This window comes from Rhinolophus hipposideros, assembly GCF_964194185.1.
Source record: "Rhinolophus hipposideros genome assembly, chromosome: 24".
In the NCBI taxonomy this organism is placed as follows: domain Eukaryota; kingdom Metazoa; phylum Chordata; class Mammalia; order Chiroptera; family Rhinolophidae; genus Rhinolophus; species Rhinolophus hipposideros.
In genome coordinates, this window is record NC_138070.1 from 4,616,640 (window position 1) to 4,758,779 (window position 142,140).

Consider the following 142,140-nt stretch of genomic DNA (forward strand, 5'->3'; position numbering starts at 1 on the left):
ACTGTGCCGGAAAAGAAGGTGGCATGGCGTCTAGTGTGCAGTGGTGCTCGGTAAGTGTTAGCAAATCCTGGACAAGGGTGTATGTGAAGTCCCGGGCAAGAGTGGCGCCTGCACGTCACCACCAGTAACTTTTCTTACCGAAATCTTGCAATTCCCGTTTTGATTATTTATTATTTAATTGTTTTGGTCTTTCATGTGAGGAGCGAATGCTGTCTGCGCTGGGGTGCCCTGCCTGCAGAAAAGCGTGAATGGCTCCCCCGGGAGGTGGGCGCCGTGCAGCTCCCAGGGCCTGTCCGCAGGACGGTCACAGGACAGAGTGTTGTGGGCATTGGCCCCGCGGAGCCCGGCACCTAGAGGTGCTTCATAAGTATTTCATGAATGAGTGAATGACAGTGTTCCATGAGTGGATGGATGGACGAACAGACGAATGACCCCCTGTGCCGAGCATACAGCTGTGAGCCAGGTACTGACACCAAGGCCATCGTAGCCGGAGCACCGCTCTCATATGCTGATGCGCTTTCCACGGGGAGAGGCTGGGCTTGCCCTGCCGAGAACAGTCGTGTGGAGCCGAGTCATGTCTAGGGGTGTTTCCCAAACAGCTGGGTGTAACAAGAAGCGTTAAACTTGGATGTTACCGTTTAAAAATCTACGATAAACTTTTTAAAAAGCTCATCTTCAGAACGGATTAGCAAGCCGTTCTCAACTGGCAGGGGCCTGAGGCCCCAGCGAGCCCCGTTCCTACAGACTCAGCTGAGCACGTGTTCAGTGATGTGCCCGAGCTGCCTGAGCATGGCTGTGCTCTGGGCGTCAAGAATGAATAAGACACAGGAAGCGCTAGGGAGGAGCTCACACGTCATCTCATGTCACTGGGAGGGAAAGCCATTCCAGTGACGTCAGTCAGGCTTCTGGCAGCACAGGGCCCTCAGCTTGGGGGACGTAAGAAGCGTAAGGTAAAGCTGTTCTTTACAAGGACACGGTGGGTGCAGACCCCCGGGGCTGCTGCAGGGCTGGCCGCAGTTGAGTACTTCTCACCTCGTACTTCTCACCTCTGGCCTGACAGACGGGACAGGGCTGCTTTGGATGGGGGGGATCTGGCCACCTACAGAGACCGTCATAGGAGGAGGACCCAGAGAACCCCCTCCTCATTTCATTCTCCCACCCTCAGTCCCATTGCTGAATCAGCTAGAACCAGAAGGCAAGTGGCCCGTTGAAGTTGTAGATGTGATTCAGCCACTTGGCCGCTGGGGCACAGATGGAGACACGTGGAAGGTTCCAGCACTGTGTTCGCTTCCTGCCATAACGAATGACCAGACTTGATGGCGTAAAACAAGAGAAGTGTATTTTCTTAACGCTTCTGGAGAGCAGGGTCCCGAAGTCACGGGTCCATGCTCCCTCTGGAGGTCCCAGGGGAGACTGTTCCTGCCTCTCGCAGCTTCTCTTGGCTGCCAGCTTCCTGGGCTTGTGGCCACATCCCTCCATTCCCTGCCTCCATCTTCACAAGGCCTTCTGTGTGTCTCTTTTGAGGACACTTGTCACTGTGGTGAGGGACATTCAGATTATCTAGGAAGATCTCCTCATCTCCTGTCCCTTAACTTAATTAGATCTGCAAAGACCCTTTTTCCAAACTAGGAGACTGTGGACCATTCCTGCTGCTACGAGAACCTGTCACTCCCAGGAGGGTTAAAACGCCATCGTGCCACAGCGCTAAGGAATTTGCTCTGCGTCTGTTGACTTTGTCTTCGGTCGACGAGCTGCCCTCTGTGAGGCGAGGCAGGGGACAGCTCTCTTGTCCACTTCTGTCTCCGCTGACTGCTCTGCTCAGAGCCAGGATGTGGGCTGCCTCAGAAAACCCTTTTCTGGAACGAGTAAGCAGTACAGTGGGCTACACCACAAATAGAGTAACACCAGAGGTGTGCTCTGCACGCACTACACCCCATCTCGTGGAACACGTAAAATGGGGGGTTGTGGGGTGTGTGAGTTACGCCTCAAGAGAGCCGCCCAACCATCACGAGAGCGAGCCGCCGTAGCTTTGTGTGGGGCCACGGGGGAGGTTGTGGGGGGCAGGGTGTACCTGGGTCTGTATCTTAAGGACCTCGTCCTGCATTCCGAGTACTTACTGGATTTTGAGCGTTTAAAGGATTTCCAGCACTATCAAGATTTTCTATTTATTTATTGAAATTCATGAACACAATTCAATAATGTCATTTACTTTACTGTGATAAGGGTTATATTATAGTGTGAAGGGGGAGTAAAGGACCGCTCTTTTTTCCAGAGAAAGGTTTAGCTTGGAAACGTGGGCAGATTTGCGGCCAGTGTTTAGGACGGAGCAGTTCTAATTACGGGTGAAGGAGCCAGAGCAGCCAGCTCGAGTCAGAATTGCATGTTGCAGAAGGATCTGGTTTGGAAAACCCCTGCTTCCGAGCCAGCACTGGCCAGTGTGTACAGGCAGCGTCCCATCCCGTCTGGTCCCTAAGTGTCTTTCTTTCATTTGTAACTGTTGCGTGTGTTGCTTGGAGGGGAGTTTACATGTATTTTCCTTTTTACCCACTTTATTTTCTCCCACACTCCCCCAACCCAAATAAAATAAGGAACAACAGGTGCATTTGAGGAAGAAAGTGCATTCTATGAGACCGTCATATATTGATGTGAGCACCCCTAGAGATAAAGGGAGCCCCACATTTCTGCCTGGACAAGTGTATATAAAATACCTTGTTTTTTTTTTTAAAACAAAGGCAGCTTATTTCCCTAGTGCCTCTATTTTCAATTTCAGGTATCTGCTGGCTCTGTCCCATGGCTCTTAAAATACGGTGGCCTCTCAGATTCACTGGACAGATTTGTCGCAGGCATCGAGATGGAGTTGGTCCGAGAGGAGGTGGAGAGTCGGGCTGTGTCGCCCAGAGTGGCTGCCCCTTGGGCCTGGCCGGGTGCGGGGTGCCTGTCGCCATGGAGAGGCCCCAGTACTGTCCCTCCAGCTCACCTTCGTGGTGCAAATGACAGAAGAAGCCTGGCTGTTTCCTCCCCCTTTTCCTCAGCCTGAAGGCGAAGGATATGGAGAGGAAAGTCTCGTTGGCATGTAATGCAGCATCAGAGGTGTGCCCTGGGCAGGTGGGGGGTTGGAAGTGCTTTGTTAGATGCTTAAGAAAAGAAGCTCCACCCCCCCCTCCACCCATGTGTCCTCGGTCCCCTCTGCCATTGTCCCCCCAGCCACCATTGTCCCCGCTGCCATTGTCCCCCTGGAGAGTGCTGTTGGGTGTGCCCTGGGTGGCCACTAGAATCTGCTGATGGTTTGAATGTAAAACCATCTCACTTGGCCTCTTGCTGGCGGGAGACTTCGCCCCTGCCGGGTGCGTCCTGTGCAGACAAACTAAATGCCTTTCCCTTACAGCCCGTGCTTCCTGTGTTACCCTCGCCTAGGACTTTCTAACCCAGATGAGAAGTGATTTTGACCCGACTTAGACCCTGTAAGAGCAAGATCCGTTTGTAGATGTCTTTTATGGTGAATCTGCGGCGGTGGCTCTGAGCTGCGCGGGCGTCCCCTGGGCGGCGTGGGGAAGCCTCCGTACCTGGACCCCTCCTGGCGTCTGGCTGAGGTGGGGCTGGTCTGGGCCCTGGGAATCTACCAGCTGACGCTGCTGTACGGTGACACGTAGCAGGCTGGCCCTGCGCCTGTCATTGGGTGCCGGTGCCTTCCCAGTGGTCCTCTGGGGAGACCTGTGCTCACGCTGCTGCCTTCGCTTAAGACTTTTGGGGAAACCTGGCTTTGGGACTTACCTTCGATCCAGCGTGAGACACCCGCTTCCCCCAACTCAGTCTCAAAGGACTTTATTAAGGGAGCCCGCGTGTTGGGGAAAGGATTTGGAGCATTAATTGGGGAAAGGATTTGGAGCATTAATTGTTTGGCACACAGAGCTCTTTTTCTCTCCTCCACATTTTGTTATCCAGCGTATTTGCCAGACCTGGCCTTTTTGGGGGGTAGGGAGGGTCGTCTGCATTCAGCAGATCCTTCCTGAGTGGCTGACATGTGCTGGGTTGGGTGCTGGCCTGCCAGAGATGACAGGAGAGGCACACATTGTTTGTGCGCCAGTCTGGGAGACAGTGTGTCAGAAAACAAAGTGAATACTCACCGACTGCGATGAGTGGCAGGAAAGAAATGGGGGCCATGACAGGGTGGCTGTCGGCTTAGCTGGGACGGTCAGGGAGCCCTGGAGGATGAGGCATTAAGCTGGGACCCGACAACGAGAAGGAGCCAGAGGCCTGTGCAGGGAACAGCTCGGTTTGTGAGCAGCACCTCTGGGGATGGGGTGATGGGCACCGGCTTCCCTGGGCCTGAGGTCAGGACCTGTTTCTGCTGACTTGGAGTTCATCTGAGGATACAGTGCTCCTGTCCTCTCAATTCTCGGCCTCTGCGAGCACCTGGCAGGTAACAGTTGCTCAGTCAATGTTTGTTGAACAAACATTGATTGAGTCCGAGCAGTGGACCCAGGGGCAGGGCCTGGCCCAGCTGGCCTTAGTCGCCACCCCTGCTTGTCCATCACATGAGAGCGATGGGAGGAAGAGAGCTCAGTGGCGGGGTGTTTGTTTAAAATGAAACTAGACATTTTGAGATAGTTGTGGATTCCCATGCATTGTGAGAAGGAATAGAGAAAGTGGGCACCCTTCACCCAGTTCCCCAGGGGTGATGTCCTGCAGAATTGTAGTCCACGCTCAGGACAGGGAACGGGACCCCTGTCACCAGGAGCAGCCTGCCTGTTGCCCCCTTGGGCCACCTCCCTCCACCACCCGCTAACCCACCTCCATTTCTGTCACTATCACTTCCAGAACATTGTATACACGGGGTCGGAGAGTACGTGACCCTTCGCGTTGGCTTTTCCCTGGAGCTTCACCCATGTTGCCGCGTGTGGCAGCGGTGTGTCCCTTTTTATGGCTGAGGAACGTTCCACGGGGTGGAGGCGGCACACTTTGCTCACCTCTACCTACTGAAGGACACCGAGTTTCGGGCCGTTGTTACACATGAGGTCGTCTGGAGCGTTGGCGGGGCGGCTTTTGGTGTGAACGTCGTTTCATTTCTGTGGGATAAGTGCCCAGCAGTACAGTTTCTGGGTCGTGTGGCAGTTGCATGTTTCGTTTTAAAAGAAATGGCCAAGCTGTGTTTCCAAAGCAGCTGTGTAGAGTTCATTTTTGTTTGTCTGTTCTTTGAAATGGTTTAGCAATCAAACGAAAGACTCTTCTACAGGACCTGGGGACACAGCGTGCATGGCGAGCCAGCTGCTGTGGGGGCTGGAGGGGAGAGCACCCCTCCGAGGCCCCCCCAAGACCCTGCAGAGCCAGGATCCCCGTTTACGAGGCCTCTCCAGCCCCCGATTTTCCTTGCTTGTAGCAGCAGGAGACAAGAACATTTTACTGCTCTTATTTCATGGTGTTCAGCTCGGACTTCATTGATCTAAGTTCTGGTTGAAGCTGAGTGTCCTCTTTAGGGTCCTGGGCCCAGCTCACCTGTGTCTGTGGGGGGCCGAGGTCTGCTGAGGAGACCCTCCACCCCCGCCTGGTGTTGGGGTTCCTGCTGCAGGCGCTGCTCCAAGCGCCTCGTCTTGGTTCTCTTACTTCCCTGAGTCCTACATGCGTGTGAGTGCTCGTGCACGCGTGTGCTGGGAGCTGTGCACCAGCCTCCAGGGCACAGCTGGCGGGGGCGGGGTGTGGCCCAGCCAGGAATCCATCCTCTGACTGTCAAGAGAAGGAAGCAGCCGTGAAAATTGACTGGGTGGTGTGGTAGGAAATATGAAGGGGAGCACGAAATGGCTGGCACGGGGTTGAAGAAGAGACACTGAGAGAAACGTGGGCAGATAGTGGGGGGATCGTGTGCTGCTGAAGTTCAAGTCCAGAAAGCGAGGTTGCTGTGGGCAGGGAGTGAAAAGGGAGCTGGAGCGCACATGGGTCCGTGTGTTTGCTTGTTATTCAAATGTACACCTGGCCAAGTCTTATAGGTGTCCCTTACCTTTTTCTCAGACCCTCTATCCCCCCCTCTGCTGAGGTCCAGGCGGATGGGCTTCTCTACCTCCCAAATGACCCGTCATCTCTGGGAAGACAGAAGGAAGCCCCCGGGGGGCACATAAGCCCGTCCCCCCAGCTTAGAGTCAGCCCCATGGATGGCCAGATGCCAGGTGGCCAGGAGCTGGGAGGCGGTGGTGGGCGTGGGAGAGAGGAACAGGCTCAGTGTGAATGGATTGCATCCCGCGGTCTCCCAGGCTTTTGTGTTTGATCTTGAAGCCTGACTGTTAAGCCTGAGTTGACATCATGCCAACTGGTCCTCTGATACAGTGATTCTTTAACTTCCCCTTCAGAAACTCGCTCTGAAAAAATGTGGCCCTGCATCTTTATAGTGTGTGCCCCCGGGAGCGCAATGGCAGCAGTAAGGAATTCCAGTCACAGCGCAGCTATTGAAGCGAGCGAGTCACGGGACAAAGCCGCCTGCAAACTGGGTGCAGAGGAAGTGGCTTTGCTCTTTAAGAACGGGAAGCAGTGTCCGAAAGAGAAATCGGGGGCCAGAGTCGGCTGGGAGCAGACGGGCGGCTCCCGGGGGCGGGGGCTCCCCTGAGGACTTGCCTGGGAATCACAGATGTGGGTTCTCATCGTCCTGTGTGTTCCTTGCAGACACAGAACGTTCAGCTCAACAAAGAAATGACGCTCGCCAGCAACCGGAGCCTGGCAGAAGGAAACCTTCTGTACCAGCCCCAGCTGGACGCTCTGAAAGCACGTCTGACCCAAAAATACCAGGAACTCCAGGTGCTCTTTGAAGCCTATCAGATAAAGAAGACCAAATTAGGTAACTGTTTTAGGGCCATCTTTCAAGAATAAAGAGTTGAGGGAAGAACACATTTTCAAGCTGTTGCATCTCACGAAAGAAATATTCTTATGGAAAAATTACAGAGTAAGACAATGATTAAATTACTGCCATAAAGAAATGGTCCGCGTAGAGAATTGTGTCACCAATTTAGAAAAGAGACCCAACCACTTTTTAAATAAAATTCCACCTTCTCCAAACAGTGTAGAAAGAAAAGGCAAATTTCTCAATCGTGATTTTCAACAAATGTTTCATCCTGTGCAGTTAGGCCCTCTGAGTGAAGGCCGAAAAGTATGCATCACTGGGACGTTTTATTTTAACGTCCCACTTTAATTTGCAGCCATTATGAAGAGGAGGAATTGTGTGCTGGGGAGTCCTAGGTGCTGTGGGTAGCTTTCAGGGAGACTTAGCTTCAGAGGTTAAAAGTCACCCCCTCCAGTGCAGTTCACGGGGCCATCTGATCCTGTCACCCTGTTGTCTCCAGAAGTTAGTGACAATGTACGAGAACACACCCCACCAGGGGGACTGCAAGTGAGAAGTGTGGCGGTGCCAGTGGCATGCAAAGCAGCAAAGCTGCCTTGGAAAGCTGTGTGGGGCACCTCCCTGGGTCTGCCCCCGACAGAAAGGGGCATTTGTGCCTATCCAGAGACGTGCAGTGGCATGTGTCGGAGCAGCCAACACAGAGCATGCGCTGTGCGACGGCGGTGGGTGAGGGCGGTGCAGGGGCTTGGGGAGCTGCAGGGCAGCTGGGGTTTGTACACAGGAAAACAGGGCCTGCCATGCAGCTGTGTGTGCTCCGTAAGCTGTCCCCCGATACAGAGGGAGTCAGGGTGACCGGCACACGTTCGGTAGCAAGCAGCCCTTGGAGAGGCAGCTGGGGACGCTGGGGCGAGCTGCCGCCCGAGTGCGCCCGGCACTTGGCGTGTGCGGTGGCTCCTCTCCTGGCTTTTAAGGCCTTCACTTGCGCCTTCCTGGAAAGTCAGCTCTCAATAGGTGTGAACCCTGCTCCTTTCTAGTTAAAATGGTCTCTTTCCTTGAAAGGGAAATGGGGGGAGTCTGGGGGCGCTTGTCGTCTTCAAGGGCTGGGGGCACTGGCTTCTGAGGCCCGTGCTGGACGGCCGTCCCCTCATTGTCCGCCTGCTTCTTCCAGATAAACAGTCCAGCAGCGCCTCCTTGGAGACCCTGCTAGCCCTTCTTCAGGCAGAAGGAGCCAAGATCGAGGAAGACACGGAGGTAAGGCCGCCAGTGGCCCAGGGCCCGGCCCCGGCCCCCACCCCCAGGACTGGAAGGGGCACCTCCGCTGTGCCTCGCACGGAGCCCGAGGCCCGGCAGCAGGGCCTGGCCTCGGGTCGGGTGCACGCTGCACTGTGGATGGGCGCTGGGAGCTGAGATGCCACCTGCTCTGGGTCAGCTGGTGCAGCAGGGCCCGTGGGGCACGGCCAGCTGCGTACTCGAGGCCTGAGCCCCCCAGGCGCTGAGGACGTCAGTCAGGGCTGGCAGTCGCAGCAGGTCGGCGCTGGCCGCGGGTGACCCAATTCGTGTGCGCAGCCTAATGAATGCTCGGCCCTGGGGGGGCCCTGCTGGCCCCGCGTGTCAGGATGCAGCCGGGGCGGGCGGGAAAGTCGGGCTCCAACTGGTGTGAGGAGAGGAGCGGACCTGCGCGCAGTTTCCCTCTTCAGGCCACCCAGGGGCCCCCTTCATCCTAAGGCTGGCTCTCCCAGGTCTGCTGCCCATCCAGCTTGCCAATTGGGAGGCCGGGGCACCCAGGACCAGAGCACCTGTCTTCCCGGTCCCTGCGGGTGGGGGCTCCCGCTGAGGCCAGCCAGGCTCTGCCGTGGGAGCCTGAGGCCGACAGAGAAGGCACGGACGCGGAGCGAAGCGGGGTGGTGAAGGGAGCTTCCCTCCCTAACAGCTGACCTATCCCTCTGACGGGTTCCTCCCGCTGCTTTCAGAACATGGCGGAGAAGTTTCTCGAGGGAGCGCTCCCACTGGACTCCTTCATCGACGTCTATCAGAGCCAGCGGACACTGGCCCACAGGCGAAGGGTCAAGATCGAGAAGCTCCAGGAGATGGTGCTGAAGGGGCAGACGCTGCCCCATGCTCCAGCCCCGCTGCCGCCCAGGGTGCCTGAGCCGGTGCCCGCCGCCCCCCTGCCCTACGCCGCCCCGGAGGCCAGCGGGCCGCCCTCCGTCATGCCTCGGCGCATCCCGCCCCCGGTGCCTGCAGGACGCTTAGCCACGCCATTTGCCGCCGCCATGGGCCCAGGACAGGCCTCTCTGTTCCCGGGACCACCGTGCCCCCCACTGCCGCCCCGCATGGGCCTCTCCCCTCAGCAAGGATTCTCTGCGCAGTTTGTGTCGCCGTACCCGCCAGCTCTCCCCCAGAGACCCCCGCCCCGGCTGCCTCACCAGCCAGGCTTCATTCTGCAGTGAGTGGGCCTGCTCGGAGCCGGGGGACTGCTCCACCGGCCCGGGTGCACGCGGGAGGGAGGCCGCGAGGCCTGGCGGCGTCTGATGTGAGCTGGGCCGGTGGTGAGTCGAGTCGGGACCTGGTTCTGTGCAGCAGGCCTCGGCCTGGCACCCCGGCCGATGTGCGTTCTCCGTGTGATCGCTGTCTTGTCGTTCTGGTGAACTCATGATTTCGGGGAAAGCCTTCCCATTCCCATTTAGAATTACGGTCCTCCCGTCGAACTTTATTTAATAAGCATGGTTCATCATTTCTGCTTTATTTTCAAAAGACAGTTGTGTCCCAGCCTGCCACCTGCCGCACGCAGCCCTCGTAAGGGTTGGCCAGGTGGGCCAGCCCAGAAGGTGCTTACTGAGTCTGGGGGCAGGTGGGTCGTCACGGCCCCCTGCTACTCCCCCACACCTGGTCCTTCAGAGCCACACAGGGTTTGCACTTGGCCCACTGCCACGTCCAGGGGCCTGAGGCGGCGGCTGGGAGCTGGACTTGGCACAACAGCTGACGTCCTGCTCCTCTCCCTCCCACCTCAGCTGGCCCCCGAGGGTTTCTATGAAGAAATAGCCCAATATTTTTATTATTACATGTGTAATTTTCCTGTTTTATATTGCGGAAGAAAACTTTTTTTGACATAAGACCATTCAGGGAAACTTTATAAAAATGCACATACTGTTTTGAGCAGATTGAAATGCAGATGACGGGAACGCAGTTCCCTTTCTTGCACGTGATGCACAGTGCACGGTCCCCCTGCGACCTGTAGGGCCGTGTGTGCCTTAGCTTCACCTGGTGCCAGTGAGGGGCTGCCAAGGCCCCCGCGGGCCCCCAGACGGTGGGTGTCCGTCACCAGCTCCTGCTGCTGCCCCAGCGCCCCACGTTCAGGGGCTTCTTCGTGCTCTGTTGCGTTGAGGGTGGAAGGAGAGTCCACTGCCTGCCTGGAAGCAGGATTCTCTTAGCCAATATTCTCGGCTTCCTGGGCCTCAGGGCACGGGTACCGGCCGGGGCCTCCAGCAGCCATTCAGCTGGGTTTGGAGAGAGGGTGCCAACACACTACAAGGCTCTTCCTGCCCTCTGGGTTCTCTGCAGGTGCCATGAGTGCTCAATTCTGCCGGGGGGAGGGTCACTACCCACCTATTAACTAAAAGCCCACAACTCAATTGTGGGACTCCTGCCTGTTGCCTAGGTGACCTAATCAGGCAGACCGCAAAGGGGTCTGTCCCAGCAGGCAATGGGCGAGGCCACCCACCTTTGTACACATTTCCATACAGTTCTGCTCCTGGACTTGAACTTTATTTACTGTGTTGTAACTGTTTTTCTAGAAAACAAGGCTGTATAGGACGATTTACTTCCATGCCAATCAGGTGGACCCGCCATGTCCTGTGAATCTTGACAGTGGTGCCACCCCGATACCTCTGCCAGCCACACGGGGCGCGGCCGAACGTGTGAGCTCAGTGCTGGCGTGACGGGGCTCCCAGGTGACCTCGCCATCTCTCCAGGGCCACGTCTGAGCTGTGGTTGTAAAGCTGTAGGACCCTTTTTAATAAATAGAGAATTAATAACAGTCCTGTCACTCATTTACCTGGGGGTGTTTGTGGCGTTTGGTTCCAGAATATCAGTGAAGCTGATAGGGAGTATCTATTGAAGTTAAAAATAAAGCCACGCACGCAAGATGGCTAAAGTGTCTACCGTGTCCAGGGTCCTAGCACTAGGCAGAGCCTTTCAGCCTTTTTTTCTTTTTAAAAAAAATCAGGGCATCTCATAAACCTCAGTAAAGAAGCACATTCCTCATGTGTCTTTGGGGTCGAAGCTTCCGTCGGCCTCAGTCCACAGGGTCACCTTTGTGTGCTGCAGCTGATGGTGACCCGTGAGGACATTCTCTGCCTGTGTCAGATAGACTCAGTGGCTGTTTTGTTCTGAAGACTCACCCACAGGTATTTAAAGTGAGACCTACCTCCGGGCTGTCACATGCTGTTTCCCTCAGGAGAGATGGGCCTCCAGTGCTCCACGCGGCGGGACCGAACTGCCCGCCGTCCCCGGGCCGTGCTCCCCCAGTGCCCGCCGTCCCCGGGCCTTGCATCAGGGCTTGATCCCCAGAAGGGACTTGACTCAGCTGCTGGGAACACGGAGTAGCCCCGAGCGAGCCCGGCCTTCACTGCCCCAAAACAATTCCATTGACGGCACATCACGGCCGTGAGGACATGTGCCACATACCGCTGCGGGTTTCCTGTGAGAAGGGGGACGCTTCTCCTGAGACATCAATGTGCTTTTTTTCTAAGAGCATTTGATAGTTTGCGGAAGCTTCCAGCCAGGTCTGCAGTCCGACGAGGGCGCTGGCTGCTCATCACCCAGCCTTGCTCGCCCCCCTGAGAGAGGGCTCTCTGCTCTTGAGACCTCCAGGGAGGGACTGTCCCTGACCAGAGGGTCTCCAGTTAAAGGTCCGCTCACTAAGGACTTAATGTGAGGTCAAGTGTAGTTACCTTCACGTGAGTTCACGGGTGTGTGTACTTGGCAGGGAGAACCATACACTTCCAAGTCTGTTTGCTGAAGCTAATCCCTTACAAACAAGGACAGGGCTCCCTCTCAGCACCCTCCCCCCTTATAGATGTGAATTTTCAAAGCACTGTCACACCTGACCCTTACTGCCCCCCCCCAACTACCTGGTGGGGGGGCAGCCCACTTCATCCTCTAGGAAATCGAGGCACCGTGGGAGACCTGCCAGCTGGGCAGGAGCCACCTAAGTTGACCTGTTTCTCCTCTGACCTGCACAATCCTTTGGTTCCGCCCACGAGCTGCTGCCTGGGGGGAGGGGTGCAGTTTCTAAGGGCAGTTGGCCAAGGTCTGCCACCAGGTGAGCAGCTGTGCTCTCAGAAACCTGGACGCCCGTTAGGTTCTCTATGATATAAAGGCTGTGTGTGGCCACAGCAGTGAAGTCCAGACCAGCCAGGAGCCAGGGTCACCGACGGCAAGCTCAGACATTGGAAATTCTCAACTACAAAACCCCTAGTCAGTGGTCACCTTTCCCTCCGCCAGCAGGGGCTTTCTGACAGGGCTGCAGGGAAGGGAAGCAGGAACCGTGGGGGCTGGGAGCCTTGGGGTACAAGGAAAAGCCCTGCCTCATCACAGACCTCCCAGAGAAATGAGCCTGGATGACACTGGACAGAATCAGGCGCAGCACTAGCCAAGTATGCTGTGGTTCCAACTGCTCTATTGTCACCTGCAGAAACTGAGTGGGTCCCAACCAATGTCCTGGCCCCAGAGAAATGAGCAGCCCAGGCGCAGCCCCACACTGGGAAATGGTGACAACAGTCAAAGTGCGTTTTATTGCCTGTCTGACTCTTCAACACAGAGACACTACAATCAGAGGACACGAGCTGGGTCCCTAGGCTCATCTCCAGACATGGCTGGTACCAGACAAGCAGGTGTTCACCCAGCCAGGCCCCCGGGGGTCTCCAGGAATGCAGGGTGGTCCAAACCCTCCTACTGGGGCAGGCCAGGCCAGGCTGGGCCTACACAGCCCTCTGTGCAGCACAAGGTGCCCTCGATCTGGCAGTTCTGGGCCTTTCTGGCTGAGCTGGAAATTACCCAGGGAAAGGGTGGGTGACGGCGGGCGACCAGAACTGGGGCAACAGGGCAGGGGAGGTCAGACAGGGAGGGGAAGGAAAAACAGGAAGCGGGCGGTCACCACAGATTTCAGTGGGAACAGACTCCAGGAGCGGAGGCAGCACCTGTGCCCGGCAGGCGACAGGTTCTTGGCTGCTGTCTGCCCCACCCTACAGCAGCGCCTGGCCCGCCTCTCCCCAGACAAGGACCATGTCGTCAGCTCTCCCATCACTGGTGCCCTAGAGCAAGGCCCAAGGAGAAAGGCGCAGACCCTCGCCCACCCTCGAGAGCACCTGGCTTTGCCTGAGCCCACGCCAGCTCCGTCTCCATGGAATCTACCCCAGAAGACCACACCCCCAGGGGTCATGTCATGCACGTCCCCAACAGCCAGCACAGTTTCTGTTCCTCTCACCTCAGACTGAGTCCAAAAGACAGGGGAGACCTGCCCAAACAGCACCCAAGGCCCCGCTTCCCAGTGTGCCGAATACAAACTCACAAAGAAAAGCTTTAACTCGGAGTATTACAAATGTTCCTTGTATTTCCGGAATTGTGCCTCCTTGTATTTCCGCTGGGTCCCCTGGTGCTCTCAGAAGTTCCTGCTGCAGATACTCACATCTAGGAAAACTGTCCCCATCAGCCCAGATCCCGTGGGCTTAGCAAGGACGGGCCTCGGACACACTGATCCAGGCCATCGGGCAGGGGCCTGGGCACCTGGTGTGGGGACTGTGTCCTTCGAAGCCTCCCCATCAAGTCAGCGCAGCCACACGAGGCCCAGGCCTGCCCCCGAGCCACCCGCTGGACCCCTCCGGAGCCTAGGAGTTCAGGAGCTGGGGCGGGCAGGCGCCATCCTTTTTGTCCAGCTGCAGGAGTGAATGGTGAAGGGCTCAGTGGACATGGCCAGGAGTGCATGGCACAGGCCAGGCCCCCTGCAACCCCCCCCCCTCAGCCCCCTGCATCTTCCCTTTGAGCGAGCCAAGCCCCTTGTGTTGCTGGGGCATCGTTTTTGCTCCTGCTGGTCAGTGGTTTCTGACCTCCCCAAGGCCCTGTGCCCCCCAGACCTGGAAGCAGAGGTGGGGACAGCGCCCCCAGAGCCCCTCCCTATCCTAGTGCTGATGCCTGGCACCTGGGGGTCCCACCTGCTGGTCCTGCCTGGGGGCCACGCTGGGCTTCTGGGCCAGAGGCGGCTTCTTGGATGTCCGGCTCTGGGAGAGCACGCTGGGCTGGACAGGCTCCTCCTGGGCGGGCGTCCCCACCACCCCCGCCAGCGCGTAGTGCTGCTTCCGCAGCTCCCCCAGCCGCACGCGCTCCGCCTCCAGGGTCTTCTCCAGCTCCAGGACTCGCACCTGCAGCCCCACACACCACTCAGCAGGCACCATGGCCTCTCCCCAGGGAGCCCTCCGCCCTCGGAGCACAGCCCTAGGAGAGGGCCAGGCACCTAGGAAGGCACCTGGGGGAACCTACCTGGGTCTCCATCTCCTGCTTCTTCAGCTTGATGAGGGACATGCCGGAGAAATCCATGGTGTCTGTGGCCAGAGGGGGGTAAGTATCTGGGCCCCCCCCCACTCCCCCGCCCCCCGCCCCCAGCCTACAGGGGCCCCAGCACTCACCTCTGTCTTCGATCTGCTCCTGGCCCGACTTAGTGGAGGCCACCACGTTAGCGGCCATCTCGTTGACGGTGCGGGAACACTCCTGTAGGCGGCCCAGGTGGCGGCTGTGCCTGTCGGCCTTCACCTGGGGGACGGCGGGCGCGGGTCCGGTTGAGCCCCCGGGATCACGCCCCACCCCGCCATCACACACGCACACACACTCCAGCACACGGAGTTGAGGCGAGGCCAGGCCGACCACGGAGCCTCACCTTGGAGGCCGCCACCAGCTGGGCTGTGCTGGCCGCGATCTCGTGGGAGCAGACGATGAGCTCTTCGTACTTGCCCGTGTGAAGCACCACCTTGTCAGCTGACTCCCTGGAGGCACAGCCGGGCAGGGCCTGGGTCTCCAACCCCACGGAGAGCCAGCTGGGCCACCCCGCGCTCCCTCCCCAGATCCTGAGCACCACACTCCCTGCTGCCCCCCCACCTGGGGCGACATACACCAGCTGCGTGGCTCCCCAGCCCACGGCTTTGGAGGCGGAGATGAGGCCCTCTGTCCACCGTGAGTTCTTGGCGTAAAATTCCTGCTGCGTGGCTGCCCCCTAGTGGCGACAAGAGGGAAGAACAGAGTGGACCAGTCAATGACATCAGAGCCGGCATGGATGCCTAGGGGACACTTCTCTCCTCCGGCCAGCCACCAGGCTGCATCCCTGGGCCGTGGGGGCAGGGGAGTTCCGCTGTGACTCCCAGGCACATGGTGAACTGGGGGCCTGTCATCACTGCGCACTTCAGGTGTCTCAAGCTCCAGGGGGCCTGCGGTCAGCTTAAGCCACAGGGTGACGCGTTTTGGGGGGGAGAGGGCCCGGAGTCATGCCCCCTCCAGGACTGTTCTTTGCTGGCCCAAGTGTGTGGCCGGGCTGCCTGGCAGGGAAGGACCCCACCTGGAGGCCCAGCTCACCCTGCCACTCTCCACGATCTCTTTCTGCAGGCTGGTGGACGTCGTCACCAGGAGCCGGATGGCCTGCCAAGACCAAGACACATGTATGTCACTCTTGGGGTGGCCCTCCCAGCTACAGAGCCCAGCCCTGGGGCCCCAGCTGGCCGCTCACCTTCATCAGGTCTGTACAGGAATTGAGGATCCTATGGAAGAAGGTGGGGGGAAAAGAGAGAGCAGGGTCTACAGTGTGGCCTAGAAACCACAGGGGCGTCAGGGAGCGGGCCCGACCTCTGGCCTCTGCATGGACCTTGGGCCCTGACACCAGGTGCTCGGCAGTGTGGGCCCACAGGGCACAGGGTAGTGGGCACAGCTCTCCGTCCTTTCTGGAGAGCTCAGCAGTCAGGTGGACAGACCCCCTGGGTCTGGGAGACCGTGGGGAACCCACCTCGTCCAGGGACAGCCGTGACTCACCTCTCGTTCACCTCCAGTTTCACGCCAGAGCTGGCGTGGCGAGCCTGGTTCATCATGTCCTGCACCAATGACAGAACCGGGAGCAGGCTGGGGGGGTTGGGAGGGACACGCGGCGCTGGACCCAGCCCCCGGGAGCACCCATTGAGCCGGGGAGGGAGAGCTCAGCTCAGGGCAGGGACCCAGGGCCACCTCTGGTCCTGACCTGCACAGGTCGTCTGTCCTTTGCAGAGTCCGGTGCTGAGGTGGGTGCCACCTGTACTCAGCCTGCCCAGCCCCCAGGGCACCTGAGGGGACCCTGCACCCCAGCCTGTCCCTCACCTCGATCCTCCGCACAGCGTCCTCGATGGCTGCAGACGTGGCTGCCATCTCCTTGTCCACCATGGCCCCAAGCTCCTCCTGACGCACATCCAGGCTCTTGGGCTTCAGCTCCTGGAGGACGGCATCCAGGGGTCAGACACTGTGCCTTCAACCCCAAACAACCCCACTGGGAACCTGGCAAAGAGGCTGGGGCAGCAGGGCTCTGGGGCCTGGGGGTGGGTGCTCTGTCCCCACCCCACTGCCCACAGCTGGCCCCCAACAGAGCCCGGCCCACTCAGTGCCACGGCTGTACACCTCACCTGGCCCAGCTGCAGCAGGTCCTGCAGAGGGGGCCGTGCCAGGCCAGGCTGGGCCTGCTGCAGAGCCTCTGGGTCCTGCAGCTTCCGCACCAGCTCCAGTGCCCGGGCCCCACACTCCCGGCATGCATCGTTCAGGCCTGCAGGGAGACAGCTGTGAGGGCAGCCGAAACCCAAGAACCCTGGATGAAGCCCCACCATGGGTCCCAGCCCAGGGTTTGATGCCAGGGCCTCTCTGCAGGCCCCCACCTTTCCCTGGTCCACCATGAGGACCCATGTGACACAAGCCCGGGGCCCACTTACGGTCAGCAGGGTCAGTGGGGGCCAGGTGAGAGGTGGCACTGCCGTTGATGATGGAGTCCGCAGCCAGGTAGGAGAACTGCGTCAGGGATGCGACCAGGGCAGAAGCGTCTGTGGGCAGGAGAGCAACGAGACCCTGACGCTAGGAACGATTCCCAGCAGGTACCTTAGAGCAGGTGCCCTTCCCTCTGCCCAGCAAGCCCGGCAGGCACCCACACCCAAGTTCATGGCTGAGGACAGGAGGGCTAAGGAGGGAGAAGTTACTAGGCCAAGTTCACGAAGCTAGAAAGCAGCAGAGCGGGAACCGAACCCAGGTCTGTGACCCCACGCCTGTAGGGCAGGGCTCCCAGGTGGGCATGGATAGGGGGTGAGCACCTGCTCAGCTTCCTGAAGAGGTACCTGTCGTGGGAAACCTCCCCGAAGGCAGAAGGCAGCCATGGCCAGTGGAACCAGCACCCAGCCACCGGTGGCCTCTACCTGCTCAGTCCTGGCCCCCTGCACTCACCTGACCTGCAAGTCAGGTACTGAGCATGGCCCTTCTCCAAGGCACTCACAGAGTCCAGGGCCGCCTGGGCTCTGCTCACCAGGTAGTCTGCAAGCACAGGGAGGAGGCGTGAGGAGGGAGAGGACGGGGGAGGGGGGGAGCAGAGGGAGTAGGGGTGGAGATGGCGTTCTCAGGGCGGGGTGAGTCCCACACTGCCAGGCAGGGCAGGAAAGGAAGGGACCTGAGCATCCCTGCCCGCCCGCCGGCAGCCCCACCTGGAGAGCTGGTGCAGCGCAGGTGCAGGGGGTCGTCCAGCTTGGCCACAGCGTCCTGCAGGATGCGCTCAGCCTCGGCAGCAGTGCACCGGACCACAGCAAACTGCTCGTCCAGGAGCCTCTGCTGCAGCCCCTGCTCCTGAGAATCCTGGTGGGAGGGGGCGAGGCAGCTTAGAGACCAGCCCGGGCTCGGCCCCTCAGGCAGCTGGTCAAGACCCAGCAGAGACCCTCCCTGGGGAGGGGGTCAAAGGAGAAGCCCCGCTCCAACCACCCCCAGAGTGGAGCCACCTCAAGAGTGAGGCAGACAGATGAGTAGATAAAGAAACAACCCAATTAAAATAAAAAGGAGGCAAAGGATCTGAACACACATTTCTTCCCATATACACAAATGGCAAGGCACACATGAAAAGTCGCTCAACGTCTTTAGCCATCAGGGAAATGCACATGGAAACCACAATGAGGCACCAGTGCAACCCACCTGGAGGGCTAAACCGGCAGACAGACAGTAACAAGTGTGGGTGAGGGTGTAGGGAGGCTGGAACCCGCCGACATTCCCAGTGGGAACAGAAAACGGTGCAGCCGCTTTGGAAAGCACTGTGGCAGCTCCTCAAAAAGTTAAGCAAAAGTTACCACAGGACCCAGAGATTCCACTCGTAATTATATACCCGAGAGAAATGGAAGTATGTCCACGGTGTATGCAAATGTTCACGGCAGCATTATCGATAACAAAGTGGAACCAACACAAATGCCCATCACCCGGTGAAGAGATGGGCATTATGTGGCATGTCCACACAGAGGACTGTCACTGGCCATGAGGAGGCATGGAATCCTGGGACCCGGATGAGCCCTGACAACATGTGCTGAGGGAAAAAGCAGCCAGCCACGTCCTACAGTTCCATTTCTGTGCAATGTCCACAACAGGCACAGCCACAGAGACAGGGGCTGGGGGTGAGGGAGGGGGTGCAGATTGACTGCTTATTGGGTAGGGGGCTTCTCTTTGGAGTGGTGAAATGGTCTGGAAACACAAGAGGGACGCACAACCCTGTGGACACACTAAGATCCACGGGCTCGTGTGCTCTGAACGGGTGGGCTGGATGGCGCCAGCTGCCATGCAGGGCTGGGGAGGCCACTACCTTGTCCGCCAGCCGCCGCTGCAGCTCGTCTCTCTCCCGGGAGCGGAGCTGCTGCTCCTGGCTCAGCGCCACCTCCTTCTCCTGCACCAGGCTCTGGGCCGCCTGCAGATCGGCCTCCCGCTGCCGCACGGTGCTGCTCAGGGCGTCCTTCTCCGCACTCAGTGAGCTCAGCCGTGAGCTCAGCTCTGAGCCGCTCTGTGAACACCTGGGCATGAGTACAGTGTCCAGAGCCCGCCCGCCCCTCATTGCCCCCCAAGTTTACAGACCATTTCTTAGGGTCCTATCTTCATCACCCCCACTCCTGAGACTGAGCTGCCCATTTCCTGTGTGTCCCCTGAGTGCTGGGTCAGAGCAGCACCCCAGGATCACCGAGAGCCCCTTGGAACCAACCCAGTAGCATCTAGGTGTGGCTCGGTTCTTGGGAGAGGACCCTAACTTGTCCCGCCCGACCCCAGGCCACCCCGGCCAGCAGCCCCACACCTGCTCCGTGCGGCTCAGGGCCTCCTGCACGCGCACCAGCTCTCCAGCCTTGGTCTCCAGCTCCCTCCTGAGCTTCTCTAGCTGGTCACTCTGCTCCTCCAGCTGGGACAGGATGGAGAAGGTGTCACAAGGACAGTGTGTCACGGGCACAAGTGGCTCGGGGGACCAGAGCTGGGGCTGTGCACACAAGGGACGCACCTTCATCTCAGACTCCCGCTTCACCTGCTCCATCTGGAAAGCCAGCTGCTCCTTTACCCGTGTCACCTCTTCCTGGCTCTGCTGCTTTGCCGTCAGCTGCTTGGCTGTGTCTGCGTTCTGCAGACAGGCAGGGACACTCATGCTCTGCCACCATCGAGGGCTGTCCACTCCCCCCAGCGCGGCCTCACAGGGCTGGGCCCTACCTTCCTGAGCAGCTCGGCATGCGTGGCCACGAGCTTGCTGTGCTGCTCCTTCAGCTTGCTGTAGCGTGCCTCTGTGGCAGTGGCCTTCTCTGCAGGAGGGGAGGCTGTGACCCCAAGCATGGCAGAGCCCCCTCACTCACCCACCAGGCCCAGGCCCCCCACTGGGCTCAGCCACAGGACGGCCACGCACTCTCAGCCTCCTCACGCAGGCCCTGGTTCCGCTCGCCCTCCTGCTGGGCGGCCCGCCGCTGGGCCAACTCGTGGCGGAGCTGCTCATTGTCCACAAGTGCCTTTTGCTTCTGCTTCCGCTGGTCCTCCAGCTCGGCCTCCAGCATGTTCACCTGGCCCTTCAGCTGGGCAATGTACCGCTGGGCCTGTGACGGCAGAAAGGACGTGGACGGACCTGCATGCGGGTGGGTGGGTGCAGCTGCACAGCCGCGGGCCCACCCTCCGCCCGCGTCTCCACCCGCAGCCCCTCACCTCCAGCCTGATCTTCTCCAGCTCAGCACGGAGCGTCTCCACCTCTCTCTTCAAGGTCTCAATCTGCAGATCCCTGGGGACAGAGGCCAGGCAGCATTTTCTGAGGCCGCCCAGTCTTGGTGTTCAAGTTCAGTCAAACAGCGACATCAGAAGACCCAGCACAGGAACTGGCAGTCGCATCAGCGGCCCCCCCCCCCGCCAGGATCTGGGTGTCTCAAGTTTGTGTCCCCCACCCATGGCCTTTCCTAACCACACTCCGTGAAGGCCGTTTCCAACTCCCGCATCTCACCTGTCGTCCTTCAAGGAGCCATTGGGGGGTCCAAATGTCTGCTCAAAGAGGTCGGCCACCACCTGTCACAGCAAAGCACAGTGACTCCCATCCTCCCGGCAAGGAGAGGCAGAGAACGGAGGGAGGCCAGTCACCCCCAAACCCCCATGCAGAAAGAGGGCACTGCTCACCACCGGCTCCGGGGCGGGGGGTCCTGTGCTGATCTCTATGAGGCTCTCGGGCTCCTCGTCCTCGGGGGCCTCGTCAGGGATCACCACCACCGGCTTAATGTGCTCGGCCAGCGCCGAGGCCCGCAGGAAGTTGGGAGGTCCCTGCAGGGGCCATGGGTGGAAGCCGCTCAGCGCCCTGCCCCCAGGAGCCTCCCCTCTGCCATCCCCAGAGCCCACATGGGGCCCAGCCCGGCACCCGGGATCCTCAAAGGGCTCGGAGCCCAGAGTGGGCACCAGGGCTGCGGCCCAGCGAGCAGACGCGCACCTCGGGCAGTCGGGGTATCTGGATAAGCCGTTTGAAGTAGAGCATGTCCGAAGCTCTGCGGAAGAAGTTCCTGAGGCTGCGGGGACAGGGACGGGGTGTCAGAGGGGAGCCAGGCCCCTCTGGGCAGCCCCAGCCCACTGGCCGTGCCACAGCCCTGCCCCGCCGGTACCTGTGAAACTGCTCGTGGAACCGGTCCCTGTGGCCTTGTAGGGTGTCCGCCGGGAGACCTGGGGTGGCACAGGTTTAACAGACTTCCTCTCTGCTCACTGCTCTGTGGCTACGAAGACTTCACATTCCCGCCCTCCCGCGCCGCCGCCCTGTTCCTCCATATTCTAGAAACTGTCACAGACTAGAGAGATCACAGACATCTAGCTGGGTCCCCACTGTGGGGGATTCTGAGCAAGGGAAGGAACAGTGAGTGGGAAGGGTGGTCCCACGCCCACGGCAAACCCACTGGGGCCCGGCTTTGGGGCGCACTGTGAAGTCACTTTAGACTCGAGTTCGCCCTGGGCTAATAATAATCCATTAGCTCGTATGCCCTAGGCCAGCAGTTCTCAAAGCGGCGCCTGGGGACGAGACCCTTTCTGAACACGACAGGGACATTATGTGTCTTTTCACAATGGTCCCCGCCATGCGCATGACGTGAGACACTGCACTGGACCAAATGCAGGGGCAGAAAGGGGCCCTTCCCCAAGGCCAGGCCTTCAAAAGAATGGGAAACGTGGAAAGCTATGCCCCTCTTCTCACTAAGCTTCTGTTCTGGAAAACTGATTTTTCATAACGAGTGTGTTATTTACATTAATGGATAGTAGGCTTATCATTGCTACTTTTAGTTACTCTCCAGATTTTCATTTCAGATACAGTGCATGCTGGCTGACAGAAGCCTCACAAACGCAGCTCTGTGGGGCTTCGACAGGACCTCAGGGGGCCCGTGCAGGGAGGCGGGTGCTCACAGGAGTGCAGCTTGAACATGAGCTTGACCGTGTAGTGGTAGAGGTGGCTGCAGTCCTGGATGACCTGGATGAGGGGGGCCAGGCGGCACTGGCCAGAGGACATCTGGGACACAGCAATGGCTGTGTTGAGCTGCCGAAAAACTGCACCAAAGAGAGAAGGGAGGAGGAATGTGAGCACGGGAAGCCAGAGACGCGGGCTCCAAGCACAGAGCCGACTCTGCTGACAGCCTGAGTGACAGCATGGTACAAGCAGAAACCTAGTGCAGGCCCCGGGTGGGCCGACATCGCATGGCATTGTCACAGCAGCCCTGGGAGGGGGCGTTGGCAGATGCGGTGACAGCCTGGGCAGCCTGCTGTACCACTCCCAGCCAGGCAGTGGCGCTCTACTCCAGGTCCCTGGACACCAGCGCGTTCCAAACTCCTAGCACAGGAGCCCCGCGAGCTGTGGCTGCCCCAGGCCCAGGCCCAGTGCTCTCCGGAACCAGGGTGACAGCAAGGTCCGGCAAACAAAATCCAGCTCTGCTTGGCCAGGGCTTCCCAAGAACCTGTACACTATGGGCCTGGGGACAGGTAGCTGCACAAAGTGTCCGAGAGTCAGGACTCAACTCTGCAAGCCCAAGTGACCCCCAATCCTCACTTGCACCTGGGGTCAATCACCCCTCCCTGCTCCTAACAAGCCTTTCATCAGATCGACCACGTAGGAGGGAAAGGGACAAAGGAGGTTGCCTCCCCCGCCGGCCTTCTCTGGGCAGAGAGACAACGAGCAGGCCATCCACCAGGACCGAAGAGCCGCCAGGGCGCCCACACGGAAAGACACCAGGACACTGTCCCAGAATGGCGGGCCCCAAGCTCTGGGGCCTGGCATCTCCATGGTAACACAAGAATGCCCGGGAGAGAAGAGAAGAGAGGAAAGAACTCAGTGCTGTCCCTCACCTTTTTAAAACTTAACTTTCGAATTACATGTCGGGTCAAGTACGTGTCCCTTGTAAGAGATGAAGACATACATGAAGTTCTATTCTGGATTTTTTTCAAGACATAGCCACTTCTCCACTGAGGGGCGCTCAGGACGTTCCCCGTCTTTGGCTGTTACAAACCGAGAGGCGAGGAACAACTGCTCGGCAGGGAGACGCTGGCACAGGGGACTGCCACTGTGCCCCTCCTTTGTGCACCATTAAGACATCAGTGTCGCCAGGGCTGGGGCACCCACCGGTGGGCTTTCTCCACCTTCCCTTGTGGGGACCCCTGCCCTGCCCACACTTGGACCACACCCTGGCTGAGAGCAGCACAGGGGGACCATAGACTCGGCTCGCGCCTGGCACATCTCTGCCAGGACACAGGCTGGCAGCCACGCCCCTGGGCACCTGCCGCCACTCCCTGGCTGGGTGCTGGGCAGGTGTTCCCAAGCTGCCCAGTGGACGGCCCAGCCTCAGAGTGCAGACCCAAGAATGCCAGGAGGCTGCCCAGAACCACCTCTAACTCCTGATTTTCCATTAAAAAGGCATTTCCTCCTCACTCCCCTGAAAAGTGTGAGTCACCCATAAGTTATTCTGAAGCTATCACCCAAAATAATCACCTCTGTAGGCCTAGGAGGGGGAGCCCTGGGATTTCCTGTCCAGTGGCTGCCGGCTGCCCAGGCTGGGAAGTCCAGCATGATTCAGAGGCCTTTTACGGGCAAGATGACCCAAACTAACTCTCCCAGGTGGGAGCCTCCGTCAGAACCTGCAGAGGCCGTTCCTGGTGGCCCAGCCACCCCCTGCTTTTCCTGCCTTTGGGGCAGGAGGTGTGATTTGGTGGAAGGAACAGCAGAGACCATACCCGCCAGGGGCCTGGCATGGTCTCCACCATGCTTTGGGGGGGTACTTGGAGGTCCATGCTGGGGCGTGGAACCCGTGGGCCAGTTACATTCAAGAACGTACAGGCAGCAGGCCCCACCCCCGGGCCCCAGGCTCCTCCTGGGGAGGCTCACCTGATTCGGAAAGCTTCAGCTCGCAGTCCATATAATCGAACATCTCCACGGTGAGCTGGAAGCTGCAGTGGGAAGGGAGAGGGAAGGCTGAGCAGGAGGGGGTCGGCACACGCCTGTGAGGCCCCCCCACAGGTGGGAGGAGGGAACACGGTTCCTCAGCACATCTCTGCACAGCACAATAGTCCTGCCGCCAAAAATGCCTGATTCCAAACAAACCCAATCCCTTTAACTTTAGCCTCATCTCCTGGCCACATGACCTGCACCCCAGAAGCCACTGCACATGGCCAGCTAGATGTGGAAGCCTCTAGGAGCAAACAGGGAGACTAAGGGAGGTGAGGGGGCCAGGCCACTTCACCGTCCTGGGGGACTCACATGTTGTTGACGTCAGTCCCAGCTGCCTTCTCCAACACCTCGTCTGTTACCTCTAGGCCCGCAGGAAACTGGGGGTGCTGCAAAGAGGACACTCCCCCTCAACTGCAGCCCATGTTGGCTCTGGTCCAAAACCAGCTCTAGCTTTTGCGGGAGGGGAAGCCCCCTGCCTGTGGAGCCTCCATCTGCCCTGGGTGCCAGCTGAGGGGGGGCTGCAAGTGACGGGAGACCAAGGAGAGAGGACAGGACGACAAGCCATGGCGGAGAGGCTGCCTGGAGCGGAGGGCAAGGCCAAGACCAGCTCTGGCATCTGTTGGAAATGCCTCAAGGTGCGCTGACTCTCAGGACGTCCTGGCAGTTCATGTTTCCCCTGGGGTCAAGGTCAGGCAGGGCAGAACCCACGACCCTCCCAAGGAAACTACCTTGAGGTGGAAGGAGATCTTGGTTAGCAAGAGTTTGGTGTAAACATTCACCAGTTGTCCGTACCGGTCGTGCAAATGCCCCTGCGGAGGAAGGAGGGGTCAGGGTCCGCTGCCCTGCGAACGTGCCTGAGAATCCCACAGGACCTGGCACGCTTACTGCAGGGCAGACCAGGAAGCTGAGGTGGGAAGACACAAGGTCACAAGCTGAGTGTCATTCCTTCACCCACCTACCCAATCACTTATTCATTCAAAAAACATTGCTCAACCCGCCAGAGGCAGCTGCCTCTTCCTTCCTGAGGGCCTCCACCAATCTGCAGTGCTCGCTCTCTCTTTTTTTAATTTTACTCCTTGTCAGCCAAAGAAACTCTTGTGACAAGAGAGCTCTCCGTCCAGGGCAACAGGCCAGTTCTGGATTGGGATACTTTATTAAAATGCTGGCAGCAGTCGCGTGTACACATCCTCCCAGCTGCCTCCTCTGCCACCTCCAAACACCACGTCCCCTGTAGCCATGCCAGCTGGGCCTGAGTCTGCAAATGACATCCTGGGTGCTGTTTTCCTTACTTCGGGGGCATCCGTACAACACAACAGCTCTGGGTCTCGTGCCACCCCAGCTCCCAGGGGCCCCAGCAGGGCTCCCAGAGGACAAATAAGGCCAGAGGCCCACTTCCCCCCCACCCCCGGGGCCGCCCCTAATTCCTAAGGGTGTGGGAGTGGATCTAGAATACAAGCTCCTGGGCTCTGAGACGTCATCGTGGATGAGAATTTTCTGGGGAGCTTGCTAAAAACACACAGTTCCAACCCCAAGATTCCAAAGCCGGTTTGGGAAGCCAGCAGTTGGCACCCCTCACACAGGCTCTCATGCCCACTGAGACGCCCAGACTTCGGTATTGCCACATTTCCCAACTTACGGGGACTAACAGGCTGGGAATTCTGGAGCTGGAGGGCCCTCTAGTTAAGTGTTTGGAACTTCCTGTACCAGGCCTTATAAAGCAAGGCCTGCAGCTCCATTTATAACACTCATCGCCCCCCAGAGCCCCCCCAAATAGCATCCCTCTAACTTCTGCTGGGAGAACAAAGGAGAACAACGCCCATTGCAGGGAGCTGCCGTCGCTCAGCCCCGAGTGCTGAGGGCCTCGAATGCCCAGCAGGACTGTGGCTGGACTCTGGACAGTTCTGTCTACGAGGGGCGACAGCCACCACGCTTCCTCCCCACACCTACCCAGAGGTCGCCAATCTCCCGGATGTTGCTCCGGTACCGCTGGCAGTCATGCAGCACCTGCGGGAGGGGGAAGATGAAGAATCCAGAACCGTGCAAGAGGGGCGCCAACACCTGTACTCCCCGCGCTAGCTGGAGGGCGGGGGGGGAGGGGCAGCAGGCAAGGTGGGCCAGCGGGAGCCAAGGCCGACAGACCACAGTCTCTCCTTTCAAAGGGCCCCTGCTCTTCCCCACGGGGTGCCAGCCTGCCTGGGCAGCAGCACAGGAGGGCCCAGGCGCCCCAGGGCTCCTGCTGCTCTGGGGAGCACAATGTGACTGGAACAGGAGAGCTGCCCCTCTCAGGACCAGCAGACAGCGGCCACTCACGTTGGGGTGCCCATCTCGAAGGACCTTGTGCAGGACGTGGCAGAACTTCCAGCTGAGGATGGAGCTGCTGGGAAGTGGCAGACCGATGGCGTAGGACCAGAAGGTGAAGGCCCCCTTTTCGTGGTGAGTGCCCAGAATGATGCCTACCAGGGTCAAGGCCAAGTGCAGAAAGCAGAGACTTAAGCATGGGGAAGGTCGGGGGCCACTCAGCAACGGAAGGACTCACGAGGAAAGCCGACCCCTCAGCCCACGGCCGCTGTGGACCCTCCCTCCACATCTGCCACAATTCCCCAAGAGCTTTGGTTTTCAGCCAAGGACAAGGTCCTGGCCCTCAAACTCAACTGGGCCCAGTAGCCTAAGACAATAGATGGTGGAAGGCCTGGCTGGCCCAGGGCCACAAGAGGACAGGCTTCACTGGGCCTCCCGCCTTGGGGAGGGTGGACCTCACAGAGCTCCCGGGCTCATGCCCACCAGGCTGCTGCCCACCAAACGCACGGTGGGAGACTGCGCCCGGCAGGCCCACGTCCTCCCCACACCCTCCCGGCCTCCCCCGGGCACCCAGAGGGACAAAGGGCCCACCAGGGGCAGGGAAGGATACGCCGGGCATGCTTCTCCTTCACGGGGGCCTCCTGGGTGTTGATGGCTTTGCTGATACTGATGGCCTGAAAGGGGACAGAGGAGGCCGAGTTCAGAAACCCACCCGGAAGCCTCCCTCGGGAGAGACCACCCCAGTGGGGAAAAGGACGACACGCAGACAGGACTGATGCTTCCTGCCGGTGAAAGGTGGGAGTAGACATGACGGGGTGCAGACATTCTGTCAACCTAAGCAAACCAAACCTCTGAACACTCACTGACGTGTGCAGCTGATACCCAGTGCCACAAAGCCACCGGTGTTTTCAGGGATTTGGGAGTTAGGGACGAAAGGTGGCTTGTGGCTGCAGGAGGTCACCTCTGGACTGCAACCTGCCTGGGCCCCAGGGAAGTGGCCAGTCAGGGCACCACGTGGTATCCTCTGTCCTGTCTCTCCCCTGGGAGAAGCCGCCTTGACCTGAGCCCTCAGACACATGTCACCCCACCGTACCGTGGGAGGGCCCAAAGAATGACACAAGCTGACAAGGCCCACACAGCCACTACACAAAAACCAGAATAAACCCAGGTCCTGCTGCCTGCCATGCAGGCTGCCTCTCTCCGGGCGGGGGCAAGTCCTGACTCAGTTCCCACCCTCACCAGCACAGATGGTGAGCGTGGCCCTGCTGGGGTGGCAGGGTGGGGGGTTTCGCTCCGCACACCTGCTGCTGCCACTTGGGCCCTGAGCAAGCCGTGATCTTCTCCCTGACGAAGGGCCTCCCACCACCACCCGCTTGAGTCCTGTTTCGTCTCTCTTAGCTCAATGCCTCCTCTTCAGAGGTCTCCTAGATATGACTTCTCCCTCACCAAAGGTTCAAGCAGTTACTGTCCTTCACCCAGGAACTACGTTGAGCCCTGGGTTTACTTGTGGATGTTTTATTTCTCCACCTGGAGGCAGGTCTCATGAGCCTCTGTCCACCCACCCAGCACTCAGCTGGGGACATCAGTGGTTATGGACTGACAAGAGCTGCCGGGGGGCCCTGACAAATGCAGACACCTCTCCACGCCAGCTGATTGCCCCAGGTCCCCACAATTCCTTAGCCGGGGCCCCACAGTGCCCTGCCCTCCAGACCAGCCGAGGAGCTGCACACTCACTCTGAGCCCCAGGTCACCACAGCCCCAGTGGTCCCTGCAGGAGTGGGGAGAGGACAGCAAAGAGGGAGCCCAGGGGGCAGTGCTGGCACTTTCTTTTCACAGCAGAGGCCACCGTGCTCCCCACCTTTGGCATCTGAACAGTAACTGCCCCTGCCCAGCCCGGAAGTAACTTCCCTCATTTACGGCCACCCACTTGGCCTGCTCAGAGATTTCCTCTGTAAGAAAAGCTGCCCCATGGGAGTAAAGGCGGCCTTTCTGATCAGACCAGCAGACCTAGGAGCTGGGGGGCCGGGGGCTGGGCTGAGGCAGCTTCTGGACTGACCCCAGCAAGGCAGGCTGACCTCCTTTCACACAGTGGCCATTGTGGCCCTATTCATGGGGGTGTGGCAGTGCTGGGGCTGCGGCCACCCACACTGGGCCTCTCGCAGGCCACTCTCCGGCATCAAGGGTGGGTGGGGAGCAGCTCCTGCTCATGGTACCAGAACCGGGGTCCTGAGAGGAACGCACTCAGGCTCTGGCTTGATTCTCAAAGCCTCAGTGAGCCACACACAGAGGTTCCCTTGGCCATCTGCTTGTTGCCAGTCCTCCAGCACTGCCTCCCTGAGGCCTCAGCGCCTGCCTTCATTTAGCACGCATCACTAAGCAGCCACTGTGAGAAGCTGTTCCCCAACTCTGACTGCTCGTGCCCCATGTGAGAATCGCACCCCACCCAGGCAGAACTGTGTCTCCGATAGTGGCAATGATGACAGACACCCAGCTTACTCTGGGCCAGGCACAGGCAACACGCATTCTGGCAACAACCCTAGGACGTGGTCATGGGCCCATTTTCCTGATGGGAAAACTGAGGCACAGCGTGGTTAGGTATCTTATCGGTACAACTAACAAGAGCAAAGGCAGGTCTGGCCGACTCCACACTCTGTGTCCTTAATGATTCTGCTATGCGGCTCACCAGGCGCCTCTTCCCTGGGCAGGTGCAGAGCTGAGAAGAGGGCCTCTGTGGGAGTGCAGGGGTGGGGGGGCAGTGCCTCCCCTAGCAGCAAGCAGCTGCCAGCTCATAAGCCAGGAGTGTCCTGTCTCTGGGGGTGTGTAACCCCATCCCCCAGCGGCCCTGACACCTGAGCTGGCTCTTCTGACGACTGCCACCTGGTCCAGAAGATTCCGGGCAAGAGCAGAACTGAAGCTACACGTGCAGAGCAGGCTGCCGAGGGGGAGGGTGAGGACCAAAGACGTAACTGCAGTCAGAGCAGTGCTTTCTTCTCACCACTTCCCAAGCAGACCCCAAGAGGGGCTGCATGTGAGCTCCCCACCCTCCTGGAGGCCTCCCCCTTTCTCCTCCAGGGCCTGCACCTGGAGAGAAGCAGAGCCCACCCTAAAGGAGTGGGCTGGCCCTGGCCCTGGCCCTGGAGGGGAAGGGAGGGGAAGATTGCCCCCGCCCCCCCATCCCTTTCGGGCCTCTGTCACCTTGTCACCTTCCTGAGACCACCCTACTTAAATCTCCCTGATTTATGCTCCCCCGAGCACTCAGCAGTGCCTGACTCAGCAGTGCCTGACGCTGTTTTCCGTATTTGTCTAGTATCCGCCTCTCCCCACCCTAATGTCAGCACCATGAGGGAGGAGGCTTTGCCTATCTGGCTGCTGCTGTACCTCCAGCCCCCAACGGTGCCTGGCACACAGAAGAGTTGCAAAAGCCTGGCGCTGTCTGTCAGGCCCCCCCACCCCCATTCCCTGCCGCCGGCGCTAGCTGCAGAAACAGGGTCCCTCCCAGCGGGAACACGGCCCTGTTGTGTGCAAGGGCAGATGTGCGGGTCGGGAAGCTCCCCGGGAGGCACAGTGCTCGCACAGAGGGAGTCTGTGGACACCTCACAGGGCCTCGCTTTTCCTACCAGCAGCAGCCGCCGAGCCCCATCCCAGGAGGGGACAGGGAGCCCGGGGGATGCCCATCGCCGCCCCAGCCTGTCCCGATGGATGTTCCTGTGCGTGGGCCACAGAGGTGGGGAGAGCATCGGGCTTCTCTTAAGCGCCGGACTCTATGCTGGGAGATTCTCACAGCTCAGAGTCTGGGGTTGGCAGACTCGAGGCCGCTCTGTCAGTAACACTTGGTTCTGTCTACACAGCACGGCACCCTCACGCCAGCCTGAGGGGTGCCTATGGGCAAACTGAAGGGTAATGGGGAGCCCAGGACCATCGTGTGGGTTCCCTTGAGCCTGCCGACCGGAACAACAAACCCTTCCTTCCTTCTGCCCTGGCACAGCCACCCAGCCAGAGCCACCCCAGCGGCTGACTAACAGCACACGTAATCCCTGCTGTCTGGCGGGATCAAGGGCCGTGGACAGAAGCCTTCTGCGAGACAGAAGTTGATGGAAGGATTGACCAGCCCCCATGTCGGGAAGGAAAACCCAGCGCTGGAGAGAAGGGTCCTGGGTGGGAGGGAGAACAGGTGGCAACTGCCCTGGGGATTTGTCTGTTTCTCTGAGTCCCAGGGAAAAAGGGGAGCAGCTCCCACTCCACCTTTGAGAGGTGAGGGCAGAGGGGCAGGGAACGGCTCTCCCCACTTCTGAACACAGGCAGGAAAGCAGGACAACAGCAGTAATGGTGGGTCAGGGGGCTTTGGGGTCTGCAAAGACAGCAGAGGGCGTGTTTTCTGGGGCACACTGCTCCTTCCTGCTGGAAAAATCCCACAAATCCACAACCCAGAAGCACCTGGGAGCTGCCTGGCCTGGAAGCTCCAAGAGTCTACATCTTGCTCCATCCAATGCCCTATGGTGAGGGGCCTGACCTTCTGAAGGGCAGAAGTGGGGACAACGCTGGGGTGGCCACAGGCCAAGGGACGGGAGGCTCCCGCACACCCTGGGGACAGAGTCCGAGGGGCCAGCACCTCCCAGCTTGTCAGAGGTGTGTTTCACACCACAGGTCCCGATGGCCTAATAATAAAGTGATTTTTATCAGCTCAGCCATGTGCCAGGCACGGTATTATCTCATTTAATGTCCTAAGTAACCCTGGAAGCAGGCAGGTAAGGAAATAGGAGGAAATCGAGGCTTAAGGAAGTTGATCACATGCCCAAGGTTATAACAAGGAAATGTGGACCCAGAACTCACGCCCTTTACATGGACTGACTGACTTCGACCCTCACACAATCCTCCCCCAGCAGTTCTGACCAGGAAACTGCAGCACCAGCCCCCTGGCTCTGGTGAATGTCCTCTCAGTCCCCACACGGACCGGGCAGCCGCTCTGGGAGAGGTGCAGAGGGAGCACGGTGCCCACACTGCCCGCCCTCCTTCTTTGTCCCACTGCAGGAGCCCAGCCCCCAGGATCCACTATGCTGCCAGAGGTGTCGGCCTGACTCAGGAGGTACAGTCTGGATGGGATTCGCTCAAACCACAGGTGACAACAGCATGAGTGGTGCCGTGTGGCTCCCCACTCCGGTGGGCCAGGGCATCGGACCCTGGCCTCCACCTCGGCTCCCCCCAGGGTGGCTTCTGTCCTGCGGCCAGGGCAGGGACATCCCGGAAGGCCTCTTACAAGGGCCCCATTGGGCCTGCGGGAGCCCGAGCCATCAGGACACAACTGCCCCTGCTTCCAGGAACAATCTCGTCCTTGTTTGTCTAATAAAAACCCTATGTGGTGCCGGCAGAGGCCCCAGAAGTCAGCCTGAGGAGATAATCCAAGGACCAGGCTGGACAGAGCCGCCAGTGCCATTTTCCCTGGACAGGCCACTTGCAGGGACACACCAGGGAGTACCTTGGTAGGTGCTAGTTCAGGTGACAGCTGGGGCAAGGCTAGAGCCACAGCACTGATTCCCCTTGAGAAGGGTGGCCGAGTGTGCACCAGAGACGGAAGCAGGGACTTGGGCTGTGGGCCATGTTGGCAAAACCAGAGGACCAGGTAGGACGCTCGGGTCAGCAGCTGCTCACAGCAACTCGGTCCTGGGCAAAGGGGCCGCAGGAAGGTGGGGAGAAGGGCAAGAGAAGGCGACAGTCACTAAGCATGGAGCAAGAACGCGAGTGTCTCCTGGGGTCACATCTCCTCAGCCCATCGTGAACCAACAATGCTGTGGAAACCCACAGCCCTCGGCAAGGGGTCAGAGCTGGGTGACCAGAGCCTGCAGCCCCGACTGTTCTGTGGGATCTGACATCCCCGAGTCCATGGGGTGCTATGCACAGCGGGGGGTACACAGACTCGGGAGACCCCTTCCCCAGGGGCCCATGCATCTGGCGGCCCTCGTATCCGGGGACAAATACAGGTCTCCTCACCCAGTTCCACCAGTACCAGCCGCAGCTCCCCAGCCCTCAGAACCCAGTCCCGTCCCCCCAACTCACTGGGGAGCCTGTCCAGGAAGCGGAAATAAAAAATCCTCGGTCTTTCAGGCTGTAAGCGCACTCACAGCTTATCGAAAACATCTCGTGTGTTCTAGCCCTAGTACCTCCCTTCTGGTCCTCCAACGGGGCAAGCCAGGTCCCCCCTCCAGGCCAGGCTGCGCCCCTCCTGTCCCCCAGCTGAAATGCCCCCTCCTGCAGGGTGTCCCCACCCACCCGACCCAAAGCAGCACCATCCCCACACGGACGGCACCCTCATGTTGATGTTTATTATCTGAAACCATCCTCTTTACCAATTATTCTGCCTCTGCCTCGACCCCTGAACAGACGTACACGGCACAAGGAAGCCCGCTGGTCTTGCTCCCTCCCTGTTGTAACCCCAGCACCCAAACCCTGTCCCTGGCCATCAGTAAATCTTTATCGGATGAATGAAAGCATGAACACTTAAAAGAACAAAAGCTCTTTCAAATATAAGTGGCTGGTTAAATTCAAGACAGTGAGTATCTCCTTCTCCAGCTAATAATTTAACCACTAGAGTTAAATACTAAAGGCAACTATAAAACAATTTCTACTTTAAAAATCAACCCTGAGATGAGTCAGACTCAATCCTCCTTGTACTGTTATCGTGCCACTTAACAGCGGCACTCAGTGCGGACAAAAACGTCCTTCAAAGAGCCGGGCACGGGGAACGGCAGAGAAGTGGGTTAGTCTGCTTGGCGTTTCCAGAGTTGTTTGAAGGACAAACAGATCTCATTCAAATGCTTTTGCCACCTCAAAGGCCACTGAGGAAAGCAAACACAGTATTTCTGGAGCTGAGGAGGCGGCCAGGATGTGGTCCCATGCAAAGCGGCGAGGCACGCTGGGCCTGAGGTCTGCAGCTCGGTGACCTCAGCAGCCAGGAAGGCCATGGAGCAACGATGGCCCTAGGTTTCAACCGCCATTTCTCTGCCTTCATGCCCCCAGCTCCTGCTCCGTCCCAGTCTCTCATTACTTCCACCATTCAGGAAAGGGGGGCGGGGGGGGGGCGAGCTGGGCCGCCTGCCCTCCTGGAGAACTGGAGAACGGGCGTGTGTCAGGAAGGGTCCTCCCAGGGCCCAATGCCACCTCTCTCCCAGCTCTGCAGGTGACACATGAGGAGGAGGAGGACACACCCAGAGTCCCAACTCCAGCATGGACAGGAAGCCAGCCTGGGTGGTTCTGTTCCCTGGTGACATCACTCCACAGACCTGTCTGTCCCACAAGCCAGGAGCCTGAGTCACTCCCTGGCAGGCGAACCTATTGCAGCTTAAGGATTGTGTTTGTCTCCACCAGAGAAGAAACAATCGCCTCCCCCAAGCTTTGCTCCCTGGGCTCAGCCTTTCCCTTCAGGCCTCACCAAGCGGGGCACCGAAGAGGGAGACTTGCTGGAATCCACGCACAGAGTGTGTCCCCTGAGCCATGTGCTCCTGGGTGCTGGGACACGAGGCACCAACATGGATCTGCCCGAGGATCCTGGGGTTCAGGGGTAGTGCTTAGGGGCTCAGGGGGGAAGCGATGCAGTCCCTCCTCCCATGCCCAGCCTACGTCTGCCTGTTGCCACGGCTCAGCTGCAGGGGAAAGGGGACAGGAAACAGTGAAAGGTCGTCGTGAGCACGGGAAGGCTCAGGCCTCCCAGACCAGATGATATTTGAGTCCATCCTGAAATCAAGTGGACAAGGGGGAAGGGCCTGGCCAACAGCACAGCCCGGCTGGCGTCTCAGGTTAGCCGGCTGGGTTTCCCTGTCCCTCAGCCAAGCAGGCCTAGATTCGACTCCAGAGTTTCCACGCTGAGCTGCTGGAATCGAGTGCCCAGTCGGGTTTCATTCACAAATGGCTGGCCTGCCCGGTGGGGTGCTGGCCTGGGGCAAGGTCAGAAGGGCAGCCTTCTGCCAAGGGAGTCACAGGCTGGCGTCCCCAGCCTCCTGGGGCTTCCCCATGGAGTGCCTTCCAGCAGACAGGACAGTGTCCTTGCCAGTGGGGCTTGTGCGTTCCCTGGTTCCCGCTGCCTCTGTCCAGCCAACTCCTGCTGCAGACCTGCTTCTCTTCCCAACTGCCCCAGCTCCCACTGCTCGTCTACAGCTGGCCAAGAGGGACACTATTCCTTTCCGTCCAACCTGCCTTTCTGGGCACAACGGAGCAGCTACCTCACAGCATGTACTTGGCACAGGCACTAGGGAGTCCTGTCAGTTATCATGTCCACTTGGCCGATGAGGAGACCGAGGTCCAGTGCTACTCACAGCTGCTCTGCACACCTGTCCACGTCCCACCTCCTTCTCTCCTTCTCTAAAATGAAAACTCTTTGGAGGGCAGGAGAATGATCTTTATCAGACTGTAGCACACCCCAAGGCACCAGGCACAAGCCAACAGACACAGTAAATGGTGCTCATGAACGTGACATGGGACAAACGTGCATCAAAAGTGAGAAGGGGGAGGGGAAGGCCCAGCAGCCCCATCCACACTCTCACCTGGACCATGAGGTCCTGACACCTGGGGGCTGAGGAGGTTTCTGGCAGCCCCCGCGTCAGAAATCAACTGACATGTCAGCTGACACAGGAAGGGTGTCCCCCACCCCAGCTGGGGGACAGACCTCAGCAGGGAGGTTAAGTATGACAACTTTGGTGCAGGGCCCTCGGGTGCTTGTGAGCCTGGCATCCCCGCTCCTTTGCACCAAGGAGCCTGGGCTTCTGTTCTCAGCCTCTCAACCCATCTGTCCAGTGTGCGGGGCGCCATACACACACACAGGGCATGGCGGGGAGAACACAGACCTGCCCCGCCCTCACAGGACTTCCAGTCAGCCCCCATGACAGAGGTGGCACAGGGCCGGGGGGTTCTGGCTGACAGCCCCATGCTTTAGATTTCTTCCCAAACTCGGGAACTTTTTTTGTAAACATTTAAATGAGGCCCAGAAAGTGACTTAGAGTGTTACAACACCACAAGGTAGGCGTGGGTAAGTCTGCCTCAGGGGAGGGGACAATGGACACACGTGGGAAGATAAGACAGGGCAGAGGGACCAGCATGTGCAAAACACGGGCATCCGAAAGAGCTTTCACACCAAACACTCAGGTTCCCAAACACCAGTGCTGGGTCCTGTGCTCTGTCTTCAATACTGAGATTCCCAAGAATGAGATTCTAAAGAATGCCTGGCTGGGAAACAAAAGAAAATTTTTTTCTGGGCTCCAACCTGCATCAAATCACTCCAAATCGCGGGCACCTGGGCACTAACATTTTTTTAAACCGCCCCGGCCCCAGGTGATTACCACACAGTGCTGTCCCCCAGGGAGCCGCCGGCCATGCACCGACGAACACCAGAAGCCTGGGAGCCCAAACTGACACGCGTCTGTGTTTTCAAAGACACACATGCACTTTGAAGACGTCATAGGAAGAAAAGAATGTAAACTATCCCATTCATCACTTTTACAGGGATTACACGTTGAAATGGTTGCATTTTGGAGACACAGGGCTAAATGGAAGTAAAATGAATTTCACCTGCTCTGTTTCCGTCTTAATGTGGCTACCAGGAGATCTAAAGTCACACACGGGGCTCGTGTTCTGTTTCTACTGGACAATGCTGTTCTGCCCAACAGGAGCCGGGGCTGCCAGGTCCTGACTGTCAATGAGCATTCATCTTTACAAGATTTCAGTTCCTCTCAGGCTGCGGAGGGGATGTCCCTGGCCCATGAAATCTTTTTCCGCAGTCTGCCCCCCTCTGCAGTTCCTTTCCCACCAGAAGACCCATAACACCTGGGTCTGTTCACCTGCACACTGGGCTTGGCTCACTGAAGTGGGGCCCGTCTCCCACTGACCCACCAGGAACCTTATGGGCTCTATTTCTATATCCTGCAGGGGAAAACATCCCCCAGAGAAGGAAAGCAACTCATAGATAAGGAAAGAGACTGGACTTCAGCGTTCCCAAGACTCCTATCTGCTGAGTCCTCACCCAGGCCTCAAAGCGAGGGGGTGGGGAGTTCTCCTCTTTGGGGAAGGTCTGAAATAGTTCTCAAATTTTAAAGTTTTAGGGGGTGGGAAGGGAAGGAAGAAAGAAAGACGGCTGACAATTTGCAAAGCGCTATACCACCTGTTTCGCATTCTGTATGTATTGGTACCCTATTATTGCCATAACCAATCGCCATAAACTCTGTGGCTTAACACAACACAAATTTATCATCTTAACAGTCTGGAGGTCAAAAGTCCGAAGTGGGTCTTCAGCAGCTAAAGTTAGGGTGTCAGCAGGGCTGCGTTTCTTTCTAGAGGCTCTGCAGGAATATCCGCTGCCTTGCCTTCTCCAGCTCCTAGAGGACACCTGCGTTCCTCTGCTAGCGGCCGCTCCCTTCTTCCATCCTCAAAGCCAGCAAGGGAATCACTCTGACGCCTGTCCCGCCGCCCTCTTCCAGGCTGAAAGACCCGGTGAACACACTGGGCCCAGCTGGCTAACCCAGACTGTCACTGCTATTTTCAAGTCAGCTGACTAGCATTTTCTTAACAGTCACAGATTCCAAGAATTAGGACATGCGCATCTTTGAGGGGCCATTAGTCGGCCTGCCAGCCAGTCTCTCTCTATACCTTAAAACAGCCCGAGGAGGTAGATGGAATGATCTTCATTTTTACAGACCAGGAAACAGATTCAGGAGGTAAGCAACTTGCCCAGGAACACAGGCTTAGCCCTCAGGTCTACCTGCCTAGAGCGCCTTCCATGAGACCACACTCTCCTTTTCATGGTACAGGCAACATGCAGGCTCGGAACGCAGCTGTCCTGTATTCTGTATTCAGAATACTACAGCAACCACAGAAAGCCAACGTTATTTTATCACCTCCATTTTGAAAAGGGGTTTTATCACCAAAAGGACTAAAGCCCCGGGGAAGAATAGACCAGCTTTCTGGACACTCTCCCTAGGATTACACACACACACACACTCACTCACACCACACAACAACCACAAGTACCAGCTCCACTCCCTGAGCCCTCCTCACTGAGGTGGGAAGAGACCTCTGCAAAACAGCGTGTGTGGCCCGTCAACAAATCTAATATGTAAGCATTATTCCTGCTCCCAACCCAGGAGCCCAAGAGGAAAGGCGAGGCTGGTGGATGTGCTATTTGCTGTCCAGAGGGGACAGGAAGGCGACCTCAGCTCTCCAGGTCCTTTCCACCAATGGGGCCTGGCTGGCAGCTCACTAGGTATTTGTGGGAGCAATCTAATTAAATATTAACTATGTACAAAACCTTATTCCTACATCCCTAGGTAAGTCTCTCTGCAGACAAACAAACCCAGACACTGAACCCAAACTCCCATCTTTCCAGGAAAAAGGGTTCTGGAACAGGTAAATGCTAAGAGATTGACCCGTTAGTAAGTTATTCATTATAAGTAACCCTCTCAGCACCTGACAAAAACCCAACAAGCTAAAACAAAACAAAACACCTTGGTGTTTACCAAACCGACCACCAGAACGTGTGGACCTAGATCAGAAATTCTTTCTCTTTGACATTAAAGAAGGTTGTCCTTGATTTATAATAACTCAAGAGTAATGTCAATAAACTTGGCCCTTTCAATTCCATCTTCTCTATGTAGCAATCAGAGTTCTTTGTACCTCCTCAGAAGCAAAAGGGGGAGAAAATCTAAAAATCTGTGAATGAATAAAGCTGACAACACCCAGTCTCTCTGCCACTTAAATTTTCTCCCCATTCTTCGTAAGTTCCTGGCACAATCAATTATGGATGAATGACTTTAAAATAAATGCCACATTTGTTTCATGATGGGCTATGTGGGGTGACAGTAGGCCAGATGATGACTGGGCGTGCAAGGGTAAGTTAATTTGTGGCTAGGTTGATTCTATAACTTGGCTTCATAAAGTCCGGGTGTCCCAAGGCTTTATTATCATTTTCATTTTTAAACACAAGCACAAAGGTTGAAGGTCCATCCCCGAGTTTTTATTTCAAAACGACAGCTGTTGTAGACTTTATGGGCTAACTTGCGGTGAAAGCAACCACAAGTCACTGCTGTCTGCAGGGAGAGGAACCTGCTAATGGCAGCCACAAATGTCACCATCCAGTCTCAGACAGCGGCGGGAGGGGTCGTTTTGGCTTCCTTTATTTCGAAAGTAAGATTTCTCGGCTATTTCGGTCATGGCTCATTTACTTTGGCAAATAAACATGTGTGCTCTCCCCTCCCCGGGGCATAAGAACACCTCAGTGTTTGTAAAATAAAAAGGAACAGAAAACCAGAAGCACAGCAACGCCTGCATCTTGCGTTTTCAGGAGGAACACAGGTCTAAATACACAGCCGCGCCATTGTTTCATGTTTAAAATAACCTTCCCAGGATAGGCTATCCTCTGGAAGAGATGCAGGCGCGTGGGAAGTGCAGGAAGGGGGCCGAGGAAGTTTCTGTGTGTCAGGCGCCAGGATTTAATAAGGGGGTGTGCACCCCTTTCTGTGTGGGCCAGCGCTCGGGCAAACAAGTCTGGCTACATAGGTGAAACTTTTCGCCCAGTTGGTAATAAGAGATTGCGCGGCCCTGGAAAACAGCTCGGGAGAAAAGGAAACGGGGTTTCCTTCAAGGAAATGCACTGCTTCCCTGTGCTGGGGGCATTTTTACAAGGCATGGAAGAGGGGACAGGCGCCGGGGCGGGGGCCCCCCCCGGGCAGGGAAATTCGGTCGGGCCGCGCCGGCGCGCGCACCTGGACGCCACCGGGCCCGCGGCCGCATCTCGGCCTGCCGCAACTCGGACGCTCTCCGCCGGGTCCCCGTGTCCTCGCTCCCCGGCCACCTACGCCCCGGCCGCATCTCCGCCCGGGTCACCTCGGCCCCAGGCGCCCGCGCGCTTCCGGTTCACCTGCGCGCGGGGCGGCTCCGGCGGCGGAGGCCGGGAAGCGAGGGGGCGGGGAGCGGCCCTGGCGCTCCGGATGCCGGTGCAGGCAGGGCCCCGAGACGCGTGTGCGAGGACAGGGGAGACGGCGCCGCCCGCCCGCCGCCGCCGCCCCGCCGCCCGCCCGCCGCCGCCGCCCCGCCGCCCCGCCGCTCGCCTGGGTCTTGTCGAACTGCTCGCGCTCGGCCTCCAGGCTGTGGCCCGGTCTGCGGCTCAGCACCCGCGCCGGCACGTTCTTGATGCTGTTCATCCTGCCGACGCCTGCGCTCCGGGGCCCGGCTCCGCGCGACTGAGCGCCTACGGGCCGGCCGCCCGAGCCTAGGCACCGCGAGGCCGCCCGCCCCGCCCACCGCGCCGCCCCGCCCACCGCCCCGCCCACCGCGCCGCCCCGCCCACCGCCCCGGCTCCCGGCCCTGCCCCGCCCGCGCTCGCCCCGCCCCCTCCGCCCGCCCCGCCCCGCCCCCAGCCCGGCGGACACAGGCCAAGGCCCCCAGCCGCTCCACACCTCTACCCGCCTCCTTGGCAGTCGCTCCTCCTTCCTCCGAGTGGGGGCGCCGGCCAATTCCCTTCCCCCACACAGCCCTCCACCCCGGGCTCACCAAGCCTTGTCCGCACCAGGCTCGGATCTGGTTCATTGGAGAAAATTTGACCTCAATGAATTTGACCGATGGAAGCACAACTAGACTGTTTTTTCCCCCGTTTTAGTCTTATGTGTCAAAATGTAAACGATTATGCGGCCTCCTCTTCGTGCATCTCTAAGGTAACTACCGTTATCCACGCGGGGCTGTGGGCTGCATTTTCAGAGACTGCAGGCTCAGCATGCGGACACCTGGCCAGAACCCAGGCACAGTAAGGGGCCTGGAGAGGCAGGGCTGGGACAGCCTGCAGACAGATCCGAACAAAACAGTACTGGGCCATCCAAGTGCATTGAAAAGATGCCACCGGAGGTGGTGTGGGACTTTTAAAAACATTGTTGGTTTTGCTTTTTAAATTATCTGTCGCAAGACTGAAGTAAAAAAAAAAAAAAATCAGTTTCCCCAAGTGTATGCTCTGAAATGTTTGTTATTTTTTTTATTGGGGTGACAATTGTTAGTGACATTACATAGATTTCAGGTGTACAACTCTGTATTACATCATCTACAAATCCCATTGTGTGTTCACCACCCAGAGTCAGTTCTCCTTCCATCACCATATATTGGATCAAATGTTTGTAATTTTGTTTCTGTTACCCTCAACTTTCTTATGGTATAGGTGTGAAATCATCCAATACAGTGACTAAGGACCCCCCTTGAAGAGGGAAAGTGAGGCTTCTATAACCCTGCCTGTGGTCCCCCACCCTTTCTGTAACCTTGCTGATTCCTCACTGCCTAGCCCGAGCTGACACTGAGTACCTGAAAATCGCATTTGACAAGGCTCTCTTCTCACTCCACTAGAGACATTAACCACTCTTTATCTAATTCCAATCACCGAAAGGCTTCTTTACCAGAATCACAATAAAATGACAACAATAGCTAATAGTTATTGAATGCTTTTTATTTGCTAGGCACTGGGCTAAACGCTTTCTCTGTATTATCTCGTTTTTCATCCTGGGCACTCCGGCCAATAGCTGTGGTGAAATAAAGACCACAATACAGGGGCTGCTGGCTCCACACCAGCTGTTTCTCAGACTCCTTTACCATATCAGACAAAAGCAGTGAACGTCACCTTAGCACAGCCTCTCCTTTTAAACCAGGCAACAACCCCTATGGGTCTAGAACGTCTGCTATAGTGACAACATTAGCCACCAACTACCACTCTTTTTAATAATAGTTTTTACTGTGCCGGGCCCTGCTCAGCACTGGTTGGGATCCTAGAGCACTTTGCTAAAACATCTCTAACGAATTCTAATTTATCTGCTTGTGGGTAAGATTTTGAGCTGTCTTACACACGTTTATATCCTCAGTACCTAGCAGGGTGCCTGGAGCGCATCAATGTTTGACAAATGAGGGTGAAATGAAGGGTTGAAAATGTGAGTCAACAACCCCCATCACTTGCTACACTTTGACATTTGGCTTGGTTTTTTGACAGAGCATTTCCTGGGGACACAAGGACACAGCTTCCTTACTCAAGGTTTGTCCAGGTTCATCTCATAACATCTTCAGGGAGCTTTGGTTCTCATGCTGGATCGGTAGTGGATGATGGGCTGTCGTGGTCAGAATCAGGGTGCCATTCTGGGGTATCTCCAGGGCTGTTGAATGCTTCCCCCGAGGTATTACACAGGCAAAGCTTTTGGGATATGAATTACACCTCGTTTCCAGGAAAACCCAAGGAGATAAACAATGGAGTTGACCTCTTTGGAGCTGCAACCCTCACACTGCCTCACTGACACGCACGTGTGGGTGGGTGTAAGTGATCTGGCCCCAGCCTCTCTCCAGCTTCATCTTGCACCATCCTGGTCCATCAGTTCTGAAAATACATCACACTCCTTCCACCTCAGGGCCTTTGCACATGCTGTTATCAGTGTCTGGAATGTTCTTCCTCTTCCTGTTTGCCTACTCATCTTTCAGCTCAGTTCAGATGTCACTTCCTCCCGGGAGCCTCCTCGGAACCCTCCGCCCTTGCCCTATGCCCGTTATGGTGCTGTCACAGTGCTCAAGGCTTTATTTCATGGCACCTACCAGTGTTTCATGACCTAGTTATGATTATTTGATTCAAGTCTGTCTCCTCCACTAGACTGGAAACGAGGATTGCGTTGCTCATGGTTGTATCTCCAGTGGTCAGCAAAGCAGTACTTACCGTGCTCTCAAATTATTTTGCTCTTTTTTTTGCTAGATCTCCTTACGCATGCATTTGGCTGAGAACCCAGAAATTATCTTTACAGGACTGCCTGCTGGTCCCTCTTCATTCGAGAAACTCCCTTCTAAGACCAACCTTGTCAGCTGTGGTCCTGATGAATGTGTCTGGTTCCTTAATCCAATCGTAGTCACTCTGTTCTCTATCCCATATGAAGTGGTTGCTAAGATTATTCTGTTTCAGGCCTAGAATGATGAACCTTCCTGAAATGGACCCTAACGAAATCGTCCTCAAATGGCTCAAGAGAAATGAAGATGCACGACTTCAAAACAACCCCCCAGCTACAGGTATCTAACTAGAGGAAAAAGAAATCTCAGGTCACGACCACAGAGGAAAAGAACTCCAGGATCAAGTAGCCGTGCCATATACAAGATTTCAGTCCTCAGCCACGTTCCTGAAGTGAACCGACCTGACCTGCACAGCCTCTCAATTCCACGCATTCTATTAGCACCTTTTACGTAAAACTGGTTTTGGTGTTTATGGATTGTCTTGATTCAGAATTTCTTTCTTTGGGGTATTTCTATTTGTTGAAAAGATCTGTTCACAAATTCTAAAAATACCCTGATATCAGTCTCTTCTGATGGCTGAGATCATTTGTGGCAGGGAAATGAGAGTACAATTTGGTTGCCTCCTCTTAAAATGAAAGAATGTCAATGACAAAATGTAAGTGCTAAAATCTAGTTTTATCTTGCATCTATGTCAGACAGACTGAGGCTGCCTCGCTTTAACTGAAATTGCTCACATACTGAAATAACTTAGGTTGAGATAGATAAATTGATAATACTAAGATTTCCCATTTGTGAATTACATGTGCTCTAGTCCACAATAATGTAAGACTAGGTGTTGTAGATACTATAATCCTATGAGCTAAATTACATTGAGACACAAAATCATTTTTGACTTTTTTCAAATCCTTTTAGTTCTTCCTTAGAATTTCTTCCTCCTTAGCACACCTACTCAGTGTTCTCTCTACACTAGGCAAGTTGACATGTAGCCACGAACCGATCAAAAAGAGGAGAATTTTAATATTTTGATGCTCAGATTGGAAGTCAGCCTCTGCAGGGGCATTTTAGGTTTCTAACTTGGAGGCGACAGCTCAGAATTTCTGACACCTTCCTTAGCCTAGCTCTGTACAAAGCAGGCTAACCTGCGGGAAACAGCCAGCATTTATATAGAACATAGCCAACCTCACCCAATTTCTCTTTTCAGCACCCTAATTAAAAAGGCTAAATGGGGTGGCTCCTCCACTCTCATGAAAATCATCTCTGAAGCAGCACTGAAACCTTTGAACAAAAGGCCATTTATACAGCACAATAGAACTTTGATATCTGAAATGCTTAAAAAAATCCATTCCCATTCCTGAGGAAATTAACTTGCCAGGTTGGGTTTCAGGCAACTAACCTCCCTTATTTTACTCCTGTATAATAAAAAGAAACCAAAGAAAATTACTATTAAAAATATGTTTTATTCACTGAAGCTGATCAATTCTCTTCAAGGACAGAGAGGCACATAGTACATTCTTTAAAAAATTAAATTACAAGCTAAAACGGGAGTGTTTTAGTCTTTAATCATTTTTTTTAAATGCATATAGAACTTCCTCTTCCAGCAAACTTTTGTCTGTACATACGGATGGGACTAGAAACCCAGACAGGATGAGGCTCTGCTTAGCTTTGGGACAGAGGGGCCTCAGTTGTCCGTAACAGAGGAGATAATTTCCAGTTAAAAATATTTTATATCAGATCATTTTATGTCTGTTTGCACAGCAAAATCCAGGGCTAAAACCTCCAGAGACAAGAATACTATTTCTCGTAGATTTGGAGCTGACTCTGATGAGCTACGGGTTATAATTTAAATGTATGCATAGGTTTAAAAAAAAATCAGATAGTTAAAAGAGCATTTTATATTTGGGGTTCTCTCTTTGATATTCCCTTTTAAAGAGCTTCTCCAGTATTTAACCCGTAGTGGTCTGCATGTTTCCAGGGGAAATCTTTTTATCTCTTAGCATAATTACAAGTTTGGATATATACAATAGAGAATAAGGCCTAATTTCTTACACGTGAAAAATATTTCTTACACATGCAAGCGGTTAACTTGAAAAGAAACAAAATATCGATGTTTAAAAATTAACTTTCAGTTTCTGCTCCCTTTTGGTATTAAATGTTGCTTATGAAGGATTACAGTCCTCTTTTTGTTTCCAAGGTTAAGTATTAGGTATTGATGTCTACTTCCTGCCTTCCACGTAGATGAGAAATGGGCTCCTACAGCAGGGAAATAAAGTAATAAAATCAATCAGTGAGTGCTGGTTAGTGTGCTATGAGCTCCCAGCCTCTAAAACATGAACCGCACCGATTTTCATCAACAAAATGTCATGCAAAATATTATCAATACGAAAAATTCTCAACAAAGAGAGAGAAGGAACAGGAGCAAGGAAGAAAGGGAGAGAGCTATTTAAGCTTACTGCTTTCACAGAGTTTTTTTAAACGCTCTTATGCTTACACTGAAAACTGAAATGAGTATGCCTTTCAACTACTTAAACTGGATTCTAAAGAAACTGGGCATGTGAAACGAAGGTTTGTAAAAGGAAACGCAAATCAAGAAAGTGCTTACTAGGTCAATAAACCTTTTTATATAACTTGAAACCCCACAAAGAGTCCTTTCTAGACAGACATTCATATGAAATGTGAATTTAGATTTCGATTTTGAAAGCCCTGTGTATTCACTTCCTTAGATTAACAATTCCAGGGGCACAGAGAACAAGAGATTTTTCATATCTGCATTTCTCTTACAAGTCATTGACATTTTACTCTGATTAAATTTGGAAGGTATGTATAAATAGGTCAAACAAGGAAAGGATTACCGGCAAGCAAATGCATGGCCTTAACGCTACATTAGCAGTGCTCCCAAGTTACTTATTAAATATCCATTGTGCTATAAGGCGAGCTAAGCAAAGGTGACTTACCTGTGAACACTGCCGACTGAAGTTGACTTTTGTTTTCAGTTACTGACAGAGGCATTTTTTTGAACTGACTCTTCTGGGACTTCTAAGTTCTACAAAACAACTGCCAAATTAGTACCCTAGAAACTAGAAAATACTTAAGGAGACAATACACAAATACAGCAAACATGCCTTTAAGAGGCCTTAGGGAATTAACGACACAGAATGAAGGAATTTTACATAAACTGCCAGCCAGCCATCCAACAAAGATGTACCGACTTCCTATTCGTGTGGGGCCCTCTATCTGCCACTGCGGTGGCGATGCTATGTGCTTTCCCATATGTATTGCGGCTTAAACTCGGGCCATCAGCTGAGGCCCAAATACACCTGGCTCTCTGTCAGCCTTACTATGCATGATGGAGTGAGCCCTAATGAAACAATGGTCATCAATAAGAATCAACAGGGAGCCGGGTGGTAGATGAGGGTAAAGGGGATCCAATATATGGTGATGGAAGGAGAACTGACTCTGGGTGGTGAACACACAATGGGATATTTAGATGATGTAATACAGAATTGTACACCTGAACCCTATGTAACTTTACTAACCATTGTCACCCCAATAAATTTTAATTAAAAAAATAATAAGAAGAATCAACAACCTAAGTACCTGCTGAGGGCTCAGTCAGCATTGCTAGGAGATATTTTGAAAAAGAAGGAAAGAGGAGGACACCTGGGAAGGCTCAGGTCCTTCTCCCCACGGGGCCTACATTTGAGCCACTCTAGGATTAGAGGGGCTTCCAGACCCCTGTGCTTTCCTCGTGCTGCCTCCTCTCTACTCAAATTGCCTTCCTATGTATCTCACAATCTGATATTTTATTTTATTAATTTATTTTATTCATTTAAAAACATTATTCTACAAGGGATCCGTGGGTTTTACCAGCATACCACAAAAAACGGTGAAGGACGCTGTCAGGAAACAGCAACCGTCTCAAACCTGTAACGAGGATGTCCGTTACCACGTACCAGTCAAAACTCCAAGTTCAGTTTCAGGCTGAGTCCTTCCCCCTTCCTGCTGTGGGGAAAGGTGATGGGGTCTACTGTGCTAGCTTCTACTCTGCTTTCCTTTTTTCCACTATTTTTAAATTATTGGGGTTTTTTTTCAATAGTTAATATGTTGATATGGTTTGAAAATGAAAATTATAGGGGGCGGCCGGTTGGCTCAGTTGGTTAGAGCCCAGTGCTCTTAACACCCAGGTCACTGGTTCGATTCCCACATGGGCCAGTGAGCTGCGCCCTCCGTAACTAGACTGAAAAAAAACTAAGACTTGACTTGGAGCTGATGGGTCCTAGGAAAACACACTGTTCCTCAATATTCCCCAATAAAAATTAAAATAAGAATAATAATGTGTATTCTTATTCCCATCCCCTTTCATGTTAGAATACTACAGGAACCTTTCAGTATCTTGCTTCTTTTCACTTACTAATACACCCTGGAGGTATTTCCTCTTCCTGTCCCACAGCTATAGGTAAAGTCCCAGCCGGTGGACGTGCCACCCTCGGCACTCAGTTCCTCTTTGCGGGACAGTTGGGCTATCTCTTAACTTGCTATTACCGAGCACCACTGCAATGAATGACTTATTTGATACACATGCAGATGTAGCTGTAGGAGAGAGGCATCCCCAGGGGACACTGCTCTGTCAAAGGTGCAGATTCAGGCGACGTTTAGGAAACATGGCCAGGTGCCCTGCCAGAAGGATCCATCGAATCACTTTGTGCAGCCTTCCTGCCCCCCGACAATGTAGGAGAGTGCGTTTCAGAGAAAGCCTTTGAAATAGGACCCTTGCCCTTAGCAACAGATGGAAAAACCTCTGTAAAGCAGACAGGCTGCTCAGAAATTTACCCTGCTTCCTTATTGCAAAAATTAAGAATTTTTTACAGAATGATGTGCCTTTCTGTAACTAGCTATACCTAGTGCAAAGGATGGGGGTGGAGGGGGGAGAAGTGCACTCCCAAGTGGACTTCTGTTGTTTTCCCAGCACCTCCAGAGTCACTTAAAACACTGGGAAATGTATTACATCTGGAGCCAATATTTTTCCCAACTACTTGATAACCTGATTCTAGCTTCGGGATAGTAAGCACGAGATTTGATCCCTTTTCCTCACCTGTAAAATAAAAGGTTGAGATCAGACTTCTCTGCTGAGTCTTTCAAGCTCAAAAATTCTCATAAAGCCAAGTTTTCACCCACCTCCAACAGCTGTAGCGTGTTGTTTTTTTCAGTCTGTAACTGAGGTCCCTGTTTTGCCTTTTTCCTTCATTTTACCTATCAGTTCCATCCTCTGGGAGGGGGGATTGTGGGTGCTACGACTGGGGGTGCCACAATGAATTCGGGGTGGGGCTCCTTAAGGGGCTCAGGGAGGAACAGGGAGACTGGAGTATAACCAGCCACCAGGTGCTGTCACCTGAGCTCTGATGGCGATATACCCACAAACACACATACACACAGCTGTGCTCTGAGGACAAAAGTGAGGCAGCTGTTGATTATATCTTAGACAGAAACTTGACATAAACCCTAAAGAAGAGGTTAAGAGCCTGAGGCCAGCAACATGCGTGGGATCCCGTCACAGAGTGTACCGAAATAGTCAGCTCTGCTATGACACTTGTTTTGAAAATGAGAATTTATTCTAACACATCAGATGTATTAGGGAACAATTTGAGCATAATGTGAAGATGCCTTTGTTTCCATGCAATTTTGTCTACAAGAAACACTAGGTGAACTGTACCCAGCTGGGCTGAGCCATAATTTTGATTACATTCCTTTTTTTTTTTTTTTTTTAATGTATCACTGACAAAGTTTTTGAGTGTTAGGCTCCTGGCCCCATTTTTCCTGTAAGCCATGGTTTTTATCACGCAATTCTGCCTTGCGTGGTGAGTTTTAGGAAGCCGGGTGTATGTTGTATCACAGCAGAAGTAACTGTGGTTATCACATATTAAACCAGGTTGTGGTGTAATAATACATGTTCTTCTTTATTAATGCATTCAATCATAAGATCTAGCATATTAACAGGTCTAATATTCTGTAATCCAGAGGCAGTGCTAAGGAGAAATTCTGAGGTAGTGTGATCTGCGATAATTGTAATGTGATATGAAATGATGTGTGATCGCTACTGGTGACAAAGTCACAAGTACTGTGTCTACTAGGGCTTGTTTTCTATACTCGTAATTGAAAGAAGTGCTAGTTTTCAATTAGAGGCTAATAAAAGTAAACTTATGTGTAACTCGTATTCCCATCAGAATTTATGGATTCCCTGAATTCTATTCAACAAACTCTGATGAAAACTCTCTGCCCGACAAATCCATAGAGACAAAAGGTAGATTAAAGGCGGAGGGGGGCTGTGGGCAGGGTGAACGGGGAGTGACGGATCATGGAGACAGGGTTTCTTTTGGGATGATGAAAATGTCCTATAATCACATTGTGGTGATGGTCGCACACCTACGTAAATACAGTAAAAGCACTGAATTGTACACTTACGTGGGAGAACTTCATGGTATGGATATTATAGCTCAGTAAAGCTGTTAAAAACAAACCTTACCAATACTTAAAAATACTTTCTGACCCAATGTAAATAAATAGCTTCACTAATGCTTCAAAGAGAGTTTGTCAAGAAACACAACCTTCCTACTAGAACTCACCACAAAGTCCCTCACGGTTTCCACTTTGAAAGGATTATATGGCACACATGGTATGTCATAGAAGACACCTTCTCTTACCTATAATAAGCAGTGTGTGATTTATATTGGTTTCTATAAAATTAACAGATAGATTTTGCTATTTTGCAGATTAGGAAACTGGGACCCAAATATAGGAGGTGCAGCTTAATTTAATAGGCAACTACCCGTTGAGGCTCGTGGCAACGAGCAAGTTGATTCTAAAATGGTGAATGTTTTAGTTGCAGATCACCTGTGTCACACAGAACCTGCTCCACGGAACTCTGGGTCTAACAAAATACCGATGTGAAGAACTAAGCAAAAAACGCCACCAGAGAGTATTTCATGGCACAAGGCAAGGATGTCTGTCCTCAGTTTCTATTCAACATTGATCTGGAGGTCTTGTCCAGAACAATAAGGTAAGAAAAAGAAATAAGGCATTAGGTTAGAAAAAGACATTCTTTATTCACAAATTCCATGATTGTCTATGTAGAAAAATCCTAAGAATCTACAGAAAACCTACTAGCATAGGTGAATTTAGCAAAGGTGCAAATTACAAGGCCACTGCAGTTCTTTATATCATCGAGAAACAATTTGAAAATGAAATTTAAAATACCATGTATAATGGCATCAATAGACAAAAGATTAGAAATAAGTTTAAGAAAAGGTGTGCAAGACCACCTACAATGAAAGCTACAAAATGTGGTTAAGAGAAGGAAGACCTAAATAAATGGATATATACTCTGTTCACAGATGTCAATTCTTCCCAAAGTCATCTATACTTTCAATGAAATCACAATATAAGAGAGCATTTTTTAAAAAAATGACAAATTGATTCTAAAATTGCTAAGGACCTGCAAAACAATTTTGCAAAAGAAAGCAAAGTAGAGGATGTATACTACAAGACATCACGACTTTCTGTGGGGTGACGTAATCAATAGTGTGGTATTGGTGTCAGGCGGACAACCCGATCGATGGAACAGATCACAGAGTCCAGAAAGGTAAACTATACCTCAATCAAGTTGATTTTAAAAGAAAAGTACTTCAGTGTTCTTATAGACCTTTTTTTTAATTTTAGTTTTTTGGTCAAGGATACAAAAAAAGTTTTAGTCAATGGCTTTGAAACATCTTTATGCACAAGTAATGTACCTGGAATCTTAAATTGAGAGCATAGATGCCAATCTCTTATTTTGTAGATGAGGAAAAATAGGACCCAAGTATCTTGATTTCAAGTTCAGTGTTCTTTTCACTATTTATGTTCAGGCTATAAAATCTACAAAGCAACTGATATCATTGCTACTGAAATGTCACTGTGCTCAGAAAAAGCAGTTAACATGTGAAACACTCACTGAGGAATGACAGATTACTAATTACATAATAGATCTAAATAATAATAACCAAGAAATGCTAAAATCATTAAGTGACCTGTAGGGGAACTTTATAATATTAAAGCTCAAGCCGACAAACTCCTGAACTCCTGACCAAACTTAACATTACAAGTGGGAAGACCCTCCTGCAATGATGGAACAGGAAGCTGACAGCGTCCTCAGGGAAGTAGTCAGGCCAACGCAAACCCAAAAACCAAACTGATCCTGAGTATAATCAAGTAGCTAGATGACGAAATACTGGCTTATAGGAATTATGCGGGGGGCGGGGGGGGGGAGGAATGTTAAACATCAGTGAGGATCCAGTCAACAAGATCCAGAAAGTGGGAAATTCTCCAGGACAAATGACCCAATGTTTCTTCCACAAATAAAAGGCATTAGGGAAAAAAAATGGAGAAGATGGAAGAGGAAGAAGAAAGAGGAGGAAGGAGGGAGAAGAAACTGTTGGTAGTGAAGAGAGGCCTTAAAGGACATATCCAAATGCAAAGTATGAACCCTGGTTGGACATGGATCAGAACAAAGATGAGAAAGACATTTTTGAGATGAATGGGGAAAACTTAACATGGTCTAGTCATTAGATGGTGTCTCGGAATTATTATGAATTTGGTTGGGTATGATGTTATGCTTCTTCTTAAAAATACCAAAGTATTTAGAGATACATACTAAAGTATTTATGAGTAAAATGATATGATGTCTAGGATTTGCTTTAACATGCTTCAGAAGAAAACGTGTTTAAGGATGGGGGAAAAAACAAAAATGGCAGAAAGTTGATGGTTGTTGAAGGTCTGTGATTGTAGTATTCGTTCTACTTCTGTGTGTATCTGAATTCTTCTATAATAAAATGTTCGTTTTAAATCCCCAAGAATTTATATTCCTATGGCCAAGTAATTAGAAAAAGGAAATCTGGGTGCAGTGACATCTGAGTATGTCATTTCTTCCTCCTGAAAACCAGTGTGCTACCCCCTCCCTCAGAGACATAGAGAACATCTATTCCAACAGAAGGGCTGCCCGACCAGTGACACTGGCACATGGAACCTCCGTGGAGTATTCAGATACTACCGATGGGGTCAAAAGAAAAGTAGCCACGTACATTTTTGGCACTGCTGTTGAGATTCTCAGAGCTGATAGGGAGCAGAGTACTCAGTTCCAGGTCCGTAACCATCTGACGAGATTCCGCCAGCAAACGCTGGAGCTTACTTGTGGGGGAAAATTCATCCTGGGAACATAACACAGTTTAAACATTCATGAAATCAAGGAGCATTTTTAAATGTTCATATTTACAAATACACTACGATGTAACAAACAAATGTTAACCATTTGCTAATATTTCTTTGACTTTAGGTTATTACATTATCAAAGCAGGACATTAAATATTAGAATAACCGAATTTTATTTACCATATTTTGCCATGTATAAGGAGCACCTTTATTGCCCAAATTTGTGAGGGAAAAATAAGGATGCGTATTATATATGGGTAGTACTAATTCCGTGTCTATAAATGTTTCTAATTCTTTTATTTATGCTTATGAGTTAAAAGTGTAACTCTAGAAATCAATAATGATAGCCGTATGCAAAATAATACCCTGGAATACGACAATTGATTTTGTTGAACTTAAAAGGAACTTGCAAGGATGAAGAGTCCTTGGTTTGATTTCAAAGCCAGGTGTCATCCCAAAATAATACCAAAAGGCACTAAGTGGACTTGAACTTATTTCCTTTGTTGAAAGAGCTGCCTCGTTGATGATGAGGACACTGGCTCATCCACAACAGTGACAATGTAGAGACAACCTCTCAGCCTGTCAGTAGGGGTGTGGACAAACTATGGGTTATTCAATCAACACATTACACATCAAACAACAATCAGAATGAAGAGATTACAAGTGTCAGCATGGATAAAGGTTACAAAATATTGACCAAGTTGGAAATGTCAGATTGCAAAAGGATATAGAACGTGTTTTGCCATTTATGTACATATTAAACACACACAGAACATCACGTCACATTTAAGTATATACTTTTAGGTAATAAAAATACAAAAACAAGCATGGAAGCAACTTCAGAATAGTGGTTAATTGGTGGGGGGAGTGGCCATGGGGAGAATGGCACATGGAATTTATACCTTATCTGTAACATTTTATGTCTTTAACAAGAAAAATAAAGCAAATACAGCTAAATGTAAACATGTTAAATCTGAATGTAGGTGCACAACTGCTTAATTATATTCTGCATTTTGGGGCTGTTTGAAATGTTTATGAATGAAAAATAGACATATTAATCACCTAGAGAGCCTGAGGGACATCCTGTTTAAAGATAATCTGTAGGATATTTATCATATAAAGTCCTGTAACTTAAAAACAACAACAACAACTAAAGACTGGGCAAAATTAAGCACGCTAACGCAAGGGTCCCGGAAGAATGAAAAGTATGTTGGGGAGAACGCTTGCTGGAACCCGCTGGGTATTTCTAAGTGAATACAAACCTTTTCAGTGGGCAATGCCGCATCCTTGTTGACTAACAAAATCTTCGATGAGTTCTTTTTATCAGAAGAGGACTCTGTCTCTACCAACTTCTCACCCTCCTTGAAGGCAGGTTTTGAAGACCCCAAACAGTGGGACTGCTGGATGGCAATTAGCTCACTGTGAATAATAAAACCAAACAAACACAGACATCTTAAAACAATACCAACCATGTATCACTGATACTCTTATACTTAAAAGTATCTCAACAGGACACAAAAGAAGTCTTTTCTTTTTGAATGAAGCAGCGCAGATTTGAGTAGAACATTACAGAACATTTGAGGGCAATATTGTAAATTAATGCATACCCTTTGCAATAAGGTTTAAAATAACATTCTTAAAAGGCTACTATATAATAGAGAATTTCCCTCCCTCGCCAAAAAAATTAAAAGGTTTGAGGGACAGGATCATCCAAAAGGGAGGAAAAAAAATCAACATAGTATAATTTGTGAATTTGTGAAGATTTCAGGTTTTTGGTTTGTGAGATTGGTTTTTGTTAATGGTTTTTTAAAGGTCCTTTTGTGAAAGTAGAATGGCATGGTTGTGGCTCACTGATTCCATAGTTTCTCCGTATTAGGGAACAAACATGTGTAGCTAAGCTTCTGGGGATGTTTTGAAAGCTGGGGCTCAAAGCAGAGTTAGTAGCGAAAGCTGTTGTGGAACAGAGTCGAAGCACTGGGCCCTCCTGCCACGTGACGTATAGCTAAGTGACAGCAGGCTGCCATAGCGTCTCCCGCCACAGGTAACCCTCTATTTGTCAAGTGGAATGGTGGGAACACGTGTGAACACGTTAGTCAGATAATAAAGTAGGCACACAAGTTCTTATAATCCAAGGGGAAAATAGGTAAACAGAATTACCTTGCCTACTTAATCATGTATTTGTCAGGCGAGACTTCTGCAGGTGCCTGTCCTGGCAGAACAGGAAGTCACTTCGATTATGTCAAGCCAGGCATGTAAAAACAGTCTTGAAAGAAAACTCTGAATTTAAATTTGGATTTCCTTCATACATTAAATTTAATATACGCCCACTATGCTCTTACAACTGAGACAAGCTTTTCCCTTCATATATGTGTGCTCTGGTTCAGTAGTGAAGTATTAGGCCCTACCGGTAGTTACAATTATCCAAAGATCTTTAAAAAACAAATATGAATAGACGGCATTCAGTGTGACAACCAATTTTTTTATAGGCTGCAACTAATTGTACAAGTAACTACCTGTATGATTTTTAAATGACTCAGGCTTCTAAAGGGACAAAGGACAATCCAAACAGCATAAATACCAGAAAAAGATTTTAATCGTCCAGCCCTACGGAAGTCAGTGATGATGACCCTAAGGGCCTCAATACAGAAACTTCATACTTTCTGTAAGATTGAAGAGCTCAGTTTTATTTAAAAATAGCAGATATTATTAGAGAGCCACTCACCCACGAAATTCAACCATTCTAACAATAAGATGAGCCTGAACAATGCAGCGCGTGCTCATAACTAATAAAAAAAAACAGTAACTTTTACCAGCTTGTCAAATACAAGTATTCTTTCTCCTGCATGATTTTGAAAGGTAAGAAAGTTTGGGGAATATACAGTGACTACAAAGGCAGTAGCAGTTGGACAGGTGGGTGTGCGGGGTGGCCCTGGCTAATGGCAAGGAGAAATTCGCATGGGGTCTAGGTCACGTGTTTAACCTGCACACACAGAGACAGCTTATCAATTCAAACCGAGCCCAGGTGAGGAATGCCCCAGAGCAGCATTCTACTCTGTAAAGTGACCCACCTGTTTGTTTTTAAAGAAAACGTATTTGCCCAATTCATGACAACTGGCTTTGTTTTTAAGCAAAACCTTTGCCCCCGAAGCTGTCCTAGGTACAAACCTCTCCTTGGGATCTAAGACAGTCTGCAATCAAAAATTCGACTGCAATGGAAAGAGGAAACGTGTTGTCTCAAGAACCACTTCTGTCCTCAAAAGCGAAGTGGCTACTGCAGCCCTTTCTATTTCTAAACACTTTGTCTGTGGGCTCCCTGGTGTTTTGCAAATGTGTGACATCACTAACCTCATAGAGTTGTATTTTGTTCCACTGGCACTTTCCGAACAAGTGCACACAGACTTGTGGCGAACGACTCTTTGCAGTTTAGAAGGCTTGAAAATACTCATCCACTCGATGTCAGACATCTGGCCTGGGGCTTCAATGATGAAGTTACTCGGGTGGCAGCACTGCGACTCACACAGGTTACTTTCCCCCAGACAGCCTTCATTTTCATGCCAACATGAGACTCCAGATCTTCCCATGTGATCTTGACATTCAACATCCAGCTTTTCTGGTTGTTTTGAACCAGAACAGTTGGTCAGGCCCAAGTAAACACTGACGTCGTGCCACTGCTTTTCATCAGGCAAAGTTGTGGTTTCCGAGACCTGTTTCTCTTCGCTCTGAATCCCAATCCCATCACCTTTTGGTGATTTTCCATGGATCCTGTACAATGTACTCTTGTTTTCGGGTTCAATCTGCAGTTTTCCTCCCAGAGACCAAGACTTCTGTTTCTCCATTAAGTCTTTTGTACACAGAGATGAGATAGCAATTACACTTTTCTCCCCTAATGAAGTATTAACCTGTAGCTTCTTTTCTTTGCACACATCACAAGAGTTCTTGTCAGCCCAATTTTGCTGAACCAACATTGTCTCGAATTTTTGGTCCTGCACCAGTGACTTCAGATTTTTCTCCCTCTGAACATCGACTTTGGGGTGGTCATTCTCAAGGTCTGATAAATACATATCTCTGCTATGGTAGCATTACAGAAAAAGGGAAATTATAAGACACACTTGAGACTGTCATTCTAAATAGCTCACCCAAACCTCATGAGCTGAGCTAAATCCTAATAGCACACATTTGTTTGAAATGAAATTTAAGAAAGAATATTCTTTCTTCAGAGCCCAGTTTCAGCCTGACCATCTCAGGGAGTCTTTCTGACCACCAGGCTTACACACTCACTTTCCCTTTCTCATCCTTAACTCCCACTGTACCTAGTGTCTCTATTGCAAGTCATTATCTGACTGTATATATTATCTAATTAACCACACAGCAAATTTCCTGTTATAACGATACTGTTCATTAACTGTTTCATGCATATATCCTGCCTTCTCAATAGACTTTTATATGAGGAGGCCATGTTTTCATCTTTCTGGTACCTAAGACAGACTTTAACATACATTAAGTGTTCTGTAAATACTTGTTAATCTGATATTTCTCTTCCTAATTCTATCAGTTTCACAGCAAATACAGGTAAAGTCAGGATTGAAAGGTGATGGAGATTCAAGGTACAAAGATACAGTGGAAAGTGCCAAGTAGGTTTACCATCCCATCCCATTTATCTGGATACTTACATGGCTGAATATTGAAAGCCCATCTAAAGTAAAAATGACCCATGTGCATAAAATAAAAATTAAGAGTACTACATAAACATGATAAACCTTTTAATAAATTGTCTTTTAAAATTTTTCATGGCACATGGACCCAGGTATTCTGATCTGTATAGTTCTGATCCCTTAGAAAACCCAACCCCCTCCTTCTAGAATGGCATGAGCCATTTTGTACTTCATTGCCATTGGGAGGCGCCTGGGCCACCTCCACCATCTGGCCCAGGCACCTCCCAATGGCAATGAAGTACAAAAAGGTGTGGACAAGAAAGGGGCTATGTCATAAACCTGACAAGCTCAGTGGGGCCACACGGCAGGCCTGACTAGATCAGTGACCAAAAGTAACCACCCAGGACGGTCTGATCACAAATTCCTAATTGGGCAGGTCACAGTGGGTAGTCATGGCCCACGGGTTCAGCTTCCTCAGCGAAGGACAACGTCTACCTTAAGTGAGCCCTGTCCAGCGAGCGTTCTGACACCTCGAGGATAACGTACCTTTGATGTGTCAGAGCAATTTCTTTTCCTGCTCCTCGATGGCACAACCGTTCGCTGGCACGAGAGCACGAGATCAGAGAGCCCTCCCTGTAATCCTGCTCCCCCCACACCATCTTTATGCGCTGGAAATGTTCATTATGCACTCTCCTGTGCCCGCCCATGTAAAAGAAATGTTTCTTCATTTTGCCTTTTATCCAACCTTAGAGTTTTCCCCGCTCTGCTTTCTTCCGCCTCCCTAATCTACCACCAATGGATTTCATGCACCTGCCTTACGTCTTCTCCTGTGATTCTAACGTATAAAAGAAGTTGCAAAACTGCCATTCTCGGGAGCATCTGAGATCTTGCTCCCCAGCATACGTCATCAGTTTGGCTCAAATAAATTCTTAAAAGTCTCTACAGGTTTGGATGTTTCTTTTGTCAACAAAGGAAAAAGAGCCTGTATGTTTGGGGCCTTGGTCTGCAAGGGCGCCCTGGGTTGGCTTGGTACCCATTAGCAGTGGCCACGGCTGGGGTACAGAGCGCTGTGTAACAGGCCCCGGCAGGAGGCCTCTGGAGAAAAGTGCACAGTCTGCAGTCACAGAATCTGACCAACCCTGCCCCTTGCACCCCCTTCCTGCAACCACTGAAACAAGCAGGCAAGGAGCTGCGTCCATGCGTGCAGTCGTGGAGAACTTCCCCAAGCCTGCTCCGTTTCACGACTCCTTGGAAAAGTAGACTGAATTTAACTGTGGGACAGTTCTGTGCCTGTTAAATTAAACCACACCTCATATAGTTTTATTTTAATTTTACAAAAACCCATTTAATTCACACACTGCTTCTTATAGCGGAGGGACGAAGTCTCCTTCCATTAACAAGGAAAACAGGAAAATCAAAAGCAGAGCTCATCCTCAGCTAGCTGAGCTCCTACTGTAGCATGCACACCATTCTTTGGCTTTACTTCTTTTAGGCAAGTACCCTGTCCTATGTATCTTTATTTTCCCTATTCCTCGCCCAGTGACCATAACACTGTGAGAGATGAATGAATGAATGAATGAATGAATGACACATTCCTGTAGTTTCCACTTTAGCTCAAAGCCTCCTACACAACAGACACACAAATAATGTTTAATGAATTTCTTTAATCAACTGGCTACCTTAGGATCATCCCTAAAATTCTAAGCCTAGGTCTCGCTATAACCTGGGATTGTAATGACCATTATTAGCTCACATATACTCGTTCCCTACCATATAGGAAATACTAGTAGGTACTGGCTCATAGCAAGTACTTAACAAATATTGATTGAATGATGGAATAAAGTACAAGATCCTATTAATAGCATCTTCCTGTGATTACCTGGATTCCAGGGCCTTTGATTCCTCCATCTTTGAGTCATATATCTGTATTAATTCCTGAGAATTTTCCACATTGAAATTCAGAAATTGCAGATCACTCTGTTGTTTTACATAAATCTGCCATAGATATTGGTAAATCAATATAAAATGTAACAATAAAACTAAATTGAGCCAACAATTTGGCACTTTTAAATGCTAAAACAGTCAGATCAGATAGTGACTAGAGAAATATGTTATAAATTTTTGCTTTTATGTTTTCCTATGTCAGCACTGAGATTTGTTAGTATAACTAGTCTCCATAAACAAGACCCTATCTGCTAAGGTAAATGTGATACACATTTAATGTAGTTAGGATTCCAAAAGCACCATAAACAAAATAAACAGAAACACACTTTTCCTAATTTGATGTTTGTTTATAAACATTTCCCAACTGACAGTACAACTGGGGACATACCTGTCTCAGATTATGCAGTTCTGCGTTTATACGTTCTTGCTTTGATTTTGCAATATCAAGTAACTCATCTTTCCTTTTTTCTCTCTCTGCTATTAAAGAACAAATATTAAAATATTTTCCATCAGCCAAATCAACACAAAACTTCATTTTCATCAATTTAATGCTCAGCTAACACTTTTTTGCCTCATTCCTAAATTTAAAAATTACAAAATGGATGGCTGGGAAGAGCTTTAATATGTGAGCCTGACTAGATCCTTCATCAAATTTGAAAACTTTTGTAATATATTTAATGCTAAGTCAAAAAAAGATTCAAAACGAATCAAAGTTGATTCAAAATTGTATCAATTCTGATAACACTACGTGTGTGTTTGCATACCTATGAATACAAAAAGTCAGAGAGCAAGGATATGAAAGTATTAAAAGAGGTTATCTTTGGATACGGGGATTAATGACAATTATTTTCCTCTCTTTTTTTTTGGGGGGGGATGTTGATTTCCAAATCTCTAAAATTAATACGTATTACTTTAAATTTTAATTTTTTTCACATTACACAGGTAACTTATGAATGCCTTTTCATTGTAAAAATCCAAACAACATATTACCTTCATCAATAGGAAAACAAATTAACATTATAAGGGGCACAACATCACTATTTTTAGAAGTATGCAAATTAATCTAATATAATAACCTCACAATCCTATGTATTCTCACTGATCAAAGACCGAAGATACTTGTACCTTTGAGGTAAATAAACTGTATTTCCATTTCAATAATAGCCCAGCACTCCTTTAAAGACTTCCTATTTCTTGAAAACTCTTTTTTTCCCCTGATAGGTAATTAAGATTCAGAATTCTCTTTAATAAAAATAGTAAGTAATACACTCAATTTCTTAGTGTGAAAGTCAGAACAGAGACGTATTCTTTTTAAATCTTCATTCTTTTACAAAGACCATAAATGTTTTATTGAAACATGGACACTTCACTATTTAATTAGAGTTGCGGTATAAGAAATCAATATTTTAAAAACAGTTTCAGAACTTGGTAAATGAGAAACCACAGAAAGGAAAGAATCTAAAGTGCTATAATGACTTGTACCAGAAAAAAATATTAATATGATGTTTAAGGGGAAGTCATTTCATTCACACAGAAGTGAGAAATAAAGGAAACGCTTCACTTAAAAACTCAGTGTCTTTAATGGCGCCGGAAGCGAAGAAGGAAGCCCCTGCTCCTCCTGAAGCCGAAGCCAAAGCAAAGGCTCTAAAAGCAAAGAAAGCAGTGCTGAAAGGCGTCCACAGCCACAATAAAAAGATCCGCGGGTCACCCACTTTCCAAAGGCAGCCCAGATACCCTCGGAAGAGCGCCCCCTGGAGAAACAAGCTTGACCACTGTGCCACCATCCAGTTCCCCTGTGCACAAGTCAGCCATGAAGAAGACAGAAGACAACATACTGTGCTCACTGTGGACGTCAAGGCCAACAAGCACCAGATCAAACCGGCTGTGAAGAAGCTCTATGACATTGACGTGGCCAAGGTCAGCCCCTGATCAGGCCTGATGGAGAGAAGGCATATGTTCGACTGGCTCCTGACTACGACGCTTTGGATGTTGCCAACAAAATTGGGATCCTCTAAACTGAGTCCAGCTGGCTAATTCTAAACATAAAATTTTTTCATTGTAAAAAAAAAACCCACCTCAGTATCGTTAGAAGAAGGTCAAACTAAATGTGTAAAATGACCTTCTAATTACATAAGTCGCTTTTAAGTAAATCTGATGCAATCTAAATCAAAATTTACAACTTAAATCGATGTTTTTTTTCCAGAAAATACCTTTTTTACATGTCATTTCTGTCATTGATGAGAAAGAATAAAGATATTTATTATCTTCACTCTCCATTTAAAACATGTCGAAAAGCACTTACGAACAAAGACATATGCTTTGCTGTGGACTGCAGCTCCACCTAGACAGCGAGTGCAGTGTCTGCTGGGGGCCGCAGGGTACCAGGTGAAGAGAGGGGTCTGTGCAAAACCACACACACACACACACACACACACACACACACACACACGAAGCACGCTTCAGGCTCAGCCCTTCCTACGTGGGTCTGTAGCGTCATTTTACTTTAAAGGTAATCCTTGAGCACAAAATTGAGAATGTGAACAAACACACGGTGAAAGTGGCGGGGCCAGGCTTAAACTATGATGTCTTTTGTATTCAATTCTGAATTTATTATTGTTTTTGCATTAGATGAGTCCATACCATAACAAAAGCGTATACAGTGTATATGTTGTGGATTTGTATTATTTACATGGAGTTGCATTTAGTTGGCGTGAATTCAATTTTGTGCACAAAGAAAAACATAGAAAAGGAAGTGCGGCTACTTTAGCCGTGGAAGGGAGGCCGATGGTGCTTCTGGGACTGCCAGCTGGTCTCGGTTCCTCGCACTTCTCATGCTAACGGCATCGTGACATGCTGGCTGCATTCCCAGGGTTTAGATACAATTGTTTTGGACACAGCATGGTCCCTACACAAAAGCCAACCCCTTTATCTGGCATTCAAGAGTAATTTCAAATATATTTGAGCTCTGCCTTAATCTCTCACTTTAGAATGATCTACTGTCACGTAAGAGGAAACTCCACTGTAAATATGAACGCGTCCCTAGAGCAGAGACTTTTCTACGTGGCTAGGTTTAGCTGAGAGAGCAAAGTGGAGTGTCACAAAAGACAAAGAGGGAGGGACCTCTACTGACACCTACCTGCCTGAGCAAGTAGCCTGAGAAGACAGCATGGTGGAAAGGGCTCTGGGAGTCTGGACCCTGCACAAGTCTCTGAGTGACCGAGAGACCTTAGGCAAGTCACACAGCCTCGCGGGGGCCACGTTTACAGGGGTGTCAGGGCCACAGACCTGTAAACTAGTGTCATTGCTTCACTTACAAACTTCTTATAAGCAATATGGACCAATGAGACGTGTCCCTAAGCCTGTGTGAAGAGCCTCATCTTCAACAAGAGGAAATCAAGTTCTAAACTTAGAAGGACATTTTTAAGACATCTCCAAATTCAAATAAAATGTGCTCGTTTTTAGCCATAGCAGCTGACAGCATATTATCATGTTAAGCCTTTTAATATCATTTTCAGGCTTCTCACTCTATCATCATCATTTAAGCACACAAAACTTGCTTTGAGACAGGGAAGGAGTAAAAGATGTTTAAGAAATCAGCTTAGGAAATGGTAAAAGTGACTTCAGAAAATGGATTTATTACAGTATTATCTAACAAATCCCATGTATTTTACCTATCAATACATAATAGGATATATGAGTAAAAATCGGTGAATCAAAAAGAAAAGAGACTGTTAGAAGATCCTTTAAATGTTTTTTCCTTCCTCTGACTTCTCACAGCATTTTATTCCTAGCATTTGCATAGTACTAAATTCCCTGGGCCTTTAGCAACTAGAAGAGCGTCTGGCACACAAATGCTGATGCAAAGATTGTTTGAATTCAGCCACGAAACTACTAATACATATATATATTTTTTATCTATCTATCTGCCTGCCTGCCTGCCTGCGTACCTACCTATCTATCTCTCTAGCAATATGAGACATTACTTTGCAACACAGAAATCCTAAAAGTAATGTAAATAGTGGCCTCCAGTGGTAAAAATCCTCATTTCCCCAATCTTTACATACATGAGATTCAAATTAAGAATTTCATTTCATTTGAAAAAATGTCAATAGAATACTGCATTTTGCCCTTTAACTTACAGAAATGTATTCTCTTCCTATAAGAAAAGGCAGTGAGGGTAGGTGTGAATAGATCCCAAAAATGTTCATTTAATTTCTATTTGGAGCTTTACTACCAAATCTAAGATTTTCCCAATATAAACTACCAAAAATGAAAGCCCAATAAAATCCTCTTGGCTGGCAGGGGTAGAGATAAGATCTACATGCCAGTGATTCTCAATTGAGAGTAAAGAAAGAAGAGGCTTCCACTAGTGGAAATTCTAGGACACTGGGGTAGGCAGCAGGGGAGAAAGTGTGGGAGAATATGGCCCTGGCGGCGAGTAGGGTAGGTATGGAATTTTTATGTTTATCAGAAGGGGACCTAACTTAAACCTTACTGATAAATAAACTTGCTTTTAAATCATGACAAATTCATCCCCAACATTATTATTTTAGGGTCATTCTGATGTAACAAAACACATCAGTACTTTTCCTACTGTAATAATTACAGGTAATTTATTTGGAAAAAATAAACAAAAAATGCTGCGTTGCTAATTTTTATATAGTACTTGCAAAAGTATAAACATCCTTCTTCAATTCGTAAGATTCTCTCTTAATGAATTTTTAGAAGTATAGTCACGCACTCAATCTAGGAGGGTAGCTCCTCGTTTTACAGAAAAGGAAACAATTAATAGGGAGGCATGATAACGGCTTTAAAATGCCCTGCCTCTTCTCTCCCCATCCCTCAAGGGTCTCTGTGTGTGTGTGTGTGTGTGTGTGTGTGTGTACATATATACACACATATATATGTATATATATGTGTGTGTGTGTGTGTGTGTATATATATATATATATATATATATATATATATATATATATGGAGAGAGAGAGAGAGAGAGAGAGAGAGAGAGAGAGAGAGAGAATTCTTTTAGCCTGTCATAGGAACTTTCTATGACAGAAAGTTTAAGTCACAAATATATATAACTCTTTAATCAACTTAAATTAATTATCCATTTTTACCAGTAAAAACCAATTCATCATGCAGGCAACTTTTCTCTTGCTTGAGGCGAATGATCTCTTCTCGTTGTTCATTATTTTCTGTTGTCTTTTCATTTAGATCCTCTTCATAAATAGAAGAAAAAAGAAATCCTCAAATAAATACTGGTTCCTAGAATATATGCTCTGAATACCTCTTTGCCCTCAGCAACCCCTTCCTATTAATATGAAGTCCCGTCGAATCTACAGTCCAAATATGGCCCACATCCAACACGTCACTGTATCCCTAGCAGTGACCCTGGCCAAGGCTTTGCTCTCTGGCCGACTGGGCTCCCCGCTGAAACCTTGTGTACTGTCCACGGGGCAATTGGGGCAATCTCCTGAAAACGAAAATCTGCTTGTGTCACCTCTTTGCAGAAGCCCCTCCACTCCACTTAGGATGAAACCCAAACTCGTTACCATGAGCCTACATGGCCAGGCTCTGCCGGTCACGCTCCCTCTTCTTTCACCCTGTTCCCTGAACACGTCCCAACCTCAACACCCACCCCAAGGCTTTACACTTGCTTTCCTTCTGCCTGGCAGACCCTTGGCCCAGATCTTCACATGGCTAGTTCTTCCAAATCCAAGTTTCAGGTCAGACGTTCTCTCTGAAAACATTTCAGTCCACTCCCAAAAATGAGTCAATTTCCCTCACTCTCTAGTCCACTACCCATCACCCTGGTTTTCATTAGTATTGCATAGCTTTCAATAAGTATTTATCAAATGCCTACAATGAATCCCAGAGGTTATGCTATTAACTGTAAGTCCCAAAAAGAGCGGACAAGAGTCCGTGCCTGATGTCAAGGGGCTTCCAGTATGATTACGGTTATAGCTGAAACTACAAATGGAGACAAAACCTACGATTTGCCACAAGTTGGGCACCATAAGAACAAGATTGAACCTTTTAAGTTAAATCAGCCACAATACACTTGCACAATTTCAACAGCAACTCGCTGTGTCAGAAGGCCCTCCACGACAGACAGAGGGAGAGTACAGAGTAACTTCCGCCAGACCACGGCTCTCTCATTCTAAGGGAGCTCGGTCCACAGTGGGAGTTAGTCTTCGGGTCTGATGCAATGCCCATTTATAAAATGTGATGCTGTGGGTGTGGATTTAAGACCAAAATGATAGCTCCTCAGTGCAGCAGTTTACTCTGCCTCACCGTGGGGAACTGCCAGAGGAAAGCGGGCTATCTCCAAACCCTTCGTAGACAAATGTAAACCTTTACTCCATCACTTACTCCATCCATATTCAAATACGTACCACTAACCTATTTGGTATACCTACCCTTCATTTCATTATAAAACTTCAAGTAATACTACTCAGAAAGAAAGGAACCATGGAGTTACTATGAAAATAGAAAAGGAGAATGCAAAGGAACTTAAAAAAACAAAACATGCACCAATAGCCACTCTGGTAGATCGTGTTGTTGTGGCAATTCCTCGTCCCTTCGTGCATTCCTTCCACAAAGGGGCAGAGGAGATTTCTCCACTTCTGGACTCTGGGCTGAGCCATGTGACTTGCTTTGGCCAACAGAATGAGGGGGAAGTGATGGTGTGTCGGGTCCTCATGTGTTTCTAGTCCTCTTCAGCTTCTGCCTTCCTCGGAGGAAGAAATACCCAGGCTAGCCTACCGGTGAGGAGACGAGTCACATGAACTGCCCAGATGAGCAGTTCGATTCCCACTAGCTTCCAGATTCGTGAGTTTGATAAAGACTCATGGTTGCATGCCACTGAGAGATTGCCGCTGATTTTTACAAAGCATGTATTACTAGCAATACCTAACTGGCACACCAAAGGCAGGATTTCTTATTTAACTTTTATTTATTTTAAGTGTGTTTTTCCAGGACCCATCAGCTCCAAGTCAAGTAGTTGTTTCAATCTAGTTGTGGAGGGTGCAGCTCACAGTGGCCCATGTGGGGCTCGAACCAGCAACCTTGTTGTTAAGAGCACTGTGCTCTAACCAACTGAACTAAGCGGCCACCCAAGGCAAGATTTTTAAAAAATATAATGCATTATGCAGTTTCCCCCCCCCAACTATGTTATTTATCTTGTAACACAAAAATTGCAGCATAATTCTATACGCTTGGAGTGAACAATTCAGGGTAGGACCTAAAGCCAGCAATAGACTGACTCTTAAATCGTGAGATTAACTGAACCCAAATGAAAAAATATATTCCCAGGATAAAATGCTCCAATTTATGTTTCCTCCTTACCTTTCAGTTTATTGATTTCAATCTTCAGTGTCTTCAATTTCAGCTTATAATCTTGCTTTTCTTTCACAATACAAGTCTCCACCATCTTAGCATCGCGCAAGGCATGCTCTAACAATTTAAATTTACCCGAACAGTCTGCAATGTGATTGACGGCCTCAATGATATCTTTGTCCTAAAAACCGAGTTTGAAAACTGTTACATCCGATTTGTAAACTCCAAATAATAAATACGAGAAGATTACACTTACTGAGATGTCACTGTGTACCAGGTTTCATTCTAAGTACTTTGCATGTGTTAACTTGTTGAATCTGCGCAGTAACTCTCTGAGGCAGGTACTGTTGCTATCCCCAGGTGACAGATGAGTCAACAGTAAGTTGCCCAACTAGTCACACAACTAGTTAGCGATGGAGCTCCCATGTGAACCTAGCCTCTGGCCCCAGAAACCACACACGACCCACCATAGCAGACTGTCTCGGAAAGCTTAGAACCAGACAATTCAACTTTCTAAGAATGTAAGAGCAACGGGAGGCCTGGTGGCTCTTGAGGGAGCTTATGCTTTGCATTTCAGATAAATTCCATGGACCCCACTTTGCCTCCCCTTCTTTTCAGCTGGTTAAAATGACAGACTTCAAGGCTTTATCCAAAACCTACCCAAACCAGAACCTCTCATTGTTGAGATAGCTGTTTTAATGGCCAAAAAAAAAGGCACCTGCTTGTTGAAAAGCAATTCAAACAATATCTAAAAGTACAAAAATAGTACATAAACATTCTCTCCCTCCCCCGCTCATGTGGAGTAACTATTATTAGCGGGTTATCCCCCTGCTTCAGGACAAGGCTTTTTGCTATAGCATCACATGTGTATTCCTGAAAAACCTCACTGTCTGCGCATCTCACACTAGGAGGACTTATGGGGAAAAAAAGGGTTGGGCAGGCCATTCGGAAGCCGATGGAACTTTGTGAGCAGCCAAGAAGCAAACCCCCAGCAGTCCTGTTAAGCACACGAATACCGGTCAGCAAATGGCAGTGCAGATGCATCAGTCAGCCGGTCCTTTCAGCATCTCATTAGTTCTCACAGCTTCGCCTGGCAGTTTGCTATGATGGAGACCGTGTGCTTGCTGAAGCCACTAAGCTGGTCCCTACTTGATTAAAGACAATTCTGTAGCTTTTAATGTTTTCTCTTGAATTTTAAGAAAGTATGCCCCTGGTCACTTCAAAATATGAATGTGCTGAGAAAAATGCCGTGAATGAGCATGAGTGTCCCATTCTACCATCATTCCCCTAGTCACCAATTGTCAAACATACGTGTTATGGCCGAAGAGACTGTTCATCACTCACTGCTTATGGCATGTCAGTAACTACGTATTGTACATATATTACTGCTTGATCGCTAACAATTTTTCTCTCCCTTAAAAAAACCAAAACATTCACAAGAAATCTGATTGCCAGTGACCTTATGAGGTCCCGCAAAGGATTCCTCGGGAGGAAACCAGTTAACCCAGGCACGCTAGGAGCTTTGGAGACAGAGACCAAAAGTGGAGTTCTGCCTCCTCTCCCAGTACCTTGGGGGCATCATTTTAAACTTGTTTCCCTTGTTTCTAAAATGAGAACTTAAAAAACTGAGAAAACTGGTAGCCCGAGCTGTCTGAGCTGCGATGGGACTTAAGTAAGATAATGCATGCGACTATATAAGGTGCAAAGCACCCTGGCAAACGGAGGTATCACGTTAAATTACCTTTAGCTTTATCATTGTAGTGAGAGCCTGTTCTCGAGCTTGTAACTGTCCTACTTGAGCGGAAAGTTCCACTAACGTGTTGCTGAGATTGTCGTTTCTAGCCTACAAGGGAAAAACACAAAAATACTAATTTATGAGTCATTTAAAAGCATGCATTACTATCACCAGCCACAATCTGTGCTCTCTCTTCTGTTTTCTCTTAAACTTTTTTTAATAACAAAGTAGGCTAAGTAAGCAGTCATCAGAAAGCAATACAAATATTTATTTCTCCATACCTCTAGCCTCCTCTCAATACTTGTGTTTACCCTAGTGAATTAAATTGGTTATGTTTATAAACATGTCTACTTCCCAATATCTTTTATGTAGAATTCTAGGTTGGCAAGAAACAAGAAAACGAATGGATAAATGTAAACTGGAGGCCGGCCCGATGGCTCAGGTGGTTGGAACCCCATGCTCCTACTGTCGAGGTTGCCGGTTCGATTCCCAGATGGGCCAGTGAGCTGTACCCTCTACAACTAAGATTGTAAACAACAGCTCTCCCTGGAGCTGGGCTGCCGAGAGCAGCGGGAGGTTGGCGTGGGCTGCTGTGGGCTGCTGAGTGCTGCCATGAGCTACTGGTGGCCAGCGTGAGTGGCTGGCAGCCAGCATGAGCTGCTGTGTGCTGCCGTGGGCTACCGTGTGCTGCCATGAGTGGCCGGCAGCCATCGCAAACTGCTGAGTGCTGCCGCCGGCTGTCAGTGGCCAGAATGAGAGTCCGGCAGCCGGCGAGAGCTGCCGTGAGCTGCTGGGAGCAGCCGACCGACTGCGTCAGCCGGGAGGAGCGCAAGGCTCACAATACCAGCATGCGCCAGGGAGCTGTGTCCTACACAACTAGACTGAGAGACAACGGCTTGAACCAGAGTGGGGAAGGGGGAGGTGGAAGAAGGGAGGAAAAAAGATATTTTCATGGAATGCATATTATTAAGTGAAAGAACCAACCTGAAAAGGCTATATACCATATAATTCTAACTATCTTTCTGGAAAAGGCAAAACTACGGAGACAGTAAAGAAATCAGCAGTTGCCAGGGCTTGTGGAAGGGATGGAGCACAGAGGATTTTTAGGGGGTGAAAGTACTCTGTATGATAGTACAATGGTGGCTACATGTCATCATACATGTCAAAACCCACAGAATGCACAGCACCAAGAGTGAACCCTAAGGTAGACTATGGACTTTGGTGAGCATGAAGTGTCAGTATAGACTGACTGTAACACAGGCACTACTGTGGTGCAGGATGGCCACAGTGCGGGAGGTTGTGTGTGTGTGTGTTGGGGACGGTGTTGGGACAGGGAACACAGGAGGAATCTCTGTATGTTCCACTCTAAAACTGCTCTAAAACATGAAGTTTACTAATTAACAAAGACTCCTGTTAGAGACTGAATTGCATCTCCCCAAAGGCATAAGCCCTAACCCCAATGTGACGGTTTTTGGAGATGGGCCTTTGAGAGACAATGGGGTTTAGGTGAGGTCATGAGGGTGGGGTCCTCATAGCCGGATTAGTACCCTTACAGAAAAAGACAGCAGAGAACTTGCTCACTCTCTCCGCATCACTCGAGGACCCAGCAAGAAGGTGGCCGTCTATAAGCCAAGAAGAGGGCCCTCACCAGAAACCAACCACGCTGGCACCCTGCTCTTGCAATGCCAGCCTCCAGAACTGCGAGGATAGGAATCACTGCTGCTTAAGCCACCCAGTCTATGGTATTTTTTTATGGCAGCCCAAGCTGACTAATACACTTCCAGTTTTTAATTCAACATATTAATAGATTCTGGAATCGTTTTTACTTATTTTATAGCTAGAAACTATCTAGAAGAGTAATCTGAAAACAGAAAAAAGGCATAATATAAAATCTACACTCTTATTATGAATTATTAAGACTCACTGTATTACCAAGATCTATACTGAGTATCATTATGAAACAAGAATATGAAGGCTATAACAAGAGAAAACAAACAAAACTAATGGCTTTCTCTCTGTGCCTCTCATAGAGCATGAGCTCAAAAACTATCTGATGACTGACAAGTTAGAACTGAATCCTGAAAAATCAGTCTTACAGATTTTATTCCTAGTATGCCAGTAACATTTATCATGTAAGACACAAGTCTTCAGAAAGCCTCATTTGAAGTTACCAAAACTCGATGATACTAATCTCAGACTTTGAGAAAATCATAAATGATAAATGCTGCTAAACCAAATAGCCTACCAGTTAGGAAAGGGTTCTAATGAAGCGTGACCTCCAAGGCAGACTAGCACTGTGCAACTAAATAAAGCAGTACAATGAATACAAAACGATGATGATGGAGGATGGATATAGTTTCACACACACGCATGCATTTTTAATGGAAACATTTAAGTTCTAATTTTTCAATACCTGAAACACAAACAGAATCTGGGTTAGTGAAGCTCATCACAAAATAAAACCAACCTCAAGGTCTTCAGAGAGGAGAGAGGAATGGGTTGCCTTTTGAGCCATTTCCTGAAGCTGTAGTTGAGTCTTCTGAAGAGCTGTTTGGCATTCAGTTTGATTAGACTCAAGGGTTTTTACCTTCTTCGTGAGTGACCTGATTATTTCAGTTCTTTTGTGCAGTTCACCTGAGGGGAATTTCATCAACTTATTTGTGGTCAGATCTGAAGCTTAAAATGCATTATTTTCCAACACATGGTTAAAAACTAAGTGTGCTAAAGAAGTTTTAAAAAGATAGTTCTTTTCAAAGTTTTATTATAAACGTATGATACTGTACCCTATTCGAGGAACAGAGCCCCCCAATGTCACGTTCTGAACACAATCTCTCCAATTTCCACTTTCCTAACCACCTTATTCATTTGCTTGCTTTTTATTATAGTTTTGCCACCTGTAAAATGCCACATCCCTGAAAATACAGTTTCATCTGAACCATGTATAAATGGAATCATACTCTATGAATTCTTCTGTTTGCTTCTTCCACTTGAGATTCTGCTCCTGAGATTTACCCATGTTGTGGTATGTAACCTGTGTCTGCACTGTCATTGCTACATAACATCCCACTATAGGACTACGCCAAAATTCATTTATCCATTCTGCTATTGATGACCACTTGGGTTGTTCCCACTTTGCAGCTCCAGTGAACAATGTTGCTCTGTATGTTCTTGTGCACGCATCTTGGTGCATTTTTGCAAGAGTTTCTCTAGAGCCTTGCTACTCAAATGAGGTTTGGACCAGCAACAGTGACACCATCTAGGAACTTGTCAGAAATGCAGACTCTTTGGCCCCAGACCTACTGTATTAGAATCTGCATGTTAACAAGCTCCTTAGGTCATTCACGTGTAACTGAAGCAGAAATGCTGGCCATCAGCTATGTATGTTTTCAGCTTTACTAGATACTGTGAAATGATTTTCCAAAGCAGTTGTACCAACCACCGCTCTCACCAGCCGTAAGGAGCCTTCCCTTGGTTCCACACCTTCCCCAATACCCGATCGTTTCTGCCACTCGGTTAAGTGTACACTGTTATCTCATTACAGTTTTAATTTTCACTTCCCTAATTACTACTGAGAACGAGAACCTTATATATTTCTTGGCCATGCAGTTTTCCAAGAAATGCCTATTCAAGTTTCTTGCTTATTTTAAAACCAGATACTGGTAGCTATACATAATCTTTGTTCTTGAATATATTTATATAGAAGGTTTTATGTGTTATATTACATCTAATGTGCAACCATAGAAAACAGTGTGTTTATGTGCATATATGTGTGGGTGGGGTGTGGTCAGAACAAAACCAGATGAGACTCATTTCCTAAAGACTCCCTCTAGACACTCCATGTTAACGGAGCTCCACCCCGCACTCTCTACCCTGCAGTACGTTGCTTGCCGGACTTGAATTCACCTACGTGTTCACAAAGCCCTCCTATCTTCAATGAAACTGCACTCCAGGACCACAGGCACTGTGTTGAGATACTCCTTCTCTGTCACCGAGAGCCCTTTTAATGTGTTAGCCTACAGACGCGCATAACAGACACTGCGGGACGCTTTTCTCACCTTCCAATTTGCTGCAGCGCTCTTCCAAAGTCAACACTTTCTGCCGGTCCTCTTCCCATGAAAGGAGCTGTCTCTGGTGTACCGCGACCATATCATTGAGCTCTTTATCGCGGTCTTTTAACTCGCCAATGAGCAGCTGCAGCTCTTTCCGTTGCTTCTCGATAGTGGAAATCTCAACTTCTGACCCGATGTTCTAATCATAGAAAGTGATTTCTCATCAAAATAATGCTCATCAGTAATATAAGTCAGCCAAAGCATATTGTCCAAATAATTTTATCTTCTTTGCTGCCAACTCAAGGTAGTTAAATTAATGTATATTCACTGTTTCTAACGTGGAATCAAAATTATGTGTATTTGAAACAAGTTCACATCTGCTGTGCACTCTGCCTCTGTCATTTTCTGTCACAGTACACACACCACTCTTAAAACGTGGGACCGTCTATAAAACCTCCACTAGCTAATCACAAATAAACCCATTCTGCATTTTTTTTCTTTGCTGTCAACCCTCCCTTGTGTCAATCAACAATATTACCCCTCACTTTGCCCCAGCAATTCTGGAGTAATCAAGTAAAGGGAAACATGGAAATAATTACTGTTTAAATGTAAATAATTCTCATAACATCTAGCATATCTACATATACTCAGTCTACCAAGAACAATGCAATATTGGGACTGGTCCAAACTCAACATATTTATTTAAAAACAAATTCTGTAAAGGGAAAATTTCAAACACACAGACAAGAGAACAGCACAACATACATTCGGACAATTAAGTTCTCGAACTCATCCTAGAAAAAGTGCTATACACCTCATTGCTGAAATCACTACAGTCACCTTTAAAGTCCTCCCCTTGGGAAGCTATGCACTGACACCAGCACCTAGTCCACCCTTCAAAGCAATTTTGGAACTCTTTTTCTGGAATGGCCATCAGAGCTGTTGTCGTATTACCCTTGGTGTCCTGAATGTCATCAAAATGTCTTTCTTTCAATATTTCCTTTATCTTCAGGTAAAGAAAGAAGTCATTGGGGGCCAGATCAGGTGAGTAGGGAGGGTGTTTCAATACAGTTATTTGTTGACTGGCTAAAAACTCCCTCACAGACAGTGCCGTGTGAGCTGGTGCATTGTCGTGATGCAAGAGCCAGGAATTGGTGAAGAGTTCAGATCGTTTTCATCTAACTTCTTCACTCAGCCTTTTCAGCACTTCCAAATAGTAACCTTAACTGTCCAGTTGGCACAAATTCATAACAAATAATCCCTCTGATATCAAAAAAGGTTGGCAACACCCTTGCAACAAGTTCGCGAACTTAATTATCTGACCTCATACTCTCCCATCCACTCAGTACCCAGGTCCTGCTATTAGCAAGATTTGGCCTCATCTGTTTCAATTTTTTTGCTGTTGTTATTGATTAAACATACATTTCAAGCTTACATATGTTGGGTGCACCGCTAAAAATGAACATTTTTATATAACCATGATGCCATTTTCATACCTACCCAAATTATCTACAATAATTCCTTTCAAGTATACATCATTTTAAAGTCTAGTGCAGAGACGTTGGTCTGATGTAAGTGTGAATTCAGAATTAGACACTTAGTGCTCTACAGCCTTGTGCAAGTTACTCAACTTCTCTAAGCCTTAGTTTCCTCGCCTGTAAAATGGTAACACCAGCACTGTGACTTCTTAGAGTTGTGCGGATTACACAAGATTGACGGTCAAACACTTCAGTACTTGGCACATAGTCGGCATTCAGCAAACACTAACATTATTAAGATTTTTAAGTCACATTTCAAAATACGGTACTGTTCCCCCATCAACGAAATAAAGACCTAAACGTGTTAGTTTTAAAGAATTCTATCTTAAAGGCAGCACTTGATCAAGTGCACCAGAGACCCATGTAGCTCATTCCTGCTTTCTCAAAAATAACATTTGTAAGCAAAAGATGCTAACGCATGAATTACAGTTACTCACTAGTAACTAAACACAGAAAATGGAATTTGGAGTCAAGGGATTCCAAATCACAAGACTTGAATTCCAGTCTTTGGGAAGCCATTCATTAATTCACTCATTCATTCAACAAATATTTACTGAGAACCAAGTGGCTGGGGAGACAGCAAAGAGCGCGCCAGGAAGGGGCACATATTCTAGCACTGGAAAACAGGCAACAGGCCAACTGTACAAAAAAGTTCATCGCATCGTGTATGGATAAATGCAAACCGTGGGCCAGTTAGTTCACTTTCAAGGCTTTTCGGCAAAACGGAGTTACAAGAGTGCTCCTGCGCTGGCAGGTTACGTGGAGTGAATAAGGAAGCGAGGGTGGCGTAGAGACAAGCCCCTCCACCGAGGTCCAGTTATCGGTAGGAAATGGGCCGCTGGTCCCCGCCGCTCGTCCTGGCGCCTGGGCTGAAGGTCACGTTTTTACGGTAAGGAAACGGACGCGACGCTCCGTTGTTCCTCGACGACCTGTGTATTGTTTTACATTGTAAGCAGAAATCGTGCCTTAAAAACCACCCAAGTTCGGCCAACATGCACGTCGCGCTCCGACGTTTGCTGTCCTCTCGCACCGGACGCACCGGCGGAAACGGCGAGCAACGGCGGCCGCTCACCTGGCGCCCGGAGATGAAGGTCGTCGACGGGATCATAGGTGTTTCCTCCGCCCCCGGAGAAGGCCGCTGTGCGCAGCGTCACCTTAGAAACGCCATCCGCGCGCCGGCCCGGAGCCGCGGGACGCGCCCGAGCCCCGGAGCCCCGCGCCCTCTGCCGGCCCCAGCAAGCCCGCCCAAACCGCCTGCCCAAGCGGGTCGCTCAGGTCCGCCCCGGCCCACGGCGTAGCCAAGGGGCCGTCCCCGCTCTCGCGACACCTCCGCAGCCCCGCAGCCCCGCGCGGGAGACTGGCTCCCACCCGGCCACGGGGGGCGCCGCGTTCTTCCAAATCCGCGCCTGGGAGCTCGCGGACGGCTCATCTGACAATGTAAAATCCACTACCCACGGTCCGCAAAGAGCCGGTTTGTTACCGGTGCCCAGTGAATGATGGAGCAAATTAAAGGCTGCTTTGCTTCCGTCCCCATCACCCTGGGTTACGACATTGGAGCTGCTCACTTATTTCCCTTTCCCTACTGAAGGGTGGGTGAGCTCAGTCTTGTAACTGCTGTGTATACCGGGCACTGAGAACAGTACTTGGCATTCAGAGGAATAAATGGCTGGAGACAGACTCCAGTCCTGCCAATTAATAGTTGGCTGGCCATCCTAGCAGACAGCTCTAAATTAACAAATGAAAAACACTTTTTTTTCGTCTCTTGATGTAGCTCTTGACTAGCAATGAAAAACTTGGAACTTTATGACAAAATTTACCAGATTCTGGGTTGAACCTAAGCTTTTTGTTTCATCGTCACCCCTTATTCCCTATTTACTCTTGTTACATAGGAACTGAACTGTGAAAAAACAATACCACGTTTAACTCCTGGTCACACACCCCCTACTGCTTAACCTTTAAGATGGCATTACCAGCAAGACAAATGACCAAACACAGTCCTATAGCATTTCACCTTTACTTTTCGGTTGACTGAATTAGCAAAACATGCCCTTGTATTCCTAAAATCTGAAAATGGAAAAAAATTTAAATTTCTTGCTTTTAAGTTTTACTGATTTAGGTGGCATGTGCTTCCTTGGGGGTTAGCTTATGTTTAGGAGAACCGGCAAGACAATGTCTTAAAATTTCAAAACAAGAAAGCAAATTCTGACTGGTTACAGGCAGTCAATCAGCAAAAGATTGCAGTTAAGGCTTGGTGATGTAATGAGGCCAAAAGAAAGGTGGTTCAATGTCAATTTTCCAGCTGGGGAGCCTTTTAATTCAAATGTTTTTCAAATTTCACCATGTAAAACTTGGTATTTTTTTAGGAAGCCCTAGAATGCCATTGTTCATAAGGCAAGCACATGCCAAACACTCACTGTAAAATTATGAGTACGGAAAATACTCAGAAATGAGGCTCATCTTACGAGATTATGGTTGGTGAACATTAATTGAATGTGGCAAGCACATTATGACTAGTTGCAAATGAAAATTCTCAATATTTTAAGTTAATTCCCACAGGTATTCTTTAAAACAGGAAAAACCTTTGACAAGCTAAATTAACTCCTTCCAGTCTCCCTACTTTATTTCCTAAATACAGGAATTTAGTAAATAACAAAGACAGGATCTAAAACATAAAATTCATCTTTAAAATAGCAAATTACTAACTTTTTAAACTAACAGCGAGAAAGCTACCATAGCTTTTATACAACAGATGATTTACGTAGGCTTCTATGTTAATAATTAAAAAGATTTAAAATCACTGTTAGCATCCACTTTTTAAATGAATAAAGTACATATCAAAACTGCATTTGCATTTGAAGTTGCCAGCTTAATCATGGCAAATCTCTTATACATATTATGAGATAAAGTTGTTTTACAGTTAGTATTCTTTCTGCTAAGAATACTAGACTGTGAAAACATTCCAAAATGCACACATAAAGAGAGCGTATGAATTAAAGTCAATCCTTGTTCTGGTAGTACATTTCAATCAGATATTAAACTACGCTGCATTTTAAATTCAGGTCAAAGAAAAAGACTCACACATGTTATACACAAGGACAATTTTAATTCTGCATTTTCCTGCAGGAACAGCCACTGCTGGCTGTATATGGATTGAAACTGCATTTGCCAAGAACTGTGAACATTCAGAACCTTTGCATAAAGTCACATGTGTTGATACATAGACAACTTCCAGCACCAACAGCATACATAATGTACCAAATGGTCTTGATGGACAAATTTGCTTCATCAGATAATCCTATTTAGTAAAATTCATTTTTGTAATTTACATCTTTACTGCACAGGCTAAGATTTTAATTATTTTCTAAAAACCACTCACTCATTCAAGATATAATTTGCATGGCAATAAACAATGGGTTCTAAATTTCTTAAAGTGTCTATAGCAATTAAAATACTATGAGTCTTCTTTTCGATTTGTAGCACCTGACTTAAGACCTTTATAAAAACAAAGTTTAAATTCATTTAGTGCATTCATTAAAATCATCACTGTTTCTCTTGTGACAAAAATGTTTCAATTGCGATTTCCCAGACAATATATTGAACATGGGTTTATATTATTTTCAAGTGGTTAGCAGAATTTTACTCATATAATTTATTAGCCAGAACAAGAACTCACAGCCTCTCTGAATGGCCTTCCATTCAAAACAATGATGATAATGCATAAAATGGATTTGGGGTCTGCTCCCCATGTTACATTATTAAACGTTTCCAAGTATTCTTGGAAAATATTTTTAAATAGATGCATAATATTCTACCATATGATGCACCATCATTTCTTTAACTATCTCCCAATTGTTTGTTTACATCATTTGTAATGTTTTGTTTCATGAGTAACATTGTGATGAACATAAAGGTTATTTTATCTTTAGGATAATCAAAGAAGTGGCTTACTGGGTCAAACAGTGCAGATGGTTTTAAGGCTTTTAATATACTTTACCAAGTAATCTTCAGAAGAGCTTGAATAACTTCTACCAGCAATATGTTAACGTGCCCACAGAGTGGACGTGGTTGTAAAGCCCTTTCAACCACAAATCTACCAGATGCTTGCGCATCCCCAAACTATCAGACCAAAGAAGCAAGGAAATAGTTATTACTGGTGATGAAGCCAAATTCAAATTCTTTAAAATATTACTCAGCTTTATATCACAATTTGATTAAATCATGACCATTTAAAAATAATAAACATAGAAGCTTTCCACAAAAAGTCTACAGTGTTTTTCCAAAAATAAAAAGTTAAAAAGACAGAAAGAGAAAAGTCAGTACCAAGTGACCAAAAATGTTTATTTGACTAAATTCTATTTCATGCATAAGCATGACAGTCTCCCCTGTTCATTAGACTTTGGCAATAAAAAAAACAAGCAGCCTTGTACAGAACAGTGAAAATGCCAAGGGTGAGAGTAGTCTACAGTTTTACTGTAGGATAAATATATTTCTTTTCAAAAGGCCTCTCTCCCGTTGGCCATATCAGCTCTCAGTTCAGACTATTAAATACAGACAAATTTTCAAAATCACTTCTTTACTTCACCGAGGTCTTCGATGCTATCATCATCTACCTATAAAACACAAATAATCACATTTCATGAGTTGTGGTACCAAATAATACAGAAGCAACTTGCTTTAAAAACTTATTTCTCCAGATGAGTATGTTCCATATACTCACCTCTGGCCATTTTTCCTGAATGACATCAATTATGTCATCTGTAAAGTCTCCCTGAATGATGATTTCATCCTCCCCTGTTACTGAGGCACCACAGGAGAATTTTTGAGCAAAAAATCTTTGTGCTTCTTTAAGATCAATTTCTGTTATTTTTTAAAAAGAAACAGCAAGACTATAATTGGAATTGTATGTCAAAGATATTTTTTCATTTTGAAATTTAATCTGCATTATAAATTCATAATTCCTTTCAGAGCAATTACAAACTACCACAGGCAGTGGTCTTCACAATTCAACTTGTATTTTCAAGGTCAAATAAAGCCTCAGTACGTAAAAATAGCATCATCCATATTATTTGTTAACTCCTACATTAAGACCAAAATACTCCAGGAACACATTAATTCCAACATTACAAACACACATTCAAGTATAATGAAGTACTTTTGTTTACCCCTTTTTACAAAAGAATAATTTACAGCAGAGAAACAAACCCCATATTTATACTGTGGTCCAGTGATTGTTTTTCAGTCTGTGTTGTCACATGAAGGGAACTTGGTTTACAGTTTCACTATTTATTCAAAGCCTCCAGGAATGGAAGGGGCTCTGAAGCAGGACACTCTGCCACTACCCACTTTCCCTCACTCTCTACTGTCATTCCCAGAGGGGGTGGGCCATTCTTTGCCACCAAGCCTGCAGGAAGAGGAGCAGCACTGGTAGGTTTCAAAGGAAACCCTCTTCATTCTACACAGAATGTGCCCAAGCAGGAATTCTGGAAAGGAAAAAGTTAAACCAGTCCCTTCGGTAAAAGATTTTTAAATTTCTTCAAAATTTGATTCTGAAGCTATAGTAATAAATACAAAATTTCAGTATCTTCTTAGCAAAAAATAAACCTGTGAAATTTTCATGAGACCAGATTAAAAGAGACTGCAAGGGAGAAAATGAGAGAGAGAAAATAGTTCACCTTTTAAACATACTTAAGCTTAAACTCACCGAAAGTCGCAAGGCCACACACTCTTGTTACGTATTTCTTCTTTGCTCTGGGAATTTTGGCTATCGTAACCTTTTGTGGTACAGTCTTCTTTTTTTGTTTTATTTGACCCCTTCCACCTTTATTTATTAAGAAAGAGCTCAGCATTAACTGTTTTGCCTTTAACACAAATAATTAAGAAAATACTGTCTTTAAATTTGGTAATTTTCAAAAGTACCAAATATTAATTTCTGAAGTTTTTCTAATCCAAAATTAATAAACACATGCATGAGTCTTCATTCAATAAATATTTATTATGTGCCAAGCATGTGCTAAGAGCTGCGAACACAAAGATGAACAGAAAAGAACATATCCCTGCCCTCCAGAGACTCTGTCTAGTGAAGGGAGATGAAGAAAGTTAACTACAGCCACCTGACATACACTAGACTAGGATCCATGAACACGGCACTCTCACAGCTTCGCAGAGGAATGACTTCCGCTGCTTCTCAAGGAAAGGAGGGATCCTAGAGAGAGTGGCATCTCAGTTCTCGCAGAACAAGGTGAAGGGAGAAAGGGCTAGAAAGGTTTAAGAAAGCATATTCCAAGAAAAGGAAACAAGTTCAGAGACAAGAAAAACCATTATGTGTGAGAACTACACTTGCCTTGATGAAGGAAGCTGGCATATATGTAGCATATAAAGCCAGAAAAGCTTTATTATATATCAATCATTAAACCAAAGCAGCGGCAACAGTCATGGTCACTAGGCAGAGGATAACGAGAGTGAGGAGAAATACCAGAATTCAGAACTGACGAAAAGGGGCAAAGAGAGAGAACCTAAGATGGGTCTCAGGTTTCTGGCTCAGATGACTGGATAAACTGTGCTGTCATTAACCCAACAGGGAAAACCAAACATGTAGATTTGGAACATAGTTCATTTTGGAAGTGCTGCATTTGAGGTGCCTGTGGGACTACGCACATTTCCAGTCCAGAGACATGGACCAGGACTAGAGACACAGATTTGGGAATTGTAAGTGTCGAGTGTTGGCAGAAGTTGGGGACGAGGAAGAACCACCCAGAGAACGTGCAGAGTGAGGACGTTAGAGCGCCAAGGGCAGAATCCTGGGGAACTCCAACTGTTAAGGGACAGAAAGGAGAAGAGAATTCTGCACAGAAGACGGAGGAGTGACAGAATGAAAAAGAAAGAATGTCACAGAAACCAAGAAGCACAGCACTTTAAGCAGGGAACTTGCTCAAACGCTCTATTATGTAACAATTACAGAGCCATTGGTGCCCTTTCTAGAGGAGGGTCAGTGGCGTGAAAGTCAGGTCAGTGACGTGAACAGCGAACAACATAATAGCGAGGAGGATGGTGAGTCTCGTCTTATTAAAGAAGCCTGGCTAAGAAGGGAAGCCGGAGATTAAGACAAAGAAAGGCATGGGCTCCTGGGAAATTATTGTTTTTTAGATGCAAAGTCCTGAAAATATTTATAAGCTAATTTTAGTCACAGGGGAAACTAAGGAAGGAAAAACAAGAGGACAGGAATTACTTTTAGGAGGAGAGATAAGACAGGCATACACAACAGCTGTGTAGAAAAAAACAAACTCAACTGTCAGAGGTAATGAAAATACAATCTTATATAAATGTCCTCACTCTAAATAGAATACATAGGTATTTCAATAAGGTAACAAAACTTTCAAATCATGAACGTGGCTGGTTCCCTTTTATGTATATATGTATTTATGTATATATGTATATATGTATATATATGGCAAATAAAGAACGTTTCTTTAGGTCTAATTTACTGATAAAGCCCAAATCATACCACATCCAACCACGCTGAGAATATGATTCTTATCCCTCTGGGTGACACACATGTGGAATTACAGTGACAGGTAGATGGCATTCTATTTGGGAATGCTTTCATTACTCACTTCCTCTGGCAGAAGGAAGGTAGGTCTGTGAAATCAAAGCACGAATTTAGGTCTCACCTCTCTTTTGTTTTTTCTTCTCTTCCTCTTCCCCTGCTGTTCCTTGACCCTCACTAATTCCAGCTTCTTGTTTGGGTGAATTTTCTAGATGTAAAAACAAAATCCAAAAGCATTAATATCACTTCACACTAACGTTAAAATATCACCTTGGAGCAACCTCATACACAAATTAGGCATTTTACCAACTAGTGAGCATGACATTTTATAAAACAAACGATTACATTACTAGCAATGTAATCATTTGTTTTATAAAATGTCATGTTCTTATCAAGTTCTGAAGTCATTATGGTAAATGTATGGTGACAGAAGACAAAACAAAGGCTTGGGTATGTGAAGATTATGATTTCTTTCAGCCACATGAAAGGAACATAAAACACTCAGGACTCTACAGGATTGTTGAGCATCTAAGTATACTACCACATTTTGCCGTGTATAATGTGCACTTACATTTTTGGCCCAACTTTCAGAGAAAAAAAAAAATCTCTTTTTAATTCAAATTTTTATTTGTTTACATTTAGGTACTTGTTTTTTGTATTATATAGGAATTTTAGATTTATTTTTTGACATATTATGGTATAAGAAGTTTTATGTAACAGATAATTACAAAACACAAGAACAAAGTACAGGAAATTTTACGTACTGATAACAAATTTACAACATTTATACCTCATAGAAGGCCAAGAACTCTTTGTCACTACAAGTTCATCGTAAATTCAACAAAACTGATTTTGTTATTCCAGGGTATTATTTTGCAAATGGATATCACTATTGATTTCTAGAGTAATACTTTTAACTTATAAGCATAAATAAAAGAATTAAAAAAAACATTTATATAGCTATGGAATTAGTACTACTCAGCTATAATGCGCATCATTTTCCCTCACAAATTTGGGCAAAAAAGTGCACATTATACACAGCAAAATACGGTAATCTTGTTACTAGGAAGTCTGGTCCAGAATAAGAGCTTCCCACCCCCTCCTCCTCCTCAAGTCCCATCACTCTCAGGGCCAACCACGTAGACAGGACTGTAACACCAGTTCTCATTCAACCACTGACAGTGACTGCAGTTGCTCTCCCAAAAGACCTTATCAAATTTCAAGGGTTGTGCCTCATGGAAACAATCTGAAAATCAAAGCAGCAAACAGTGGGATAAATTAGGGATATGTGATAGGCCTGCCAGCCCAGGCTTTCCCTGCTCCTGCAAATGCCTTCATTTTTACCAATCTTGTAAGAAATGCCATCAACTTGAGCAAATCGAGGAAATCTGTTCCTCTGCAGTCAAGGTTCCTTACCTCTGGCAACAACTCCACTCTAGCTGCTTGGCCCAAGACCCTAGATAGCCCTTTTCTCATATCCACGTGAAATACAGCAGAAAACCCTATCAACTCTACCTTCAATATTCTAGATAGAATCTGACCACTTTTCACCACCTCCACTACCATTGTGGTCCAGGTCACTGTCATCACCTGGACAGGTTACTGCAGGAGCCTCCTAGCTGGTCATCCTGCTTCGCTGTCTATGCCCTTCTTCAGTCTATCCTTAACACAGCAGTCAAAGACATGCTGTTGAAACAAAGTCAGACCTCATCTCTCCTCTGCTCAAACCCGTCCAATAGCTCCTCTCACTCAGAGTAAAAGCCAAGACGAGGCCTTATAGACATGGTCCTCCATTGCTTCTCTGACTTCATCTCCTACCCTTCTCCTCTTCCTCTGTTAAGCTTAGAACAGAAAGGCTTCCTCGCTGTTTCCTGAATATGCTGGTAAGCTCCTGCCTCAGGGTCTTTGCACTGGCAGTGTTAGCCTCCTGGAATAATGTTCTCCCAGATTTCCAAAGGGCTCACTTCCTTCAGGTCTTTGTTCAAATGCCATCTTTTCGGCAAAATCTTTCCTGCCCACTACCTAATATTTCAAACTCCATGCCCAGTAATTTTTATCTCCTCATTCCCCATTAATCACTATTTAACATACTTATTTTGTTTTCCTTATTTTACTTATTTTGTTTGTGTTTCCTTCTAGAATATAATTTCCAAACAGATCTTTTGCTTACTGCTTTATCCTCAGCATCTGAAACTGTGTGTAGTAGAGTATGCTCACAAGAAATAATTTGTTGAATGAATGAGTGAAAATATATTTGCCCCTAAATTATTTACTCTTCTTTATATAAGCATGTTGATACTTTGACCTATCCTGCCTCAGAAAGAGAAAACACATGAAGCAGTGTGTGATTTTATACAAGAAATTTTAACCCAAGAACTTAAAATAGTTTTAAAGTTCATAGATATAGACAAATAATTCTGTAATTATCCTACTAAAGGAGATCTTTCTTTAAAATAATGCCTTATGTGCATTTATTTCAGATATACAAGCTTTGATGAAAGAAAAAAATGTTCATACCTACAGTAAGTTTTGCAAACTCATTTGGAAAATTCTTCTCTAACCACTGTCTACATTTAGCAACATCAGGCATATATTCACAGTACTAGAGGGGAGAAAAAGAACAAACTGAGTCACAAAAAAACATTTTCAATCAACCAATACATTTAATTTAAAATCATTCCATATACTTGCTATATAAAGAATGATAAAATTACTCCCACTGACATCTTATCCCCAGGAACTCTATATTCAACCAGGAAACACCCCATAAGAAATTAGAAATTAAAAAGAATTATGCACTTCCTCGCTAAAGTAACTTACTTCCTCTCCATCAAACAGAAGAGCCATTAGAAAAAGAAGCAAACTGACAAAAAACAAGCATATCTACTTCTTGCTCCGGGCACATAGGTGTTTCATTATTTTCATGATGTGCCCACAAAGCCTGACTTCAAAGCTTATTAACAGAAGTCTTACACATAACTTATGCTTTCTCTTCTGTACTTGGACGTTAAATTTTGGCTTTAAGGTTACTCATTTTATTAGCTGACTACTCATGAATTCCACGCAAAAATCCAAACTGTACAGCCAAGTGCAAGCGATATACACATATGACTCAAAGTCTAAAGAAAACAATTTGAAATATCATAAAATTATTCTAAACCAAAGTTCTATTTGAAAAGGTTGAAAATCTACTATCAAATGACAGAAAATGAAAAACAAGAAAAAATATTCTCAAGCTCTGAAATCAATGACCTCAAATGCAGAAGTTAAAGGAGAATTTTAAAGAACTTACCTCTGTTGGTAATGAACAGACTGGGGAAATGGAGAGAAAAAAAGATTTTAAAATGTAAATATACATACACATGGCGCTCATCTTAACTTTTATTTTAAATTTGACAAAATGCTTCATTTCTACTATTTCTCTATATCTTTTCTGTACTACTTTTCAGATGCTACCCATCGTGCCCTTTTTTTTTGAGGCAAAAGGCACATGGTTAATAGAAATATTACCCTGACTTTTTTCTTTTTGATCTAAAGAAGACTATCTCCTTGGGTTGATGAAACATCCAATTATACTACCTTGCACATCTTAAGGTTTTAGCATAACCACTTCAGTGGGTCTGATACTAAGCTAAGATGGGAACAATTCCCCATACAACAAAGCATCAATGGAGCTGATTATTTCTTTTGATAGCTTTATCAGAACAGCCACTTTTTTTCATACTAACACATTTATAAACTTCAGTAGCACGTTTCTTTGCAATATATTTTTCCTTTTCTTTTTCATATTATCCTACATACAATCATGAAACTGTAAAGCTAGAAGGAATGCTGGTTCAATCTTGTCATTGTATAGCCTGCATGGGAGAAGGGACTAGAAGAACTCAAAGGGTTTCCCAATTTTAACTACAATTCTATTATTGGGTCAATTGCTTATTTTGTTTTTACTTTTAAGGTGAAGAATGGAGTAGTTCAGTGCCCAGCACTCTTGAGATTTGGGCGGGGGAGAAGAAGTGTGGTACCACATTACTAGTAACAGTAATTACCATATACCAGGCACATGTTATGTGCTGGGTACTTTGCTATGCTTTTTATCCATTATTATTATGTTTAATCGTCACAACCTTAAAAAGCTACGAATTACCATCTCTGACGATGAAAAAAGTGAGACTTAGAATAGGTACCCCACTTACACCTGGTTAGTAAAACAAGATTTAAACTCGTCTGTTTCTGAAGCTTAAACCCTTAATTACTAAATTAGATTACATGGCATATACAGGCAATACAGCTATGTGCCAGCCAGATGACAGTGACCTACAATCTCACCCTATCACCACTATTTTATAGATGAAGCCCTAAAAAAGGTTAAATAGTTCATCCAGTGACAAAGGTGGTGTGTGGCAAAAGAAAACTGGAATCTAGCATCTCTTTATTTCAAATTTAGAGTTCTTTCTACTAAAGCTCTTCCTGGTTAACTAGAGCTCTGTAACGCTCACAGTTCAAGTTCACATACTAGTAGGTACAGATATTCAGGCATACTTTCAGTATATGATTATAGGTTAAATATCATTACAGTAAAAACTAAAGCTATAAAACTTTGTATACCATTTCAAATAAAATTCAGTTCAGCGAAATTCTAATACAATAAAAAAATGTGGACAATTCTTCTGAGTTCCTAAAATCAAGTTCTCTCCACAGATCACTTACTATTTGTAAACCATAACTTTTCAACACAAAGATCTAGCAGTCACCTTCGAACTTCACATCACTAACAGTGGAACCACCTGACCTTATACACCTGCTGATGTGACAACGTATGGAGAACAAAATGTCATCATCCACGAAACCTCCTGTGGTCTGAACGTGTGTCCCTCAAAACTCCTCTGCTGAATTCCTAATGCCCAATTCGAAGGTATTAGGAGGTGGAGCATTTGGGAGGATTATATTGCCTTTATTCTTCTCAACGACCCTCTGAAGTAGTCTCTATTGTTACCCATTTTATAAATGAGGGAACTGACCAAGGTCACACAGTGAGTAAATGGCCGATTCAGGATTCAAACTCAGACTAACTTCTGAGTTTGAAGTCTCAAAACTGAAGACGAAATGCCTCCCCATCCTAGCTACCTGTGTTTCTCACTGTACTCCATTGGAGCATTCTGCTCCAATCAGCCTTTTCTTTTCCCTCTCCCCAAAAGATACCATATTAAATCTTGCCAGCACATAAAGATACCATACCAAATCTTGTTCTTATAAATTCCTTCGTCTTTCCTTGCAAATTTCACCTATTACTTAAAGTTTCTCACTTCCTTGGAAACTTCCCTACTTCCCTCTGAATAAAGATCCCTCCTTTTCCTGAACTCCAAATTCATCATTACGGTTAGTACCATTTAATTTAGCATTTAATATTCCCGAAGCACTTTCCTACAACTAGTCCTTATATCCGTTGAGAAAAAAGTAGCCCTGTCCCCATACCTGGTATATCAATACAAACTAGGGAGGGAAATGAAAACAAACCTTTCTCAAAAAGGTTAGGGACCACTGGTCAACACACATTATCATTGGGGTGGATTGCATTATTTAGTGCAGTTGTTCAAAAGACACCTTAGCAGTGACATAATCAATTAACAAGATGGTTTTCATGTACTGTATTTCACCAATTCTAATTCTTCATTTTTATAGGGATGATCTTATAATTATAACATTATCAATCTGACAATTTTTTCTTTCTTAGTGGAACCTAAAATAACGGTGCATCATATAAAATAAGGAGTCTTAGATTCAATGAAACAGAGTACAAAGAACAATAGCTCTTAACTATATCTGATAAACAAGGATGAATAAACCGTAGTAAACCAGTATACTTTATAATAACAGTAATTAGTTGGCACTTATTGTACTATGTTCTTGTGTTAGTTGCTGTACCAGAAGCTTTCTACAAATCATCTTTAAATCAGATGCAATCATCATCTTCATTTTACAGACCTTAAAAGACAAACCTCTAGCCCTTAGTGAAATTAGGAAACTTGCCCAAGGTCATATATCTGGTAATCAGACACATGAAGTCAGACACAAACCCTGGTGGTCCACGGCTCCAAAGGCAAACAATACAACCAAGTAAGACCAGTATCGTAACAACCCTACAAAAAGTTCCCTTGCCTACTCTCTTACTGAGATACTAATTTTATTATACTATCAAAGATATTCAATAAATAATGAGTTGATACAATTTTTTTTTAAATTTCAGTGACATCACCTCTCCTTGAGTACTTGGACTCCAAATGAGGTCTCTATTACACTCACAGAAGGTAAGGTCCACAAGAACAAGAACTTTTTCTGACTTATTCACTACTCAGACCCCACCCAGCACACCAGAAAACATTGCTAGGCACATAAGTGGTCAAAAGAATTTGCTGAAGAAAATTCGTATTTACTGGCCCTTTTACTGTGTTGTACCTTCAAATTTTTCTGAAACTTTCCAAGACAGTAACAAAATTAGACCATTTCCAATTCACAAATATTTCTGTATTGAAAATGGGGGGGGGGAACACTCAAAGGGAAAAAAATCCTGATTCAATCTAATACACATATTATTAATCAAACCAAGAACAGTTTCCCGTGACCATCCAACCACACCCATCACGCAAACCTGTTCATCTTCAACTCTTTACTGACACCCTCCCTGTACCATACACTATACTAACACAAGGCTGCTCACATCTCCAGCTGTGCACCAAGCTTTTCCTTGCACTGCCGTTCGCTTCATCTGGGATGCTGTTCCCCACTTCCCTGTCATTCCTTAAGACCCAGTATCTTCCAAGAGGCCCTTCTTTAATAGCCAGACTAACAAGCAACACAAGGCTGAAATAATCTATTTGTATGTCTCTATCCCAACTGGACTGTAAGCTTCTCCAGGCCAAGTAACAAGACCACAAGTCACACAGGTTGGGAAAATGTTAATCCATGCCTCCTCTTCATCATCCTCCCCCCTCCCAAATTATGGACTCACCAAGTGACGGAGACAGATGAAAAAAGGATTACTAGGACCAAATGTGAAATTATTCTTACAATGCACAAAAATACAATAAGCAAAAAGCCATTTTCTGCCTTCCAACACTTGCCTCCACAGTAAAGCACTCGCAGTGGGTAATCTGCATCTAATTTGGTATTGCTCCTCAGGTCTCCTTTGCAATCATGCCCGCCAGATTCAGAAATGTCAGCAGCCATCTCACAAACCTGTAGGCAAGGAAAATAACACATCGTCACAATTTCGGCCCGGGGATCCCAGAGAAGCAGTGCTCAGGTGTAGTCCTGCCTCCTTCCACCTGAAACACCCCACCTTAAATCTGTTTCATTTCTGCTGTTAAGTGAAAGCTGTAAGTTGCCATTAGGATTCACAAAACATGAGCAATTCTGGGCACACCGTTTACCAGGTCCACACATCTCCAGGGAAGCAACTGACAGTGAGACTCGTAGCAACTGGGCCTTGGAGAACGTGGGGGTGGGCCACTAGTGAAAGAGGAAGCGATGGGAAAAAAGGATGGGGAGGGGGAATGCGGTAGAGACCGGGCAAAAAGTCCGGGGTGAGGTGGACTGCATGCAGACTGCAGCAACAGAGAAGAAGGCCACAGAGCAGCTGGAAGAGGCTGGAAAGGCCCACGAAGAAAGGGTGGGTCACCGGAGGTGCCCAGAGGGCAGGGTGTGGGGGCAGCTAGAAGCCAAGGGAGGGACACTGAAGAGTCAGGGATGGGGATGGGGATGGGGGTGGGAGGGGGCGGGGAGACCAGACTGTAAGGAGAGAAAAGGGGGCAGAAGAACCGGAAAGGAGCAGAATGTAAGAGCACTGAGGCAACCAGAACGGCCAGGAGGGAGGGGGAGAGACCTGCGGCGAAGGGGCAATCCCGGGGACAGCAGAGGGGCCCATGTGGGCGGGGATGTGGAGACGCCCGGCCCGGCCCCCTTCCGCTGGGCAGCACTTCAGCTTCCCCACGCTCTCTACAAGTTTCACGGAAGTGGGAGAAGTGCGAGGGGTCGTTACCCAGGCGGTCGCACTGCCGCCGCCGCCGCCTCCGCTCCCGCCACTACTGCCAGCTGAAGCGACACATGCAACTCCTCTTCTCTGGCTCGGGCCACCCGAGAGCCCGTCTGCCAGCCGCGCTCCCGCGAGACAATGAGCCTTTATCGCGAGATTCAGGCCCCCCGCTGGGTGGCTGTCGCGAGAAGCCTGAAGGGCGGAGAGGGATTGGGGAGCATGCGCGTTTCGTCCGGGGGCGGGGCCAAGCAGCCGAGAGGCTGACGGCCAGTGGGCGGCGCTCGTTCCCCGTAGGAGAAGGTAGCTGGTTGGTCGGCGCGCGGAAGGAGAGGCTGATTGGAAACGCGGCGCTGAGCGTCCAAATCCACAGTGACTTCCTGTTAAGGAGCGAGCGGGCTTCGCGCCGGGGTCCCTGCGGGAGTCCTGCCTCAACCTCCTTCTCGTTAGCTCAGTCAGTCCCTTCGCGGGGAGATGGCAGCTGGAAAAAGGCGTTTGGTTTCATTTTAACCTCGTCCCCTCCATTGGCAGGATTATCCTGGAAGAGATAATGCCAACGCTGTTTAAGTATTTCTCGTTGCTCCCCATCTCAGCACCCTCGCGGCTGCTTTCATCGCCTTCCTCGTGTTCACCTGTCCTCGTGTGTGATGTCCATTGGACTTAATCTCTCATCTCAGGCTTCCCCCGGGAGGCGGAAGCCTGGCGGACGGTGTCTCGGCTTTGCTTCCGTCTCGTGGTGTCCTTTGGGGGAAAACCCTTCCTGGCCAGACTCGGCCCGAGTCCCGTTTCTGACACTTGCAGAGCTAGAAGGACTACGGGAAAGATCAGGACAGACGAGGGTTTTGTAGATGGTGGAGGCTGTTCTTCCTGTGCTGCTTTACCGTCCACCTCCTTCCCCGCCGACTTCATTGGCGCCGCCGCCGCCCTTCAGTGTTTGCTCAGAACTTACTTGGACGCTGACGAAGCCATCCGGCATGATCTTTTCCCCCAGCCCCTGTGGCCTCCACTCTGGTATCTTTATTAAATAAAAGAGGAGTTTCCCCCTGCTCACGAAAGAGTCAATTCTACATGACACGAGTGAAAGAAGATCTTGTTCCCCAGCGTGTGTGATTCCAACAATAACACCTTCACTTCCAGTAATAGCTTCCAGGTATTGACACCCACCTGCCACTCTGCGCCAAGGACCTGGTGTTTTGGGTATGCAGGGTCCGGGGACGTTCATTCCACAAAACTTTCTTGGGTTCCCACTACGCTCCCGGCACTGCGGATACAGAGAACAGGAGACAAAGTCTGTGCCCTCACTCAACAGTCTTGGCCGTGCTAGCCGATTTAATCCTCATCAAAACGCCCATCAAGCAGGTATTATTGTCTCTAGTTCCCAGACGGCAAAATCGAAGCTCAAAGGTGGAAATGAATTAAGTCCGCATGTGCATAAGATCACACAGCTAATAGCATCTTTGTATTGATCTTAAGATGCACTTTCTAACGTCTCTCATCACAAGGTGCATTGCAATGGATGGAGTCTTAGCATTGTGTCAGAGTTTAATTGCCGGCGTTTTTCTTTCTTGATGGTGCAAGAAATAAGGGTGCGTCTCACAGTCAATGGCACCTTAGCTGTGATGAGTATGGAGAGGTGGCCTGTCGGAAGTGGCCAGTCCTGCATGACAGACAATGTCTTCAAGTTCCATTCCTCACCCTTTCCCTGCTTTGCTTTGTGGGGAAGGGGGTGCTGATCCCTAAGGATTGTATTCCCAGGCTTCCTTGCTCCCCAGCTTCCAGCTAGGTTCGGCCAATGGGAGCAGCCTCCTCCCCATCCACCCCTCCCCACCCCACCCAGGGAGTCCCATCTCTGGCGGTAGCTGGTTCTGTCTCTGCACTGGTTGGGGATCCCAGATCCTGGGCTCCTGTAACACAGCCCCCTTCCTGGGTCTAGTCTCTAGCCTAGAGGTGGTGATGGCTTCTTGATGGCTAATCTCTGAGTTGCCTCAGCCACCTCTGTGTAGCTTTTCAACAGTTCCATTCCCGGAGTAACCAATCCCCTGAATGAAATTCTCCTCCACTTTACATACTGAGATGGGGTTCTGACTCTGCCTGCCACTGCTGCCATTCAAACCCAGATTTGCACTTCCTAGCAGCCTAGTCTGCCAACTCTCAGGTACTAAAACGAGGAACAACTTGTTAAATAAGGGAATATCGCAATGGTTTCTACCAGGAATCCACAGACTCTTTGAGAGGCAGTGGAATTATTGCAAAGGATACAGAATCCACTTGTGTACCAAGCATTGTCAGAAAATGGATCGAGTATCTTTCAGACTTAGGTATTACTATTTTCTTGTGTCAGTTTTGTTCCAATGTATGTCCAAATGTTGAGTTTGATTGGCCTGGCTCCAGTCATGTCTATTCCTAAATCAATCACCGTAACTAGACAAGCCCTGAGTTGAGTGTCCCCTTTGGAGCTGGGTTTGGAGAGCAGGGCAGGGCACATCCCAAAGGAAATTTGAGGCACTATGACCAGAAGAGGGAGTGGTACTAACGTAACAAAAGCAGACATCCACTACAGCCAACTTCATACTTACATGTGCTAAAAATGATTAAATAAACTACTGTCCTTGACACATCAAGTGGGTGTGTAGGAGAGGCAGACTTCCTTTAATAACAGAATCCTATTTTACTTGAGATAGTAGGAGTCTAGTTAAAGATACTGAATTTCCCAGCATCCTTTGCACCAAAGGTGGCTAAGTGACACAGTTCTGGTCAATGAGATACAGATAGATGCTGAAGAGGGCATCTCTTCTGTCGGGAAACACTGAAAGATTTTTAAATGGACAAAAAGTACTGGGTGTCCTCGCTGGCATTCTGTTTGGTGTCATCTCCATCTTTCATTGTCTCTGGGTTATTTTACAATTTTGCAAGTTGTAGAAAACCAATAGTAATGCAATTGGCTCTTGTCCATAGAAATGCAAATGGATTGTATCTGGAGGAGCTGCAATTAAGTATCGTTCTGTTGACAGTTTTCTATTTGTAAATTCATTTCAGCATTCCTGATTGCCTATGTATGCATAAACAATTGCCTGTGTCTTCGTATGTGTGTGTGTTTTAAAGTTCTTTGAATTGTTTTTAATATCTTATTGATTCCGTTATTAATTAACAAGTGAAATAAAGTCTTTGACACACGTTTATTTTATAATTGGATACGAGTCGTGCTTTTATTCTTTAAAAGAATATATCATTTAACACTTCTCACATACAAAGGCAAAGCCTCGCATTTTAAAAAAAAAAGCCTTGACTACTCTCTCTTCTTTCTGATTGGATCATGAACATAGCCAGAAGGTTGATACATCCGTCTTGCAACAGGAGTGGCTAGCCTGAGAATAAAGATACATATGCTAAGGATTATGGACTAGAAATGTATAAATAGCCTGTGTTCCTGATATCATTGTTGAATCACCACATCAGCTCTTGACTGCCTGCTTCCTGGGGCTTCTGTTGTGAAAGACAAACACCCCCCATCTGTTTAAACCGATGCGGTTGGCTTTTCTATGATACTACAGAATGCATTCCTAAACAACACTACCAGCAAGTCAGATATTTCCTTTAACACAAAAGGGAAACCTGTAGTCAAGCAAAGCATGCCTGAAGGAAGGGGGCAAAGGTGAGACCTGACTAAAGGACGATGGGGAAGTAATGTTGCAAAACCAGTCATTCAGAGGAAGCATGGAGACATTCTGAAACTTGCCTTCTGAGACGTCTTCTATGAAAGAGAACGAGTTTCCCAGGCTTCTTGAATTAGAAGTGACTTTTTACCACAAGTGACACCTTGTCATAACACGATCTATTTTCTCAAGAAATCATGGAGTTATATATTTTTTCCCCACGCTTGGGGCTGGATTGGCCCTTAGCCAGACATTTTCTTTCATCTGATTCTTTCTGAGCATTTTCAAGATGGTTGCTTGGGGTGGAATGGATATTTATTGATTGCTTTTCTAGCATCTTTGTAACAGGTCCATTTTGGTTTGGAAGTGTTTGTCTCTCCTCCACGGTCTACCCATATGGTCTGATTGGGCTTTCACAACCCTCCATCCACAGGTACACATTGAGTCCTGCTCATAACAATGATTAATTGATTTAAGGCTAGGTCAACCAGCGTGAATCTCAGCACACTTCTGAGGGATCATCTAGAAACGAGGTTCTCTTTTTGTCACTGGACTTGAGTCTCAGAGGATATGCAACAGAGTTCCTGGCAAGTTCTCCGTCTTGCCCCCATGTGACCTGAGAATAAAGTCAATATGAAGGAGAGCCGAGAGATGGAGCATGTTTGATCCCTGATTCCAGCACATCTGAGGTCAGCGATAACCCTGGACCTTTCAGTTATAAAAGTCAGCAAATTCCCATTTTTGCTTAAGCAAGTATGGTGTATCACTTCCAAATTAGTTCTGATGGACACAAGGAGTTAGGGTTAGGGCAGCCCTTTTAGGGGTTTATTAAGACCTGTTCTAGCCCAATGTTTCTCAACATTCCCACCTCCCCACCCCCCCCGACCTGTTATGACACACAGAAGGGATCTTATGCCCTAGCAAGGCACAATCTCATAAACAAATCTACATGTTGATGAAACCTCAAAATGAATGTAAGGATGTAAAGCATTATAATAATTTATAAATTTCACAACTAATTACAACACGTATATAAGGTAGGTTGCTGTGGATAACGACAGATTAAATGGGCTATCATTTAATTCCTTTCTGTCCTACTCAAGAAGGCATTTTGGAGTTCTTAGATCAAGGCCTGGTCCAAAGAGAAAAATCATAGGGCCCACCTTCCATCTGTCTATATTCACTTGTTCAAGTAAATAAAATTTCAAACTCTAATACTTTCATATTAGCAATAAATTACCAAACAGATGCCATACATAAAACTGAAATCAACACAGCAGTGAACGGAGATGCCCAGGAATGAAAACCACTCAGGGAATAGGGCTCAATTTATTCCCAAGCTGTATGAGCTGACTTCTAAATAAATATATTCTTCATCTATTAGTTCTGCCCTCCTCTCCTATTGGATTCCTTTGAAGTACATCTCAAATATCATATAATTTCATCGACACATATTTCAGTATTTATTTCTAAAAGATCAGGACTCTTCCTTTAAACACAGGCAAAACATCGTTCTCACGTTCTCACGTTCTCATCGTTATCACTCTACAAGAATTAGCAATAATTTCTTAATATCCTTACTTAGCCAATCGGATTTCCCCAAATGTCTCATACTCTTTCACAGTTGGAGTTGAGTCCGATTACAAAAAGTTGGTTAATGTATCTTGTAAATCTCTTTTAATCTATAGTTGTTTTTTTTTTCTTGCACTTTGTGTCGAAAAAAACCATTGTTTGCAATTTTTAAGTCTCATTTTGAAATGGCAAGGAACTTCCTTGTCAGAGCGTGTGTCAGTTCAAGATGACCTCCCTGTCACATGGTGAAGCAATCCCCATCCCTCCACTTAACCTGCGGGCCCCCAGGTTTCTCCTGGGCTGCAGCCCTACCGAGCAGAAACAAGCAAAAAATATGGTAAATCATTTAGACTTTAAATTTGGTCAATAATTCTTCTCCTCCCTTCCGCAGAAAGCATTTTGAAATAGAGAAAGGAACGCTAGGATTCAATCATTGACGTTGAAAAGGTTGCCAGTGTGGGTTGAGTGGTTGCTGCCCACAAAAGATATATTCACATCCTTACCCCCCAAAACTGTAAACATGACCTTATTTGGGAAGAGTCTTTGCAGATGTATTTAAGTCGATGATCCTGAGATGAAATGATCCATTCTGGATTATGTGGGCCCTAAATCCGACAAGTGTACTTATAAAACACAGAGAAGGCCCTTGGACCACGGAGGCAGGGACCGGAGTGATTCATGGACAAGCCAAGGAAAGCCCGCAGCCACCAGAAGCTGGAAAAGGCAAGGAACAATGCTTCCCTAGAGCCTCTGGAGGGAGCACAGCCTGCTGACCCCTTCCTTTCAGACCTCTAGTTTCCAAAATGGTGAGAGAATAAATTGCTGTTGTTTCAAGCCACCACGCTTGCAGTAATTTGTTACAGCGGCCACAGGAAGCTAATACAGTCATATACTCAGGCCCCTGGCTGGGAAAGGCATTCTGATGAAGCACAGCCCCTGGGTTTCTACCTGTGAAATAATAAGAAATACACATATTGGTCTCTGTCCCTGGTTCTTGACACAGAGCTCCTAAATCCCTTAGAATTTCCTGGAGCATCTTTTTTTTTTTTTAGATTTTATTGGGGAACAGTGTGTACTTCTTCCAGGACTTTTTTCCAAGTCAAATTGTTGTGTTGTCCTTTCAATCTTAGTTGTGGAGGGCGCAGGTCAGCTCCTGAAGCATTTTTTATCCTAATGAGGTGACTCTCGGTGGTCTCCTAGATGGGGACTGGTCACCAGAAAGACCAAGCCATGATTAGAAGCTTGGCATTTTTAGCCCCACCCCCCATTCTCCAGAGAGGAGAGAGGGGCTGGAAATGGAGTAATGATGGGTCATGCCCAGGTGACAAAGCCTCCATAAAAATCCCCAAAGTATGAGAGTTTCTGGGTTGGTGAGCACGTGCATGAACTAGAAGGGTGACGTACCCCAACTCCATGGGACAGAAGCTCCTGCACTTGGGACCCTTCCAGAGCTCACCCAATATACCTCTTCATCTAGCTGTTCATCTGTATCCTTTATCATATTCTTTATTATTTGATAAACTAGTAAACATAAGTGAGTGTTTCCCTGAGTTCTGCAAGCTGTTCTAACATACGACGGAATCTGAGGAGGGAGGTCATGGGAACCTCGAATGGTAACCAAGTCAGGCAGAAATTGTGGGTAACCTGGGGACCCATATCTTGCAACTGGCATCTGAAGTGGGGAGCAGTCTCGTGGGACTGAACCCTCAACCTGTGGGGTCTGCATTCACTCTGGTTGGTGCCAGAACTGAAGGGAATTACAGGACACCCAGTTGGTGCCACAGAGAATTGCTTAGTGTGGGAAAAATATCGCACACACTTGACGACAGAAGTGTTGTGAGTGTGGCAGTATGTGGGGATAAAGGAGGCACACACAAATGTGTCTTTCTAAAATACTACCGCAGACAGTTCCTCCTCCTGACACCTGCCAGGCAGCCCCCACAGAAGTGTCCACTTCCTGCCCCTGTCACATATAATGGAGAACGTTGTCTTATAAGATATCGGAGGGGTTGGCACGGCAGGGCCCAGGAGCATGCCGGGTCAGCCTGGCTGGTGTGTCCACAAGTTCTTTCAACCAGCCCTTCCTAATCAGGGCTGTATCCTCACAGCCAGAAGAAGTAAATTGCAAAGGTCTGGAATCATTTGTTCACTAGTTCACTCACTTACTAAAGACATACTGAGCTTGATGGCAGGTGTTGGGCTAGGTTCCGGGCATGCAAAGCTAAATCAGACCCGGTGTTAGTCTTTGCAGAGATGGGGAGCTGGGGAAGGACACACAAGTAAACCCTTATAATACTTCGTGGTATGTGAGTGGCAGAGATGGTGCAGAGAGGAGGGCTTAACCCAGACCGGATAGGGAGATTCCCAGAAGGCTTGGGGGTTAGAGGACGTAGTGTCCTGGGGTTCTTATTTGGTAACCACGAGTGGTTTTAAATTTTAAATTCATTGAAATGAACTAATACTGAAAACTCAGTTCCCACTAGCCCCATTTCAAGTGCTCAAAAGCTACATGTATCTTACAGAACATTTCCATCCTTGTAGAAGGTTCTATTGGAAGACACTGATCTAGGCTGATGCTGACAAAAGAGTTATAGGAGGGAAGGAAGTGTGTCCCCAGCGGTCCCTGTAGGACAGTCTTTGGTTACTAAATACAGTCATGGCTCATGTTGGAGCTGTTGAGGCCAGTTCTGTGCAGCCTTGTCAACCATATTGAATTCCCCCACTAAGGACAAACCCGGAGTCACTGGAGCATTTTACCAGATGAGTAATGACAGCAGAGTTGAGTTTCAGAGAACGGATTGGAGGAGGAGCAACACAGGCAGCAGGAGGGCCCATCAGGAGGCAGCTGCATTCCTCCAGAATCTTGGACCAGCCAAAGTGGTTGCAGTGGGCATGGAGAGGCTTAGGGCATCTGACCAGCAGAGTGGAGATGGTGGGGAGTGAGGAAGAAGAGGGAACGAAGCTTACGGCTTCAGCTATTTGGTGGCTGGCACTAAGTTCCTTTGGTTCTGGTGTGGAATCGGAAAAAGAGGTTTGAGAAATTTCTTTTTAAAGTGTTGATGCTTAAGGGAGTGGGGCTTCAGTTATCTGGATAATAGCCCCACCAAGGCTCCCGTTGGAACACACTAGAAAGAGAAAACACAGGTTCCAAGCCTGCAGAATTCCCAAGTGACAACAAGGGACAGTACTGTGTCCTCAGGGCTTGCAGGATTAGGGGAGGGGCGGGAACAAAAACCTGTTCCTGTTACTGCCATTCTCTCTTTCAACTAACTATTCACACAATTGTTTACAATACTATTTACCTAAAAAATGGCTCCCCATTGCCACTGAATTCAAGGTCTCCTGCAAAACTGCCCCCACTCAACGGTGGCGGCCTGTTTTATTCCTTACAGTTCTGTGAATAGACTCCAAATGTCAACATCCTCCTATATTCCTCATATACCCCCTCCTGCCTTACTTCTTCCATGATCTGCATTTTGTCTGGAATGTCTGTTCCTTCTATTTCTGCCCCCTAGAAATGTTAACAACTCTCTCTCACACAACTCTCTTTCACAAAACTCCAATGTGTGTTTTTTAAACACACATTAAAATAAAGTCATAGCTATAAAGTCAAAATACATGTGTATGTATATTACTCTGTGTCACCTAAAATATTTTTGCCTATTCTCTGGGGTGTGTCAACCACATTTTGGAAAATATTGCCTTAAACTCCTTATTCTGTTTGCTTTGCTTTATTGTTATTTACGTATTTGTCTTATTTCCTCCCCTAAAAACTGAGCTCCAGATGGCAGGTAATAGTTTTCTCATTTGGGGAAACCTGAAAGCATCTAGCAAAAACGCCTTGAGGATTCACTTAATTTAATTTAATTTTTATTTATGTTATTTTTACACTTTAATGTACTTTTTTAAAGTGATTTGGTATAGAATAATATATTAGTTTCAGGTGTGAATAAACCATTTTAAATCAACAAAGCCTCTACTTTGCATCAGGTACTGTAATTAATAGCTAGGAATAAAAATAAGATCAGTAATAAAACCTGGTATAAGTTCTTTTAAGACTATATTTTTAGAGCAGTTTTAGGTTCACAGCAAAAAAGATTTCCCACCTATTCCCTCCCTACACATTATCAACAGTAGACTTTCAGAGAAACATGTGTTTTATTCCTAAATCCTTTGCCTTCCAGCTAATTCTACAGTCAAAGAGAGAGATAGAGAGGAAGGATATTTGACAAGACAGAAAGGATGAGGAAAAGAAAGGCCGGTGTTAGTCACGCAAGAAAAGGAAGCCCTTGTGTTTACAAGAATCTGGAGGTATCTGCTAACACGGATGAAGAGTATTTTCCATTTGCTGAAAAATCCAGCCTGTCCTTCTTAAGGTATTCAGAGTTCCCCAGCCAGCCTCATCTTGGGGTGCTACAGCCTACAACAGCGAACACCTCCTTAGAGAATCACGAAGGTCCCCCTCCCCCCAATAAAAGTGGCTGCTATGAGCTCTCATGAAAAGCAGGACTTAGTTATCCAGATCTTTATTCCATCCCCTTCCTGCCAAGAAAATGGACTTTGTCTTCAAGGACCTCTTGGATTAGTGGGGGAGCTAAACGTAGACGTTCGATGGACACATTTATTAGAAGTTATGAGACTAACAAGTGAGGAGGAAAGTGGCAGGAAAGGTAGTTTGGGAACCATCTGTGAAGGGCCTTGTATACTAAGCCAAGGAATGCCATCTTTAACCTAAAGCAGAGGTGACAAACTCAAAATCCCAGAGATTAGGCATTTGAATGAGTGAAGCTGACCAGGTAATAGGGAGTGGTGGGGGCTGTGGCAAAATGGAGACTTCTTGGCCTTCTCGAGGGGGCAGCTACTCTCAGCTCTAGCCGATTGTTACTATGTGGGATTTTTGGCCAACTGTGGCCAGATCTTCCAGTTTCCCAGGAGAGGCTGGAAATACAGGTTTTTTTCTAGGACAGTCCTAGTTTTTTTAAACATGTGGGCCAAATCGAACCGGTTTTCGAACCAGATATGGCTCACAGGCTATATAGCTATCACCTTGGCAGATCGGAGGGAGCTAATGATGGCTGTTAAGTGAGGGGGAAAAAGGGATCTGATCATATCTGTACTTCAGAAAAAAATCACATTGTAGTGTGGGAGAGGAATTACAGGGAATGGACTAGTTTCAACAGCTAGGAGATGACAGTGGTCGGTGCTAGGGCAAGGGCAGTGAGTAGGGAATGTTGTCAGGCTAATTGGGAGTCTAGGATTCAGAGGGAAGAATTTAGTTTTAATCAGCAACGGAAGAAGGCATGCACGCTTCCAAAACACTCCCTCTCCTCACCCCTCTCCTAAGCTGGGAGCTGGAAAGCCACAGGGCACGTAAGTCACTTCTACAGTCAAAGGACAGGAAAATTTAGCAGACTCTGATCTTTGGTGCAGTCTAATTTTACCCATGATTATTTTAGAGATAGACTCTTGGACCAACGGCCCCAACCCTTATGCGTCCCCACCAATGGGCTCAGCACATAATTAAAATTAAAAACCTGTGTATCCCGCTGCTTGGCTGCTTTGAACAGCCAGTGGGAAACTCAGAGCCAAATCCTCTTTTGCAAACAGCAGAGGGAGGAACTGGCTCCCACAGAGGCGGTTTCATGGAGACGGACATATGAGAAATGGCTTGGGACGCACAGTCTTGCTGGTTGTGCAACTAGTCGCTTGGATCCCAGGAAGGAGGCAAAGGGTAGGAGGTGTGAATGGAGGGGAGGAGAGGCGGCAACACTTCAAAGAAGTTTTCTAACACCCAACAAATGCGGTTTTTAGAACTTTTTTCCTCCACAGACTCTTCTGATTTTTGAGGGCTGTTTTGGGGTGTGGGCACAGGAAATGGCTCTGAGCCTCGGTCTCTGGCACTGCCTGGGAGTGCCCCATGGGATGAGGGAGAGGACGGGCAGTCAGGCAAAGGTTAGGGAGGAAAGCAACGCAGAGGCCCAGATTGGCTGCAGGAAATGTTTGTATTTCTCCTCCGGGAGGGAGGACAAACAAACTCTTTTCATGCCTTCTGGGTAGCTTTGCGGCTCTCCAGCACAGAGAGAGTCTGCGGGAAAAGAGTGAGGCTGGAAATAAAAATCGTTCTGGGGCCGGACCCAACAACTCCTCTCCAGCATGAATCTCATTGGACCTCCCGGTCGCTTCCCAGAAATGACCACTTGCACGAAATTACATGCATTTCAAAGCCTTACCGTGCTACATGCTTGGGCTGTTGGGGAGACAGGCAGCTTGTGACCCAAGTTCTGAAGAAAGGACTTCCCTGAGGCTCTCATTTCCTGGCTCAAGTTTCTGTTCTCCGTTGTGGCTGCATTCACCCACATGTGCGGTGGGTACCTACATCCCAGGGTGAAGAAGTTAGAAAAATAGCAGCTGGGTGAGTGACAGCCTTCAGATAAGCACCTGTGTCTTTGTGGGGACTCCAGGGCTTGCCCGGCACACGGAACATTTGTCCTCTATCCACCATGGACAACGGGTCGTGTTGCCTCATTGAGGGGGACCCCATTTCGCGGGTGATGCCACCGCTGCTGATCCTGGCATTTGTGCTTGGTGCCCTGGGCAACGGCATTGCTTTATGTGGTTTCTGCTTCCACATGAAGACCTGGAAACCCAGCACTATTTACCTTTTCAACTTGGCCGTGGCCGACTTCCTTCTCATGATCTGCCTGCCCTTTCGGACAGACTACTACCGCAGAGATAGACGATGGACGTTTGAGGACATTCCCTGCCGCATAGTGCTGTTCATGCTGGCCATGAACAGGGCGGGCAGCATCGTCTTTCTCACGGTGGTGGCCGTGGACAGGTATTTCAAAGTGGTCCATCCCCACCACGTGCTGAACACCATCTCCAACCGGACTGCGGCTGGCATCGTCTGCGCCCTTTGGACCATGGTCATCCTGGGGACCCTGTATCTTTTGATGGAGAACCACCTGTGTGTGCAAGAGAAGACCATATCCTGTGAGAGCTTCATCATGGAGTCGGCCAACGGCTGGCATGACATCATGTTCCAGTTGGAGTTCTTCCTGCCCCTCGGCATCATCTTGTTCTGCTCCTTCAAGATTATTTGGAGCCTGAAGCAGAGGCAGCAGCTGGCGAGGCAGACTCGGATGAAGAAGGCTATGAGGTTCATTATGGTGGTGATGGCCGTGTTTGTCACGTGCTACCTGCCCAGCGTGTCAGCCAGGCTGTATTTCCTCTGGACGGTGCCCTCGAGCGCCTGCAACCCCTCTGTCCACGTAGCCCTCCACGTCACCCTCAGCTTCACCTATATGAACAGCATGCTGGACCCCTTGGTGTATTATTTTTCAAGTCCCTCATTCCCCAAATTCTACACCAAGCTCAAAATCCGCAGTTTGAGACCCAAGCGACCAGGACGCTCCAAGACACAGAGGCCAGAGGAGACGCCGATTTCAAACCTCTGTCGCAAGAGTTGCACCAGTGTGGCAAACAGCTTGCAAAGCCAATCTGATGTGCCGTGGGGTCTCCACATGTGTTGAAACGGCACTGAGACAGACAGACAAAATTGAGGACAGACTGATGACTTAGAAATAATTCATGCTGAGGGGTTGAGGGGCTTTGGAAATGCTGCCCTTTCTCAACTCTATTCTCACTCTGTTGGAAACAAAGTTCAGGCTACGATGCCTTTTTGGAAGGTCTCCGTTGAGAAGTGAGTTTATATGATCTTTATTACAAGGATAGGGGGCAAGAGGCATGTGTGTGACGGGGGGTGGGAGGTGGGAGGGGAAGAGCTCGGCTCCAGTGTAATTTTAACCAGCTGGGTAAATAGGCACAAGTGTTTAAACCGGTCTTATCCTGGGGGGGTGGGGGGGGAGTTAGTGAATTTAATGACTTATCAGTATTTCCTATCCTCTGACCTTAAATCATTACTTGTCCTGGAAAACAGAAACCGGACTAAGTCAGTACTATTATTTCAGGCTGAGTGAGGCTCTGTAGATTGGAATGTCTTGATTCCCATGATTTCCATCTGGTGTGTGTGGGGTGGTGGAGGGGACTCTGTTCATTTGACTTCTCAGTAGCCCAAGAAGAATGACAGCAAAACAATCTGCTCTGACCGTTTTTGGGCTCCACATTCTTCTGCAAGTCTTGGCATTTCAGAGAACATGCTGAGGGATATGTTTACCTGCCCTGATTTTTCCAGTGGGAGCTGAGTGCTTGAAAATGTCCCCTGGCCTTTGGGAAGTGCGGAGTCCAGAGTAATTGCTTTCACCTGCTTGTTATGTTGAACTTATTCATGAGTTGAAATCATTCATTCATTCATTCATTCATTCATTCTTGTATTTACTGAATTCATATTCTGTGCCAGGCACTGTGCCATGTCCCTTTTACCTGGAAGCTTATTAGTCAACTCTTGTATGACAGCAAAGTTTTTTGGAGAGGAGGCAAACAGAGAGGTTAATTAACCTTCACCTTTTTCAACACATATAGTTTTTAGACCAGTTTCTGCAAACACCAGTGTTTTCCTTATTGCAGGATTCTGGACAAACACCAAAGGGTGGAAAAAGTAAGTGTCCCTTATACACGAGTCTCTCACATACGTACCTGGAACCCTCCAAACCAGACGATTCTATGAAATGACAGGCCGCCCTGCCGAGGATGAGGGAGAATGATTCCAAGCCAACCTTTGCTCAGTCCTCAAGCCGAAAGTGGGGAGAGGCATTCTTGGCACCTCTATTTACACTTTCTCAAATTCCCAGGGTACTCTCTGCACGTAAGGACCTCATTAGCTTTTGGTTCTTTGGCCTCAAAACTCCCCTCACTGCACAGCCTATGATGAAAAGCTTTTGGTTCTTTGGCCTCAAAACTCCCCTCACTGCACAGCCTATGATGAAAAGCACGGGCTGTGGAAATTCAGATGAATCTAAGTATGAATCCCAACTCAGCCACTTACTAGACGTGTGATCTGGAAGCCAATTTTATTTAACCACTTTTAGTTTTAATTTCCTCATCTGTCAAACAGAGGTAACAATAGTATTGACTTCAAAAGCCCGTTGGGCAGATTCAAGATCCAGATGCATGGAGGACTTTGCTCACGGTCATATCCCCAGTGCCTGCACGTAGTAGGTACTCAGTAGACACTTGAATGAGTGCACGAACAGCATTAAACACTGTGTCTGGCAGTAAGTACTCCACATTATGGCTTTTTATGTTAACACGCTTTACACATAAAGATACTGAGGCACCGCAGTAATTTCCTTCGGGGTTCACAGCTGCTCCACAGTCACTACCTGAATTCTGCAACCCAGCTGCCCCGTGGAGGAGTGAATGCCAGGATTATTAGCATCAAAGAAGCATATGTCATCCTGAGAGAAATCTGTGAAAACACACACTACTGCTTCTAATGCTATTCAGCTTTGTTTAATGACACAGCTTTGTTTAAACGACCTGGAATAGCAAAATATAATCGATCTAATTCTTTCCTGGGCTGCTCCTTTGTTGCTCCATCTTAATAAACTTGGGTTCCTAAAGCCAGTTCCTTGTCCGATGTGTGACTCTATGTTAAATGACTCGGAAGACTTTATCTTCCCGGGGAAAAAAGTCTAAAAAAATCCTGAAGCTCATGGTAGGCAGCAGTTTTCACTAAAAAACAGCAAGAACAAACAAAACGAAAGAAAAATGAAACAAAACCCCAAACACCGTCATGACTAATTTTGCTTCCCTTTTTAAATTCATAGAACATGACGAAAAAGAAATCTTATTAGGAAGTGTTCTTCAAAAATTGTAAAGAAGAGCGTAGTTTCGTTGACACAGCTTTGTTGAAACTACCTGGAATAGCAAAGTGTAATCACTTAAAAGAAAATGTTTTCTCTCTTTCTCTTTCAGGAAAAGTAACATAAAAGCTAGAAGGGATATGAGACCATATATTCTATAGGAATTATACAGAATAAGAGGTACCTTTTATTGGTGCTGACAGTATAAAAATTTTAGTTCTGGTCTGGTCTCAGAATGGTTTCTTTACCCTTTATTAAAAGTGAAACGGTTAAGGTAGGGTCTGAAGTCCCCAAACGACAGGAGCTGCTTAGATGGGATTAGAGCTCTGGGGCACAAAGGGTTAAGCCAATTGTTAACCTTGCTACAGCAAGGTGGGCACCTGGCCACTTTGTCATGCCTGGTCTCAACTTGCTTGCCTTCTGAGTCTTCTAATCCCCAGACTCAAATTCACTTCTAATCCAGCATGACTCAAGACAAGGTCATCACAGTGAGTGCATAAATGGCTTGGGACCAGCTCCGTAATTTGCAGGGCCCAATGCAAAAGGAAAATGCAAGATCCCTTACTCAAAAAGTATTAAGCATTTCAAGGTGGTGACCGCAGAGCATGAAACTAACCACAGGACCCTTCTGAGCTCATCCATGAAGCTAGGACCATCTCTCTACATATACAAACAGTCAGATGGAATAAACCCGTGGCCTCACATATGGGCCTCATCTGGATTTAGCTGCCAGTGATGAGCACTGGAAGTGGGAAGGGGGTCAATATTTTATTCCTTGTGAAGATTCATTCATTCATTCACTCCTTCTTTCAAGGAACATTGATTAGGCACCAGCTCTGTACTGGACACAGTGGAGAAACAATGAAAAACATATCCCCTGACCACTCTATTGCAGAGACCGAGGAAAAAATAAAATTACCATTCAGGGTAACTGCTTTGAAAGTGGTCAACATAGAGTTCTGCAGGAGAACCCAGGGGCCCTTAATCCTGGGGTAGGGGGTGGGAGGAGGCTTTTCAGAGAAAATAACTCCTGAATTTAGCTGTGAAGGATGGACAGGAGGCAACTAGATGACTCAATGGGAAAAGGTGTCCCAGTTAGAGAGGAGAGTGGTGACGGCGGAGTGGGAACTGTAGGAAATCGATGAGACAGGAATGAAAAGGCCAGGCAGGGCTGCAACAACCTGGTCAGATGACAAACCATGAAATCTGGGGAGAAAAGGTTGTGTTCTCAACCCTTCTGGACAGAAGATTGGTAACTAGCCTTTCAGATTCCCTTCTTTTTTAAAAAAGAATTAAACTTCTTTAATTACAGAAGGCACATGTATGTTTTGTTCAAACTTCAAAGAACTGGCCAGCCCGGTAACTCAGGCGGTTAGAGCTCCATGCTCCTAACTCTGAAGGCTGCCGGTTCGATTCCCACATGGGCCAGTGTGCTCTCAACCACAAGATTGCCGGTTCGATTCCTCGAGTCTCGTGGGGGATGGTGGGCTCTGCCCCCTGCAACTAAGATTGAACACGGCACCTTGAGCTGAGCTGAGCTGAGCTGCCGCTGAGCTCTTAACCACAAGGTTGCCGGTTCGATTTCCGCAGGGGATGGTGGGCTGCGCCCCCTGCGCTGGCGGCTGCAGGCTGGACCTGGAGCCGGGTTGCGCCCTCCACGGCTAGGACTGAGGGGACAACAACTTGAGAATGAACGGCACCCTCCACGGCTGGGATTGGGGGGACAACAACTTGACTTAGAGGGGAGTCCTGGAAGTACACACTGTTCCCCGATGGAGTCCTGTGCTCCTTCCCCAATTAAAAAAAAAAAAGTTCAAAGAACACACACATCTATAAAGTAAGAAGCAAACGTCTTCCTTTCATTCCTCTTAATCTCATTTCCTAGAAGTGGCGACGTAACATTTGGGGTATAGACACACTTGCACACAGATAATGGGTTTTTGGTAATGTTTTGCTGAAGCAGGATATCACATATATGTATATACAGTAAAGATTGACATACATAGTTTTGCAAGGTAGTTTTTATCATGAATAGCTGCCTACATCAGCAGAGATCAGGTTCATTGTTTTTAACTATATATCATTGTCTAAACAAACCACATACAGTTTATTTACTAATGGCTTTTTAACAGATGTGTAAATTATTTCCAATTTTCCTCTATTGCCACCATGCTATGGTGAATATTCTGAATGATATATCTTCGGACACGTGTGCCAGAGTTTTGGGAAGCTAGATTATTACACATGAATTGTTGGGTCAAAGGACAGGTATCGTGGGTGAGGCGGCACGCACAGTGGCTGAGAACACAATCCTGGAGCCAGACTATCTGGGCTCAAATCCTATCTCCTCTACTTACTAGCTGGGCGACCTCAGCCAAGTTCCAGAATCTCTCAATGCTTTACTTTCCTTGTCTGTAAAATGGGGACAAGAGTAGTGCCTGCCCCAAAGGGTGGTTGTGATACTGAGTTTAGATGTATAAGGCACCTATAACAGTGTTCATCATGCAGCAAGCACTATTTCTATTAGCTCTTATTATTATCTTGTATTAGCTCATATTATAATCATTATAGGTACCACCACATTGCCCAGCAACAAGGCTGAACCAACTCAGACTCCCAGCAACAGTGGATGAAAAGCCTCCTTCCACACTGTTGCCAACAGGCTCTTATTTGTCTTGCCTGTTTAATAAACATTTTTCCTTCTTTTTGTAAACAAAAAAACAAACAAAAAAACTACTCCTGTTAAGTGACAATTTTTGTTGTTGTGTGCGTGTTTGGTGTTGTGCCTACGAAGGCTTTGCCTAAGCCTAGGTCATGAAGACTTACTTACTGTTACTCTTACATGTGAATTTTACATCTTCCATTTAAGTCTGTCTGTGATTTATTTTTAGTTTATTTTTATGTACAGTGCAAGGAAGGGGCCCAACCTCATTCTTTTGCACGTGGCCCTCTGGTTGTTCCAGCAGCATTTATGAAAAACACTCGTGTCCCCATTGATTTGTCTTAGCGTCCTTTTAAATACCAGCTGACTGGAAGTGCGGGGGTTATTTCCGGACTCTCTACCATATTGTTCTATAGTCCACCCTATGCCAGCCAGGACCACACTGTCTTATTACGGTAGCTTTGCAGTAAGTGTTTAAATCCGGAAGTGTGAGTTTTGTAACTTTGTTCTTCTTTTTCAAGATTATTTGGTTATTCTGGTTTGCCCTTAGGTTTTTAACATTAAATTCAACACTATATTTCAAAACCCTGAAATACCCTTCTCCTTTCTTTTCATATGCCACTGCCAGTCAGTATCAGCTGCTTCCTCGTACCTCACCATCGTCAGTTTAAGTCTAGAGGTCTCAAAATAAGAGGATCAAAATAAGCCGTTAATTCAAGGAAGTAAATAAAGGTTAACTACCTATACTCGAACTGTTGCAATTTCTGACCTTGCCATTAATTTGGTAATTAATCATGTTCTAATTATCTCTCTCCCACGATTTTCTTGGATGGAATTCAACTGTCGTATATTTACATCTTTATTACTTATGCACTTCTTGAGCTTCCTGTATTTCAGAGAGTACACATGGCCCCTATGGACCTTTGTGCTGAGTAGGGCTGAAAGGTAGATTCCATTGTTATTTCCCACTAGCCTCGTGTCCCAACTCAATGTCACTTGCCATCTGCAGGGGCAAGTCTCCTACAACGTCACCAATGAGCTCTGCTTCCAGTCCTCCCAACCTTATGGGGCCCCTCTCAGTGGAGTATGGACTGGCTCTGTGACTTGCTTTAACCAACAGAATGCAGTGGAGGTGATGTTCTGAAATTTCTGAGCCCAGGCATTGTGAAGAAGGTCTGCTTGTGTGAGTTGGGAAGCCCTAAGTAAGTAGCCTTATGAGACGTCTGGCCTACCCTGTGGAGAGAACGTGTGACGAGGCTGTGTGGAGATGCCACATAGAGATGCCACATAGAGAGACACAAGACTGTATGAAGAGGGAGGAAAACCCCGGCGTCCTGCTTGAATCTAGCTGCCATCTGAGCCACCCAGCTGAGCCTAGCCCACTCATAGACCCTTGAGAGCAAAGAATGAGAGTTCAAATACAAACAGTGAATTACTTAAGCTCCATAAGCCTTGCTTTTCTGATCTGTACCATGGGGAAGATGATCACATCAGCACATCACTCACAGGGTTTTTGTGAGAATGCATGAGGTTACATGACACCGCGCCTGACACAGAGCGAACTGCTGATATATGGTAGCTACTATTATTTTTAACTAAAAATAAAAATGGTTCCATCCAGTTCAGTGGCACACATTCAAGGGGTAATAAGATACACAGGGCCGGCCCGGTGGCTCAGGTGGTTGGAGCCCCATGCTCCTAACACCGAGGTTGCAGGTTCGATTCCCACATGGACCAGTGGGCTGCGCCCTCTACAGCTAAGATTGTGAACAGCGGCTCTCCCTGGAGCTGGGCTGCTGTGAGCGGCCAGAGGTCGCCGTGAGTGGGCTGCCGCTCGCTGCTGTGTGCCGCCAGGAGTGGCCGGTGGCCAGCGTGAGTGGCCGGTGGCCAGCGTGAGTGGCCGGCAGCGGCGAGAGCTGCCGTGAGCTGCTGTGAGCGGCCAACCAACGACTGGCAACCCACTCCTCAGCCGGAGGGAGCGCAAGGCTCATAAATGCTAGCATGGGCCAGAGAGCTGTGTCCTACACAACTAGACTGAGAAACTACGGCTTGAAGGCGGGGGAGGAGCGGGGGAAAAAAAGATACGTGGGCATGGAGGGTCAAGTTAATTGTGGAAGTCAGATTTTAAGTGGAGTTTTCACAAAACCTAGTGGAATCACTGCCTCAGCTCACTACCTTAGCCATTAAAATGACTCATTATAACAAGTAACAAGTTTCTGTACAACTCATGCACTAGTAAGAAAAATAAATAAATACATAAATTAGGGACACACATAAGACAAAACACGCCCACGGTGCAGTGGGAAGAAGGGAAATTCCATAGCAGGCACCAGAATCCAGGGGCAGGGTGTGTGTGTTGGGAGGAGAGCCAGAATTTATACTCTGCCTGAGTATATGTGAACTTTGGTTTAGAATCATACTCAGAGAAGGGAAAGAGCTGGAAGGAAGTCTGAAGGTCATCTAATTCCTCAGTACACACATGAGGAAGAATAGGGGTTAAAAGGCTTCACGGATCCAGAACAAGCTACCAGCCTCTCCAGTTTTTCTCTTTTTTCTAATGTAACAATATTTATTGTTCTGCTTTTCTAATGTTATCCAGGACTATTGTTTAAAAAAGAAACCAAATATTGTACAATTTAGAAAGGGAGGGTCCCTGGCCAATGTTAGCTCCCAGAAAGAACTCTCGTTAATAATCGGTTTTTCTGACTTTTAGTTAATAGACCATTAGGATTACTTTATAAAGACCATTGGCAAGTCTACATTCATCCCAGAAGGAAACATGATATTTATGAGCGGCAAGGACCCGAAACAAATACCAGTCATTTCACTAGAGCCTTAAGACACCCACGTAATGTGACCTCAATCCAGGGCGGCTTTATAGATGAGGCAATAACATCATAAGAGGTAGTGTGTGTGATGGTTAGCGACAGACTTTGAAACCAGTGCCAGATCCACTCGCAAGCTCTGCTCTTATTAGCTCCATCGCCTTCCATATATGACCAACCTCTCTGAGCTTCACTTTCCTCATTTTGAAACTGGAATCACTCCTAGTCACTACCTCACGGACCGCAGTCAGGGTAAAACAAGACACCGTCGTTAAAGCACTGAGTGTGGGGTCTGACACACAGGAAGCTCCCTGGGGCGTAGCTGCCAACATTGCCTTCATCATCAAGTATGTCTGGTTCCCATGGCAGTCGAATATTCGATAAGAATCATCCTGACTAATCTACTGTCAAGAGTTTACAAACCTCTAGTAGCGAACCTGGGTGTGCAACTGAAGAAACAAATTTCTTATTTCTAACTCAAAGTAGAAGCAACACACTTTGGAAACCTCTAGCAAAAGCATGAATTCAATAGACTCAAATATCACAGGGTAGAACTGTTCTGTAGAATTACACCCAATTATCCTGGAAAGCAAAGAAACGATGCGTGAAATGGTGACCTGCTGGGAGGCAGAGTTTGAAGTCCTCTTAAGTCCTCTCCTCTGAGTTTAGTTTTCCAAAAATGGGGATTTTAAAATATCACATACTTAGTGGGGAAGTTTGTGGCGGGAGAAACAGGGAGTGTACAGAAAAGCTCTGCACTTTCGGCTCAATTTGGCTGTAAATCTAAAACTGCTCTAAAAAATAAAGCTTATTAATGTTTTTAAAATCATGTACTTAAACATAAGTCACTAAAGCATGGACACATATCAACATCTAACACAAACAAACAAAAACCCCAACTTATTGTAACATACCACTGGCAATGCAAACTAGGTTCAAGTTTTCGGACATCTTATGAAATTTTATGCTGCTCTCAAGTTGCTTTTTTTCTTTCTTTCCCTCACGAGAGATTAATTGCAGTTCTGGTGTGGAAAAGCAAGCCACATTTGTACAGAGAAGATGGCATGGGAACAAGTGCAACACACTCTCCTCATAAAATAGACAATTACTATCTCTCGGCCTTTCCAAAAGAAATAACATGCTTGCTGTTTCCTAAATCATATGCACGCTAACATTTCCTACTCATTCTTAATATTTCTGGAAAGCCATGCTGTTTAGCACAGTAAGTTATTATTTATTGCATCTGCTATTTTGCTCACTATGTAAGCCAACCACATGACAACGAATTAATTTTCCAACATGAAGTACTCTGCATACGTGGGATGCCCTCCACCTTTCAGTAATTCACACATGACAGTCGGCTTGCCTAAACTTATCCTTTACATTTAGAAAATTTTGCGGGTTCCTGTCTGGCCAGGGGATTTTTATTACTTGTTTATGCAAACAGCAGGTTGCATAAGAGCCTTGCTGGCTTCTTTTTTTTTTTTTTTTTTTTTTTTGCGATTTCGTAGTTTCCTGGTAACCATTCAGTCATCTGTTTCAACACTCCGACATGACATAAAGGCGGACACTGAACCACACGTTCGCCACACAGACACACACCTCTTTCCTTGAGCATTCACTAGGTGAGGCGCTCCTGGGGCCCCACGCTACCCACTCATGAACCCGTACCACCATCAGACTCATTTTCTGGAGATCCACAACAAGAACTGCTGTGTGTTCCGGGACCACTTCATTGCCAACGTCCTGCCTCCGGTGTTGGTGCTGGAGTTCGTGTTTGGGCTTCTGGGCAATGGCCTTGCCCTGTGGATTTTCTGCTTCCACCTCAAGTCCTGGAAATCCAGCCGGATTTTCCTGTTCAACTTGACCGTGGCTGACTTTCTCCTGATCATCTGCCTGCCATTCCTGACGGACAACTATGTGAGAAAGTGGGACTGGAAGTTCGGGGACATCCCTTGCCGGCTGATGCTCTTCATGCTGGCCATGAATCGCCAAGGCAGCATCATCTTCCTGACCGTGGTGGCCGTGGACAGGTATTTCCGGGTGGTCCACCCGCACCACGCTCTGAACAAGATCTCCAATCGAACTGCGGTCATCGTCTCCTGCCTCCTGTGGGCCCTCACCATCGGCCTGACAGTTCACCTCCTGTACAACCAGATGATGATCCGGAATCGCGATGCCAATCTGTGCAGCAGCTTTACCATCTGTCATACCTTCAGGTGGCACGATGCCATGTTCCTCCTGGAGTTCTTCCTGCCCCTGGGTATCATCCTGTTCTGCACGGTCAGGATCGTCTGGAGCCTGCGGCAGAGACAAATGGACAGGCACGCCAAGATCAAGAAGGCCATCAACTTCATCATGGTGGTGGCTGTGGTCTTTGTCATATGCTTCCTGCCCAGTGTGGCTGTGCGCATGCGTATTTTCTGGCTCCTGCACACTATGGGGACGAAGAACTGTGACATTTATCGCTCAGTCGACCTGGCGTTTTTCATCACCCTCAGCTTCACCTATATGAACAGCATGCTGGACCCTTTGGTGTACTACTTCTCCAGCCCATCTTTCCCCAACTTCTTCTCCACCTTGATCAACCGCTGCCTCCGGAAGAAGAAGACACCGGAGGGGCTAGATAATAACCGGACCACAAGCGTGGAGCTCACGGGGGATCTGACTGTGAGCAGTAGTGTTCCAGGGGCTATAATGGCCAACCCCAGTGAGCCATGGAGCCCCTCGTATTTGACTCCAGCCTCTCGTTAGAACCACCACGCCAAGAAGGGAGATTGTCACCAAAAACCAAGATCTCTGAAGAAACAGTTGGGCTGGAGCACACAGTAATATCACTAGACTCGGCCTGAGGTTTTCTGGGACTTCCAGATTCAGAGAATCCGATTTAGAGAAGCGGTGCTGCAGAGTGGGCCGCGTGGTTGCAGATTGTCACACAGAAATCTTGGAGGAATGGAGAATACAGTTTCTATGCATCTGAAACTTCCACTCCATCTCAGACACTTGCAGAACTGAAAATGGCAAAGCCGTCCACGTTTCTGCCAAGCGGAGCTGGAGCCAGAGCTATCCACCGGTACCTGTGTGATTCATGGGACTCTTTCCTTCACCTGCCTGAGCCTCAGATGGTTCTCAGCTCCCGGGGCCATGCCAAGCCTGTTTGCGGCTCCAGCTGGGAAAAGCAGAGCTAAGTGACTGGAGGGGCGTTATCGTTAATTGAAGGGAGCCCTGGCATCATTATACCAGCCAGTAGGTCACCTGGGTTCCGTGGGATTGATTCATCTTTTAGCCAAGTGTTAGCAGGAACGGACTAGACAAAGAGACTCATGACCTTTGGTGAGTGGCCGAGTTTCCAGTGCTGGTAAGAAGGGAATCAGTCCCGAGAGGTACTGAGCCAAACAAGCAGTGTTGCTAAGGGAAAGGAAATGGCATTTGTGCCCCAACCTGCAACTAATCCATTTCTCTCTTGTTGACACTAATTTGACAGTTGAACAGTTAAAAAGGCTTCAGGGAAAAGAGCTGCTTCCCATCTGTGTTTGCTTTTATCATTAAAAGGGACATGCTGCCCAGTGGTTAAGGAAGAGGCCTCCTCCCGCTTCATTTGCCCGTGTTTCTGTACTTAATAAAAAAATCTACCACTTCAATAAACTTTGATATGAGACACACAGTCTGGTGTTGCATGTGTCTGGGTGACGGTTCACAGAAAGGGACTTCTTACTTAAGCAGGGACCTTTATGGGTTGTGAACTGTGTCCTGGTAGATAAATGCCGTCTACTGTCAAGTAAGAAACAACGCGGACGCTGAGCTGCCACACAAGATAGTTAAGTAAAAACTCCATATGCACTGGGACTAGAATGGGACAAATAAAACACATTTAATTCAGAAGGGTAGTTCCAAACAGGATTACAAGAGCACTTTCCATTTTATTTAGAGTTTGGTGAATATTGCTGTTACTATTTGTATATTTAAAAAGGAATCAGGTCAGACTGGGATTTTTGCATAGAGAGGGGAAGAAAGAACTTCCTATGGAATAGTTTCAGTTCCCAGCTCCAGGAGGGAAAGGAGATGTACTGGTTTGAGACTGTGATCGGTCCAAGTTTCTGTTATGCTTTCATTTCCAGCTTCTGTCCCTCCTTGACTCTTGAGCAAGATGAGGCTTGCTTTGACATTCTGACTTAGATGCAGATGGAAAATGTAGATATTCAGACTCCTAGTCTCAGTTGAATGGCAGTCAGTGAAGGAAGGTAGGACAGTTCCGAATTTCTTACATGTTTTCGGAGGACTTTGCTTATCTGGTTCTCCAATCAATTCCTAGAGGTAGAAAGTTAAAAGCAGAGCTCACCAACTTAAAAGGAAGAGGAGGCAGAGATGAGCTCAGAGGAAAGTAGGGATTCCCCAGTCTCTGACACGTTGAGTCAGCAGGGAGCCTGGCTGTGAAATTCCAATCTATTCAGAACCAGCGACTCACATTCATTCATTTGTTCAAGCAATTCCATCAGCTTTTGTGAATTAAGCACCAAATACGTGCTGGACGCTGCCCTGGGGGTGGTTGGTAGAACTAGAACAATGGACAAGGTGCCCAAGCCGCTCTTCTCCAAGAACTCACATTCAAAGTGAGGAGGCAGACAGAAGAGTATACGAATGAATGGAAAGGGAACTTGGGGTAGCAATGAGTATCCGGAAGACAGCAAAGTAGGGAGACAGGCTAAAAAGGGAGTGGGGATGGGATACCTAGGAAGGTCTCTATGAGGCAGTGGCCTTGAGGTGAGCCATGAATGACCAGACAGAGCAAACAATATGAAAATCCAGGGGCATGGCGTCCTAGGCAGAGGGAATGGTACGTGCAAAGGCCCTGAGGTGACTTTGGTGTGTGTGGGCCTATTCGTTTCCTAGGGCAGCCTTGACAAACTACCACAGACTTGGCAGCTTAAAACAGCAAAAATATATTCTCTCTCAGTTCTGGAGGCCAGAGATCCAAAGCAAGGTGTTAGCAGGGTTGGTTTCTTCTGGTGGCTCTGACGTGTCATGGCTGCTTGCTCGCGGATTGTGAAAGTATTCATGAGGCAGGTAGAGACACAAAAGGAAGATTTGTTAAAGAGGAGGGTTGGCTGGACAGAGTCTGCTGGAGACTATTGCTTGGAAGTTTTTGTTTCATCTGAAGTCTTATATTTTCCAACCAGGATGTAAATTGCTTCAGCCTGTTTTGGGATCTTCGAGTTCAGCTTTGTCTGTTGGGGTTGGGGAAGGTGGAGTTAAACTGGTTATCAACCTTTGCATATGTTATGTAAATTTAAATTGAGCCAGGAGTTAATCCCATATAGATGCAAAAACCTCTCCCAAATCCCTAGGACAGGCATGCAAGGCTGAAATATATAGAGCCATTGAAACTGGAAAGCACAGTAAAAGTATAGTAAACAGAGTCATTAAGGTGTAGTGGAAAGATGGCAAAGAAAAGGGAAAAAAAAGCTTTCAAAAAGTCTCAAGTTAAATTACACTTGTTAAATCAAATTCTACCAGAGGTCCAAATCTCAAAATAGAAGATTTAGTATCACAGTTACAATATACCACCCTGTCCGTCTTATCGTAGGGATCTGTCCTATGCCTCTCGCCCAGCTTCTGGTGGCTGTTGACAATTCGTGGCATGTCTCCAGGGTCTGTGTCATCTCCTTTTCTGTCTCCTATAAGCAAGGACACTTGCCACTGGATTTACGGTCCACCCTCATCCAGCATGGTCTTACCTTGAGATCCTTAATTACATCTTAATTACCTTAAGATGTAATTAATTACCTTAAGATGTAATTAATTACCTTAATTACATCTACCAAGACCCATGCTCCAAATAAGGTCACATTCTGAGATCCTGGCCGGTGGACCTGCCTTTCCATGTCCAGTTCTCCTCAGTACCGTGAACTTCGTGAGAAGTACCTTTTTGCACCAGTTCAACTTACTACAATGAGGAACAGAGGAGAGGCCAGTGTGGTTCGGTACAATGAGTGTGGGGTCTGCTACGTGGTGAGGAAAAGAACCTGTTGTGCAAAAATAATGAAAGACACGAGAAAAAAATAGATCACATAATGTTAAATGAAAAAATACTTTTGAAACAGAATATGGTCTCAATTCTCTTTTAAAAACTGTGCATCTCTGTGTATATGCGTGGAACGATAGACGAGAACACAAACCAAGGCTGGGACGTCGAGGCTACCTGGGTGGTGACATTACAGGTAATTTTCCTTTTCCTTTCTAGACTTCTTATTTTTAAATTGTCAGTGGTGAACTGTGTTACTATTGTAATGATTTGTAAAGGTATAGTGTTTTAAAAATTAAATCATCTTCAATTATATGCCTATAAAATAAGAGTACCACCATCTTCCTTGATCTTCAATGATACTTATTAAGAGAGTAGTCTCCTAAACACTTTCTGTTCCCTGCAGGGGAACACCAACATTAATTTAAAATGGGAGCAAGCCATGTTATTCTGGGCTAAATCAATGGTGTGTTCTACTCAGTGCGGTGTGTGTGTGTGTATGTGTGTGTGTGTGTGCGCGTGAGCGCAAGTGTATGTATGTATATCTATGTGTCTGTATATTGGAAGGGGCTCTTACTTGTATGCGTCTATTTTCCACTATTTCCTCTTATTTTGGAGAGTACCAGCTCTCAGGGTTGTGCGTTCCATGAGTTTACTCCCTACAGAGTGAAAAGTAGGGCTTCCTTCTAGCCGCCCCCAAACAATCTCTTCCAGGCTTCAAGAGATGACCCCCTAAGTCTAGAACCTTAAAATTGGGGGCACAAAATCGTGCTTGTTTCTGATTTTATGAACTCCCTTACCTTTTCACATTTATTAGCCTATTCACCCCACAATGCCTTGCTTGAAGTGAGGGGCTATAACCGCACCTAGTATTTAGTCCTCAACGTGACCTTGGGTTTAATTTTCAAAATACTTCCCGAGTCTGATCTGCTGATCTGTTGGCCTTCCTGCTCACGGCAAGCGGCTGCCTTCACAGATGGTCCACAAGGCCCATCACAAGGCCCCTTTCTTCCCGGCACTTTGTTTCTGTGATCAGAAATTAGCTGAAGAATTGGTTTTCCGCAATACCTTGGGCTGTGGTGGCATTTGGTGTCACCAGGTATTAGAAGTCACTAAGGACTGGAAATTGACCATTTGCCTATGAAACGGGCCATCTTTTTGTTCCCCCATCTTTTTGTTCAAATCGTGACTTTTTCAAATTGGAACTGAAATTTTGATGAAATTCTTTGTGATGGTTGAAGCTGCGCTGCTTCTCTTACTGGCAAACTTCCTGAGAAGGAAAAAAAAATTTCTCTCTCATTGTAATGAGAAGATGCCTTCTTATAATTGTTTATCTCAAGGTCCTAATGGATGCAAACAACTGAAACCAAGTTCAAATTAGTTTAAGGAAAAAAATTAAAAATATAAAGAGAGGCATGATACTGGAAAGATGGTGGCGTACTCACAGAAAAGAAGAGAGAATTAAACCAGGCTGGGGCAGCTGCAGGAGATGAGCCCATGGCCCCTCATTCCAGGTCTTAACCATGAATGTGACTCAACACATTACTTGTGTGTCTCAGGTCAGATTCCCACATGAGAGAATCTAATTGATCTCAAACCACCCCTTCTAAAATGATCATGAAGACAACAGTCACACAGCAGCTGGGTAAAGGGTATTTTTAAACTATTGTTTGTGTAGAAACATGCTGTCTGCCAGGTGTTCCTCAGATAACATTTCAGATCACCTTGTGTTTTTCACTCATTTAAAGAGCATGGAAGTCTGGGCTTTTAACAAAGTCCATCTCAATTCTCTTGTTTCCAAAATTTCTGCCATGTAGTAAAACTGCGGTCCCAAGAGAAGAGAGAGGTAATCAGTCAACCTTCAGGAAGCAATTCAGCTCACACTGCCCCAAATCCATTCAGATAGAGAGCTGAAGAGGTGAGTCCTAGAGCCTCTTAGAGGCCTTCTGGAGAATGAATGTCTTTGATACTTTTTTTATATTGCTTAATAAACTCAGGGGGAAGAAATACTGTTTAGCAGGCTTAGCTGTGGTGAGTACCTGGCCATGAAGTTCTGTTCATTAAGTTTTATGTCTTTTACGACGAATGAAACACGACTGTTTTGTAACCAGTGCTGGATTTTCTTTGGGCACGCTCTGCCTCTTCTGGGAGAAGGGGTTTTCATGCGGCGTTACCAACATCAGGCCTGATGGATAATCCCCAACCCACCACGGCCCTATCAGATGGAAGTCAAACGATTCGAGGCTCTGAATATTGATATACCAGGTGCCCTGGCCACACCCAGAGAGGAATCTACAACCACCAATAGATATTGGGAACACGACATAACATTCCCAATGTCACTGAAAGAAGAAAACAAACTGATCTATGATGTCATCAGGTTGAAAAACAGTGGGTTTCTCTTTAGCATGCTCACAAAATACCCCTCCTTTGGGATACGATGCTTTAGTAGAAAAATGGCATTGATGATCCGTTTTTGGTGTTGGTAAAGTAATATGGCCCAAAGATAGACCCCCAATCAAGAGATGCCACCCTCACCATCGTCATTTGATCCCCGTCAATTTCTAGATCTAAGATTTGCTCTGTGCTCTCTGTCAGCCACTGTGTTAACTAAATGTTTTACGTAGACGATCTCGTTTCATTCTTTCAATAACTTCATAGGGTTTTGGAAGGTGCTATGTCCATTTCACAGATACAGAACTGAGACCCAGAGTCTGAATAATTGGCCCAGGTCATACAACCTGTAAGTGATGGACCAAAGGGAACAAAGGCTGGCAATCTGACTCCAGCGTTTTTGCCCCTGAAGTTCTGAAAACATGCAAAGTGAAAGATGAGCAATGTGAACTGAAAAAAAGTAAGGTGACTACCCTGACTCATTTGGTGGTCAGTATTTCTGGAGCTTTCCCGGCTGCCCAACCACTAGGCCCTCAAGTACTTAGGCTGAGACCAGGCTGAGACCAAGAACTTAGGGTGTTGGCATTGTGCCCTGTATCCAGAGTATCCTCTCTAAATATGCTCCTCTTCTCCTAAGCTAACTGGTGACTGACCCCTTTCTTCCTGGTTGAAGATTCTTCTTGGGAGTCTATCTTGTCTTTCTAAAGAAGCTACCATCTCACAAGGAAGCAGGTTAGGGATGTTCATTGCAACACTGTTCGTAATAGTGAAAAACGGAAAACATTCTAAGTGACCCCTAGGATAGATACATAGCGATACAGGCACCCCATAGAATACTACCGGGGGTGCCAAAAAAAGGTATACACATGACTTGTATTCATCTTTTGTTATCAGTACATATCGAGTACTACAATTTTAATAGTTTTTTTTCCTTTCTTAAAATGTGTATACATTTTTTTGGCACCTTCTGTATGTATGAAGAAGAGTGAACTTGTGTCAACAGGACTGAATCTTGAGTGTGATACCGAGAGCAAAAAGCAAGTCGCCAAAAGATACGTGCAATTTGATAACACTTGTGTCAGTGTTTAAATGAGATAACAATCTGTGTAACTTTACTAACACTTGTCACTCCAATAAACTTTAATGTAAAAAAATTAAATAAATAAACAAACAAATAAATAAATAATAAAACTTAAAAAAAAACAAACAAGATAACATACGGTTATGGGCAGCATCACCATATAATAAAACAAAAGTCACAGACGAGAAGAATGCACAGTAACTGCAGAATCCCCATTACTTCAGGAGAGGGAGGGAGGGAGGGATGTTAGGTGGAAGGGAGACTGCAACTGTATCTGCAATGCTTTTACTTCATTTGAAAAAAAGGATCTGCAAATGGGTGAATGGTTCCACAGGATGTAGTGTGTCCATGCCATAGAATGCTACTCAGCAAAAAGGAGCAGACCACGAAGCACACAACAAACAACCTGGATGGGTCCCAAGGGCATTATGCTGACTGGGGAGAAAAGGCCAATCTTGAAAAGTTATATACCAGATGATGCCATTTATGGAACATTCTTTGACACTTTTTTGTTTTTTAAAGAGGGGACAGCTCATAGTGGCCCATGCAGGGATTGAACAGGCAACCCTGGTGTTAGCAGCAATGTGCTCTAACCAACTGAGCTAACTGGCCGCCCCTTGAACATTCTTGAAGTGATAGAATTATAAAGAAGAATAGCATAGATGAATGGTTGTTAGGAGTTATAGAACGGAGGGTAGGTGTGGGATAGCATGAGGGTGTTTCTTTAGGGTGAGAACCACCGGTGTTTTGAATGTAGTGGTGTTTATACCAGTCTATATATGTACTAAAATGTCGTAGAATTATAATGGACATACAAGGACAACAAGGAGTGGGGAGGAGAGGAAGGGAAGAAAGAAAGGAAGAAGAAAGAAGAAAGGAAAATGAAGACATGGAAAAAGTGGTAAAATCCAGGAGATGTCTGTAGACCAGGTAATTTTATTGTGCAAATGTCGACTTTCTGGCTTTGATAATCTATTGCAGGTAAGTAAGATGCCACCGTTGGGTGAAGCTGGGACCTCACTGTATTGTTTTTGCAAATTTGTGGGTCTATAATTCATACAAAATAAAAAGATAAAAAATTAAAATGTCCCTAAGTAAACATGACCAACTGTTAACTGGTTAAAGATGAGTGGTACAAACATGTGTTTTATGAAGTTTTGTTCTTTATGAGCACGAGGGCGTTTACACACACACGCACAGTCACAGGACAGGACTGGGGGACAGAAACTACCACCTTTTCTGTTTGAGACCCCATCTCACCAGCTTCTCCTCCATTTTCTTTTGCATCATCTCCCCAAATACCCACAGACGTGATTTACCTTTATGTTTTAAAGATTTTATGACCAGCCACTTGGGAAACTGATCAAAGGTAACAACAACAAAAAGCCCCACAAAAAACTCTTACAAAATGATCGTGGAAAACATTACACTAAATGAAAGAAGCCAGGCACAAAAGGCCACGTATTATCTGATTCCATGTGTATGAAATGTCCAGAGCAGGTAAATTCATAGAGACAGAAGGTAGATTGGTGGCTGCCAGAGGCTGAGGGGTGGGGAATGAGGAGTGACAGCTATGGGTATGGAGTTTCCTTTTGGGGCGATTAATGGAACTAGACAGAGTGGTGATTGTACAATATTGTGAATGTACTAAATTGTTCACTTTAAAATGGTTAATTTTATATTATGTGAATTTCACCTAATTTTAAAAACAAAAAACTCTTGCAAAACAGAATCCGTAGAGTAATTGTCCCTTGTCTCTAGCTCGTCCTCCTGCCCATCCCTGCTCTCCTCTGTCTCCAACCCTCTCCTGGATCAGACAAGACCCCTGCCCCAGAGATAGTGGTCTGAGGACAGAGTCAGGATGGGATATCAGGTACGAACCAGTGTTTGCTGTGATTTCTGGCAATCTCTAGACTGGGTTATCCTCTTATAAATGTTTCCCTCACTTTTACAACCCCTTGGAGCAAGACATGGAGCCAGCGTGTCTGTTATGGGCTGAATTGTGTCCCCCCCCCTCCAAATTCCTATGCTAAAATCCTAGCACCTCAGAATGTGACTGTATTTGGGGATAAAGCCTTTGAAGAGGTAATTAAGTTAAAATACGTTTTTAAGGTGGGTGTCTTTATAAGAAGAGGAGATTAAGACACAGGCACACAGAGAAGGATGACCATATGATGACAAAACAAAGCGAGGAGAGAGGCCTCAGGGGAAACCAACCCTGCTGACACCTTGGTATTGGACTTCTGGCCTCCAGAACGTGAGAGACTGAATTTCAGTCTGTGATCCTTTCGTCCAGCAGCCCTAGCAGGCTCAGGGAGTGTCTGACCATCTTCCTTATATGCCTCAGCCAGCCAGTGGTTTTAGAGCTCAGCTGGAATGCCATGTTTATTTAAAACCGCTTATCACCTATACATCTGAATAGAACTTCACATAAAGCCTGCTGTGCTGCACAGCAGAGAAATTCAACTTTAGAAAAAGGAAAAGAATAACACAAAGGGCAGGTTGACTTTTCATAGGCAAACATTGTCCAACTGCTTCTTCTCTCTCCCCACCTACCATTTGTTTAATGATGGAAGCCAATTTCAAAATTCATTAAAACGCATATTATAAAAAAACTGAATGAGAGGGGGAAAAATTATGCTGCTCTCTAGAGTTCCCATAGAGGCTGACATTTCAGTCATGATTTCAAAAAAATAATAATATAGATATATATTAATAAAACGCCTAAAATTATTATAGTCAATTGAGGAAAAAAATACTTCTTTCATATTTTCACCTACTGTTACTATGTCTAACAAAAAAATATTCCCATGAAGCTCTTAAGAATTATGTTTCTAAAACAAAAATTGACTTGTGCCTTTTTTCCTACCTCAAAAACCTTCAGTATCAACAGAATAAAGGTCAAACTCATCATGGCCCTTCACTGCCAGGCTACATGGTGCCAACATGGTATGGCAGAGGCAAAAGAGAATGGACTTTGGATTCAGACATTCCTGGGATAAAATTTCAGCTTTTCTCATTGGTGGGGTGCCAGGGACATAAAGAATGAAAGAGGCCTAGGATCCTTCCAGCTTTTGAAGTTCCTGATATATTTTTTCATGAGCTATAATTCACATACTATGAAATTCATTTTTTAAAAAACTTTAATTTATTTAAGTGTGTTCTTCCAGGACCCATCAGCTCCAAGTCAGGTCACTGTTTCAATCTAGTTGTGGAGGGCGTAGCTCACAGTGGCCCATGTGGGGATAGAACCAGCAACCCTGGTGTTCTGAGCATCGCACTCTAACTAACTAAACTAACAGGCTGCCCCTTCCTTTTTTTTGGGGGGGGCGGGCACTGATTTTACTGGATATCTTGTGCTATACACTCTTCCATTCAGGAAACTTTCCTTCAGACACATGCCTAGAAGCCCTGAGAAGAACACGATAGGCCTAACACAAATGTGAACTTTCATCAACGCCCTTCATGTCTTTCCCACCTCGGGTTAAGCCAACACTTCCCCTCGCATCCTGACTGCCCAGTGATCTGTCTTTTATTACTGACAAGGTGAAATAAAAATGGGATCTGGGAGAACTACCCAACTGGCCTGAGAGACCCCCTAAGAGAGATGGTCCTACTGATTCTGGCAGCCACAGACAGGTGTCTGGTGTATGGCCAAGGTTTCCTTGGTCAGGGGTTGGCTCCAGACACATACTGGATTCCCAGCCACCCAAGCGATTTTTCGAGAAAACCATGCATCTCGCCAAGGACTCCACCATCAAGCCCGAACCACAATTCAGCCAAGGACAACTACAAAAAACAACTAAAAGGCCAAGAAACAATAAATTAACCCTTTTAATGTGTATAATTCAGTTGTTTTTAGTATGTGAGTATTCACCAGCTTCTGCAACCATCGCCACTATCTAATTCCAGAATTTTCTCATTACCCTCCAAAAGTAATCCATATCCATTAGCAGTTCATCCCCTAGAGTGCTGCCCCAGCCACTGGCAAACTTTCTGCCTCTGTGGTCATGACATATTTTTTAAAATAAAGAAATGCCACAAAAGGGTTAGAAAAATTGGGGTGGGGGAGGATTTAGAGGGGAAAAAAAGCCTAAACAGGCTTCCTTCCCATCCTATTTTTAGGCTGCTTGTTCCTCCAACTTTGGATCCAACAGGTATAAATGAAGCCTTGGTTCTGTTTATAACTTGGCAGGAAAACTCATGTGGGGCTTTCTCTCCTATCTATGTGCTGAATAGGAGGCCACAAAACTTAGCCTAAATACGAAGACCAGTGTGGTGGCTTAAAATGAGGTTGGACAATTAAGTGTGTGAACTCATCCTAGAAAAAGTGCTACATACCTCACTGCTGAATATCACTACGGTCAACTTTGAAGTACTCCCCTTGGAAAGCTATGCACCGACGCCAGTGCCTAGTCTACCCTTCAAAGAAATTTTGGAACTCTTTCTGGAATGGCCATCAGAGCTGTCATTGTATGACCCTTGATGTCCTGAATGTCATCAAAATGTCTTCCTTTCAATATTTCCTTTACCTTCGGGTAAAGAAAGAAGTCACTGGGGGCCAAATCAGGTGAGTAGGGAGGGTGTTCCAATACAGTTATTTATTTACTGGCTAAAAACTCCCTCACAGACAGTGCTGTGTGAGCTGGTGCATTGTTATGATGCAAGAGCCATGAATTGTTGGTGAAAAGTTCAGGTCGTCTAACATTTTCACTCAGCCTTTTCAGCACTTCCACATAGTAACCTTGGTTAACTGTTTGTCCAGTTGGTACAAACTCATAATGAATAATCCCTCTGATATCAAAAGAGGTTAGCAACATTGTTGCAACAAATTCACGAACTTAATTGTCAGATCTCATATGTGCTGAATAGGAGGCTACAAAACTTGCCCTACATATGAAGACCGGTGTGGTGATTAAAATATGTCCACAAATTCTTTGACTCACCTCCTTTCAAAGGATGGAGTCTCATTTTCCTCCACTTGAAATTGGGCCAGATTTATGGACTTTCTTTTAAGAAACAGAATGTGGTGGAGTGAGGGTATGTGACTTCTAAAGCTAGGCATTAAAAAGATACAGCTTCTCTCTCTCTGCCCACCCAAGCTTTCTCTCTGCTTTGGCCCACCATATTGGGAGGAAGCCCTGGCTGCATGGAGAGGCCACTCCAACTGATACTTCCAACTGGACCCTGGTCTGGCATCCAGCACCCACAGCCGGCAATGCCATCTTTACGAGCGTGTGACCTTTGCAGCATACTCGCGGCATTGTGCAATCATTACCACAATCTCATATTAGAATATCTTCATCGCTACTGAAAAATACTCCATCCTGACCCGAGTCAATTTTTAATAAATTTTTAACAAGGGCCCTGCATTTTCACTGTGCACTAGGCCTTACAAATTCTGTGGACCCAACAGTCAGACGTGTGTGAGAAGGAGGGGCCTTCTCTCAGATGACTGCAGCCCCACTCTTTGGGTCCTTCCACTCGGAGTCCAGACACAGGGTGGCAGAGACAGCTATGCCTGTCTGAGTTCCTGGTTCATAGGAACTGTCAGTGACAATAAGTGATTGTTGTTGCTTTAAGTTACCACATTTGGGTTAATTTTTTACGTAGCAATAGAGAAGTAAAGCAAGCAGAAGACAGTGGATTCTGGGAAGGTCTGTGGACTCCCATGGGGGAAGGTCACCGTGGCCTCAGGATCTTCTTGCCTTCCCACACACCAAGCTGAGTGGGCTCATCTCCCTTAGGACGTGTCAGAGTGGGACCAGTGTTTGCTGTTGGCAGAGCAGACAGCATCATCACCATTTTCATCTCTCCAGGCTACCTAGCGAAGAGCCAAAACCCAGCGGGGCCTTAACTAGTGGGTATCACCTCACACACACCCCAAGTTTGATTCCAACTTTTTCCATCAGCTTCATGGTCTAGATGCTTCAGTGTAAACAAACTCTTTTCTGTGAAACTCGAAAGTGATTTGATGGCCTGTAAATTCAAGGAACTTACTTAAACCTATTAAGAATTTCATTACCAGGGCGGCCGGCTGGCTCAGTGGGTTAGAGCGCGATCTCTTAACAACAAGGTTGCCGGTTCAGTTCCTGCATATTATGGTGGGCTGCGCCCCCTGCAACTAAGATTGAAAACGGCGACTAGACTTGGAGCTGAGCTGCGCCCACCATAGCTGGATTGAAGAATGACTACTTGGAGCTGATGGGCCCTGGAGAAACGCGCTATTCCCCAATATAAAATTAAAAAAAAAAAAAAGAATTTCATTATCTTTAAGGTACTATCATGAAGTTGCTCATACATAATACATGTAGTAATATATCTGTATGATGCAATTTTTCCAGAAAATTCAAATTACCTACTATTTGAACTGTACTAATGCAGTTTATGAGACACTTTAACATCCGTAAACTCACCAGGTCACTTTACTTTTGTATTAAAATGTATTTTATAATTAGGTCCCTTTAAGCCTATGCGGTGGGCCTCATTTTACCATTTTTTATATTAGAAACTGAGGCACAGAGGTTTACTAACTTAATCAAGGCTGCCTGGTTCTAAATCAGGTTGACATTGACGCTAAGAAATGCAAGAACACCAAGAAGGCTGAAAGCCCCCATGTAACTTCAGGATGGGGGCTGATTGCCAGAAAGACCAAAGCGTGATTATGGAACTTTCAGCCCCCCCCCCCCCCGACCTCCAAGGAGGGGAGAAGGGCTGGAGATGGAGTTAAATCACCAACTACCAATGATTTCATCAATCATGCTTAAGTAATAAAATCTCCATAAAAAACCTGAAACAGTGGCGTTCACTACCCCAACTCCCCATCACCATGGGGATAGAAGCTTCTGTGCTGGGGACACTCCCAGACCTCGCCTATGTACCTCTTCATCTGGCTGTTCATTTTATCCTTCATAACAAACTAGTAATACTAAATAAAGCATGTTGCTGAGTTCTGTGAGCCATTCTAGCAAATTCTGAGACATGAAGAGGGGACCATGGCAGCCCCTGATTTATAGCGGTTGGTCAGAAATACAGTTGGCAACCTGGGACTTGCAACTGGCATGTGATGTGGGGTGGGGGTGGGGGGTGGGGGTGTCTCGGGGGACTGACTGAGCCCTTCATCTGTGGGCTCTGTGCTAACTCTGGGTAGTTTATGTCAGAATTAAACTGAACTATAGAATGCACAGCTGGTGTTGAAGTTGGAGGATTAGTTGGTGTGGGGAAAAAACAAAAAACAAAAGAGCCTCCACACATTTGGTGTCAGAAGTGTTGTGAGTAAACGCAGCTCACCCTGTATCACAAGCCCATGGGGGTAGAGGCTGGTTTGTGACTTCCACAAGGTAGGAAAGTTCAAGGACTAACCTTGACCCCCAATGAACCAAGAGGAATAACAACCCATTAAAGGGGCCCATGAATTAAAACAGTCATAAACAAGAGCACAGGAGGAAATCCAAGTACGGTGTACAAAGGACGGTTTAGAGCTAAGACACATGATTTGTTTGAACTTATAAAGCTCAGTTTACAAGTGAAAGAGAGAGTAGAGTCTCTACTGAGATGCAAATAAGAAACAAAGAACAAAATTTTAAAGAAATGGAACTCTGTGGAGAAAGACGAGAAGAGTTGGAGGACAGCTCATGAACAATGAATATACATAGAAGAATTCTAAAATGAGAAGGTGCAGCCGATACACAAGTAGAAGAAAGTTCCCTGAAATTACTAACGACCTGAGACTGCAGATCTCCGGGTTAAAAGAGCTCCCCGGGTTCCGGATAGGTCTGATGAGATAAGATTGATATGTGGTCATACCGTGTTTCCCCGAAAATAAGACCTAACTGGACAATCAGTTCGAATGCATCTTTTGGAGCAAAAATTAATATAAGACCAGGTCTTATATAATATAATATTACAATAATAATATATTACATAACATAGTATTACATTATTATATTCTATTATGTAAATAATAGTAAAATAAGACTGGGTCTTACGTTAATTTTTGCTCCAAAAGACACATTAGAGCTGATTGTCTGACTAGGTCTTACTTTTGGGGAAACATAGTATTCTGGTAAAATTCCTGAACCTTCAAGATAAAGAAAAATATCTTGTGTCAGTGGAAAGCAGAAAAAGGAAAAACAATCAGACTGAAACCAGGTTTTACATCTCTGCTTCTGAAAGATGACAGTGGAATAGTACTGGCAGGTAAGAGAGAGGAAGGACTGAAACCCAAGAGTCCTCTATCCCGTTTCCAAAATATTTTTCATCTATTGAGGCAAAAGGAATATAGTCTAGGATACCCAAGAATTCAGAGAAGAGAATTTCCAGTGTTCCATCTGAGGAGACTACTTGAGAAAAAGACTAACCAAACCACAACGGAACCCGAAAAGAAAACTCAAGAAGCGGGCAGAAGAAAGAGAGAGAAAAAACCGGTATTAAGGACGTAGCCTGTGATATTTTACATCTAAATGGATTAAGATAGGGACTTGTGTAATAGAGGACTTTTGAAACCTAACAGATGTCCCCTAAGGGAATTCTAACAAACACTAGATTATCCCAGGCAAACCTCAGTGATTGGCGAGTGGGGTGGGGAGTATAAGTGTTTCCTGGGTTTCAGCAGGGAACATGTGGGAGGGAAGGAAAAGAGGGGGGAAGTGAAAGTGCTGTAAAGGTCTCATCTTATTGGGGTGAGAGAGAAGAGGAAATGGATCAAAGAGCCAGGAGACCGGTGCCCTTCAGGGTAGGAATGGTTAGTTATATGCCTCTGATTATCAGAGTAAGGAAATGCATCACAAAGGAAACCGGGAGATTGCTTAACCAAGCCTGGGAACTCTGAAGTTCTGAAAGAAAAAATGGATGTATTGGACTATGTAAACATTAAAACATTTTGTATGACAAAGAATACCATAAATAAAGCCAACTGAAATGGTGGAGCTGGAAAAATATTTGTAATCTAAATAATAGTCACCAACTGCTATTGACACCATTTTATTTACTTTACAGGTATTAACACATTTATGTCTAGAACAATGCTATGAAGTGGGGGGAGGGCAAGGATGATGATGACCAGTACTTTACAGGTGAGTAAACTGAGGCATAACCAGGTTACAGGACCTGCTGAGGTCACATGGCCAGGCAGGGGCCGAGTTCTGAGGTGACCCTTGGCAGGCGGCCCGAGTCAGTGCTCTTAATCACTTCTGAGCGATTAAGCCAAAGGCCAATGGACACTATATAAAGAGCTTTTACAAACTGACCTGAACAAGACAAACAACCCATACAGAAATGGACTCGGACTATAAATAGAGGAGAAAAACCAGATGGCCAACAAACGTAGGAAAATACCCTCAAATTCAACCGTGGCCAGAAAAATGCAAATGAAAGAAGCAATGAGACGTCAGTCTATATCCATCAGATGGACACACAGGAAAACGCGCCATAAAATGAAATGCAGGCAGGAATACAGAGGAAAGGGCATTCTCATCCATGTGAAGGTTTGCAGCCATTGGGGAAAGCAATCGGGCAACATCTGTTCAAATTGAAACTAAACATACCCTTTGACCCATTAATCCCACTCCTGGGAATCTGTCCCAAAGAAATAAAAACACCAATACTTAAGGACAAGGATGTTTATTGGAATGTTTTGGGGTTTTTTTGGTGGCAGAAAACTAGTCACAGAGTGAATGAATGCCCATCCAAAGGAAAAAGGGAACGACTGAATGAATTATGCTACATCCACTCTATACACATTTCAATAAAATAAAGGCCATTAGGTTTGATACCTGGCCCAAAAGGCTGGTTGATGTTTTGGTGAGCTGGCAGTATTTTTCTAAATTCCTGCAGGCTTCTGAGTCTGTACTCCTGCAGATGTTTCTATTAGATACCAGGTCTGTCCTCCAAAGGTCCATGGTACATACACAAACACGCGATACATGTGCGTGTTTTGTAAATGTACTGACATTTCACGCGGGGGGAGGTGTTGGAGAGGATGTGGAGAAATCAGAACCCTCATACATGGCTGGTGGGAATGTAAAATGCCACTGCGGTGACAGGCAGTTTGGCAGTTCTTCAGTAAGTGAAACATCGAGTTACCACAGGACCCAGCAATTCTGCTCCTATGAATATATCCAAAAGAATTGAAACGGGTGTTCAAAGAAAACCTTGAACACAAATGTTCACATAGGCACTATTCACAAAGGCCAAAATAGAAAACAACCTAAATGTCCATAAACGAAAGTGGGCTATCCGTACAATGGAATATGATTCAGCCATAAAAAAAAAGTGAAATTCTGACACACGTTACAATGTGGATGAATGCTGAAAACGTGATGCTGAGTGAAAGAAGCCAGACACAAAAGGCCACAAACTGTATGATTCCATTTATAGGAAACGTCCAGGACAGGCAAATCCATAGAGACAGAAATAGTTAAAATAGTGAATTATTTGGTATGCATATTTTATCACAGTAAGAAAAAAAATTCATGGAGGGGACAATTAGGAAAAACAGGTCTAAAAGGGCAATTTGGGGAGGTGCTGTAATGGGAAAAAAGGTCGAGAAACACTGAGGGAACGACTAGCCTGTATCTCAATACATTAAAGATCATCCATCACCCTTCAAGCAAATACCTAAATAATTCACCCCTTCCCTTTTTTAAATAGTGAGGGATCTTGTTGGTCGCTGAGGTAAGCAACCCCCTCTTGTCTCTTTCTAATCCAGGATTTGGGGTTTGTTCTTGCACAGCCTACAATGCTCTGAGCTTAATCACTGCTTCTCATCAACATCTGGCTGACTCTGTATTACTTGGGATCTTCTGAGTTACAAAAAAATCAAGTGCACATTCAGGTTATCTGAGGTAATGCAAGTTCTATGAGCAATTCCAGAGAAGCGAGAAAGCTCTGGAAACTGCCGGGTCTCTTAGAGAACTGGAACAAACTGTCTTAAATCAAGTACAAAAATGCCATCTGTTAGAAGGTGTAAAAGGCCCATTTTTTTTATGGGCCACGAAGAAAGGAAAGTAATACTCACAATGAAACTGTGGCATACTTCTTTCTCATCACTTCAAAATTTCGTTTGATACTTTTGGTTTCAGGCATTGGTTTTTTAATATCACTCTCGTGCATCTCTAAAGAGAAAAATGTAACTGAAATCAGTTAATTAAGGTAATCCTACAACGTCTTCACGTTTAGAATCTGACGCTTCTGATCACTTTTCAAAACTCTCACATTGAGGTCTGTGTTTTTCACTATCATCCTCTGTGCCTCAGAAATGCTGGTGATGCAGCATTTCCTAAAAGACTTAAAAGCCATTGGCACTGGGTTCTTACACGGGCTCAGTAATCACGCAGGGGTGCCTCCTTTTGTCTCCTCCTATGGAATGTTGCCGAACATGTCTGCCCTCACCCTACCTCACCCCCTCTCCAACCTTTGGGTTCTCACGAAGGAAGAGATTGCTCCACTGTTTCCCTAAGCCATCGACTCTCATTCTGTGCCTTGTGATCCCAATGCTCTTGGTGTTCACCAACCTGCAGGCAATGTCAGTCACTGCTGCCTCACCAAACGCAATTATTAAAACACCATCTATTGTTATACACATTCCAAAATGTTACAATGCAAAGAGACAAAACAAACAAACAAAAAGAGACAGACAGAGACATTTTGCCTTACATCGATGAAAATGGTATGCCTGGAAAGAGAAGCTCTAGCATTGTCACTATTCTCCTGATGTGGCTTCGCTTGGTTGTGGCTCTGACTGCTGACTTGCTGTCTCCCCACTTCATGGCTTTTACTCACAGTCTCTGCCGATTGTCATCTTTCTGGGTCTCTTGGTTTTTGCACAACTCCAGTGGAGGTATCTACTTCTTGCATGTCTTGTGTTCAAACGTCCACAGAGGACCCGAATTGATGGTTGTCACTGTCCAGCATCATCCATAATGGGCAGAGGATAGGACTGTGTCTAATAGTCACTGTCCAGTTGTAGTGGGTTGAATGGAGACACCCAAAAGGTAATACCCATGGCCTAACCTGAGGAACCTTACGTATGAATGTGACCTATTTGGAAAAAGGGCCTCTGCAGATGTAATGACATTTTGGATCCCAAGATGAGATTATCCTGGATTATGAGGATGGGCCCCAAGTCCCATGATAAGTGTCCTTATGAGACACATGGAGAGGACAAGCTGTGTGAAGACACAGGGAGAGATTGCAGTGATGCAATTACAAGCCAAGAAACGCCTGGAGCCACCAAAAGCTGGAAGAGGCAAAAAAGGATTTTCTCTTAGAGTCGTTGGAAGGAGTCTGGCCCTGCCAACACCTTGATTTCAGGTTTCTGGCCTCCAGAACTGCGAGAGAACACATTTCTGTGGTTTGAAGCCATGAAGTATGTGGCAATCTGTTATGGCAGCACGAGGAAATGAGTCCCCCAGTACAGAGTGCCCTTTTGAGCAAAGCTTATGCACTAGGCCACCTCCCACGCTATCAGCCTCTGGATGACTTCTCTGGGCGTGGCCACCAACAGCTGGTCTCATCAACTAAAGCCAGAATGGTGACGTGACATGGTATTTGAGCCATGGACTTCTCTTCCAGCAGCACAGTGACAAAAGGGATCATGATTTGATTTTTAAAAACTTCCCTGCTCTGGCTTTTATGGGTCTAACACAATCATTAGTCTTCAAACTTAGTATTGTTTTTCTTGTGAATGTTAAATTGAAAACAAGCTAGTCCCCATTAGGCTCTAAGTAGTGTCCATGAGCCTGCACTTGGCCTTGCTGGCTCACTGAGGGACTTCACAGAAATTTCCTGATGTAACCATTACTCTAACATTACAAGGAACTGCTGAGACTTTTCAATTTGTCTGTGGTTAGAATTTATTACCTGTCTATTGTCATGGAGGGTCCAATCAGAATACTTCTCTTCTACACTTTTGTAGCACCCTGCATTTTTTTTCTTTATGGCATTTATCACAATGTTAATTATTTATAACTGTTTATTTAACCTCCATCTCCTCCTCCACAGTGAAAGCTCCATGAGGACAGGAACTAAGAGTCTCTGGTTTATCATGACTTCCCCAGGGCCTTGCACAGTGCCTGACATATAGTAGGCACACAATAAATATTTATGGACTAGAAGAATAAATGAATTTCATATCACTTGGTGATAGATCCACAAACCAGAATCTAGAAGACAATGAAATAAATGGGCATTCTTTGTAACACATTCCCAATGTTTCTTCAAGGTGGCTACAGGGAACACACACCTTAGATCCATGAGAGTCTTCCTTCTAATATGTTTTAAGAGCTCCCACTTCACATAACCTTGATGTTTGTCATGCTGTTTCTCATGCCTCTCGTTCCCACACTTCTTCCTTCATTAAGACAGATGTTTGCAGACTACACAATCCCCAAAGGAAAGGCTGTATGGCAGCTAGTACAGATAAGTTCATGACCTTAAACAGAATACACATTGCTCTAATAATATTGAGAGGAATGGTTGGTGGAGAACTTGCCTACCTATGTCACGGTCACCACCTTCTGAAAATGGCCCTCTAAGTGACTGTGTCCTTCGGAGGTGACTGGCTTCCAACCCAACTACAGGGTGTGAATCTTGATTACTTTAAGTCAATTGTGGTGGTTTTATTCTCCTCAACAAGACACTGCTGTAGGCATGGAGGTGTGACAACAATTCCGACCAGGAAGATGTAAGAGGAAGTCTTCTTAGGGATGCTTTTCAGAAAATTTCCCAGCAATTCCATTCCTAGGTGTGTACCCCAAAGAACCAAAAATTGGTTTCTCAAGCAAATGCATGTACATAGAAGCGTTATTCACAGTAGCCAAAAGGTGGAAACAACACACATGTCCATTGACAGGAGAATGAATAAATGTCGTGCAGGGTCTCAGCTCCCACTCCCTGCCCAAGAACACAGGACACGTTAAGGCCAAAAAGAAACACCCATGGAGCCATAAGTAGGGGAGTCAAACCAATATATTCTCGCTGGCGGCTGGGCTGGAGACACAGGAAGCAGGATCTACATAATCTGCCTAACAGCAGTCCGCGCTTGCCAGCCACCATCTTCTTGCTAGCCCCCATTCCTTTTCCTGCTAGCGTAGCCACAGCCGTTATATTAGTGGCCAATGGCCTACGGGTTACAGCTGACGGCCAACTAGCCACAGCTGCTGGCATCTGATCACAGTTGATGGCCATTTACTACCCGAGCCAGCACCTTTCTATGTGAGGCCGAGAGCCTGGAAACTGTTTTTTGGGGTTTTGTCCCCACACTCCACCCCTACAGGGTCTCGCCTCACAATCTATACGACAAGCGTCTTCTGCGAGGGGCCCTGTGCAAGGAGCCTGGAGGTGAATGCACTATCCTGAACACAGCCAGGCTCTATGGGCACAGCCAGGGTTTCTCAGGGCACCACCAGTACTTCTGGGCACAGCCAGACTTCCTGGGCTTCTTAAGGTACCACCAGTCTCCCCGGGCACAGCCAGGGTTTCTCAGGGCACCACCCCAGTACTTCTGGGCACAGCCAGACTTCCTGGGCTTCTTAGGGTACCACCTGTTTCCCCAGGCACAGCCAGGTTTTCTCAGGGCACCACCACAGTACTTCTGGGCACAGCCAGACTTCCTGGGCTTCTTAGGGTACCACCAGTCTCCCCAGGCACAGCCAGAGTTTCTCAGGGCACTGCCACTCTCTCTGGACACAGCCAGACTTCCTGGACACAGCCAGGGCCTCTCAGGGCACTGCCACTCTCTCTGGACACAGCCAGACTTCCTGGACACAGCCAGGGCTCACAGGGCACTGCCACTCTCTCTGGGCACAGCCAGACTTCCTGGACACAGCCAGGGCCTCTCAGGGCACTGCCACTCTCTCTGGGCACAGCCAGACTTCCCGGACACAGCCAGGGCTCTCAGGGCACTGCCACTCTCTCTGGGCCTCTCGGGGTACTGTGCTGGAACAACAGCGGCTCACATCAAGGTGCTTACATATTATCAATGGCGGCCAGTCAAGACACAAAAGCAAACATCAAACCAGTCCCACTACATGGTGGTATGTTCCCAAACAGTCAAGCGTTCATTAAATTAGGGATAGAAGGCAATTCCCCATAGTCCATAGTCATTCGCCAGGGCTGTCCTGGGGGTGAGGGATGACCTTGACCTCACCGTCATCTCCCACGGAGGACTCAGCAAGCGTTTCCTCCTGGGACTAAAAGTCCTGCATCCGGGCTGCCTCAGCAAGCAGTTCCCAGCCCACAGGGCGGCAACAACCTTCGCTTTCTCCGCTTTCTCCGGCCTCTGCTGGTTGGGGAACCATCCACATCTTTCCACCCCTCCACGGGGATCGAGCTCTCCGGCAGCTGCTCCTCCTGGTCTTCCTCAGACTGAGCTTTCATACGCACAAACTGCTCCACTGCCCTTCGGAAAGCTTTGGCCAGCACCGTATCCTGCCGACTACGCCAAGTGTCACGCGGCGGACCCTGCTCGCTGCGCCATTTGTCGTGCAGGGTCTCAGCTCCCGCTCCCCGCCCAAGAACGCAGGACACGGTAAGGCCAAAAAGGAACACCCATGGAGCCATAAGTAGGGGAGTCAAACCAATATATTCTCGCTGGCGGCTGGGCTGGAGACACAGGAAGCAGGATCTACATAATCTGCCTAACAGCAGTCCGCGCTTGCCAGCCACCATCTTCTTGCTAGCCCCCATTCCTTTTCCTGCTAGCGTAGCCACAGCCGTTATATTAGTGGCCAATGGCCTACGGGTTACAGCTGACGGCCAACTAGCCACAGCTGCTGGCATCTGATCACAGTTGATGGCCATTTACTACCCGAGCCAGCACCTTTCTATGTGAGGCCGAGAGCCTGGAAACTGTTTTTTGGGGTTTTGTCCCCACAATAAATATGATGGATCCATACAATGAAATATAAAAAAGGAAGTGTTGATGCTTCCTACAGTGCGGATGAACCTCGAAAACATGAGGCTAAGTGACAAAAGCCACAGAAAAGGCCCACCCAAATTGTATGATTCCAATTATATAAAATGTCCAGAATAGGCAAATCCTTAGAGACAGAAGGCATATTAATGGTTACCCAGGGATCAGGGAGGACGGAACGGGCAGGAACTGTTTGGTGAGTATTGGGTCTCCTTTGGGGGTGATGAATGTTTTGGAACTAGATAGAAGTGGTTGCAAACATTGTGAATGTGCTAAATGACACTGAATTGTTCACTTTAAAAATGGTTCATGTTGTCATGTGAATTTCACTTCAATTAAAAAAAGGATCTTTGGAAATTTTTGTCTAAGGATGTGATGTTTGGGGCAGCTGAGCCCTTTCGTATTGTGAGGAGACAAGTTAAGGACAAACCAGCACATTAAATGATGGCCGAGTGGAAAGATGGAAAGAACCTGGGCCTTTGATTACGTCTCTGGCAAGGAAGTTCTGGGAATCTGATCTCCCCAGTTCTGATTATGCAGGATAGCAAATGTCCTCTTTGCTTAAAGCTGTTTCTAGTTGGGTTTTCTATTACTTACAGCCCAAAATACCCTAACTGATAGAGACTTCAAGCTTCTGAAAAAGCAAAGCAAAGGCATTGCCAGCATTGGAGGTAAATAGCTAATGATGAAGACTTCTCAGTAGTAGTTGATTCTCATGGTTAGGCAAAGATTGTGTGTATGTGTGTGTGATTCCCACACATACTCCCTGTTGTCTCTAGCCAGTCTTACTATTTCAAAAACAGGATGGACTAGCTTTAGGAACAAGATTGAAATAATTATAGAGTTGTCAGGTCTGAATACTACAGGGAAGATGGAATCACTGGTCACACCACTGAGTTCGTGTGGCTTCTCTTGGGATTTGAGAGCTTAGCAGCTAACACTGAAACGTTCTATTCAGTGAAGGTGAACATTTTCTTTTCTTTCTTTTTTTTTTTATTGTGTGTTAGGTATATTTTATTTTATTTTTCCCCCTTCCTTCTGCCGTCGCCCTTCTGGTTCAAGCCGTTGTTTCTCAGTCTAGTTGTGTAGGACACAGCTCCCTGGCACATGCTGGTATTATGAGCCTTGCACTCACCCCGCCACCCCCAGCTGAGGCAGTTGGTTGCCAGTTGTCAGTTCAGCAGCTCACAGCAGCTCTTCCTGGCTGCTGGTCGCTCATGGCAGCACATGGTAGCCCACCGCAGCCCAGCTCCAGGGAGAGCTGTTGTTCACAATCTTAGCTGTAGAGGGCACAGCTCACTGGTCCATGTGGGTATCGAACCGGTGACCTCGGCGTTAGGAGCACGGCGCTCCAACCACCTGAGCCATGCCGGCTGGCCCCAGCACTTCTCTTTTCAAAGTCAGGTTGACTTTTCTGTATCACTAGACTGTGACTGGGAGAAAGCAGAGAAAGATAAGTGTTTCTCTCTCCTTTCCCAAACTTTTTTATGGTTCTGGAAAGCCCTGTCATGGCCGCTCTATAAAGTTTCTGCTCTACTTCACGCATAGAAAGCTTTCAGAGAAAGGATAATGTAGCTGGGTGGGTTTTTATAGGGCATTTAAGGGCTAATATTAGGGATTAGTACTTGAAGTGTTGTTAGATTTGATCTTGTTCTTACCGTATTTCTTGGCACTTAGTCCTAAGTTATTGTGTAATGTGTAAACTATGAAAATAAATGACAAGTTGCCTACAGTAAAAACCTGCTTCACAACTAATGGATTAAGGGAAATAGGCCCTTTGTCTATGCTAATTAAGATGCTACATTTGTGCATAAAGGTTACAGGGAATTAGCCTTGATGAAAATGAATTAAGATTTACTCCTCTGAGAATATCCGATAGGGATGTGGAGTTACATTCCTCTCTGTCTTCACATCTTGCTGTTGTTTTTTTTCCACTCAGCTGGGAATTCATATATTCAAAGGGTCTTATCTAGAAAGAGGTGAGTTGTTTATTCCAGAGGTCTTGAATCGCCTGGAATGTGAGGTATTTCCAAAACAAAAGTAAGTGTGCAAAAATAAAAGGAAACAAAACACAAACTCCTGCTGACTTTCAGATGGCTGCCAGGATGAGGGCACTGAGTTAAGTCTAAACTACTGCCAAAGTCCTGGGCGGGGAGTGGGGGAATCTGCCTCTGACCCAGCTGCAAAGAGGGAAGAGGAATAAAAAATTGTTCTTTGAGAACTGCCCTTTTAGTTACTCTGAACCATTTTGAAACCAGTTGATTTCTCACATTTTCTGTGGATTCAAGAGGATAATGTAAATGCACATGAGATTGGTTAACATGGCCAAACCTACAGGACCCAGAGCCAAGGGCTAGGTTTTGGTTTAAAAACCAGAAAAATTGAAATCTCTAATTATCAAGAAACACTAAAGAAAAACACACGTTGTTTATTAATTAGAATCCTGGGTGAAAATAAGTGGACTCAGCCATAACAATCCAAAGGAGGGTGTCATCACCTTTCAAAAGAATATGGTTTTAGGCTTAAGAAGGAAGGAGATTCTGACATGTGCTACCACATGGATGGACCCTGAGGACATTGTGCTATGTGAAATAAGCCAGTCACAAAGGACAAGTACAGCTTGATTCCATTTACAGACTTGGAGCAGTCAAATTCATAGGGACAGAAAGTAGAAGAGTGGTTAACAAAGGCCAGGAGCAGCGGGGCTGGGGAGTTAGTGTTTAATGGTGACAGAGTTTCAGTTTTGCAAGATGAAAAGAGCTCAGGAGATGGGTGGTGGTGATGGTGGCACAACAATGTGAATGTACTTAATGCCACTAAACTGTACATTTGAAAATGGTTAAGGGGATGGCCGCTTAGGTCAGTTGGTTAGAGCGTGGTGCTAATAACACCAAGGTTGCCGGTTCGATCCCGGCATGGGCCGCTGTGAGCTGCGCCCTCGTTAAAAAAAAAAAGAAAAAGTAAAAATAAATAAATAAATAAATAAAATGGTTAAGATGGTAAATTTTGTTATGCGTATTTTACCATAGTTAAAATTTTTTTTAATTTAATGGGAAAAATAATATATGGTTCCTATCCATACGAGGAATGGTCTGTGTCTTGATTTGGGTGCTTGTTGCATGGGCATGTTCACTTTGTGAAAATCCGTTGTGATTTCTGTACTTTTTCGTATGTTTACTTCAGTAACATTTATATTATAATTGTTTCTAATCAATAGCTAGGTAGACAAAGAGCTCACCGTCATTTAAAGGAGTATATACTTTATCTAAAGGCAGAAGCAGTAGAATTTCAGGAAGGAGCTGGTAGTGGGTTGAATGGGGTCCCCCACAAAATTCACGAGTGCCTGGCACCTCAGACTGTGACCTTATTTGGAAATAGTGTCCTCGCAGATGTAATTAAGACAAGGATTCAGATGAGATCTTATAGGATTAGGGAGGGCCCTGAATCAAGTCACAAGTGTCCTTAGAAGAGGTAGACAAGGACACAGACACACAGGAAGAGGTATGTGATGATGGAGAACAAGATTGGGGTGATGCCGCCACAAGCCAAGGAACAATGGAACCACCGGAAGCTGGAAAAGGCCGAGGAAGGATTTTCCCTTCCAGTCTTTGGAGCAGCCCGGCCCTGCTGACACCTCGCTTTTGGACTTCAGCCTCCACAACTGAGAGAGCATAAATTTCTGATGTTTTAAGGCACTCAGTAGTAATTTCTTTTGGCAGTCCCAGAAAACGAATATAGAGATATTTGGGCAAACAGGAGAGAAACTGAGTTTTCTCCCATTGCCTTTCAAGAGACCTAAGAAAGGAGGTGACAGAAAATGCTGTGATAGCATAACTTGGTCACTGGCTGTCATTCTGGTTCTTTCGGCCTTTTACTCTTAAAGATCTCTTTCACTCTTCCTTGCAACCCTCACCACTTGTTTCTTTTCACCCTTATTGTCAGCTTCTCTTTTTCTTTTCCAAGCCCAGAAGTAAAGATGAAAATATAGAAAAGTCCTACCAGTAATCTAGATTGAACCCAAAGTAGGTAACTTCCTGAAAAAATGCCACCCACTAATATATTAGTATGCAGAATTCTTCTTTTTACATGGCAAACTTATGAATGGTAGAACTATTATCCTAAATGTTGTATACAGTGCTTGGTTAAGAGTCATTTCAAGGAGAGAGAGAAGCACTAGTATAGTCTTTCATATTATTTGATGACAAAAGTTTTCCTAGATATTCTAGCTCCATCTGACCAAAAACATCAACAATAATGTCACGTGTCGACACGTGACATTAAGCGTTAGGAAGGAGGGGAAGAAATTTTGTAAATTACCACTTCTGCTTTTTCAGTATGAAATATAGTACGGGTTATGAGTAATAGATCCTATAAAGCTTTCAAAACATCCAGTCTATATATAGAACATTGGAAATAATGAGCTGACAATCTTGGTTTTGAGGTAATGCCATTATTCCTGGTTTATCCCACTATATCTCTTTGAATAGAATATCCTCATACTTCATAAGTATTAGATGGATGCAAAAGTAACTGCAGTTTAAAAGGTTGAAAATAATCACAAAAACTGCAATTACTTTTGCACCAACCTAATATATGCATATTTATGTAATGAGGTATTCTCTTAAGAAATTTAAAGAACTTGGATACTGAGTAAATATCGTCATAAAGAATGTGTGTTGAGTTAACTAGGCAAAGAGGGGCTGAGAGCCAAGATTCGAAACAGCGTGGTATGTGTAGAGGATCGCTCCTAGAGACAAGGTGGGGAGTGGAAAAAATCTGATTGTAGAGTTTTAACTGATATCTTTAGAATGAGTAGGTCTGTGTATACGTATTGAAAAAAAGTTAATTAAGAAACCCAAAAAGTACCAGGTGGGTAGAAAGCTATAGCATATAGCAATATTTTTCATAATGGTCAAACGATGGAAACAAACCACATTTCCATCAATGGATGAATGGATAAAGAAAGTATGGTCTAACCACACAATGGAATATTACTCCACCATCAAAAGAAATGAAGCACTGACATGCTACAACATGGATGAAGCTTGAAAATAGTATGCTAAGTTTCTGAAAGAAGCCAGACACAAAAGACCACATATTTTGACCCCATTTATAGGAAATATCCAGAAACGGTAAACCCAGAGACAGAAAGCAGATTGGTGGCTGCTTAGGGGACAGGTGGGTGTTGGAGGTGGAGGGGTTAAGAGGATGATAGCTAAAGGATATGGGGTTTTAGAGGTGATGAAAGTGTTCTAAAACTGACCATGATGATGGTTATATATATCTTGGGAATATACTGAAAACGATTGAATTGTACACTTTAAATGTGTGAATTGTATGGTAAGTGAACTATATCTCAATAAAACTGTTTTTTAAAAAAAAACACACAAAAAACTGTAGGATCACCTACCAAGGGAAAGACAGTTTAGAGGCTGCATTCTTGAGTCCTCTGGTCATCGGAAGGAGAGCTTGAAAAGAGAAATTGCTCCAGAAATTTATTCCCTCTAGAAAATACTTTCAGGCTTGGTTGTTCTAGAAGCACAGGTCCTTGTTTTCTGGTTGCTTTTGAATATGTAGAGTGCCAGGAAAAACCAAACCAAACAACCCCTTGTTAATCCTCTATCGTCTACAATGTTACAGGGAGAGTTAGCTGTTGTGAGTTTAGTCTTGCTGTGCATCCCCCACAAAGGCCACATAGTGTGACACACACTGGACTCGGAGGTTGAGCAGACACACGGTGAGTTTAACTCTTCCACAAATCACCAGCAGCAAAGAGAAGGGAGAAAACCAGAATGGAGGACAAGATGTTTGTCCTTTCATTTTGTTTTCCCGAAGAGCACTGTGAGGTTTCCCACCAGAATGGCTACAAGGAAAAGGACTGACGATTCTAAGCGTTGTCAAGGATGTGGCGCAATCTGCTGTCACACACATGGCTGGTGGGGTGCAGACTGGTACACCAATTTGGGAAGACTGGCAGTATCCACCAAAGCACTTCCACTCCAGGAAATACTCCCACCAGTGAGCGCTCATGTCCACCAAAAGATGTGTACAAGCATGTTCACAGCAGCTTTGTTCCTAATTCTCAAAAACTGGTAATAACCCAAGTTATCTGTCTACAGCAAAGTGGGTGAATCTTAGTATATTAATACAATGGGATACATGTGACAAGAGAAATTCTGAGATGTCCTAAATTAAATTACAGCAGGCTGAAGGGTGAAAAAGACAAGGGTAATTAACCAGTTAATAGCTGTGGGTCAGCTAACAAGACTGCTCACATTCCTGAATGTATGTTGGACCTTTGGATCAACTTCCAGGTGGCTATCTAGAAAGAAAACAGTGGACCAGCAGAGGCCACTGCATCCTGCTTGTGCTTGAACGTTCAGGACTGTTGCCTAAAACCAATCAAATAGTAAATATTTTCTCCTTATCCCAGAACTGACTCCTACCTCTCTGCCCCCTCCCCCCAACAATAGCCAAAGTAAACGCTCTCAAAGGAACTTACATCTCTGAAAGAGCCCATCAGCTCCAGGATGGTGGATGTTTTCATCTTCTCCGCTAGCCCAGTTCTGGTGGTTTTGACTGTGTCTCAGGAGTGGTCCTTTGCCGGGTAGCATATGGCTCAATAAATCCTTTTGTGAAGAAACATTCTAGCATACTCTCCCCACGGTGGTAACCATGGGGAGAGTATGCTCTAGGCAAGGGCACAAAGTAGTCTTCTGGGGCCCTAGAATGTTCTATAGTTTGATAGGATTATTATACAGCTGTATAAATATGTAAAAAGTAACCACTGGTCAATCATACCTATACCACCAGCATTCACCTAAAAAGAACCTGTCGGTTACCCCAAGCACCTCTGTAAGCTTAGTTGGCTACTTCCATCTGGATAGATGTGATCACCAAAATTAGTCTTACTCTCTTACTCAAAAATGTGTCAAAAACTATCCGAGGGAAGGACCCAATATGTTTACAATAAACATACCTCCCAAATCTGTGCACCCTAGAGAAGCAGTAGAAAGAAGACTGAATAGGCTACGTCTTGTCAGGCCAGGTTTTCTATCCGTAGGAGGTGAAAGTAGAGCACCCTACTAATAAACTTCTCTCCTCCAAGTAATCAAAGGAATGAACATTTAGCCACCTCATTCAAAACAAGAGATATGAAAGAAATGTGCCTGAGTCATGAACATGAATTGTAGCGCCTTTACTTCTGTAGTGTCGCTAACTTCCCCCGTTTTCTAGGGGTAACGAGGTGCTGTCATTCGTTCACGTCATCATGAAACATTCAAGGGAAGAATTTTACCCTGAAAACGAGAAGTCAAAATTCACTGAACTCATACGTATTTATTAAGCATCTAATAAACTGGGGACAAAATGACGAGTGAGACAATCAATAAAGAAGCCAACAAAGATAACTTTGGATGTATCGTGAAGGAAGGAAATGTTAATGTCAGAGCAAGTGACTAGGGGTGACTGTGGTTGGGCTGGTTGGGGAAGGCTGGTGACAGAAAGGGAGTGACAGGTCCTGAGGCTGGAAAGGCAGGGGGACTGGATCATGCAGGGCCTTCTAAGCCGGGTGGAATGGTCAGGTACCCAGCTGTATCTGAGTGAGATCCAGCTTCTAAGCACAGCGCTTTCAAAAATGGGACCCTCCAGAGGGGGCGCCTTTTTGTAGCAGATCTACCAACAGGAGAGCCTTCTTATACTTTACCTTCCTCGAAGGTACCCCTTTCTGATTTGAACAAAGGGACCAGTGTGCCTCAGTTGGCAACTTGGGATCCAGGCTCAATGCAATGGGAAGCCAATGAAAAGCATGAGGCCAGACACTGACGAGATCTGGCTTATGTTTTAAGAATACACTTCAGCAACAGTACGGAGAATGGCTGTATGGAGACAAAAGTGGAATAATTTAAAAAATGATCAAGGCTAACAAAAAATGTAATAAATGTACGAAGTATCCTGGCTAATTGTATATTTGAACTTCAAATGAAGTTATCTTAAAATGAATTCAAACATATTTAGGTTTCAAAAAAGAATCACTTCTCTGGCATACCAAAAGCTAACCGTTTACCTATCAGAACTTTATTCTGAACAATGAAACCAGTGTTCAGATGGGGACAGAACTCCGTTTTAGCTTAGCTGTTGTCAGTTAAACAGGAAGGCTATTTTCCATTTGTTACATTGCAGTGCCACCCCTTGACCCTTCCGTTCCTTGCACATTTATGCTCAAAAATACAATTACGGGCTTTCTGTGTGACGTCAGCCTATAATGAGCTTTCTTAAGGTTCAATCACATAAATATCAAAGGAATACAAACCTAAGTTGTGGTATACCATT

The 142,140-nt window shown here is 46.9% G+C and overlaps 6 protein-coding genes across 9 annotated transcripts in view; 3 read left to right on the forward strand and 3 right to left on the reverse strand.

The window, feature by feature from the left end:
- The window catches only part of VPS37B (VPS37B subunit of ESCRT-I), a 23,208-nt gene extending 12,241 nt beyond the window's left edge, over nt 1-10,967 (forward strand). Inside the window, exons 2-4 of the mRNA XM_081036894.1 lie at nt 6,649-6,820; nt 7,989-8,071; nt 8,791-10,967. Coding sequence (XP_080893020.1) covers nt 6,649-6,820; nt 7,989-8,071; nt 8,791-9,270 — 735 coding nt within the window. The 3' untranslated portion in view covers nt 9,271-10,967. The remainder of the gene's footprint in view (nt 1-6,648; nt 6,821-7,988; nt 8,072-8,790) is intronic.
- Nucleotides 10,968-12,587: 1,620 nt separating this feature from the next.
- HIP1R (huntingtin interacting protein 1 related) lies at nt 12,588-39,379 on the reverse strand. 3 transcript variants are annotated; one of them, XM_081036893.1, is made up of 32 exons: nt 39,182-39,379; nt 26,710-26,773; nt 26,112-26,254; nt 25,749-25,805; nt 24,530-24,610; nt 24,111-24,187; nt 23,739-23,800; nt 21,773-21,913; nt 20,989-21,046; nt 20,820-20,895; nt 20,516-20,656; nt 20,346-20,407; nt 20,057-20,129; nt 19,767-19,950; nt 19,577-19,665; nt 19,374-19,490; nt 19,176-19,277; nt 18,696-18,890; nt 17,563-17,710; nt 17,309-17,395; nt 16,807-16,914; nt 16,507-16,643; nt 16,208-16,318; nt 15,890-15,948; nt 15,591-15,621; nt 15,440-15,502; nt 14,983-15,083; nt 14,751-14,856; nt 14,503-14,626; nt 14,357-14,418; nt 14,032-14,238; nt 12,588-13,755 (listed from the first exon to the last, which is right to left on the reverse strand). In XM_081036893.1, the coding sequence occupies exons 1-32, from the start codon at nt 39,272-39,274 to the stop codon at nt 13,708-13,710; spliced, it is 3,207 nt and encodes a 1,068-aa protein (XP_080893019.1). In that variant the 5' UTR covers nt 39,275-39,379; the 3' UTR covers nt 12,588-13,707. The 3 variants fall into 3 exon arrangements, 1 of the variants encoding a protein (XP_080893019.1); XR_013992477.1 differs by having other exon boundaries at nt 13,409-13,755; nt 14,969-15,083; XR_013992478.1 differs by lacking the exons at nt 12,588-13,755; nt 14,032-14,238; nt 14,357-14,418; ... (6 more) ...; nt 16,208-16,318; nt 16,507-16,643 and having other exon boundaries at nt 16,853-16,914; nt 17,203-17,395.
- A 3,924-nt stretch (nt 39,380-43,303) lies between these two features.
- CCDC62 (coiled-coil domain containing 62) lies at nt 43,304-73,684 on the reverse strand. Of its 2 annotated transcripts, XM_081037445.1 has the most exons (13): nt 73,427-73,684; nt 70,823-71,015; nt 69,235-69,401; nt 66,774-66,875; nt 65,042-65,213; nt 62,812-62,913; nt 58,083-58,171; nt 57,630-57,745; nt 54,444-55,166; nt 52,361-52,517; nt 50,972-51,097; nt 44,816-44,904; nt 43,304-44,114 (listed from the first exon to the last, which is right to left on the reverse strand). In XM_081037445.1, the coding sequence occupies exons 1-12, from the start codon at nt 73,460-73,462 to the stop codon at nt 44,851-44,853; spliced, it is 2,037 nt and encodes a 678-aa protein (XP_080893571.1). In that variant the 5' UTR covers nt 73,463-73,684; the 3' UTR covers nt 43,304-44,114; nt 44,816-44,850. The 2 variants fall into 2 exon arrangements, with proteins under 2 accessions (XP_080893571.1, XP_080893572.1); XM_081037446.1 differs by lacking the exons at nt 43,304-44,114; nt 44,816-44,904 and having other exon boundaries at nt 50,808-51,097.
- A 2,989-nt stretch (nt 73,685-76,673) lies between these two features.
- Nucleotides 76,674-88,821, reverse strand: DENR (density regulated re-initiation and release factor). The gene is made up of 8 exons (XM_081037447.1): nt 87,933-88,821; nt 87,016-87,130; nt 83,190-83,209; nt 82,415-82,499; nt 80,022-80,105; nt 78,056-78,172; nt 77,072-77,211; nt 76,674-76,964 (listed from the first exon to the last, which is right to left on the reverse strand). Exons 2-8 carry the CDS (start codon nt 87,119-87,121, stop codon nt 76,920-76,922), a joined length of 597 nt encoding a protein of 198 aa, XP_080893573.1. The 5' UTR covers nt 87,122-87,130; nt 87,933-88,821; the 3' UTR covers nt 76,674-76,919.
- A 10,404-nt stretch (nt 88,822-99,225) lies between these two features.
- Nucleotides 99,226-102,668, forward strand: HCAR1 (hydroxycarboxylic acid receptor 1). The gene has a single exon (XM_081037191.1). The coding sequence runs from the start codon at nt 99,649-99,651 to the stop codon at nt 100,678-100,680; it is 1,032 nt and encodes a 343-aa protein (XP_080893317.1). The 5' UTR covers nt 99,226-99,648; the 3' UTR covers nt 100,681-102,668.
- Nucleotides 102,669-109,952: 7,284 nt separating this feature from the next.
- On the forward strand, nt 109,953-112,056 carry HCAR2 (hydroxycarboxylic acid receptor 2). Its single transcript, XM_081037211.1, has one exon. It carries the CDS (start codon nt 110,059-110,061, stop codon nt 111,151-111,153), a length of 1,095 nt encoding a protein of 364 aa, XP_080893337.1. The 5' UTR covers nt 109,953-110,058; the 3' UTR covers nt 111,154-112,056.
- The last annotated feature ends 30,084 nt before the right edge of the window (nt 112,057-142,140 follow it).

Excerpts from the sequence above, each read along its gene's own strand:
- HIP1R (XM_081036893.1), bottom strand. The coding sequence starts at position 39,274 with ATGAACAGCATCAAGAACGTGCCGGCGCGGGTGCTGAGCCGCAGACCG. Across the intron at positions 15,622-15,889 it reads AAACTGGAGGTGAACGAGAG|GATCCTCAATTCCTGTACAG; the intron begins GTGAGTCACGGC and ends CTTCTTCCATAG. Across the intron at positions 15,084-15,439 it reads AGATCGTGGAGAGTGGCAGG|GGGGCAGCCACGCAGCAGGA; the intron begins GTGAGCTGGGCC and ends TGTCGCCACTAG.
- CCDC62 (XM_081037445.1), bottom strand. The coding sequence starts at position 73,462 with ATGATCCCGTCGACGACCTTCATCTCCGGGCGCCAG. Across the intron at positions 58,172-62,811 it reads TGATGAATTGGTTTTTACTG|CAGAGAGAGAAAAAAGGAAA; the intron begins GTAAAAATGGAT and ends GTTCTTTAATAG. Across the intron at positions 44,905-50,971 it reads TCAACAGCAGTGCCAAAAAT|AACTTAGAAGTCCCAGAAGA; the intron begins GTACGTGGCTAC and ends GTTGTTTTGTAG.
- DENR (XM_081037447.1), bottom strand. The coding sequence starts at position 87,121 with ATGGCTGCTGACATTTCTGAATCTGGCGGGCATGATTGCAAAGGAGAC. Across the intron at positions 82,500-83,189 it reads TCTGTTCATTACCAACAGAG|TACTGTGAATATATGCCTGA; the intron begins GTAAGTTCTTTA and ends TCTCCCCTCTAG. Across the intron at positions 76,965-77,071 it reads TTCAGGAAAAATGGCCAGAG|GTAGATGATGATAGCATCGA; the intron begins GTGAGTATATGG and ends TGTGTTTTATAG.
- HCAR1 (XM_081037191.1), top strand. The coding sequence starts at position 99,649 with ATGGACAACGGGTCGTGTTGCCTCATTGAGGGGGACCCCATTTCGCGG.
- HCAR2 (XM_081037211.1), top strand. The coding sequence starts at position 110,059 with ATGAACCCGTACCACCATCAGACTCATTTTCTGGAGATCCACAACAAG.